Below are 121,896 nucleotides of genomic sequence, written 5' to 3'. Positions count from 1 at the left end.
AACATTCATGGGCTTGAATATATGTGGTTGTCTGATTCTCAGAAAGTACAATGTCTTGTAAGCTTCTGTTAGAGATAGAGGTGAACCATTGATGCTAGTGATGTGGTCACTCTCTGATCACTCTGGCTACACTGCAGAGGGTGGACCAGAGACTCGACTGGAAATAGCAAGTAGGCAGGATGTGGGATAAGAAGTCCTTGAAAGCAGAAGCAGGGTTGATATGGACACGTTCGAGGAAAATTAGAAGGGCCAGGATCTGGTGATACTGGATGAGAGAGTTAAGAAGTCAAAGGCGACTCCTAGGTTTATGAGCTGGATATTTTGGGTGTTATATTTAACCTATTTGAAAAATCCAAGAGAAATATTCGGGCAATTTACAATATACCGGTTGCTCAGTACGGGCTTTCGATTTCTAGCTCCGCAAGACTACAATTCCCAGAGCACCGCGCTCCACCACAAACCCCTTCGAGTCGGCCGCGCAGAGTTCTGGGACTTGAAGTCCGCGGCCTGTTTTACCCAAGTTAGATCTAGGGGCCTGTGGAAACATGAAGAGGTAAGGGATTGTCTGAGAACAGACGGCGAAGGGCGCTCTGTTCTACCTTTTGACTTTTCAAATGGCTTTTGTTACTTTGGGTTTGGGGTATGTCACGTTCTGAGCATAGGGTTTCGTGTGAGCGGGAAGACAGAGGAGGAGGGAAAAGGGGAGACGGGCTGGACAGGCCTGTAGGGTGAAGTTCAGGAAGGGCCGCCGCCGCTGCCGGTCCCCGTAGGGATGCCCTCCTGGAACAGGCACCTAGGCAGCGGCGCTGGCCCCGGGACAGATGCTGTAGCTCCTTTATGTTTCAGACCGAACCACTCGGTAAAAGGGTCTTGATCGATTGATGAAACCAGTCTGTGCCGTAGAAACCCGGGCCAGATCCTTCCTGTCCCGCCCGACCTCCTCTCCATCCTCAGAAATGGGCTCAAGGTGGGCGCGTTTATGTGCAGTGTTTGTGTTTATAGCGGATTTTTTCGGGCTCAGAGACCGTTTAGTACTTTCAGACCTGAAAGTAAGCAAGTGATACTTTGTTTCTACAAATTTGGAAGCAAAGTAACAAACCCGTATCCATCTATTGTAAGAAAAGAAAGGCACCGCTGCGAGCAGTTCCCCCTACCGGTTCTGCAGGAAATGGCAGCTTTAACGTGGCTGATCTTTGTTGAAAGCCTGCGCTTGCAATCGATTACTGACGGTACACGAAACCTTTTTTAAGACTCCTTATCAAATTAGTTTTGTATTCATTCTGCAAGTAGAATAATCACTGGAATAAGGCGGTGCATTTAAATTCTTACAGGTATGATGCTCTCCTGCACCGTTAGTTTCTGCATCTTAAAAAAAAAAAGTAGTTTCTGATTTTCCCTGCTTCAAAATGCCTTTAAAAGTTTGTTTATAATATCTCTCATACATGCAAAATTATGAATATATACAGGTTAAAGAATAATAATAGAGTCGTCCTCACTACAATAGAACATTACCAGTATCAGAAGTCTGCTTGTGTGCTCCTGAGTGTTTCTCTTCCCTCCCTGAGAGGATCACTATCCAGTATTTTGCCTTAATCATTTCTTTGCTTTTTTTTTTAAATAGTTTTGCCACATATGAATTTATATCTAAACAAAATGTCGCTAGTGTTATTCCATTTTCAACTCTATATAGACACATATTGTATGAATTTTTCTGGCGCTATTTTCACTGTACATTTCTTTTTGAAATTTATGTGTGCTGATGTATTTAGCTATGATTTATTCATTTCAAAGCCACTTCAAATTTAGCAAGAACTTTCAGAATTCTAAATAATAAGGAAATATTAAGATACTTGAAAGGAATTTTTTAAAACCCTGGGCCTATGGATCTTTTAAAATTTCCCAAAGTTGTTATAAGTCTTTCTAGAGTATGGGAATTTTCTTTATAATTATGGGAGATACATCTTCTGTTGCTGCTAAGTCACTTCAGTCGTGTCCAACTCTGTGCGACCCCATAGACGGCAGCCCACCAGGCTCCCTCCTCCCTGAGATTCTCCAGGCAAGAACACTGGAGTGGCTTGCCATTTCCTTCTCCAATGCATGAAAGTGAGAAGTGAAAGTGAAGTCGCTCAGTCCTGTCTGACTCTTAGCGACCCCATGGACTGCAGCCTACCAGGCTCCTCCATCCATGGGATTTTCCAGGCAAGAGTACTGGAGTGGGGTGCCATTGCCTTCTTTGATACATCTTCTAGGTCTCATCATAACCCCAATAGTAAAGGGCTAAGAAATGTATTTAGTATTTATTTTCCTCATCGAGTTAACTTACTTTGCTTTTTTCTTTTAAAATCTGTTCTTGCACACTTAAATGGTCCTGCTATTTCTTTATGCTCAGAGTTTTTCATTATTTAGCATTACCTAGATATCCACACAGTAGTGCTTAAGCTATAAAATGTTATGATCCCCTTCACCTTTGCTTCTATACTCTATCTATCTTTTGGGGATCTCCTCTCTCACAGCTCCAGATCCTGACAATACAGATGACTCAAGATTTCCATGCACAGCCTCAGACTCCCATCTATACAACACTTCTTCTCTCTCTCACTTTCCTTCTAGCCAATATCACCTTCTGTCACCTCAGGCTCAGTATGTCTTTGAAGCATTCCTGATACTTCATGTTGGTATTTCAATTGTAATAGTTAGTTGACTCAACATGGCTAAAAGAAGAATGACTTCCCTTTCCCAAACCATTTACTCCATCTGGAACTTCCTCTTTAGTTCATTGGTCCCATCGCTCAGTTACACAGCTTGAAATTTGGGGTTATTTTTCATTTCTTCCTTACCCCTATGTTCAAAAGGCCTTTCTCATTTAAGCCTTCCTTTCTATTGTCACTATTAGCACTCCACTTTGAACTTTCATCACCTCATGTTTGATAAATTATGTAGTTTCCTAACTAGTTCTTCTGGTTTTGTTCTTACTAATCCATAAGGCTTATTATAACCACATTCGTTTTCCTAAACCATCGCTTATACCATGTCACTTAACTGCCTAATAAATTGCCTTCTAATACCTGTACATTAAGTTTGAGACCTCTTAGTTGGTGTATTTAAGGCCATTCACAGTCTAACTATCCCTCCAACATGATCTCCCAAGGTTGCCATACATGAATGCCAGATAAATTAAATTTCTTATTATCCCCCAGAACATACTTCTGTCTCTTCATGCTCTCTCTCCCTGTTCTTTCCTTCATCACACAGAGTCCTTCAAATGCCAGTGTAAAAATTACCTTTCCAAAGTCTTCATTTACTACCTTGCATCCCAGTTATTTCTTCTGTGAACTCCTACTGATTTGGCATATGCTTCTTTATATCGTTCTTCTCTTCTTTCTTTCTCTCTCCCTCTCTCTGTCAGTCTCTCCCTGTGCTTTTCATTCTCCCTCCCTCCCTCTTTCCTGCTCTGCCCTCACCCCCAGGCACCTGTATACAACACATCCATATCTATTACTTTTCCCTAAATAAATTGCAGGCTTCTTAATGAGAGGGACTGTGTCTTGCGTATCTTTGACTCTATCAGTACCCAGCAGAGTGCATTCATTGTGTATAAACAGGTACTTAGTTAATGTTTGTGGAATGAGTGATAAAGGGCAACAAATAGAGAAGTATCTTTGAACAAATGGGATCACTAATGGTAGATATAATATGGCTAAAGAATATATTTTGAGATTCAGTGTCACTTCTACTTTCTGTATATATCCTTGTATCTATTCCAGGGTAAATAGCTGTGTCAAGAGTGATGAGCATGTCCTGGAGGAGCTGGAAACAGAAGGGGAGAGGCAGCTGAAAAGCCTCCTTCAGCATCAACTGGATACCTCTGTCTCCATTGAGGAGTAGGTATTGATTTTGCAAAAAGAGTATCATAGACCCTCAGCTCCAGGTGACAGATACCTCTTCAAGTCTGGGTGGAAGACTCCTCTCTCACCCCCCCTTTCCTTGGCAGATTTCTACTAATTAGTCAAGGTTTTACTTCTGTGTCTCTTCTAGGAAGCCTTCCATATCCTACTCTGTCTGGGCTGAGTACCATTCCTGTGTCTTCCTTTAACATTCATAGTACTTATAATCCAGTAGTGTTATTGCCTGCTTACTTGCCTCTCTTCTACAGTTCCTTGCACAAAGCAGAAACTGTTGTCTTTTTTACTGTTAAATCCTCAGTACCTGGAACAGTGTCTGATGCATAGTAAGTGCTCAGTAAATAAATATTTGATTCAGTCATTTGTTAGTCCTGGACTACTGGTGGAATTCCATATCATTGTAGTAGTGCTTTAACCTAGAAATAGGATGTAAGAGAGAAATTGCCCCTGAGTTTCATTGTGCCTTCTAATGGCAAGCCCCATTTCTGTGCATTGTGGTAACTTGAAGATGTTCTTACTCTCTTCCTGCTTGTTTTGTAGATGTGTATCTAAGAAAGAGAGCTTTGCTCCTGGTACTATGTATAAGCCCTTTGGGAAGGAAGCAGCTGGGACTATGACTTTGTCCCAGTTCCAGACACTGCATGAGAAGGACCAGGAGACTGCTTCTCTCAGGGAACTGGGGCTTAATGAAACAGAAATCTTGATTTGGAAGAGCCATGTTTCAGGTGAAAAGGTGAGTGGGGCAATTTTTTTTTCTGGAGAATAAAAAGGACAATTTCTTCATTTGATACTGAGAACCTTTTCATTTTGAGTTCTCAAAACACTGAGCTTATATCTAAATCTTCTTTGGTTTTTAAGGTAAGGACCTTGGTAAAAGAGATGCTGCTCCCTGACTTTTTTTTTTTTTTTTAACAAATAGCATTTTATTTTTTTAATTTTATTTATTTTTGGCTGTACCATGTGGCTTATGGGATCTTAGTTCCACAACCAGGGATTGAACCTGTACCCTCAGTAGTAAAAGCACAGAATCCTAACCACTGGACCACCAGGGAATTCCCGCTCCTTGACTTCCTAGCTGACATATCTATAAATGACCATTTTGGCGCCCTAATCATTTTCATTCTTGTTTAAGGCATCAGATTGTCACTTTCAGGGTGTGTCCTCTGTGATATATGCCATCTCAGGCCGTCTCATTTCTCCAATTTCAGAGATCGAGACTTAGGGCAACCCCTGAAGCAATACAGAACCGTCTTCAAGATATTGAGGAAAGGATCTCAGAGCGTCAGCGCATCCTTTGCCTGCCACAGAGATTTGCAAAGAGCAAACAGCTGACCCGGCGAGAAATGGAAATAGAAAATTCTTTATTTCAGGGAGCTGATCGTCACTCTTTCCTCAAGGCTCTTTATTACCAAGGTATGTGATCACCACTGACTTGATATACGCTTTCACTGGCAGAAAGATTTAACATCAGGGCCTTAACTATGAAGAGTTAGTGGAGGGAGTGGGGGAAAAATGAACTATTGCTACTCTTGAGGAATGTATATATAGTCCCACGAGAAAGACAAATATGTACCTAGTTAGTTGCAGTACACCCTGGAAATTGCTATTGTAGAGATGTAAATAAGATGCTGAGGGGACCTAAGACATAGAGCATCTAAGTCTAGTTGGGGGAGTCAGGAGTTTATATTTGTACTTGTACCAAGTCTTGATGGATCAACAGGCATTTGTCAGTAAATAGTGGGAAGAGGGTGTTATGGATAGTAGGTGAGTAGGAACAAGATTGTGAAAGAACCTGGTGTGTCTAGGGAACAGTGAAAAGTTCATTGTGACAGGATGTGTAGGACATGGTGAGGACTGGCAGAAGATGACACTGGAAAAGGTAGGTGAGGCTAGATTATGAAGGGTCCTGAGGTGGAACTATAAATTAGCACAAAATATACAGATAAATGTGTGTCTTAGCCAGAAAGAGTGGATTTAACAGAGAAGTTTTGCTAGGTGCTGTGGAAGGTATGCAGAAGTTTAAGAAATGACTTCTTGACTTTGTGCCAGTTGGAATCTAGTTGGAGAGAGAAGTGCACAGCATTTAGTAACAAGGCTAGATACAGTTGTTAAGTGCTGTAGGAGTTCAGAGAAGGGAAAGGTCACTGCATTGATGTGACTAAAGATGGCCTCTCAGAGGAGATAAGATTTAAATGTTCTTTTAATACTACCAAGTCTTCAGGAAGGAGAGGGAGGGGCATTTCACTTGTAGCAGATGTCATGAACTAAGTCATGTTTGGAGGTATTGTGAGAGACAAAGTTAAAAAGATAGCTAAAATTTTTGAACTTTATTTGGCAAGTAGTATAGATCTACATGGAGTTAGTTATTCAGTTAGTCATCTTGGGTATAGTTAAGGTCTTTGAACCAGGAGTAACATAATAAAAGCAGTGTCTGAACTTGATGAATCTGGTGGCCAGTAAATCAAATACATGAGCGGGAGAACTGGAAGCAGGAAAACAATTTAGGAGTAATCACGGTCATTTCTTCAGCAAGAGCTGCACTAGGATGATGACAAAGAAATTGGAAAGAGAAGTAGGTATGGTTATAAGAGACATTACAAAAGAACAATTGGTAAAACTTGTTGACTGAGAATGAAGGTTAGTGGAGAGGCCTGTGTCAAAGATATCCCAGGTGTTTCAAGGCTGTGTGACTTAACAGTTGGCAAAATTAAGAAAGCCTTTATGGGAAAATTTTGAGGAAAGATGATGAGTTTGATTTTAAACATGTTAAATTTTTGAGACTGCAGGATCATCCAGTGCAGATATTGAGGAGGCTGATGGAAATGTAGCAGTGAAACTCCAGGGAGAGGGCAGAACTAGATCCATAGAATCAGGACTCCTCTATGCTTAGACAATAAAGTCAATAGAATGAGTGGTTTGTTAGAGAGAGAGACCATAGACATGGAAGAGCAGTGGTGAAGGAAGGAATGAAGAAACAGCTTTTGTGGAGAGACATTATAGCTTGCTGATCAAGAACATGGGCTGTGGAGACAGACTGCTGGGAACATCCTGGCTCCCCCACTTACTATCTAAAGGTGTGGGGCAAGTTACCATACTGTGCTTGATTTCCTTCAAGAGAATATTAATAGTAGCTGTATTGTAGGGTTGTTAGGATTAAGAGAGGTAATACATGTAAATCAGTTAAAGCAGTACCTGGTATTTGGGGTGGGTGGGTAGTGTATGAATCTGTTCTGTTTCCTATCTTTGAAACTCCTTGCTTTACACCTTCACAGCATACCACAAAAAGACAAGTGCAGACAAGTACATGACCTCAATGAAGAGGAAGATAAAATTAGGCACAAAAGGCAAGTCGAGAGTTTTCTTACAGTGTTAGATTTAGGAATGTAACCTAGGGTCCCAGACTTCTAAGTTGAGTTCTTATTTAATTTCATATTCAGTATATGACAATGTTTATAGGACATGATCCACAGGGAGCATATAATCCTGATACAGAATATTAAAGAGGAGTTAGAAGTTTAAAGCTTTAACATTTAGTGTTGTTGATTTTTTTCTCTATACCTTTTAAGTTACTGTACCAGACATAAAATGACCTTAATGTCTTTTTGATCCTATTTCATAATCCTGAATATTTTTAATCAGTAAAGTATAACTATTGATGATGATATAGTAGCTAATATTTTACTTTATTTTTGAAATGAACTTACAATAAAATTGCCTGTTTATTTGGGGGGGAGGTGTGTGTACAATTCTGTGAATTGTAAATCATGTTAATCACATAGATTCATGTAATCACCACCACAATCAGGATAGAGAACAGCTCCATCACTCTCAAACTCCTTCATACTATCCATTGAAGTCACTCCCAATTCCACTCGTAATCTCTGGCAATCAATCACTGATCTCCATCACTGTGATTTTGTCTTTTAGAGAATGTCATACAAATAGAATCATACAAAATGTAATCTTTTGAGACTGACTTCTTTCATGCAGTGTAGTGCTTTTGAGATTCATCCAAGTTGTGTGTATCAATAGTTCATTTTTGCTGAATAGCATTCCATTGTATGAATGTTCCAAAGTTTGTCTATCCACTCACCCATTAAGTGCATTTGGGCTGTTTCCAGGTTATGGTGATTATGAATAATACTGATATGAATATTCTTGTACAGGCTGTTGTGTGAACATAAAATTTTTATTTCTCTAAGGTAAATATCTAGGAGTGGGATTACTGGGTCATATGGTAAGTGTTTGTTTAACTTTATAAGAAACTGCCAAACCATTTTCAAGAGTGGCTGAACCATTTTACATTTTCACCAGCAATGTATGAGAGTTCCAATTGCTCTACATCTTTGTCAGCATTTGGTATTGTTGGCATTTATTTTAGTTATTCTAATAGCTGTGAAGTGGTATCTCATTGTAGTTTTAATTTGCATTTCCTTAATGGCTAATGATATTAAACATCTTTTCATATGCTTATGTGCCATCCTTATATCCTATTTGTCGAAGTGTCTGTTCAAATCTTTTGCTGTTTTTCATTTAGTTGTTTATTTTTTCCTGTTGACTTTTGAGAGTTCTTTATATAGTCAAAACACAATTCTCTGTTGGATATATGATTTACGATATTTTATCCCAGTGTGCAGCTTGTCTTTTCATTCTCTTAACAGTGTCTTCTGCAGAGCAAACTTTCTTTTATTGTGGTAAAATATACCTAACATAAAACTGACCATTCTAACTATTTTTTAAGTGTACAGTTCTGTGGCATTAAGTATATTCACATTGTTCTGCAGCCATCATCGCCATCCATCTCCAGAACTTGTTCATCTTCCCAAACTGAAACTCTGTACCCATTAAACACTAACTCCCCATTCTCCCCTTGCCTTATCTTCTACCAACCACCATTCTGCTCTCTCTCTCTATGAATTTGAGTATTCTAGGTACCTCATGTAAACAGAATCATACAGTTTTTGTCTTTTTGTGTCTGGCTTATTTCACTTAGCATCCATATTGTAGCATGTATCAGGATTTCCTCCCTTTTTAAGGTTAAATAATATTTTATTGTATGTATCTACTACATTTTGTTAATCTATTCATCTGTCAATGGACACTTATGTAATTTCTGTCTTTTGGCTATTGTGAATAATGCTGCTATGAATCTGGATGTACAGCAGTCTGTTCCAGTCCCTGCTTTCATTCTTTTGAATATGTTAAGTGGAATTTCTGAATTATATGGTAATTCTATGTTTAATCTTTTGAGAAACCACCATACTATTTGCCATAGAGACTATACTGTTTTAAATTCATACCAGCAATGTACAAGGATGTCTTTTGCCTGTTTTTAAATGGGTTGTTTGTTGTTAAGTTGCAGGAGTTCTTTATGTATTCTGGATATTACTCCCTTTTCAGATATATGATTTGCAAATATTTTCTCCTATTCTATGGGTTGCCTTCTTATTCTGTCAATAGTATCCTTTGATGCACAAAAGTTTTTATTTTTGATAAAGTCCAGTTTGTCTATTTTTTTATTCCCTGTGCTTTTGTTGTTATAGCCAGTAAATCTTGCCAAGTCTGATGTCATAAACTGTTTTTCCTATGTTATCTTCAAAAAGTTTTATAGTTTTGGCTCTTATGTTTAGGTCTTTGATCCATTTTGAGTTAACTTCATATATAAGGGGTCCAACTTCATTTTTTGCATGTTTGATATCCAGCTTTTCCAGTACTACTTGTTGAAATGACTGTCTTTCCTCATTGAATGGTCTTGGCACACTCTCTGAAAATCATTTGAGTGTAAATGAAAGAATATATTTCCAGACTCTCCATTCTATTCCATTGGTATACATGTCTGTCTGTATGTTAGTACCACACTTTTTAAACTACTATAGATTTGTTGTAAACTTTGAAATCAGGAAGTATGAGACCTCCAACTTTGCTCTTCTTTTTCAAAATTGTTTTCATTGTTTGAGTCCCTTGAGATTCCATATGAATTTTAGGATAGATTTTTTTGATTTCCTTTTTTTCTGCCATGCCACATGGTTTGTGGGATCTTAGTTCCCTTACCAGGGATCAAACCCAGACCCACAGCAGTGAAAGCACCGAGTCTTTAACCACTGGACTGCCAGGGAATTTCCAGATTTTTCTATTTCTGCAAAAAACATCATTGGGATTTTGATAGTATTGCTTTGAATTTGTATATCACTTTGGGTGGTACTGACAACAATGCTAAATCTTCAATCCATGAACACAGAATGTCTTTGTATTTATTCATGTCTTTCAGCAAAATTTTGTAGTTTTCAGTATGCAAATTTTTTGCTTCAGAGGAAATATTTTAAATTTTGATACAATCCAGTTTATCCATTTTTTCTTTTATGTATTGTGCTTTTTTATGTCTAAAAACACTAGATTTTATGAAAAAGGGTTTATTCCTTTATTTTCTTCTAACAGTTTTATAATTGTATATCTTACATTTAAGTCTATGATCCACTTTGACTTAATGTTTATATAAGGTGTGAGGTTTATGTTAAGGTTCACTTTTTTGCTTATGAATATCCAATTATCCGGTACTAATTGTTGAAAAGAGTGTTCTTTCTCCATTTACTTGTCTTTGCATTTTTGTCAGAAATCTATTGGCCATTATTTGTCTTAATAATTAACATCATAGTTAATGGTGAAAAGATTGAAATTGTCCTTCCAATAGAATAAGACAAGGATGTCCACTCTCGCCACATCTGTTTACAGTGAAATGAAATTAGAAATTAATAATAGACATACATTTAGGAAATTTACAAATATGTGGAAATTATTTAACACTCTACCAAATAACCAAGGATCAAAAAGAAGTTGCAAGGGACATTAGAAAATACTTTGAGATGAATGAAAACAAAATATACAAAAACTTCAGGAATGCAGTAGAAGAGGTACTCAAGGGACTATTTAAAGCTGTAAATGCCCATATTAACAAAGAGGAAAAACCTCATATTTATAACCAAAACTTTCACCTTAAGAAACTACAAAAATTTGTCCAAACCCATTGGATATATGATACCAAGAGTAAATGGTAAACTATAGACTTGGAGTAATTATGATGTGTCAGTGTAGGCTCATCAGTTGTAACAAATGTCCCACTCTGGTGGGAGGTAATGAGGGAGACTAAGCATGTGTAGGGTCAGGGGAATAGGTGGGAAATCTCTGTAGCTTCCCCTCAATTTTGCTGTGAAGCTACAGCTACTCTAAAAAAATTGAAGTTTAATGAAAAAAGCTACAAAAAGAAGGCAAATAAACCCATATCTAACTTAAGGAAAGAAAGAAAGATTAGAGCAAAAATAAATGAAAAATGAATAAAAAAATAGAGAAAATCAAGAAAACCAAAAGTTGGCTCAATGTAAAAGGCAATAGAATTCACAGTCCTTTAGCTAGAATTACCAAGGAAAAAAGAGAGACTCAAATTTCTTGTACTCTGCTTTACTTTCTTTTTTACATAGAGTATATTTTTCTATCCTTTTACTTTAAACTTTTTAAAAAACCAAAGTGTCTCTTATAGACAGCAAATAGTTATTTAGAGCATGTTTTTCTTAAATCCCTGCTTCCAATTATGTAGAGTGTTAATTTATATTTAATGCATTTAAGTGGAGTCTGTTGATAAGGTAGGTTCTACATCTGCCATTTTGCTATTTATTTTTGATATGTCTGTATCTTTTTGTTACTCTATTACTCCATTTATTCCTTAATGTTAAATCAGCTTTTACAGTGTGTCATCTTAATTAACTTGTTGTTTCTTTTACTATTTTTGTTACTCTTTTAGTAATTTGCCCTGGGGATTATAATTAACACCTTAGCTTGAATAATTTTGTTTGTATTAGTGCCAACTTAATTTCAATAATGTTCAAAAACTTCATTCTTATTTACCTCTGTTCTGTCCTTCTTCCTTTGTACTATTATTGTAATACAAATGACATCTTTCTAGATTTTAAGCCTACCAACAGAGTTTTATAATTATTGCTTTATGCAGTTATCTTTTATCTTTGAAGTCAGATGGAACAACAACAAAAAAAAGAGTACAGGAATAAAAACGTTTATACTGTCTTTAATGTTTACCTATGTAGTCAACTTTGCTAGTGTCCTTTCTTTGGGTAAATTTGAGTTACTATTTAGTGTCCATTTATTTCAGTCTAAAAGACTCCATGTAGTTTTTTTTATAGGGCAGATCATCTTGTAGTGAACTGTTTATCTTGGGATGTTTTAATTTCTCCTTTAGTTTTACATTAGTTTTTTGCTGGACATTGAATTTTTGGTTGGCAATCTTCTTCTTTTAGCAGATCAAATGTATCATCTCAACTGCCTTTTGGCTCCTTCTAATTTCTATTGAGACATCAACTATTAATCTCAGGACCCCTTGTCCATGGTGAGCCTCTTCTTACTGCTTTCAAGTTCTGTTCTTCATCTTCTACTTTTCACAGTTTGACTACTTGTCTAAGTGTCTCTTTGGACAGACTCCACATAGGTATCTTCGAATTCATCCTACTTGGAGTCTGTTGAAGTTCCATGATGTATGAATTAGTGTTTTTCATCAATTTGGGGAAGCTTTTGACTATTAACTCTTCAAATATTCTTTTTGTTTCTTCTTCTTCTGAAAGTCCATTATGCATGTGTTGGTATGCTTGCTTGTCTCCCATAGGTTCCCAAGGCTGCATTGTCTTTTTCTTCACTCTTTTTTCTTTCTGCTCCTAAACTTTAGTAAGCTTCCTCAGATTATGTAGTTGACATATCTTCAGGTTTGATGATTCTGCTGTCAATTCACATCTCCTGTTGAGCCCCTCTAGTGTATTTTTCATCTCAGTTATTATACTGCTTGAAATTTCTATTTGATTCTTTATTATAATTTCTATCTTTTATTTTTATTCTCTATTTGGTAAGATATTCTGAAACATTCTTTAGTTCTTTATACATGGTTTCCTTTGTTTGAATAACTTATAATAACGATTTAAAGCATTGTTTTTTGTTTTTTGTTTTTTGTTTTTTCTGAGAAGCCCAATGTGCTTCCTCAGGAGAGTTTCTATCAACTGTTTCTTTTTTCCTGTGTATGGATCATACTTTCTTGGTTTTAAGGTGGGGGGTGTTTTGTTTTCAATGCCTTTGTCATCTCAGGCTGCTATAACAAAGTACCAAACTGGGTGACTTATAAACAACAGACATGTATTTCTCACAGTTCTAGAGGCTGGAAATCTAGGATCAGGGTTCCAGCATGGTCTAGTTCCAATAAGAACCCTCTTATGGGTTTCAGACTGCTGAATTCTTACTGGATCCTCACCTGGTAGAGAGCAGAGAGAAGAAGCAGGCTCTCTGATGACTATCAGGGCATTAATCCCATACATGAGGGCTCCACTCTTAGGACCTTATCTAATCCTATTTACTACTCAAGCATCCCCACTTCCTATTAATATCATATTGAAGGGTGGGGATTCAACATATGAATTCGGGGAGGGGGCACAAATATTCAGTCCCTTACAATCTTATAATTTTATTGTTGAAAATTAGACATTTAAAATAATATTCTGTAACAACTCTGAAAAGTCAATCAACCCCTCCCCACCCAGGGTTTGTTGGTTGCTATTTATTTGTTTAGTGATGTTCCTGGACCAATTCTGTCAATTTTTAATTCTTTGTCATGTAAAGTCACTGAAGTCTCTGTCCAGTTAGCATAGTGAGCCACTAATGATTGGAGAGTTTTCCTTAAATGTCTTAAATCAAAAAGTATATGAGCCTTTATCAAGGGGCTCTGTGTGGGTGTGTTAGGTTACTCTTTCAGTGTTCAGGGAAGCAGTTTGCAACTCTGCCTTAGACTTCACTTCCCGCTTATGCTGAGCCTCAAGATCAGTTAGAAGTGAGAGATTAGGGACTTCTGAGGCCATCACTTTCCTTGGCATACACTTACACATGCACATGTATCTCATTGTGACTTTGATTTGCATTTCCCTGATAATTAGTGATAGTGAGCACCTTTTCATGTTACCTATACAAATGTTGGCCATTTGTATATCTGCTGTGGAGAAATGTCTATTCAAATACTTTGTCCTTTTTTAAATCAGGTTTTATTTTTATGCCAGAGAAGGCAATGGCACCCCACTCCAGTACTCTTGCTTGGAAAATCCCATGGATGGAAGAGCCTGTTAGGCTGCAATCCATAGGGTCACTAAGAGTCGGACACGACTGAGTGACTTCACTTTCACTTTTCACTTTCATGCATTGGAGAAGGAAATGGCAAGCCACTCCAGTGTTCTTGCCTGGAGAATCCCAGGGACAGGGGAGCCTGGTGGGCTGCTGTCTATGGGGTCACATAGAGTCGAACACCACTGAAGTGACTTAGCATAGCATGGCATTTTTATGCCATTGAGTTGTAGGTATTTCCTATACGTTTTGGATATTAACCCCTTAACAGATATGTCAGAGAAGGCAATGGCACCCCACTCCAGTACTCTTGCCTAGAAAATCCCATGGATGGAGGAGCGTGGTAGGCTGCAGTCTATGGGGTTGCTAGGAGTCGGACACAACTGAGCGACTTCCCTTTCACTTTTCACTTTCATGCATTGGAGAAGGAAATGGCAAGCCACTCCAGTGTTCTTGCCTGGAGAATCCCAGCGACAGCAGAGTTTGGTGGGCTGCCGTCTATGGGGTCGCACAGAGTTGGACACGACTGAAGCGACTTAGCAGTAACAGCAACAGATATGTAGTTTGCAAATACAGTTGACTCTTGAACAACATAGGGGTTGGGGGCACTGACACTCCAAGCAATCAAAAATCCATGTATAACTTTATAATCAGCATTCTATATCCACGGGTTCACATCTATAGATTAAATCAACCACAAATCTTGTAGTACTATAGTGTATATTTACTGTAAAAAAAAATCTTCATTAAGTGGACCTGTACAGTTCAAACTGGTGTTGTTCAAGAGTCTACTATATATTCTCCCATTCTATAAGTTTCCTTTTTACTCTATTCTTTCTTTTGCTATGATAAAGCTTTTTAGTTTGATGTATTCCCGCTTCTCTATTTTTGCTTTCATTACCTGTGTTTTGGAGGTTATAGCCAATAACATTGCCAACACTAATGTCAAGAGGGTTTCTCCCTATGTTTTCAATAGGAGTTTTAGAATTCAGGTCTTATGTTTAAGTCTTTAATCCATTTTGAATTGAGTTTTGTGAAAGGCATAAGATAAGGGTACAGTTTCACTTTTTTGCATGTGGATATAGATTTCCCCGGTGGCTCAGACGGTTAAGCGTCTGTCTACAATGTGGGAGACCCGGGTTCGATCCCTGGGTCGGGAAGATCCCCTGGAGAAGGAAATGGCAATCCACTCCAGTACTATTGCCTGGAAAATCCCATGGACAGAGGAGCCTGGTAGGCTACAGTCCATGGGGTCACAAAGAGTCAGACACAAATGAGCGACTTCACTTTCACTTTCGTATACTTTTCCCAGCACCATTTGTTGAAGAGACTATCCTTTCCTAATTATGTATTCCTGGCACCCTTGTCAAAGATCAGTTGACTATACATGTGTAGTTATTTCTCGGCTCTCTATTCTTTTCCACTGGTTCACATATCTGTCTTTAAGCCACTACCATATTGTTTCAGTTGCTGTAGCTTTATAATCTATTTTGAAATCAGTGTGATCCTTATTCCCTATGTTTCCTTTTAAGTTTTGTTTGTTTGTCAGCCTTCTCTTAGCTCTAGCTGGTAATGCCACTCAAGTAGCTGCAGGGTTAAATAAGCGCCATTGATTGCTCTTGACATGATCTAGGTATGAACCAAGTCAAAGACAAACCCTCAGAATGTAGCTTTTCAGTTCAATTCAGTCGCTCAGTCATGTTCAGCTCTTTACGACTCCATGGACTGCAGCACACCAGGCTTCCCTGTCCATCACCAACTCCCAGAGCTTGCTCAAATTCATGTCCATCGAGTCGGTGATGCTATCCAACCATCTCATCCTCTGTCATCCCCTTCTCCTCCTGCCTTCAAACTCTCCCAGCATCAGGGTCTTTTTCAGTGAGTCAGTTCTTCGCATCAGGTGGCCAAGGTACTGGAGCTTCAGCTTCAGCAGCAGTCCTTCCAATGAATATTCAGGACTGATTACCTTTAGGATTGACTGGTTTGATCTCCTTGCAATCCAAGGGACTCTCAAGAGTCTTCTCCAACACCACAGCTCAAAAGCATCAATTCTTTGGTGCTCAGCTTTATTTATAGTCTAACTCTCACATCCATACATGACTACTAGAAAAACCATAGCTTTGACTAGATGCACCTTTGTTGGCAAAGTAATGTCTCTGCTTTTCACTATGCTGTCTAGGTTTGTCATAGCTTTTCTTCCAAGGAGTAAGCGTCTTAATTTCATGGCTGCAGTCACCATCTGCAGTGATTTTGGAGCCCAAAAAAGTAAAGTCTCTCACTGTTTCCATGGTTTCCCCATCTATTTGTCATGAAGTGATGGGACCGGATGCCATGATCTTAGTTTTTTGAATGTTGAGTTTCAAGCCAGCTTTTTCACTCTCCTCTTTCACTTTCATCAAGAGGCTCTTTAGTTCCTCTTCACTTTCTGCCATAAGGGTGGTGTCATCTGCATATCTAAAGTTATTGATATTTCTCCTGGCAATCCTGATTCCAGCTTGTGATTCATCCAGCCTGGCATTTCTCATGATGTACTCTGCATAAGAAGTTAAATAAGCAGGGTGATAATATACAGCCTTGATGTACTCCTTTGCCAATTTGGAACCAGTCTGTTGTTCCATGTCCGGTTCTAACTGTTGCTTCTTGACTTGCATATAGATTTCTCAGGAGGCAGGTAAGGTGGTCTGGTATTCCTCTCTTTAAGAATTTTATTGTAAAGTTAAAAAATAAAATAAATATAAAAAAATAAAAAGAAACAGGTGAAATAAAAAAAAAAGAATTTTCCACAGTTTGTTGTGATCCACATAGTCAAAGGCCTTGATGTAGTCAATAAAGCAGAAGTAGAAGAAAATCAAATAGTGATGTTCTCTGAGGATGGAAGCTCTGGAACTGCTCTGCTTCCTTCAATGTAAGTTAGGCTAATGCTTTTCACAACTATCATAGTAGCTGCTGAAAAACTGGAGAGAGGGAAATGGGATTATGGAAAGTTAAAATGCAACAAATCTTACTATTCTTACTGCAACTCAGCTATTTTTCTTGAATACTGTTTCTCGTATTGTTATAAAACTTTATTTAATTTCCAGACTTACCAAAAGTTTTATTTTGACTTTTCCCAGTGTTCTTTTTGCTTTTATGGAGCAGCAGATTTTCAGAGGTCTTTACTCGAACATTCCAGAATTACTTTTCATTTTACTTTTATCCTATTTATATTATATTTGAAAGTGAGTTTCATATTTTGAAAAAAAAAAAACAAGTTTCTTATAGAATGTAATTGGATCCTTTTTTTCACTTCTTTATTGAGTTATCTTTTACATACCATAAAACTCATTTTAAATGTACAATTGAGTGGTTCATAGTAAATTTACAGAATTGTTCAACCGTCACTACAATTAAATTTTAGAACATTTTCATCACCCCAGAGATTGTTCTCAGTTACTGTTTTTACTCCCAGCCCAGAGAGCCACTAATCTACTGCCTATCCATATGGATTTGCCTATTCCGGACATTTCTTATAAATGGAATCACATAATATAATCATCTCATATAATATATGGCCTTCTTTAGTTTAACACAGTGTTTTAATTATTTCTAGAACTAGTATTTTTCCCAGTACTGAGGGATTTCCCAGTTCTGAAGGACTTTGTGTGCAAGCCAAGGACATCATCAACAGTCAACCAGGCAATTAACTCCATTGTAGCCTTCACTCCCTGCTTGCGCAGAAACTCAGTATTAGTCAGCGGTGAGAGCTCAGGGATTTTTCAGGTCTTTCCTGAGTACACACAAAGCTTTGGCCATGTGGACAGCTCTGTGCATGTGCATGGCCTTTTAGATTCTTCAAAATATGTCAGGGCCCCTAACAACATTTTATTCTCTAGGATTTCCTTCTAAGCATATTGGTAACCTATTGTTTGTCTCAACTCCACCACCTCAGCTAGCCACAAAATTCAACAAGTGTCTCTGATTGTCTTTGACAGAAGTTCTCAGGAAAAAGGCTGTTAGCACTGGATGAACTTTGAGCCAGGTCAGATAAAGAGAATAATGCTTGTGAGATTTACTAGATAGATCAAGTAATGACAGTTCTCTGGGAATGGGGCTTTGAAGGAACTCCAACTCTGTTTTCCCTCTTTACTGGTTTTCTCTGACGCGGGGTTGTTGGTTTCAAGGTTACTACAGATCTGGGGAAAAAGGATGAGGAAAAGGCAAGTTAAAATGCTATAAAACTTATTATTCTTACTGATATTCAGCTATTTTTCTTCAGTAAATGTTTCCCAGATTACTACAAGCCTTTGATTAATTTTCAGAGTTCTGAAAACAAGTTGATTTTGACAGTTTCTGTCAGTGTTCTCCTTTAAGAGATTCTTAACTCTGCCATTTTCACTGATACCACCTTTCCTAACAGCATTTTCTGAAGCTTGAGAGTTTGTGATTTTGATGAAGTGTAATTTTTTTATGACTTCTGCTTTGATCTTGTAACTAAGATTTCTTTCTAACTCAGGATCATAAAGATTTTCTTCATATATGTTCTTCTAGAAGATATATAGTTTTAGCTCATACATGTAGGTCTATGAACCATTTTGAATTAATTTCTGAATTACACATAGAGTGTAAGGTTGTGTGTGTGTGTGTGTGTGTGTGTGTGTATGCTCAGTTGTGTCCTACTCTTTGCGACCCCTTGGACTGTAGCCCGCCAGGCTCCTCTGTGCATGGGAATTCTCAGACAAGAATACTAGAGTGGGTTGCCATTTCTTTCTCCAAGGGATATTCCCAAACCAGGGATCGAACCTACATCTGCATTGCAGGTAGATTCTTTACCACTGAGTCACCTGGGAAGCCTGGTGTAAGGTTGCAGCTACTGCTAAGTCACTTCAGTCGTGTCCGACTCTGTGCGACCCCATAGACGGCAGCCCATCAGGCTCCCCCATCCCTGGAATTCTCCAGGCAAGAACATTGGAGTGGGTTGCCATTTCCTTCTCCAATGCATGAAAGTGAAAAGTGAAAGTGAAGTTGCTCAGTCATGCCCGACTCTTAGCGACCTCATGGACTACAGCCTACCAGGCTCCTCCATCCATGGGATTTGCCAGGCAAGAGTACTGGAGTGGGGTTAGGGTTACATTAATCTCTTTGCATATGTATGTCCAATAGTCCTGCCACTTTTCACTGAAAAGATGATCCTTTCCAAATTAAACTGTCATGGTACTTTTTAAAGAAAATCAATTAACCATAAATTTATGGGTTTTTAAACTTTTTGTCCTTATTCCTCTACTTTCTTTACTTTTCAGCAGTTTGATTATGATTATGCTGTGTCTGGGCATGAGTTCTTTGTTATTTCAAGTTCTAAATTTCTTATGTATTCCAACTTTTGCTTTGTAGTTTTCACCGTTGTCATGTACTCTGTTTAGTCTCTTTAGTTTTATAGCTATATTCAGTGGGAGAGGCAAGGTGAAGTACCTTACCTGGAAAGAGAAGGTGAAGAATCTTACCTGGAGAGAGAATTCCTAATAGCTAATAATTTTGAGGGCTTATTTGTGCTTAGTCCTTGTGCTTAGCATTTTTCACATTAACTCATTTAAACCTTACAGTAGCCCTATAATATAGTATCTATATTACAGATAATGAAATAGAACTTCTGAAAGAATGAATTTCTCAAGGTCAGTTATTAAATAACCAGGCTAGAACTTAAATCTAGATCTGTTCTTAACATGAAAGTCTGTGCTCTTGATCATGGTATTTGTATACATGATTTTTAAAGTTTTTTTTTTTTTAAGTGTGATTTTGCTGTATCTTGAGATAACACTGTATTTATGTTTAAGTAATACATATCCCATTTTCTAACCTTAAACCAGTGGGAAAACAACATATAGTCTCCCTAGAAATATACTTCTTCTGAAATCTTAAACTCCAGTATACTACTCTTAACCATAACCTTTCTCTTATCCTTCTGGCTCTCACAACTCTCTTAACAATCATTTTACCATTCCTTCAACCCTGTTAAAATCTCCAGCTCCTTGACCTTTTTTTTTTTTTCTCCCAATCTGTCATCCCCTTTCTGTTTCCTCTTCCTTTCACATCTCGCTTAGACTCCATCATGCATTATTTACCCAAGTTCTTGCCACTGAGTCATTTTCCTTGCTTCTTTTTTTGTGCATCATACCCACCCAGCAAATCCTCAACCCTGAATCAATCCAACTGATTACCTTCTTTATTGTTGCATGATGGATTTTGAGCACTGCTAGAGAAAAGTAGTATAATTGTGTTGATTAGTGCCTCTACAAATTCCTCATCTCTGGTATCATCTAGAGTCTTCTTTCTTGTTTGGCAATGTCTCCTAGTCTCTGGTCAGCTCTCTGTTTCATTCCTTAAAAATACTATTTTAGATCTTCATTACTATTTCCTATCCAACTGCTATTTCATTATTTTTAGCAGGTAGTCTTCTTTCCTATTTCAAAGGAAACAATGCCATCAGTAGGAACCTTCATCTACTTTCTGCCTGACTCTGCTAACTTCTGTATCCTAGGCATCATTTTCTTCCATTTCAACTCAGTGCTGAGGACATCCTTCCTGCCAAAGGTTACTATTTATTCCTTTGTGCTAGGTCCTCTCCCTCTTATCTCCCCAGGGACCTCAGTCAGCTATCCCAAATATTACTTCTTTCCTTTCAAGAATTTCACATGATTGGTACCATTTGCCAGTGTCCATCGTGTACATACTCCTACTGTGAACTATCTTTTAAAAAGTGATAAAAACAAAAAATGCCCTTCAGTTGTTTTGCTACTTGAGCAAATAATACGTTTAGATTCCCTCCCTTCACTGTATACCGTAACAAGTAGCAATTGGTTTAAACAATGAAATATAAAAATTGAAGCCCAAAAAAGATAGGGTTAAAGTACATATGTTAATATTTTTAATATCCAAATGGGAAAATATTTTTCCAGTATTTAATGAAAAATTTTAAACCCACAGAAAGGTTGAAAGAATTTTATCACAAACACCCAGTGATGGCTGGCTAGATTATATCATTAATATTTTACTGATTTATCACATCTGTCTATCCATCTATTAAACCATCTTACTTTATTGATTTATTTAAATGGATCACCAATGTAAACACATGTACCCCTAAATATGTCAGTATATATATTGTTAGCTAAAAATGTATATGAACATTTTTTCTTTTGATGTAAAATTTCCATGCAATGAAATGCACAAACCTTAAGTATTCATTTGCTGACTTTTGACTTGTGTATACATCTTTGTAGTGATGTGTTGGCAAATATTTAGCAGCCAGCTCTCCAGGAAAAAAGATTCTTATCTGTATTATTTGCCAGTCCATGATATACATATTCCTACAATGGCCAATTTCAAGGTACCAATGTGTTATCACACAATCATTGGACCAACCATGTTCAACATACCTGCATCTGTGTGACCTAACACATAAAAGGTTACCATTACCCCCAGAAAGTTTCATCATACTTCTTCTCAGTAACTCCCACTCCACTCTCCCAGAGGCAACTAGTATTTTGATTTTTTTCCATTATAGGTTAGTTTTGCCTGTTATAGAGCTTCAGATAGCTGTAACCATACAGTTACATTCTTTGTGTAAGATTCCTTTAACTTACACAATGTTATAATGTATAATGTTTTTGAGATTCATTGATACTGTGTGTATCAATAATTTTGCCTTGTCTCTATGAAGCAAAATTTCTTGGAAGAGTTTTCTAAAATCACTGTCAGTTTTCTAATGCTGCCATAACAAATCTAGTGGCTTAGAACAACAGAGATTTATCCTCTCATGGTGGCTAGAAGTCTGAAATCAAGGTGTTGACAAGGCTATGCTCTTTCCTAAGGTTCTAGAAGAGGATCCTTCTTCATCTCTTCTAGCTTCTGGTGATTGCCAGCATTCCTTGGTGTTCCAAAAGCATCACTGTAGTCTCTGCCTCTGTTATAACGTGACAGTCTCTTTGTGTGTCTGTGTTTCTGTGTCCGCACATGCTTAGTGCTCAGTCACATCCGACTCTTTGTGACCGTGTGGACTGTAGCCCGTCAGGCTCCTCTGTCCATGGCATTTCCCAAGCAAGAATACTGGAGTGGGTTGCAATTTCCTCCTCCAGGGGATCTTCCCGACCCAGGGATTGAACCCGAGTCTCCTGCTTGGCAGATGAATTCTTTACCTCTGTGAGCCACCTGGGAAAACATGTCTTTACATAGCATTCTTATTAAGGACACTAGTCTTTGGATTTAGGATCCATCATAATCCATTATGGCCTTATATTAACTAATTATATCTGTCAACCCCCTATTTCTGAATAAAGTCACATATTGAGAAGCTGAATGGACATGAATTTTGAGGGTTCACTATTCAACCCAGTATAATCAGCCCTCTGGCCTCCTCCATGAATTCATATCTGTCTTACATGCAAATATATTCACCTCATCACAACATCCCCTAAAGTCTTAACCTATTTCAGCATCAAGTCTAAGTCCCAAATCTCATCTAAATATTAACTCAAAAAGTCTGAAATCCCATTATCTAATTCATCTAAATCAGGTGTTGGTAGACTCTGAGTATGTTCCATCGGGAAAATTCCCTTCTGTCCAGAAACCTACGAAACTAGGCAACAGTGAGACAGGCGTAAGGTGGGCATTCCCATTCTAAAAGAGTAGAAAGGAAAGAATAAGGGGGTTACTGTTCTAAAGCAAGTGAGCAGCCCAGCAGGGCAAATTCCATTAGATTTCAAGGCCTAAGAGTAATGTTTTGGCTTCAGGGCTCTGTCCTGTGGTTGCCAGGGGTAGCCTTGCTCTCTAGGTCTCTCTCTGGGACAGCTCCATCATCTTAGCCTACCAGGGCAGCTGCAGCCCCACCCTCTCTGGCTTTTGTGGCTTCATTTTACCTTCCTTCATTTTAGCTTGTCTCTGTCACTTTTACATCAGGCTGGCACTGTTTCTGTTCATATAAAATCCTTATAAACTTCTTGGTTTCTTGTGTATGTCAAGAGAGTCACACCATTACATATGAGGATTCTTGACAAATCCTTTCTGGATAACCCCTTGTCTGTTCCTGGCTTCTGCTGAAAAGGTTGACTGGATCCATGAGTCACATACATAATCTCTTCAGTGAAAGGTTGTCTAAAGTTTGTCTAGCCACATACCATTGGCCCTTTTTCTAGGGCTATCTAGATTGGCTCAGAATTCTCCAGATCATCAAGTTCTGAATTTCTTTTTTAACAGGTACTTACTCAATTTAACTCACTCCTCTCTCATTTTACAACTATCAGTGAGAAACCAGGCTACATCTTTCACACTTTGCTTGGAAATCTCTTCAGCTAAATATAGAAGAGATACCCACGTCCAAGGTAAGAGAACCCAAGTAAGATGGTCGGCGCTGAGAGAGGGCATCAGAGGGCAGACAGACTGAAACCACGATCACAGACAACTAGCCAATCTGATCACATGGACCATAGCCTTGTCTAACTCAATGAAGCTAAGCCATGCCGTGTGGGGCCACCCAAGACAGAGGGGTCATGGTGGGGAGGTCTGACAGAATGTGGTCCACTGGAGAAGGGAATGGTAAACCACTTCAGTATTCTTGCCTTGAGAACCCCAAGAACAGTATGAAAAGCCAAAAAGATAGGACACTGAAAGATGAACTCCCCAGGTCAGTAGGTGCCCAATATGCTACTGGAGATCAATGGAGAAATAACTCCAGAAAGAATGAAGGGATGGAGCCAAAGCAAAACAACACCCAGATGTGGATGTGACTGGTGATAGAAGCAGGTTCAATCCTGTAAAGAGCAATATTGCACAGGAACGTGGAATGTTAGGTCCATGAATCAAGGCAAATTGGAAGTGGTCAAAAGGAGATGGCAAGAGTGAACATCAACATTCTAGGAATCAGTGAACTAAGATGGACTGGAATGGGTGAATTTAACTCAGATTACCATTACATACACTACTGTCAGCAGGAATCCCTTAGAAGAAATGGAGTGGCCATCATAGTCAACAAAAGAGTCTAAAATGCAGTACTTGGGTGCAATCTCAAAACCGACAGAATGACCTCTGTTCATTTCCAAGGCAAACCATTCAATATCACAGTAATTCAAGTCTATGCACCGACCAGTAACTCTGCAGAAACTGAAGTTGAACGATTCTATGAAGACCTACAAGACCTTCTAGAACTAACACCCCAAAAAGATGTCCTTTTCATTATAGGGGACTGGAATGCAAAAGTAGGAAGTCAAGAAACACATGGAGTAACAGGCAAATTTTACCTTGGAGTACAGAATGAAGCAGGGCAAAGGCTAATACAGTTTGGCCAAGAGAACACACTGATCATAGCAAACACCCTCTTCCAACAACACAAGAGTAGACTCTACACATGGACATCACCAGATGGTCAACACCAAAATCAGATTGATTATATTCTTTGCAGCCAAAAGTGGAGAAGCTCTATACAATCAGCAAAAACAAGACCAGGAGCTGACTGTGGCTCAGATCATGAACTCCTTATTGCCAAATTCATACTTAAATTGAAGAAAGTGGGGAAAACCACTAGACCATTCAGGTATGACCTAAATCAAATCCCTTATGACTATACAGTGAAAGTGAGAAATAGATTTAAGGGACTAGATCTGATAGAGTGCCTGATGAACTAAGGACTGAGGTTCATGACATTGTACAGGAGACAGGGATCAAGACCATCCCCAAGAAAAAAAAATGCAAAAAAGCAAAATGGCTGTCGCACAAGGCCTTACAAATAGCTGTGAAAAGAAGAGAAGCAAAAGCAAAGGAGAAAAGGAAGGATATACCCATTTGAACGCAGAGTTCCAAAGAATAGCAAGGAGAGATAAGAAAGCCTTCCTCAGTGATTAGTGCAAAGAAATAGAGGAAAACAATAGAATGGGAAAGATGAGAGATCTCTTCAAGAAAATTAGAGATATCAAGGGAACATTTCATGCAAAGATAGGCTTAATAAAGGACAGAAATGGTATGGACCTAAGAGACGCAGAAGATATTAACAACAGGTGGCAAAAATACACAGAAGAACTGTACAAAAAAGATCTTCACGACCAAGATAATCACGATGGTATGATCACTCACACTCAATAAGAGCCAGACATCCTGGAATGTGAAGTCAAGTGGGCCTTAGGAAGCATCACTACAAACAAAGCTAGTGGAGGTGATGGAATTCCAGTTGAGCTATTTCAAATCCTGAAAGATGATGCTGTGAATGTGTTGCACGCAATGTCTGCAAATTTGAAAAACTCAGCAGTGGCCACAGGACTGGAAAAGGTCAGTTTTCATTCCAATCCCAAAGAAAAGCAATGCCAAAGAATGCTGAAACTACCACACGATTGCACTCATCTCACATGCTAGCAAAGTAATGCTCAAGATTCTCCAAGACAGGCTTCAACAGTACGTGAACCGTGAACTTCCAGATGTTCAAGCTGGATTTAGAAAAGGCAGAGGAACCAGAGATCAAATTGTCAACATCTGCTGGATCATTGAAAAAGCAAGAGAGTTCCAGAAAAACATCTATTTCTGCTTTATTGACTATGCCAAAGCCTTTGACTGTGTGGATCACAATAAACTGTGGAAAATTCTGAAAAGATGGAAATACCAGACCGCCTGACCTGCCTCTTGAGAAACCTGTATTCAGGTCAGGAAGCAACAGTTAGAATTGGACATGGAACAACAGACTGGTTCCAAATTGGGAAAGGAGTACATCAAGGCTGTATATTGTCACTCTGCTTATTTAACTTATGTGCAGAGTACATCATGAGAAATACTGGGCTGGAGGAAGCACAAGGTGGAATCAAGATTGCCAGGAGAAGCATCAATATCCTCAGATATGCAGATGACACCACCCTTATGGCAGAAAGTGAAGAGGAACTAGAGCCTCCTGATGAAAGTGAAAGAGGAGAGTGAAAAAGTTGGCTTAAAGCTCAACATTCAGAAAACGAAGATCATGGCATCGGGTCCAATCACTTCATGGGAAATAGATGGGGAAACAGTGGAAACAGTGGCTGACTTTATTTTTTTGGGCTCCAAAATCCCTGCAGATGGTGATTGCAGCCATGAAATTAAAAGACGCTTACTCCTTGGAAGGAAAGTTATGACCAACCTCAGATCAGATCAGATCAGTCGCTCAGTTGTGTCCGACTCTTTGCGACCCCATGAATTGCAGCACGCCAGGCCTCCCTGTCCATCACCAACTACCGGAGTTCACTCAGACTCACGTCCATCGAGTCAGTGATGCCATCCAGCCATCTCATCCTCTGTCATCCCCTTCTCCTCCTGCCCCCAATCCCTCCCAGCATCAGTCTTTTCCAGTGAGTCAACACTTCGCATGAGGTGGCCAAAGTACTGGAGTTTCAGCTTTAGCATCATTCCTTCCAAAGAAATCCCAGGGCTGATCACCTTCAGAATGGACTGGTTGGATCTCCTTGCAGTCCAAGGGACTCTCTCCAACACAGTCTTCTCCAACACCACAGTTCAAAAGCATCAATTCTTTGGTGCTCAGCCTTCTTCACAGTCCAACTCTCACATCCATACATGACCACAGGAAAAACCATAGCCTTGACTAGATGGACCTTTGTTGGCAAAGTAATGTCTCTGCTTTTGAATATGCTATCTAGGTTGCTCACTATACCATATTAAAAAGCAGAGACATTACTTTGCCAACAAAGGTCCATCTAGTCAAGGCTATGGTTTTCCCAGTAGTTGTGTATGGATGTGAGAGTTGGACTACAAAGAAACCTGAGTGACGAAGTTGATGCTTTTGAACTGTGGTGTGGGAGAAGACTCTTGAGAGTCCTTTGGACTGCAAGGAGATCCAACCAGTCCATTCTAAAGGAGATCAGTCCTGAGTGTTCATTAGTAGGACAGGTCTTGAAGCTGAAACTCCAATAGTTTGGCCACCTGATATGAAGAGCTGACTCATGTGAAAAGACCCTGATGCTGGGAAAAATTGAGGGCAAGAGGAGAAGGGGACGACAGAGGATAAGATGGTTGGATGGCATCACCGACACAATGGATGTGGGTCTGAATGGACTCCGGGAGTTGGTAATGGACAGGGAGGCCTGGCGTGCTGCAGTTCATGGGGTCACAAAGAGTCGGACAGGACTGAGCGACTGAACTGAACTGAACTGAAATATGCAAGTTCATCATTTAAACTTTCTACCCAGCACCAGAACTCAATTCAGCCAACTTTCTGCCACTTGATAACAAAGATCACCTTTCTTTCAGTGTTCAATAGCATGTTCATCATTTCCTTCTAAGGCTTCACCAGCAGTACTTTTAATGTTCATATCTGCAGCAAAATTTTGTTCATGATGATATTGGTGTTCTCTAAGATGATAGAAGTTGATAGAAGTTTTCTTTACTGTCCTCTTTACTTCCTTCTGAGCACTCACCAGAACTGGAATTAGCATTCTTTTTTCTACCAATGGTCCCTTCAAAGAACTGATCTTTTACTATCAAGCACCTCAAAAATTCTTCCAACCTCTACCCATTACCCAATTTCAAAATCACTTCTACAGTTTTAGGTGTTAGTTTCCCAGGACTGCTTTAACAAAATACCACAAACTGGATGGCTTTAAGCAACTGAAATTTATTCTTTCACAGTTCTGGAGGCTAGTTCAAATCAAAGGTGGCAAGGTTGGCTTCTTCTGGAGGCTGTGAGGATGAATCTGCTCGACACCTCTCTCCTAGCTTCTAGTGGTTGCTGACAGTTCTTGGCTTCTAGATGTTTCACCTGTCTCTGCTCCTATCATCATATGATATTCTCCCTGTGTGTCTATGTCTTCACATGGTCTTCTTAAAAGGATATAAGTCATAGAATTTAGGACCCACTCTAATCCACCATGACCTCATCTTACCTAATTATATATGTAAATACCCTATTTCCAAATAAGATTACATTCTGAGGTGCTGGACATGTGGATGTTTCCATTTGTGGTGGTATAAGTGTCCATGCTGCTACTGTGATCATTCTTGTATATGTATCTTGGGACACATGTGCAGGAGTTTCTGGGCTCTAAGAGTGGAGTTAATGCGTGAAGAGTTTACACATCTTCAGCTTTAATAGATATAAACTCTTTTATGAAGGAATTGTCCCAAGTTAAAATTCCACCAACCATGTGTGAAGGTTCAGGTTGCTCCATATCTTTGCCCATACTAGGTATTGTGAGACTCTAATAGCTATTTGCTTGTATTTTATTGTATTCTTTTTCCCCTTTCTGAACACTTAGCATTCATTTATATTACTTTTTATTTTCTTAATCTTTAGTAAAGTGTTATTTTCCATGCTTTCTATTTTTAAAATTTTAAACGTGGAGAAAAATAGAAAGAATAGTACATCTATACCCCTCACCTACATTTAACAACTGTTGGCATTTTGCCACATTTGCTTTATGTCTCTGTTCATCTGCATGAGAATGGTATATATGTGTATGTGTGGTTTGTTTATTGCTTAAATATTTGAAAATAAGAGACATTAAGTTTTACTCCTAAATACTTCGTTATATATTTCCTAAGAACACATCCTCCTATGTTATCACAGTATTATGATCACTCTTAAAATATTTAACACTGTTAAAATAATATTATCTAAAAGTTTATAATTAGATTTCTCAATTTTAAATCCAGGATGCAATCAGGGATCACATATTGCATTTAGTTTGCTTAAGGACAGTTTCCCTGACTGTGTGTGTATGTGTATGTGCATGCAAGTGACTTTCTGTCTGTGTGTCTGGTTTTCAGGACATTGATATTTTTCAGGAGTCTAGGTCTATGTTGTTTGCTTCAACTGATTTTAATTTTATTTTCTTGATATCTAATGAGGTCAGAAACCTTCTCAGACATTTATTGACCATTCAGATGGCCTCCTTTGTGAAACGGCTCTTTAGTTATTTTGCCCATTTAGGAAAAGTAGAAATGTCTTTTTCCTGCATGAATATCTTTCCATCTGTTTGTATCTGTGTCCAGATGCAGTCTCTTTTCTCTTTTAAAAACTTTTTAAAATTTTATATTGGAGTATAGCTGATTAACTATGTTGTGATAGTTTCAGGTGGACAGCAAAGAGACTCAGCCATGCATATATATGTATCCATTCTCCCCCAAATTCCCATCCTATCCAGGCTGCCACATAACATTGAGCAGAGTTCCCTGTGCTATACCTTGTTGGTTATTCATTTTAAATATAGCAATGTGTATAACTAGTGAGGACCTACTGTGCAGCACAGGGAACTCTGCTCAATGTTAGATGGCTGACTGGATAGGAAAGGAGTTTAGGGGAGAATGGTACATGTATATGTATGGCTGAGTCTCTCTGCTGTCCACCTGAAACTTTCACAACATAGTTAATTGGCTATACTCCAATACAAAATAAAAAGTTCAAAAATAAGTAAGTAAAGTGATGTGTACATGTTCATCCCAAACTAACTAAATATTCAGATGCAGTCTTGTTTCAGAGGTCACTAAGCATATATCAAAACAATAGTTCAACCCCAAAGCCCTAGGATATGTATAGCAGATCTCAGTGATTACTACTTACTTCAGTACTGCTATAGAGAAGAGGATGTTAGAAATATGTTGTGATTATATGTCATGAATAGTCCATCTCCAAATTTCATCTCTAATCTTATATGCATTTCTTATACATTTGTACAAGTTCTTTATCATTTTGCATACTTACTCTTTGTCAGCTTATATGTGTTGAAATTATTCCCATTCTTTGGCTTTTCATTTCACTACCTTTATGGTATCTTTTGATGAATCAAAAGTTCTTCATTTTTATGTAATAAAACTTATTAATTTCTCATTTCTCCTTAGTGCTTTTGTGTTTTGATTAATCAGTCCTTCCCTACATAAACTCAGGAAGATACTGTCCTTTATTCTAAAAGCTTTATGATTTTTTCCTTTCACATTTAAGTCATTAAATTGATTGATTTATATGTATAATATGAAATAAGGATTCCAGTTTCTTTTTTTTTTTTCCTATAGATAACCCTCTATACCAACACCATATATTGAAAATATTGTTCCTGCACTGTTATAGTATTTCTAGCTCTGTCATATATCAGGTATTCATATATGCATGGGTGTTCTGGGTTCCTTTGATCTTTTTAACTATTACAGAATCAGTATCATAAGTTTAGCTTTTTTATGTCTTGATACCTTGTACAGTGGAAGGACAATTTCTTCCACCTTGTTCTTCTTCAAAAGAGTTTTATCTACTTTTGGCACTTTGCTTTTCCATGGAAATGTTAGAATCAGCTCATCAAGTTACATACACACACACACACACATGCATGCACACATTTACACAAAAACATATACTCTCTCTGATGTGGTTTTGATTGAGTTTCCATCAAAGAAATCAGTTAAGGACAATTGACATATTTATAATATGTATCTTCAAATCTTGGAATGTAAATATGATATATCTTTTCATTCATTCAATTGTTCTTTCATTTTTCGTATATTTTCTTTATTCTGTTTCTTATAACATTTTATGAAAATGATTAGTTTTTCTTAATTTTTAAAGCGGCTTTTGTTGTTGTTTAGTCACTGAATTGTGTTTCAACTCTTTGGGACCCCATGGGCTGCAGCACGCCAGGCTTCCCTGTCCTTCACTGTTTCCTGGAGTTTGCTCAAACTCATGCCCATTGATTTGATGATGCCATCCAATCATCTCATCCTCTGCCTCCCTCTGCTTTTGCCTTCAGTCTTTCCCAGCATCAGAGTCTTTTCCAAACGGTCTCCTCTGTTCATCAAGTGGCCAAAGTATTGGAGGTTCAGCTTTAGCATCAGTCCTTCCAATGAATATTCAGGGTTGATTTCCTTTAGGATTGACTGGTTTGACCTCTCTGCAGTCCGAGGGACTCTCAAGAGTCTTCTCCAGTGCCACAATTCGAAAGCATTAGTTCTTCAGTGCTCAGTCTTCTTTATGGTCCAGCTATCACATCTCTACATGACTACTGGGAAAACCATAGCTTTGACTAGACAGAACTTTGTCAGCAAAATGATGTCTCTGCTTTTTAATATGATGTCTAGTTTTGTCATAACTTTCCTTCCCAGAAAGCTTTTTTTCATTTCATGACTTCAGTCACCATCCTCAGTGATTTTGGAGCCCAGGAAAATAAAATCTGTCACTGTTTCCACTTTTTCCCTTTCTATTTGCCATGAAGTTATAAGAGCAGATGCCATGATCTTAGTTTTTTGAATGTTGAGTTTTAAGTCAACTTTTTCACTCTCCTCTTTCATTCTCATCAAGAGGCCCTTACTTCCCCTATAAAGAAGTATAAGGCAGGTAAGGTAGTCTGGTATTCCCATCTCTTTAAGAGTTTTCCACAGTTTGTTATGATGCACACAGTCAAAGGCTTTAGCGTAGTCAACAAAACAGAGGTCGATGTTTTTCTGGAATTTCCTTGTTTTCTCTATGATCCAGCGAATGTTGGCAGTTTGATCTCTGGTTCCTCTGCCTTTTTGAAACCCAGCTTGTACATCTGGAAGTTCTCAGTTCATGTACTACTGAAGCCTAGCTTGAAGGATTTTTTTTTTTTTACTTTACAATATTGTATTGGTTTTGCCATACATCAACATGAATCCACCATGGGTGTACACGTTTTCCCAATCCTGAACCCCCCTCCCACCTCCCTCCCCATACCATCCCTCTGGGTCATCCCAGTGCACCAGCCCCAAGCATCCTGTATCCTGCATCGAACCTGGACTGGCGATTCATTTCTTATATATTATGCATGTTTCAATGCCATTCTCCCAAATCATCCCACCCTCTCCCTCTCCCACAGAGTCCAAAAGACTGTTCTATACATCTGTGTCTCTTTTGCTCTCTCACATACAGGGTTATCGTTACCGTCTTTCTAAATTCCATATATATGCATTAGTATACTGTATTGGTGTTTTTCTTTCTGGCTTACTTCACTCTGTATAATAGGCTCAATGGAGTATTACTCAGCCATTAAAAAGAATACATTTGAATCAGTTCTAATGAGGTGGATGAAACTGGAGCCTATTATACAGAGTGAAATAAGCTTGAAGGATTTTGAGCATAACCTTACTAGCATGCAAAATGAGTACAATTGTGTGGTAGTTTGAACATTCTTTGGCACTGCCCTTCTGTAGGATTGGAATGAAAACTGACCTTTTCTAGTCCTATGGCCATTGCTGAATTTTCCAAATTTGCTGACATATTGAGTGCAGCACTTTAACAGCATCATCTTTTAGGATTTGAAATAGCTCAGCTGGAATTCCATCACCTCCACTAGCTTTGTTTGTAGTAATGCTTCCTAAGTCCCACTTGACTTCACATTCCAGGACGTCTGCCTCTAGTGAGTGACCACACCATTGTGATTATCCTGGTCATTAAGACCCTTTTTCATATAGTTTCTTCTGTGTATTCAATTTACATATGATGAAATTCACCTATTGTGTTCAATTAGGTACTTTTTATTAAGTTTATTGAATTGTACAGTCATTAATTACTACATCCAGTTTTAGGACTTTTCCTTGACTTTGCAAAATTCCCTTGAACTGATTTGTAGTAAATAAATTCCCATGTCTACCCTACATCTTTGTCTCTATGAATATATCATTTCTAAATATTTCATATAAATAAAATCTTATAATATTTGATGTTTGAAATTTTGCTTCTTTCAGGTGGCATGATGTTTTTGAAGTTTGCTCATGTTGTAGCATGTATCAGTAATTCATTCCTTTTTATTGCTAAATAGTTTTCCATTGTATAGATATACCACTTTTTGTTTATCCCTTCACCACTTGATGACACCGAGTTGTTTCTACTTTGGGGCTATTATGAACAATGCTATAAACATTCATTTGCAAGTTTTTGTGTGGATATGTTTTCATTTCTCTTGAGTGAATATTTTCTGGGTCAAATTCTATGTACAAATGTTTGAGGAACTGCCAAATGGTTTTCCAATATGAAAGTATCATTTTACCTTCTCATCAGTGATGTATGAGCATTCCTATGTCTCTACATCCTTGCCAACAATTGTTATTGCATATTTTTTATTCAGCTCTTCTTGTGGGTGTGTACTGGTATCTAATTTTAGTTTTATTTTTAATTTCTATAATAAATAACCTTGATGCTATTTCATGTGTTTATGAGCCATTCATATGTCTTTTTTGATGAAATGTCTATTCAAATCTTACCCAGGTTTTTGTTTTTTGTTTTTTTTGCTTTTTTTATTATAAATTTATTTTTTTAATTGAAGCATAATTGCTTTATAGAATTTTGTTGTTTTCTTTCAAACTTCAACATGAATCAGCCATAAGTATACATATATCCCCTCCCTTTTGAACCTCCCTCCCATCTCTCTCCCCATCCCATCCCTCCAGGGTGATACAGAGCCCTGTTTGAGTTTCCTGAGCCATACAGCAAATTCCTGTTGGCTATCTATTTTACATATGGTAATGTAAGTTTCCATGTTAGTCTTTCCATACCTTACCCTCTCCTCCCCTCTCCCCATGTCCATAAGTCTATTCTCTATGTCTGTTTCTCCATTGCTGCCCTGTAAATAAATTCTTCTGTACCATTTTTCTAGATTCCATATATATGCATTAGAATACAATATTTTTCTTTCTCTTTCTGACTTACTTCACTTTGTATAATGGGCTCAAGGTTCATCCACCTCATTAGAACTGACTCAAATGTGTTCCTTTTTATGGCTGAGTAATATTCCATTGTGTATATGTACCACAGCTTCTTTTATCCATTCATCTGTCGATAGACATCTAGGTTGTTTCCATGTTCTAGCTATTGTAGATAGTGCTGCAGTGAACAATGGGATACATGTGTCTTTTTCAATTTTGATTTCTTCAGGGTATATGCCTAGGAGTGGAATTGCTGGGTCATATGGTTGTTTTATTCCTAGTTTTTTAAGGAATCTCCATACCGTGTTCCATAATGGCTGTATCAATTTATATTCCCACCAACAGTGCAAGAGGATTCCCTTTTCTCCACACCCTTTCCAGCATTTATTGTTTTGATGATGGCCATTCTGACTGGTATGAGGTGATATCTCATTGTAGTTTCAATTTGCATTTCTCTAATAATGAGCAATGTTGAGCATCTTTTCATGTGTTAGCCATCTGTATGTCTTCTTTGGAAAAATGTCTGATTAGGTCTTTTTCCTCCTTTTTGAGTGGGTTGTTTGTTTTTCTGACATTGAGTTGTATGAGCTGCTTGTATATTTTAGAAATGAATCCTTTGTCAATTGTTTCATTTGCTATTATTTTCTCCCATTCTGAGGGTTGTCTTTTCATCTTGCTTACAGTTTCCTTTGCTGTGCCAAAGCTTTTAAGTTTAATCAGGTCCCACTTGTTTGCTTTTGTTTTTATTTCCATTACTCTAGGAGGTGGGTCATAGAGGATCTTGCTTTGATTTGTGTCATTGAGTCTTCTGCCTAAGTTTTCCTCTAAGAGTTTTATAGTTTCTGTAAATCTTTTACCCAGTTTTTTATTGGGTTGTTTGCTTTCTTAGTATTGAGTGGTAAAGGTTCTTTGTATATTCCGAATGCAAGTCTTTTACAAGATGTATGCTTTGCAAATATTTTCTTCCAGTCTATTTTTTTTTTATTTTCTTAATAATGTATTTTGAAGAACAATTTTTTTTAATTTTAATGAAGTTCAATTTATTAATTTGTTCTTTTATGACTTATGCTTTTGGTATCGTATCTAAGAAATCTTTGCTGAATTCAAGGTCAGAAAGAGATTCTCCTATGTTTTCTTCTAGAATATTTATAGTTTTAGCCTTTACAGTTACATTTATTATCTATTTTAAGTTCATTTTTCTGTGTTAAGTAAAGGATCGAAGTTCATATTTTGTGTTTGAATATCCAGTTGTCCCAGCATTGTTTATTGTAAAAATTATTATTTCCCCATTGAATTGTCCCTGCACTTTTGCAGAAAAATGGTGATGGTGGTTTAGTCACTAAGTCATGTCCAACTCTTGCAAGCATGTGGACTATAGCCACCAGGCTCCTCTGTCCATGGGATTTCCCAGACAAGAACACTGAAGTGAGTTGCTATTTCCTTCTCCAGGGTATCTTCCTGACCCAGGGATTGAACCTGGGTCTCCTGCAGTGCAAGCAGATTATTTACTGACTGAGCCACCAGGGAAGATTTTTTGTAGAAAAATCAGTTGATCAAAAATATAAGTTTATTTCTGGACACTCAGTTTGGTTTCCTTGATCTATATGCCAATATATATGCCTATCCTTATACTCTGAACCTCCTTACCTTTATAGTAAGTTTCAAAATCAGATAGTATAATTCCTCCAATTTTGTTTCTCTTTCTCAAAATTTCTTTGGTTATTCTAGGTCCTTTATATTTCCATGTAAATTTAGAAGCAGCTTGTCAATTTTTCTACAAAAAAAAAAAAAAAAGGCCTGCTGGAATTTTTATAAGGACATACTGAATCTGTAATTCAATTTTGGGGAAATTTCCATTTTAATAATATTGAATATTCTAATCCATGAATATCGAAGGTATCTTCCTTTATTTTGATTTTCTATAATTTATTTCAGCAATAGTGAGAGCAGACATCCTTGCCTTGTTCCCAGTCTTAGGGGGAAAACATTCAGTTTTTAACCATTAACTGTGATCTTACCTCTAGATTTTTTGTGCATGCCTTTAGAAATATATTACTTTCTTATGGATGCTGCAACTAATTACCATAAATTTAACAGTTTAAAGCAACACAGAATTTTTCTCTTACAGTTGTAGAGGTCAAAAGTCCTAAAATCAAGATGTTCACAGGGCTATATTCCTTCTGGGGTTCTCTAGGGGAGCCTTTTTCAGCTTCTGGAATCTACCTGCATTTCTTGGTTAATGGCCCCTTCCTCACATTACTCTTACCTCTACTTCCATCCTACATTTCTACTGTTTCTGACCCTTCTTCCTCCTTCTTGTAAGGACCCTTATAATTACATTGGGCCCACCACCATAATCAGTGACAATCACATCTGCAGAGTCCCTTTTACCATGCGACATTTTCAAAGATCGCAGGGTGCAGACATCTTTGGTGCCTACCCCATGCAGGTTGAAGAGGTTCCCTTCTATTCCTAGTTATTTGAGAGTTTTTTGAAAATCATGAATGGGTGTTAGATTTCATTTACTGTTTTTTCTGCGCCTACTGTAGTGAGTATGTGGTTTAAAGATTTAGTCTGTTAATATGACATTTTATTAACTGCTATTTATATGTTAAAACAATCTTTCATTCCTGGGATAAACCCACTTGCAAGTATATAATTATAATCATTTTTATATGTTGCTGGATTAGGCTTGCTAATATTTTATTGAGGATTTTTTGTCTATTTTCATGAGAGATATTGGCCTGTGATTTTTCTTTGCTTGTGGTATCTTTTTAAACTTGGTTTCAGTGTAATAATGACATAATAGATAAGTTGGAAAATATTACCTCCTCCTTTATTTTCTGAAAGTGTGCAGGATTGATATTATTTCTTAAATATTTGGTAGAATTCACCAGTGAAACCATCTGAATCTGGACTTTTCTTTGTGAGCAGTTTGTTGATCACTAATTCAAGCTCTCTTATTATAAGGTTTTCAGCTATTCTTTTTCTTCTTAAGACTGCTTTGGTAATTCATATCTTCCTAGGAATTTGTTCACTCATCTAAGCTTTCTCATTTGTTGGCCTAAAGTTATATATAATTTTCCCTTTTAATTGTTTCTATTGGTATAGGATCAGTAATGATGCCTCCCTTTTAATTCTTGACTTTAGTCATTTTTGTCTTCCTTATTTTCTTGGTTTGTCTAGCTAAGAATTTGCCATTTTGTTAATCTTTTCAAAGAACCAGCTTTTGGTTTCATTGATTTTTCTCCATATTTCCCCTGTTTTCTGTTGCACTGATTCTGTAATCTGCAATCTGTAAAATTGCCACTGACATGTGGTATTGGTATTCTTTTTTATTTTTTGCCAATATGGTATTCCCTTCTTAATTAGTATTTCCCTGAATTCTGATATTGAGCACTTTCCTTGTATTTATTAGCAAATGTATTTCCTCTTTTGCAAGGCACCTTTTTCTGTCTTTTGCCCATTTTCCTAGTGATTCTCTTCTTTATCAATTATTTGAATGACAAATATCTTTTCCCATTCTGTGAGTTTTTTCTTTAGGATATTTTTGATGAACAGAAGCTTTTAATTTTAATGTAGTTGAATTTGTCAATATATTCCTTAATAGTTACTGCTTATTAGGTCTTAAGAAATCCTTTCGTAACTATTCTTATACCTTGCTGGTGGAAATACAGACTAATACAATTCTTACAGAGTGAAATTTAGAAATACATAGAGAAAAATTTGTTATACATTTACCCTTTATCTCAGCAGTGCCAGTTCTTAGAATCAATTTTAAAGATATACTGAGAAAATACAAAATCCTTTATGCACAGGCTGTTTGTCAGGGCATTATTCACAGTAGCAGTAAAGACTGGAAACAACACCAGGGTGCATCAGTAGGGGGTAGTTGAATAAACTCTTGTACATCCACACAGTGAAGTACTATGCAACTAAAAGAAAGAAAAGAGCTCTATACATTAACATGGAATTATTGCCAGGTTATATTGTTAAGTGCAAAGAAGTAAGTTGTAGAACAGTGTTTATAGTAAGTTACCTTTTATATAGGAGAAAGGGATATACTGAAATATATATATATATATATATATATATATGAAGGAAATAGCAACCTACTCCAGTATTCTTACTTGGGAAATCCCATGGACAGAGGAGCCTGGTGGGCTACAGTCCGTGGGGTTGCAAAAGAGTTGGTTGGACATAACTGACCAACTAAACAAAAACATAAACACACATACGTGTGTGTGTGCATGTGTTATGTGTTTGTGCCTGTTTACTTATATTTCAAAAAAGAAACAATGGAACCATAAAACCAAAACTAGTAAAATGATTATTTATGGAGAAGGAAAGGAGTGGGATGAAGTTTACAGAGATGGAAAGTGAGACTTCTTTGAAGGTACTGTATAATACAGTTTTCACTTTAGTGAAGTGAAAGTTGCTCAGTCATGTCTGACTCTTTGTGACCCCATGGACTATTCAGTCCATGGAATTCTCCAGGCCAGAATACTGGAGTGGGTAGTCTTTCCCTTCTCCAGGGGATCTGCCCAACTCAGGGACTGAACCCAGGTCTCCCGCATTGCAGGTGAATTCTTTACCATCTAAGCCACAAGGCAAGCCCAAGAATACTAGAGTGGGTAGCCTATCCCTTCTCCAGCAATTCTTCCCAACCCAGTAATCAAACCGGGGTCCCCTGCATTGCAGGCAGATTCTTTACCAACTGAGCTATGAGGGAAGCCCTCGTTTTCATTTTAGACCCATGTAAATGTTTTGCATAATTTTAAAAATTAATCAAAAGGGAAAAAATAAATCCCTAAAATTTATAAACAGCCTGAAGCAAATTAGCCTATGAATAAAGTTGGTATCATAACCATACAGAGAAAATGATTTTAAATAATATTTGCATATTCCTAATGGGATATAATTTAAAGGACAAAGAATTTTAAAACTGTATTCAGTAGTTTTATTGTTGATAATCATGTTAGTATTGTTATTGACATTTAAAAATTCTATATATTGTAGGAAAAAGCTAATAAATAATTTTGTTAATATCATTAGGAGCCAGTATCCTAAGCACATGTGAGAGAGATACAAGTCAAAAATCATGAACTTGAGTAATAATCTTGTAATCTTAATTTGAAGTGGAAATACCAGTATAAATTTATGGTTTATTTTTCATAAAAATTTTCCTACTTTTGTTCACTGAAAAAGGCCTAGAAGCAACAACAACTCAACATTTATGAACAGATTTAGCAACATATTGTTGTTTCTAAATACTATTTCACATTAACAGGAGCCAGTGGTCCTTAGAGAAATATTTCACTTTTGAGTCAGGAAATATGTAAGATGAACTTAAGATATCTTGCTATGCCAGAAAGCTAGAAAGCAGTACAGGAGCCAATTTTAAGGGACTTTCACTGATCCTAGGGCTTCCCCCGGTAGCTCAGTGATAAAGAATCTGCCTGCAATGCAAGATCCTCAGGAGACATGGGTTCAATCCCTGGGTGGGGAAGATTCCCTGGAGGAGGGCATGGCAACCCACTCCAGTATTCTTGCCTGGAGAATCCCCATGGACAGAGGAGCCTAGCAGGCTACATTCTATAGGGTTGTAAAGAGTTGGACACAACTGAAGCAACCTTACACACATGCACTGATCCTAAGTGGAATAACTTGATCACTAAAAAGAATGACTACATTTAATTGAAACACATGAAATATATGAAAATACATGTCTCACAATTATACTAAAAATAATCATTGGTCACCATTGGACACTTTTAAAGTACCAACTCATTAAACTCTTATAGTTGAAAAATAATGGGAAACAAATCAAGCATTTGTCCTACTTTTCCTATATGAACTTATGTAGCAAAACCAAATAGTTGATGATGGTAAGTCCATTATAGGATTCCAAATAATTAATACAGAAGAAATAATAGAAATAATAAGTACAAAATAAATAATAGAATTAGAGGAGCCCCTCTTTACAACTCTTAATAAATTAATGGATTTAAGCAATGGTCATCAATGGATGCAAACCCCTTAGTTAAAAAGCAAATGGGAAAACTTAATAATGGAAGGATCAGACCAAAAGCACCTGAATCTACTGATCAATTTTAACATCACTAGAAATGGGACCACTGAACATTATGTGCCTAACGATATGATGTAATTGGAAATACACATCTATATAATATATGGAGGATTCTTGCCTAAAAATATTGAACTCAAATCTAGACCAGCAATATCCAATATAACTTTTCACAATAATGTAAATGGTCTTTATTCTGCCCAGAATGATATCTAGTAGCCACATGTGCTTGTTGAACATTTGATATTCGTAGTTTAACAGAGGAACTAACATTTACAAAATTAATTTAAATAGACTCATGTGGCTAGTGGCCACATGGTAGCATAGCTCTAGATTTGACTACCAGTTTGTAAGAAATAGAGGGGATTGAGGAACAAGTTAAATAATATCATGAGGAACAACCAATTAAATTCATTTGTTTTGAACAAATGATGTGGCTTCTCTAATGAATAAGTGGGATTGGGGGAAAAAAGGTTTGAGGGCTGAGAAAGAAGGGAAGCTCTGTGTGTGTGTGTATGTGTATGTGTGTGTGTGTGTGTGTGTGTGTGTGTGTTTTAATGAAGCTTTAAAGACAACAGCCAATGGCTGGTTTAGATCTTGAACCAAGTGTAAAAAGACATCTTTGAGAAAATCAGGGCCATTTGAATATGAATTCAGTAGTAGATAATGGTAAGGGATTATTATTAATTTTGTGAAGTGTGATAATGCCATACTAGTTACATTTTTTCAAATGCCTTTATCAATTAGATGCATGTACTTGCATGACCCTGAGAGTGAGCACCTCAATTTTGGACCCCAGGTGCCTCACTTGCCTCACCATAGTCCCGGGCTTGCCCAAGATGCACTGTAATAACATAGCTATATATTATTGTCATTTTTCACAGGTTGTAAATACCTGTCCCAGCAGAGTTTCATTATCTGAGATTCAAGATTTAATTTTTATTAATTTGTCAAAGGTTGTTTTGGTAGGCTTTGTAGAACTTCCGTATCTCTTTGTCTTGATCCAGATGAACCCCAAAAGAAGAACAAAGGTGATCCCATGAACAAGCTGGAAAGTTTTTACCAAGAGATGATAATGAAAAAACGTCTTGAAGAGTTCCAACTAATGAGAGGTGAACCCTTTGCTTCCCACTCACTGGTCTCAGCTACATCAGTGGGAGATAGTGGCACAGCTGAGAACCCGTCATTACTCCAGGACAAGGGAAAACAGGCAGCACAGGGTAAAGGTCCCAGTCTCCATGTGGCAAAAGTTATTGATAATTCACCTGAGCAGTGTTGGACTGGGCCTAAGAAGCTGACGCAGCCAATAGAATTTGTCCCAGAAGATGAGATCCAGAGAAATCGTTTGTCAGAGGAAGAGATCCGAAAAATTCCTATGTTTTCTTCATATAATCCAGGGGAGCCAAACAAGGTATAGGCCAAACCAAGAAAAAAAAATGGGTTGTTTTCATTTTTATTAACCTCTACTTAAAGTAATACTTTTGTATTAGCTTTGATTATACCAAAGAATCATGACATAGGCACAGTGATTGTGTTTTTCTTTGACCTTTACTATTAATTCTCTGCTATATAAGTAGCTCTGACTCTATAAGTAGCCTATTTCCTATGATGTTCATTGTGGTTTTCTAACGTCATAAGCTATCCTTAGAATTTTATTTAAAAAACAAAAATTTTAAAGAAATCTTGATCAGACTCTAGTCCATGCCCACTAGAAACCCTAAACTAAAGAAAAACTCATAGGCCCACCATATCTAGTAGCCATGTGCCTGGTTGTGAGTAGGGTTTGCTATACCACATGAGTTTTCTCTTCAGAATGCTCCACCTGGCTTTCATATGACATATGACTTAAATTGCTGGTAGCTTAGCAGCAAAGTGAAAGCACAGGGCCTCTAAGCCTTGAGGAATTGGCAAATATCTAAGAAAAGTTGTAAATAATCCTCATTTGGTTGGTCAGATCATTATGTCACAATCATGGTATGTGTTACATCCAGAAGTGAAAATTTCATGATCATGTCACTCAAAAAAGCAACACAAGCCCCTGGAGCATATAAAAAACAAAACCAGAAAAAAAATGTTAGCTTCTGGCTGTCCCTAAATTTTTAAAAAGGTGTTGTCAAGGATTATTAAGCAGTTTCCTTTGAGTGATTACATTTCTAATATATTCTTGATGTTCAAGGGTAGCTGGATTTTTATTTTTTATTATGAAAATTATTAATTATGAAAAGTTACAGAGAATAATATAGCAAGAACCTTTGTACCTAACCAACTCTCTTTACCAATTCTTGCCTTTTTTTTCCCCTTGGCTGCACCACACGACTTGTGGGATCTTAGTTCTCTGACCAGGATTGAACCCAGGCCCTTGGCAGTGAGAGTGCGGAACCCTAACCACTGGATTGCCGGGGAATTCCCTATCAATTCTTAACAATTTCCACATTTGGTTGATTTTTAAAACTAAGGCCTTACAGAGACACCTGGAAACTTTCATGTATCCCTCACTACTCCCATTCCCCTTTCTCTTTTCCAGTGGTAACCACCATCCTGTGTTTTCCATTTATCATTCCCACGCATGTTTTATACTTTTACTATAAATCTGTATATTCATAAACAACATGTAATTTTATTTATTTTTAAACTATCCTTCTACAACTTGCTTTTTGACTCAATATACATGTTTTTAAAATTTATTTCTAAAGATGTAAGAACTGTGTAGTATTCCATTGTAGAAAGATACTGTAATTCATTTATCCATTCTCCTGAAGATTTTTTCTTTTCTTTTTTTTCCATTATAGACAGTTCTGCAACAAATACTATTGTACACATCTCCTGTTGCACATGTACAGGAGTTTCTCTAGAACAGTTTTTCAAACTTTAGATTACTATTAGTAGGTCACAAGCAGCAATTTTTTAAAGAAATAGAAAATATCAAAGTGCAGTCCATAGATTACTAAGGATAATTATTGTTTTTTGAAGCTTTTGTTTATTGTGCTTTTGTGTGTGATATGTGTGTGGGCCAGAATATAAAATGCATTTCTTCCTATAGATCTCAGTCAAAAGGGCCAGAAAAACATTGCTCTATTGCAGTGATTCTCAAACGTTAGCATGTACCAGAATCCTCTGGAAGGCTTGTTAAAACACAGATTGCTGGGTTCTGCCCCTAGAATTTTTTGTTCTGTACATCTGGAGTAGGACCTGAGAATTTGCATTTCCATGTTCCCAGGAGATACTGATGATGATGCTGGTCTGAGTGACGTTTTAAGAATCACTGTTCTAGGTTATATATCTAGGAGTGGAATCATGGTAATATAAGATACGTATATTTTCACCTCCGTGAGCAGAGTTTAAGAAATCTCTTTCACATCTTTGCTGAGACTTTAAAATATTTGACTTTTTATTTTGGCCAGTCTAATATATTCGAAAGGTATCTCATGGTTTTAATTTCAATGTTCCTGATTTCCAATGAAGTTATGCATGTATTCATACATTCATTAGCCTTTCAGGAACCGTCTGTGAATTGCCTGTTCTGTTTCTTTCCCATTATTTATTTAGTTTTTAATAGTATTTATAGATTTTGATTGTTTAGGTTTTAGTATTACCTATAGATTTTATTTTAGAATTCTAGATACAAACCTTTGCTGCACCAGGTGAGTAGCTTATATTTTTAACATTGTTTCTGATGTCTTTTGTTAAGCAGAAGTCTTTCATTTTGACATAATTAAATCATCAGTATTTTTTAGATGGTTTGTGCTTTTTGAGATATTTGAAGGAAATCTTTCTCTATAAATCAATAAGAAAGAGACAAGCAATCCAATAAAAATGGCCAGAAGATATGAACAGGCAGTTCATAGGGGAGAAAACACAAATGACCAGTTAACATATAAAGTCTCATTAGTAATCAAAGAAATGCAAAATAAAACTACAATGAGATACTACTTAATATCATTTAATACCTTTTTTACATTTGGCATACATTTAAAGGCCTGACAATGCCAAGTACTGGTGAATGTATGGAATAGTAAGAATTCTTTAATATACTGCTGGGTGAATATAAATGAGTATAACCACTTTCAAGAACATTGTGGCAATACTCAGTAAAATGAAAGATGCTCAACACTGTAGGTCAGTAATCCCACTTCTTGGTATCTATCCTAGGGAAACTTTTATACATGCACATTAGGAGATGTTATAAGGATGCTCATAGTAGCATTGGTTGTGAACAACATGCATGTTCATAAGCAAGAGAATGGATAAAGCATGGTGAATTCATAAAATAGAATATGATATGGAAGAAAAAATGAACGAAACAGAACTACAGGTATCAACATGGATGAAACAATGTTGAATGAAAAATGTTTTGTTTGAGACTTTGGGTTTCAGTGCCAACATGTAAACTGCTTAGAAGTCATCACTACTGTCTTACAACAGGAAGAACAGCTGAACAGACTAAAAAATCAATGACTTTTCTTGGATTCATCAGAGATTTGAAGTCAGAGAGCAAACTGCAACCATGAAGTCTGAAGAGACAGGCAATTACCAAGAATCACTTCCCAGATCTGCTTATCAGAAGCAGAAAGCACTGAGCCATAAATTGGTAGGGACACTTAAGTGGTAACTTTGACAAATTGCAGGAAACAGAGTATAGATTAGTGTTTGAGTAATAAACTTCTGGAGGCCACAGTCTAAGGGGGCCCCCGCATTTTCATGACTTTTACCTCCAGGAACCCCACTGGGTTCTCAATGTAAAGAGCCAAGAATAAGTCTTCTGTTTCTGGCATGTTGATAGAAAAAGGAATCAACTTGAAATACATCCAGAGCGTCTACCTAACAAAGAGCTATCCAGAAAGTAAAACAACTTAACCAAAGCCTTCTCTAGTGTGGGAGAAGGGAAATTACTGAACTCCAGGCCCCTCTAGTCTTACTGTGTCATCTATAAGAAAGAGAATAAAAGCTGTGAAATACTTGTGAAGGTTACAGGCTGGATACATGGGCACAGTAAATGCCTGAGACTTTATTATAAGATGCAGAATGTTTTCCCATACCCTGCACCTTACTACCACATCAACAGGTCTTCAGTATGATAACTATGAATTATAGCTGAAGAACCTACAAGGCTCAAACTCTAAAATGTTTTTAGGGAAACTCAAAGAAAACAAGGGAGACAAAAACAAGGATATTAGAGGAAACTGAAAAACCTCTGACAACCTACAGCTAAAGCAAACATTAAACATAGCCCAACTTCTAGCCAGATTAACATAAAACCTCACATGAAGGGCCTGTTTATCTCAGTTTCTACTGTGTTACACATAACGTAACAAAAAATAAATGATTTTTTCCTTTCAACAAAAAAGAAATGATACGGCTTACCAAAAGATAAACCACAGTCTCAAGAGACAAAACCAACATCAGAACCAAGCTCAGATATGACACACGTTTTTTAAAAATAGCTATAGCTAATATGCTAATGAGTCTGCTAGAAATAGTTTACAACATGCAAGAACAAATGAATAATATAAGCAGACAGATAGAAACTCTAGAAAGAGATGTAAGAAATCAAAAACAGTGTAACAGAAATGATGCCTTTGGGAGTTCCCTGTGGCCTAGTGGTTAGGATTCTGGGCTTTCATTGTCAGGTTCAATCCCTGGTCAGGGAACTGAGATTCTGTAAACCATGTGGCATAGCCAAAAAAAAAAAAAAAACAATGCCTTTGATAGGCTTATCAGCAGACTGGATACAGACAAGGAAAGATTGAATTAGTAGCTTGCTGCTGCTGCTAAGTCACTTCAGCCGTGTCTGACTCTGTGCGACCCCATAGACGGCAGCCCACCGGGCTCCCCCGTCCCTGGGATTCTCCAGGCAAGAACAATTGGAGTGGGTTGCCATTTCCTTCTCCAATGCATAAAAGTGAAAAGTGAAAGTGAAGTCGTTCAGTCGTGTCTGACCCTCAGTGACCCCATGGACCACAGCTTTCCAGGCTCCTCCATCCATGGGATTTTTCCAGGCAAGAGTACTGGAGCGGGGTGCCATTGCCTTCTCCGGTTAGTAGCTTGAAGACATGTCAATAGGAACCTTCCAAACTGAAATGCAAAGATTGAAAAAAAAAAGACTTTAAAAATGTAACAGAATATCCAAGGACAATTTCAAAAGGTGTACCATGCATATTATTGGAATAGTGGAAGAAGAAATGAGCAGAAGGGGAAAAAAAGAAATATTTGAAGTAAGAATGACTGAGAATTTTCCAAAATTAATGACAGACACTGTATTACAGATCCAGGATCCAAGCAAAGAACACAAAGTAGGATAAATAGCCCCCCCCCCCAAAAAAAAACACCTAAGCATATAATGTTCAAACACAGAAAACTGAAGGCCAAGAGAAAATCTTGGAAACCGCCAGAGAAAAACTCTTTTACCAATAGAGAAATAAAGATAATAATTACATTGGATTTCTCCTCAGAAATCATGCAAGCAAGAAGAGAGTGGAGTAAAATATTTAAAGTGATGAAAGGGAAAAATACCTGCCTATAATTCAGTATCCAGGAAAAACAGTCATTCAAAAGTGGAGGAAAAATAAAGACTATCAAAGAAAAACTGAGGGAACTTGTCACCAGGAGACCTGCCTTACAAGAAATATTTCTGTTTAAAAGTTCTCCAGAGAGAAGGAAAAATTATATATGTCAGAAAATAGATCTCTATAAAGAAAGGAAGAGTATAGGAGAAAGGATACATGAAGGTGAAATAGAATTTTTAATTTCCTATTTTTAAATGATCTGAAAGATAACTGTTCCAAGTAGTAATAGCAACATGATAGGTAATTAGAGGATATGAATAAGTGTAATGGATGGCAGGAAAAATAGAATGAAGGATGGAAAGAAGGAATTTTATTTGGTGTGTATAACTGTTACAGGATATCTCTACTATCTGTCAAGTGGTATCATATTATGTGATAGTGGACTTAGTTTTAAAGCTATATTACAAACTCTAAGGTATTTTACTAACAGTTATAAAAAGATATATTTGATACACTAAAAGAGAGCAGAAAATATCCATTGGCTACAGTCTTTTCCAGAAAATAGAAGCAAAAGAAATACTTTCTTACTGACTTTGAAACCAGCCTTAGGTTAATACCAAAATCAGATAAAGATATTACAGTAACGAAGGAACATGAACCAATATCTCTCTTGAGCATAGATGCAAAAGTCCTAAATAGAGTAGTTCCCTATTATCTTCAGGAGATACATTCCAAGACCCCCAGTGGATGCTTGAAACCACAGATTGTACTGAAACTTAGTTTTGTTTTTGTTTTTTTCTTATATATGGATGTGAGAGTTGGACCATAAAGATGGCTGAGTACCAAAGAATTGATGCTTTCAAAATGTGGTGCTAGAGAATACTCTTGAGAGTCCCTTGGACTGCAAGGAAATCAAACCAGTCAATCCTAAAGGAAATCAACCCTAAATATTCATTGGAAGGACTGATGCTGAAGCTCTAATACTTTGGTCATTTAATGTGAAGAGCTGACACACTGGAAAAGACTCAGAAGCTGGGAAAGATTGAGGGCATGAGGAGAAGGGGGCAACAGAAAATGAGATGGTTGGATGGCATCATTGACTCAATGGACATGAGTTTGAGCAAACTCCTGGAGATGGTGAAGGACAGGGAAGCCTGGCATGCTGCAGTCCATGAGGTCATGACAAGTCAGACTTGACTGAGCAACTGAGCAACAATACCTACCTATGAAAAATTTTAATTTATGGAATATCCAAATTGGCAGCATCACTACTCTTGAGCTTTGTGGCCATTATTAACTTATGTTTAACTTATTAAACATAAGCACTGCAATACTGTGATGGTTGATCTGATAACCAAGATGACTATTTAATGGGGCATACAGGGTGGATATGCTGAACAAAGGCATGATTCATGTCCTGGGTGGGACAGAGCAGGATAGAGTGGGATGGTACAAGATTTCATCATACTACTCAGAATGGTGTACAGTTTAAAACTTATGTATTGTTTATTTCTGGAATTTTCCATTTAATATTTTCAGACCACAGTTGACCTTTGTAACTGAAACCACAAAAATTGAAACTGGATAAAGGGGGACTGTTGTATTAGGAAAATCAAAATATTTTGATTAAAAAGTGAAATATTAGGAAATCGAATCCTACAATGTATCAGAAGAATTATATATCACTATTAAATGGGATTTCTTCCAGATATCCAAGACTGATTCAACTTTTGAAAACCAATTAATGTAATCCACCACACCAACAGACTAAAGAAGAAAAATATTATTTCAGTTTATGTAGAAAAGGCATTTGACAAAATACAAACACCCATTAATGACACAAACTCTTAGCAAACTAGGAATAGAGGGGAACATTTTCAACTTGGTAAAGTATATCAACAAAACCCCACAGCTAACATCATACTTAATGGTGAAAGCCTAGGTGTTTTCCCCTTTGATCAGAATCTATACAAGTATGTCCCCTCTTTCAATTTCTTTTCATCTCTGTATTGGAAATTCTAGCTAGTGCAAAAAGAGAAGGAAAGGAAATTAAAAAGCACACAGATTGGGAAGGAAAAAATAAAACTATCTTTGTTAACAGGTGACATGTATGTCTTTGTAGAAAATTCCAATCTATCAACAAGAACATGAAACAATTACTGGAACTAAGGAGTACGTGAAAGTTGGAGGATATAAGATTTGTATTTGAAAAATCAATTGCTTTCCTGTATACCAAGAAATGAACCATTAAAATTGAAATAAAAAGCACAACACCCTTTATAATACCACCAAAAAATAGTGAAATACTAAGGTACAAATCTAACAAAATATGTGTAGGATCTATATGCAGAAAAATATAAAACCCTGGTGAAAAATTAAAGACATAAATAAATGCAGAGATATCCTCTGTTCATAGATTGGAAGACACAGTCCCCCAAAAAAATCCCCAGCAAACTATTATGTGGATATAGACACACTAATTCTAAGTTTATATGGGAAGAGAAAATATCCAGAATGCTCAACACAATACTGAAGAAGAACAAAGTTGAAAGACTGATGTTACCTAACTTTAAGACTAACTATAATCAAGTAATTTGATGCTGGTTGAAAACAAAAGAAATTGAGTAAAATAAAGACTCCAGAAATAAACTTTCACAAATATAGTGAACTGATCTTTGATAAGGGAGCAAAGGCAACTCAATGGAGAAAGGATAATCTTTTCAACAAATTTTGTTAGAACAACTGGATATCCACATGCAAAAAAAGAATCTAGACACAGATTTTACATTCTTCAAAAAATTAACTCAGACTAGATTATAGATTTAAATGTAAAACATAATATTATGAATCTTCTAGAAGAAAACAGAAAATTTAAGTGACATTGTGTTTGGTGATGTATTTATAGGTATAACACCAAAAGGATGATTTATGAAACAAAAAATTGATAAATCCTACTTTATTAAAATTATAAACTTTGCTATATGAAAGATGGTTTTAAGAGAATCAAAAGACAAGCCACAGACTGGAAGAAAATATTTGCAAAACACATGTCTCATAAAGTACTTATATCCAAAATACAACAAAGAACTCCTAACACTCACCAGTAGTAAAACAAACTACCCAATTTATAAATGAGCAAAGGAACAGACACCTCACCAGAGAAGTTATATACATGTCAAATAGGCATATGAAAAGAAGCTCATCATCATTTGTCACCCGGAAATTGCAAAATAGAATAATAATGAGGTGCCATTACACACCTATTAGAATGGCTAAAATTGACAATGCCAAATACTATTGAGGATGCTAAACAACAGGAACTTTTATTCATTGCTGTTATACAAAATGGCACAACCTCTTTGGAAGATAGTTTGGCAGTATCTTACCAAGTTAAACATGCTTTGCCATACAATCCAGTAATGAAGTTCCTAGTTATTTACTCAATTGATTTAAAAACTTTCATACAAAAACCAGCATGTGACTGTTAACAGCAGTTTTATTCATAATTACCAGAAACTGGAAGCAATCAAGGTGTCCTTCAGTAGATGAGTGGATACATTCATCTGTGCTACATCTATACAATGGGATATAATTCAGCAATAAAAAGAAATAATCTGCCAAGTCACAAAAAGACAGAGGGACTATAAATGCTTATTAATACGTGAGGAAGCTAGTTTGAAAAGACTACATATTGTATGATTTCAATTATATGACATTCTGAAAAACACAAGACTGTAGGAACAGTAAACAATGGTTGCCAGGACTTCAGGAGGAGTGGAGAAGAGAGGAATGGGTGAACACAGAGGATTTTTAGGGCAGTATAAATTTTCTGTATGATAGTATAATAGTGGATGTGAGGAATGCATTTGTCAAAATCCATGAAACTGTACAGCATAAAGAAGGACCCTTAATATAAATATTTTTTTAAAAATCATTTAGGAGATTGAGTAATCCCTGGAAAGAATGCAGACTGTGATGAGAATTTAACTATTACAGATATATAACACAACCTCAATGAAGGAATGGGAGAAAAGATGCTGAACATGCTGTAGTGCAAGAAAGTAAGCAGGTGCTCAAAATAATGTAAAAATATTGTTGGGGATATGTCAAAGGCACACAGGAGCCAACTGAGAGTTTCCAATAACTAAAGATAGAACAATTTGTACAACAAACTAAGTAAATTAATATTGGATTATAACCCAAAGTATAGAATATCTGTGAGTCAATACTGATAATAAAATCATTGAGTGAATCAATAAATGAGGGAGAGGAGACAAATATCACATGAAGAAGAATTGGAAGCAACCTGTCCATTGGCAGATGAATGAATAAGAAAGTTGTGGTATATATACGCAATGGAATATTACTGAGCTATTAAAAAGAATGCATTTTACTCAGTTCTAATAATGTAGATGAAACTGGAGCCTATTATACAAAGTGAAAGAAAAGCACCAATACAGTATATTAACATATATAGAATTTAGAAAGATGGTAATGATACCCCTATGTGCAAGAGAGCAAAAGAGACAGAGATATAAAGAACAGACTTTTGGACTCTATGGGAGAAGGCGAGGGTGAGATGATTTGAGAGACTAGCATTGAAACATGTATATTACCATATGTGAATCAGATCCAAGTTTGATCACCAAGTTGGATCACCAGTCCAAGTTTGATGCATGAAGCAGGGCATTCAAAGCCGATACACTGGGACAACCTGGAGGGATGGGATGGGGAGGGAGGTAGGAGGGAGGAGGAAGGCTCGGGATGGATGGACACATGTACACCAGTGGCTGATTCATGTCAATGTATGTCAAGAACCACCACAAAATTGTAATTACCCTCCAATTAAAATTAATTAATTAATTTAAAAAATAGTTTACTAGCAGATTCTCTGCCTCAAGGAAAGGAAGCATAACTCCCAACCACTTAATTTTGAGCTACTCTTAGTGACTTCTTTCCAAACAGTACAGTATGGAAATACAGGGAAAAAAAAATCATGTTACAGTGTAGAAACCTAACAAACACTGCCTCAGTCAGGCAATCAAAGCAAAGGTCAGTCATAAATCATGTTGATAGTATGTATGCTTGATATAATGTGATCAGAGTCGCTTCTTTTTCTCTATAATCTTCCTTCTAGTAATCCATAACCACAATATAACCATGAGAAAACAGCAGAAAAATTCTAGTAGTGGAACATCCTATAAAATATCTGACCAGTACTCCTCAAAAATGTCAAGATCATTAAAAACAAGAAAAGTTTGAGAAACTGCCATAGCAAAGAGGAGGCTAAAGACATAGGAAAACTAAATGTACTATGATATCCTGGATGGAGTCCTGGAACACAAAAAGGATGTTAGAGAAAAACTAAGGAAATCTAAATCTAAATGGACTTTATTGTTTTGTGTTTTTTGGTTTTTTTTTTTTTTTTTTGGAGTATAATTGCTTTACAATGTTGTGTTGGTTTCTGCTATACAACATGAATCAGCTGTAAGTACATATATATCCTATTCCTGTTGAGCTTCCCTCCTACCCCAAACCCCATCCCACCCTTCTAGGTCATCACAGAACACTGGCTGAGCTTCCTGTGTTATACAGCAGCTTCCCACTAGCTATCTGTTTTACACATGGTAGTGTATATAATGGCAACCCACTCCAGTACTCTTGCCTGGAAAATCCCATAGCTGGAGGAGCCTGGTAGGCTCCAGTCCATGAGGTCGCTAAAGTCGGACATGACTGAGCGACTGCACTTTCACTTTTCACTTTCATGCATTGGAGACTGAAATGGCAACCAACTCCAGTGTTCTTGCCTGGAGAATCCCAGGGACGGGGGAGCCTGGTGGACTGCCGTCTATGGGGTTGCACAGAGTCAGACACGACTGAGGCGACTTAACAGCAGCAGCAGCAGTGTATATATGTCAGTCCAACTCTCCCAATTCATCTTACCTTCTCCTTCCTCTGCTGTGTCCACATGTCCATTCTCTGCATCTGTATCTCTATTCCTGCCCTGCAAATAAGCTCATCTGTACCATCTTTCTAGATTCCATACATATACATTAATATACAATATTTATTTTTCTCTTTCTGACTTACTCTGTATCACAGCCTCTAGGTCCATCCACATCACTACAAATGACCCAGTTTCATTCCTTTTTATCGCTAAGTACCACATTTGTATCCATTTATCTGTCAATGGGCATTTAGGTTGCCTTCATGTCCTGGCTATTGTAAATAGCGCTGCAGTGAACACTGAGGGTACATGTGTCTTTTTGCATTGTAGTTTTCTTGGGGTATATGCCCAGTAGTGGGATTGCTGGATCATATGGCAGTTCTGTTTTCTGTTGTTTAGGGAACCTCCATACTGTTCTCCATAGTGTTGGTATCAATTTACATTCCTACCAACAGTGCAAGAGGGTTCCCTTTTCTCCACACCCTCACCAGCATTTATTGTTTGTAGATTTTTTTGATGATCATTCTGATCAGTGTGAGGTGATATATCACTGTAGTTTTGATTTGCATGTCTCTAATAATGAGTGATGTTGAGCATCAAACAACTAGCAGGATAGGAACCCATTATCAGACAGGCTGCCTAAAGTCATACTAAGCTCATAGACACCCTAAAGCACACCACCTGACATGGCACTGCCCATCAGAGGGACAAGATCCAACCTTCACCCACCAGAACAAAGGCACCAGTTCCCCACCACCACCAGAAAGCCTACCCAAACCACTGGACCAACCTCACCCACTTGGGGCAGACACCAGAAGCAAGAGGAACTATGACCCTGCAGTCTGTGGAAAGGAGACCCCAAACACAGTAAGTTAAACAAAATGAGGAGACAGAGAAATGTTGCAGACAAAGGAGCAAGGTAAAAATCCATAAGACCAAATAAATGAAGAGTAAATAGGCAATCTACCTGAAAAAGAATTTAGAATAATGATAGTAAAGGTGATCCAAAATATTGGAAATAGAATGGAGAAAATACAAGAAATATTTAACAAGGACCTAGAAGAATTAAAGAACAAACAATGATGAACAATACAATAACTGAAATTAAAAATACACTAGAAGGAATCAATAGCAGATAGAGGAAGATCAAATAAGTGAGCTGGAAGATAGAATGGTAGAAATAATTGCCAAGGAACAGAATAAAGAAAAAAGAATGAAAAGAATTGAAGGCAGTCTCAGAGACTTCTGGGACAACATTAAATGCAGCAACATTTGAATTATAGAGGTACCAGAAGAAGAAAGAGAAAGAGTCTGATAAAATATTTGGAGAGATTATAGTCAAAAACTCCCTAATATGAGAAAGGAAATAGTCAATCAAATCCAGGAAGCACAGAGAGTCCCAAACAGGACTTTAGTTAATAATAATACACTAATATTGATTGATTTATTTTAAGAAATGTACTGTAATAATGTAAGATGTTAATTATAAGAGAAACTGGGTGTGGGGTGTATGGGAATTCTTTGTACTATCCCCTCAATTTTTCTATAAATCTAAAACTTTTAAAAATAAAGTCTATTTTTTAAAAATTTAAACAGGTAGATGCAGAAGAACTCATACAGTATAACACCATTTATATAAAGTTAAAAAAATATAAAACAATAATTGCAGAGGAATACCAGGAAGAGTTTCATCCTCTATTATCACTTGAAGTTTCTGTTTTTCTCTTTCACAGAAATATTTATCTTGTTTTTGAGCCTAGTTTTGTCTTTGTGTGTATCTTTGTATGTATGAATATGTATGTATGTTGTAGATATATACATACATACATAACCATGTATATTGTATGTATGTATTCATGCATATATGTATATTTTTGGATCAGAGAAGATGCATCTATGCAAGAAGTGACCAAGCCATCTTGACCAGATGTCCTCTTGATTTTTTAAAAATGTTCATGTCAAAGGCAATAATCTTAGTATGGATCTTTCCTACTTGGTGAGAAACTTGCAATATGTTTCACATACCTCTTCCTTTCTATGGTTATTTAATTTAATGATGCTTTTATAATGAGTATTTCAGAGCCAAAACTAGATCACCTGAAATTACTTAAGTGAACCACAAGTCAGTTATTCTATGCCCTTGCCTTTAAGAGTATAGTTAAATGCTAAATATGTGAATATCCAGCTTGTAAAGGGTTTGAGACATAAAGAGTCTACTGCTTATTGCAGTGTTCAACATATTTACTCATACATTTCAGTGGATAAGTCATTTAAGCTGGCTCTGTTTTCTAGCTCTTTGCTTTTGCTACTCCTATCTGAATTTTTCTCAAGTTTTTTTAAGTTATAAAATAAGTAACTTATGCATCTCTTTCTCCTCCAGTGTAGTAAAATACATGTAACCTGAGATCTACCTTTAACAGTATTTCAAGTGTATATTACAGTATGTAAACTATAGGCATAATGTTTTACAGCATATCTCTAGAACTTTTTCATCTTGCATGACTAAACTTTATACCCACTGAACAGAAACTCCCCATTACCTCATCCTCTCAAGTTCTGGCAACTACTATTCTATTTTCTGTTTCAGTGAGTTTAACTACAATAGATACCATATAAAGTAAAATTATGCAGTACTTTTTCTTCTGTGACTAGCTTATTTCAGCATAGTGCCCTCAAAGCTCATCTACGTCATAGCATATTACAAGATTTCCTTTCTTTTTTCTAGCCAAATCATATTCCATTGTATGTATATGCCACATTTGATGTTGTTGTTGTTTTAATTCATTCATCTGTGATGGACATTTAGGTTGCTTCCACCTCTTGGCTATTGTGAACAGTGCTGCAATAAACACGTGAGTTCAGATTTTCAAAATTCTGATTGTAATTATTTTGGATAAATAACTGGAAGTGGGATTCTTAAATCATATGGTAGTTCTATTTTTAATTATTTGAGGAACCTCCATACTGTTCTGTATAGCAGCTGCACCATTTTCCATTCCTACCAAAAGTGCACAAAGATTCAATTTCTCTACATCCTCATCAACACTTATTTTATGTGTGTGTTCTTTGAAGAAATGCCTATTTATGTCATTTCCCCATTTTTTCAGGTTATTTGTCTTTTTGCTATGGAGTTTTTGTAGTTAATTATATATTTTCGATACTAACCTCTAATCAGATATATGGTTTCCAAATATTTTCTCCCATTCCGTAGGTTGCCTTTTCACTTTAGATTGTTTTCCTTTGCTGTGCAGAAGTGTTTTAGTGATATAGTCCCACTTTACCTTTGCTTTTGTTACCTGTGCTTCTGCTGTAATATCTAAGAAATCATTGCCAAGGCTAGTATCATGAGGTTTTCCCCCTATGCGATCTTCTAGAAGTTTTAGAGTTTCAGGCCTTATGTTTAAATCTTTAATCTAATTTGAGCTGATTTTTGTGGATGATATAAATGAGGCCAGTTTTATACTTTTGCATGTGGATATCAACTTTTCCCAACACTATTGGTCAAAGGGACTATCCTTTCCCCATTGTGTATTCTTGCCCCACCCCCCTGCCATTAATCAGTTGACTGTATATGTGTGAATTTATTTCTGGGCTTTATATTCTCTTCTATTAGTCTACATGTCTATCTTTATGCCAGTATCATACTGTTTTGATTACTGTAGATTTGTAACGTATTTTGAAATTAAGAAATGTGAGGCCTCCCCAGTTTTGTTCTTTCTTCTCAAGATTGCTTGGCTATTTAGGGTTCCCTTCTCACTCCTTATGAATCTTGGGGTTGTTTTTGTATTTCTACAAAAAATGTCATTGGGTTTTTTATAGGAATTACATTAAATCTGTAAACTAATTTGTATAGTATGTATATTTCAACAATTTATTCTTCCAGTCCGTGAACATGAGACATCTTTTCATTTATTTGTGTTGTCTTTAATCTCTTTGAGCAGTGTGTTGTGGTTTTCAGTATATAAGTCCTTCACTTCCTTGGTTAAGTTTTTTCTTTTTAATTGAAATATGTTTGACATAAAAAAGCTGTGCATATTTAATGTATGCATTTTGTTGGGTTTGAAGGTACATATACACAATCACCAATACAATGCCCTAAACTTAACCATCACCTCCAGAAATTTCCTCCCTCCAGTTTTTCTTTTGATAAGAACATTTAACATATGATCTATCCTTTTAACAAAATTTTAATTATCAAATACAGTATTGTTAACTATCTATGCTATGCTATATGATAGATCTATAGGATTTATTCATGTTGCATATGTAAAACTATATACCCTTTGATGAACACGTCCTCAGTTACCGCTCTTCCTAGCCCCTGGTAAGCATGGTTCTACTCTCTGCTTCTATGAGTTTGACTACTTTAGATTCCTGATATAAGTGGGATCATGTAGTATTTTTTCTTCTGTTTCTGGTTGATTTCACTTAGCAGGTCTTCCAAGTTCACCTACGTTGCAGCAAATGACAAGATTTTTTCATTTTTAAGGCTAGATAATATCCTTTTGTATTTATACACCATATTTCCTTTATCCCTTCATCTCTCAATGGACATTTAGATTGTTCCCATGTCTTTGCTTTTGTGAACAATGCTGTGGTGAATATGGGAATGCAGATTTTTCTTCCAGATTTTTATTCCAGTCCTTTTAGATATATAGCCAAAAGTGGGATTGCTGGATTATATGAGTTCTAGTTTAAATTTTTTAATGATCTTCCAACTGTTTTCCATTGTGGTTGTAACAGCTTAAACATTCCCACCAACAGTGCATAAGGGATAAAATTTCTCCACATCCTCACAGCACATCTTTTTTTTTTTTTTTTCTTTTGAGTTTCAGGAGTCCCTTATATATTTTGGGCTTCCCACGTGGTGCTATTGGTAAAGAACCCGCCTACAAATGCAGGAGAAAGAGACACGGATTAGATGTTAACCCTTTATTAGATATATGATTTGAAAATACTTTCTCCCATTTTGTAGGTCACCTTTTAACTTTACTGATTGTTTTCTTTGCTACAAATATGGGTTTGAGTTAATGACACTTGTCTGTGTTTGCTTTTGTTCGCTGTGCTTTTGATATCATATCTAAGAAATTATTGCCAAGGCCAATGGTCAAGAAGATTTTTCTGTTTGCTTCTAGGAGTTTTAGAGTGTCACATCTTATTTTTAAGTATTTAATATTTTGAGTTGGGTTTTGTGTATGGTATAAGAGAAGCATCTAATTTCATTTTTTGTCCTGGATATCCAGTTTTCCAAACACCATTTATTAAAGAGACTGTTTTTTCCCCATGTGTATTTTTGCCCTCCTTGTCTAAGATCAGCTTACCATAAATGTGTGGTTAATTTCTAGGCCCTCTATTCCAGTCCATTGGTCAATATGTACTTTTTTATGCCAGTACCTTACTGTTTTGATTACTGTAGTTTGAAATCAGGATATATAACACATACTTCTTTGTTCTTCTTCCTCAAGATTGCTTTGTCTATTCATGGTCTCTTGTGGTTCATATGAATTTTAGGATATTTTTTATTTCCATAAAAATCATCATTGGTATTTTGATAAGAATTGCATTGAATCTGTAGATTGCTTTGATTAGTATCACATTTTGACAGTATTAATATTTCCAGTCCTTGAGTATGGGATGTCTTTCCATTTATTTCTCTTTATTAATTTCTTTTTTATATTTTTTTTTACTAAAATATAGTTAATTTACAATGTTGTGTTAGTTTCTGGTGTACAGCAAAGTGATTCAGTTTTATATATATATAAAACAACTTTTATATTTATATTATATATATATATATAATTTTTAGATTATTTTCCACTATAGTTTGTTGCAAGATATCAAATATAGTTTCCTGTGCTGTATAGTAGGGTCTTGTTGTTTATCTTTTTTATATATAGTAGTTTCTACCTGCTAATCCCAAACTCCTAGTTTATCCTTCTTCCCTGCCTTTCCTCTTTGATAACCATAAGTTTGTTTTCTATGTCTGTGAGTCTATTTCTGTTTTGTGATTTGTATCATATTTTAGATTCCACATGTAAGTGATATCATATGATATTTTTCTTTCTCTATCTGACCGACTTCACCTGCTATGACAATCTCTTGTTCCATCCATGTTGCCACAAATGGTATTATCTCATTTTTTATGGCTGAGTAGTATTCCATTCGGAGGAGCCTGTTAGGCTGCAATCCATGGGGTCGCTAAGAGTCGGACACGACTGAGCGACTTCACTTTCACTTTTCACTTTTATGCATTGGAGAAGGAAATGGCAACCCACTCCAGTGTTCTTGCCTGGAGAATCCCAGGGTTGGGGGAGCCTGATGGGCTGCCATCTATGGGGTCGTACAGAGTCGGACATGACTGAAGTGACTTAGCATAGCATAGTATTCCATTGTGTATATTAATATATACCACATCTTCTTCCCATTCATCTGTTGATGGATATTTAATTTGCTTCCATATCTTGGCTATTATATATTGTACTACTATGAGCATTGAGGTGCATGTATCTTTTTGAATTAGAGTTTTCTCCAGATATATGCCCAAGAGTGGGATTGCTGGATCATATGGCAACTCTACTTTTAGTTTTTTAAGGAACCTCTGTAATGTTCTTCATATACACCAATTTACATTCCCACCAACAGTGTAAGAGGATTTTCTTTTCTCTACATACTCCAGCATTTATTATTTGTAGACTTTTTGTCAAAGGTCATCCTAACCAGTGACATGATACCATATTGTAGTTTTGATTTGCATTTCTTTAATTAGCAGTGTTGAATATCTTTTCATGTGCTCATTGGCTATCCATATGTCTTCTTTGGTGAAGATCTTCTTTACTTAGATCTTCTGCCCATTTTTTGATTGGGTTTTTTGTTTTTTTGTTATTGAGTTTTATGAGCTGTATGTATATTTTTTAAATTAACCCTTCGTCGGTCACATCTTTTGCAAATATTTTCTCCCAGTATGTAGGTTGTCTTTTAGTTTTGTTTATGGTTTCCCTTGCTGTACAAAAGCTTATAAGTTTGATTAGGTTCCATTTGTTTATTTTTGTTTGTATTTCTATTGCCTTCGGAGACTGACCTAAGAAAACATTGGCACATTTTATGCCAGAGAATGTTTGCCTATATTCTCTTCTAGGAGTTTTATGGTGTCCTGTCTTATATGTAAATCTTAAAGCCATTTTGAGTTTTTTGTGTGTATGGTGTGAGGGGGTGTTCTAACTTTATTGATTTATATGTGGCTGTCCAACTTTCCCAGCACCACTTGCTGAAGAGACTGTCTTTTCTCCATTGTATAGCTTGCCTCCTTTATTGAAGATTAATTGACTGTAGGTGTGTGGGTTTATTTCTGGACTCTCTATTCTATTCTGTTGATCTATATGTATGTTTTTGTGCCAGTACCACTCTTTTGATTACTGTAGCTTTATAATTATCTGAAGTCTTGGAGAGTTATGCCTTCTGCTTTGTTCTTTATCTTCAGGATTATTTTGCCAATTCTGGGTCTTTTTTGGTTCATCATAAGTATTAGACTTATTTGTTCTAGTCTGTGAAAAACGTCATGGGTAATTTGATAAGGATGCATTAAACCTGTAGATTGCTTTGGGTATTATGGCCATTTTAACCATATTAATTTTTCCAATCCAAGAATATGGTGTATCTTCCCATTTCTTAAAATCATCTTCTTTTATCAGTGTTTACAGTTTTTAGCATATAAGTCTTTCACTTCCTTGGTCAAATTTTATTCCAAAGTATTTGATTTTTATGCAGTCTTAAAAGGATTTTTTTTCTATTTTCCCTTTCTGATATGTTTATTGTAAAGAAAGGAACAGGTTTCTGTAAGTTAATCTTGTATCCTGCTACTTTGCTGAATTTGCTTATCGGTTCTTATATCCTGCTAATTTGCTGAATTTGCTTAGGAGATTTTGTGTGGAGTCTTTCAGTTCAGTTCAGTTCAGTCACTCAGTTGTTTCCTACTCTTTGCAACCCCATGAACCACAGTACGCCAGGCCTCCCTGTCCATCACCAACTCCCAGAGTTCACCCAAACCCATGTCCATTGAGTCAGTGATGCCATCCAACCATCTCATCCTCTGTCGTTTTCAAATGAGTCAGCTCTTCTCATCAGGTGGCCTAAGTATTGGAGTTTCAGCTTCAACATCAGTCTTACCAATGAACACCCATGACTGATCTCCTTTAGGATGGACTAGTTGGATCTCATTGCAATCCAAGGGACTCTCAAGAGTCTTCTCCAACACCACAGTTCAAAAGCATCAATTCTTCAGCGCTCAGTTTTCTTTGTAGTCCAACTCTCACATCCATACATGACCACTGGAAAAACCATAGCCTTGACTAGACAGACCTTTGTTGGCAAAGTAATATCTCTGCTTTTTAATATGCTGTCTAGGTTGGTCATAACTTTCCTTCCAATGAGTAAGTTTCTTTCAATTTCATGACTGCAATCACCATCTGCAGTGATTTTTGAGCCCAGAAAAATAAAGTCAGCCACTGTTTCCACTGTTTCCCCATCTATTTGCCATGAAGTGATGGGACTGGATGCCATGATCTTAGTTTTCTGAATGTTGAGCTTTAAGGCAACTTTTTCACTCTCCTCTTTCACTTTCATCAAGAGGCTCTTTAGTTCTTCTTTACTGTCTGCTATAAGGGTGGAGTCTTTAGGGTTTTCTATATATAGTATAATGTCATCTGTATATAATGGCAAATTTACCTCTTCTGTTCCATTTTTGGATACCTTTTATTTCTTTTTCTTGTTTTATTGCTATGGCTAGAATACTATGTTGAATAGAAATGGTAATAGTGGGCATCATTGTCTTGCTCCAGATTTTAATAGGAAGGCTTTCAGCTTTTCACTATTGAGCAATGGCTGTGGGTTTGTCCTAAATAGCTTTTACAGTAAGTCCCCTACATGTGAACCTTCAAGTTGCAAACTCTCAAAGATGTGAAAGTGTGTATCATCAATGTCAGGTGGGAGTGAAATTGTAACTTGCCCTCCATCTCCTATTTCTGATGATCCTTCAGCTCTGCCATCTCCCAGCTCCTCTCCCTCCTCTAGTCAGTAACTCTTCTTGCCTGTTCACTCAATGCCAGCCCCTATATGCCAGCTGTTGTACTGTACTACTGTACTTTTCAAGGTACTGTATTATAATATTAAAGATATCTTCTTTATTTTTTCTGCTTGTTTTTTATGTATTATTTGTGTGAAAAGTATTGTAAACCTATTACAATACAGTACTATATAGCCAGTTGTATTAAGTTGGGTACCTGGGCTAACTTTGTTGGATTTATGAACAAATTGAACTTGTAATTGTGCTCTTGGAACAGATTATGTAGGTGACTTACTGTATTATGTTGAGATATGTTCTCTCTAGACCCACTTTGATAAAGAGTTTTTTATCATGAATGGATGCTGAATTTTATCAAATGCTTTTCTGTATCTATTGAGATGATTATGTGAGTTTTATCTTTTCTTATGTTGATGTGATGTATCACACATTTAATGCTATAAACTTCCTTTTTAGTATTGACCTAGTTACATTCCATAAATTTTGGTATGTTGTGGTTTCATATTCCTTTGTATCAAGGTATTTTCTAATTTACCTTTTGATTTCTTCTTTGACCCATTGGCTGTTCTAGATTATGTTGTTTAGTTTCCACATATTTGTGAATTTTCTAGTTTTTCTTTTGCTACTGAAAGTGAGGTATTGAAATCTCCTAGTAGTATTGTGTTGCTATTTATACCCCCCTTGAGTTTTCTCAATGTTTGCTCATATATTTAAGTGCTCTGATGTTGTGTGCATATATATTTATAGTCATTATATCTACCCTTTTATCATTATATAATGTCCTTTTTCGTCTCTTTTGAAAGTTTTTGACTTTAAGTCTATTTTATCTTGATTAAACATGGCCAACCTTATTCTTTTTTGGTTGCAATTTGCGTGGGATTTCTCTTTTTATCCTTTCTTTTCCAGGCTGTGTATGGCCTTAAATCTAAAGTGAGTTTCTTGTAGACAGCACTTAGTCACATTTTGTTTTGTGTTTGTTTAACCACTCTATGTCTTTGACTAGGGAGTTTAATCCATTTATATGTAAGGTAATTATTGATAGGATTTACTATTGCCATTTATTAGTGGTTTTCTGTTTTATAGCCCTTGTTGCTAATTTTTTGGTAGTGAATTGCCTTTTTCCTTTCTCATTTTGTGTGCCTTCTATAGGTATTTTAACTATGATTACAAAGGTACTTACTTTAAACACCTTGTAATAATCTATTTTAAGCCAATGAGAACTAAAGTTCCATCACATTTAAGAGCTCTTTTTGTTTATTTTCTTGAATGTTTCTTTTTAAAAAAGCATTTCATTCCTAATAGATGAAATATTTTCTCTTCTTTCTCTGAGGATATTAGTGATGGCTCTTTGAAGTTTTTTTTTTTTTTCTCCTTGCATAGTTTCTGTTTTCTCCCACTTGCTTTTATTTATTTTTTGTTCTGTCTCTTTCACATTAGTTGCTTTTCTCAGGTGCCTGATAATTTCTGCTCATATTTATGAGTAGGAGCCAAAAACGGATTGGAAGCTCTGATCAAATGAGTGATCCTTATTGAATTTAAGTTTCACTTAAAGTCATCTGGCTCATTCATTTGTTGGAGAAATTCCCCATTCTAAATCAGCATTTTTAGACCTTTCCTCTTGGGGCTGATTAGATTTCCCAGAGAAGACTTCAGAACTCTCACTTGGGGAGGGTACCACCAGCATTGTAGGAGCCAAATGAAGGAAAATGTTTTGGATATCCTCATCATTCAGAATGCATCATTTCTCTTAAAGCCTAGTTTTCAGGAACAGTATTCACATCCTCAGTGGTGTTTAACATTCCGCATGTTCAGAGAATGAACCTTCAGTATACAGCAGGATTGGGAGTGGTCTTTACCCAGTAGCATTTTGTAGGGGAGGGTGTTTAAAGATATAATCTAATCTTTTAAAGAACTTTTAACATACCCACCTTATCTTAACTCCAGCTCTTTATATCCATTTCCAGAGACACTAGAATATATCAGTTCCTAAAATGTTTCAGGATTCTTAGATGTAGATTGGGTTAGTTCTTGGTTTCCCCCACTGCTGATTTAAGATTCAGCTTTCTCGAGTATGCTTGTTCAGTTATTTTACAGCTTCCAGAATATTGTTGCTATTGCCTCATTTCCTTGTTCTCCCTTACTTTTTTTAAAAGTCCCTATAGTTTTAAAGTTTTTTGGAGGGATTGAAATTAGATGCATGTATTCAATCCACCACCTTTATCTGAAACTAAGTCCTTCCACAATGAAATAGTTTCCTTATCTTCCTAATGTGGTATTTCTGTTGATCCTTGGTTTGTATTAGGTGTTATACCTGAAGAACCTTAGCCCTCGGGTGACTGAAAGAGATCTTGTCTCATTATTCGCTCGGTTCCAGGAAAAGAAAGGACCTCCAATTCAATTCCGAATGATGACTGGACGAATGAGGGGACAGGCTTTTATCACTTTTCCCAGTAAGTAGCTTCATCTGGATAATTACTCAGTTATGGCTGAGTCACTAATAAGTTCATTAGCAACTACATATGCCCTCTCTAATTTAAATATAGCCCACAAAAGAAGCACATTGGAGGAAGGAAAGAGAACTTAGGAAAACATGTTCTTTTTTTCCTATTCTCCCTTCTGTGTTTCCTCTCCTTCTTTGACAGTGCACCACCACCTTACACCATTGTCCTCTCTTTTCCCCAACTTGGCACTTCCTACTCACTGTATCAAAATTTACTTTCCCTCTGCTGAAAGTAATATTTCTAGTCCAAGTTATAATTACATTGATTATTAATATATTGGTATTATTATCAGAACACTTATAGTTACATTATGCCCTGTTCCTTTAGGAGTAAGACTGTAAGCTATTGTGATATTATGCTATATTATGCTAATTCATTAGTAATTAATAATTAACTAGTGGGTGATATATTGTTTAACTGTTGTTTGCATCCTAATACATGACTTCTGTATCCTAAACCATAGGGAAGAATAATATAGGCATGTCTCAGGGATACTGCAGATTCAATTCCAGACCACTGCAATAAGGTGAATTATCTCAATAAAGTGAGTTGCATGAATTTTTTGTTTTCCTAGTACATATAACGGAGAAGGCAATGGCACCCCACTCCAGTACTCTTGCCTGAAAAATCCCATGGGCGGAGGAGCCTGGTAGGCTGCAGTCCATGGGGTCGCGAAGAGTCGGACACGACTGAGCGACTTCACTTTCACTTTTCACTTTCATGCATTGGAGAAGGAAATGGCAACCCACTCCAGTATTCTTGCCTGGAGAATCCCAGGGATAGGGGAGCCTGGTGGGCTGCCATCTATGGGGTCGCACAGAGTTGGACACGACTGAAGTGACTTAGCAGTAGCAGTACATATAAAAGTTATATTTACACTATCAGATGCAGATTATCACCATAGACTGGAAGAAAGGGTGCATGCATGCACGCACTGTCACTCAGTTGTGTCTGACTCTTTGTGACCCCATGGACTGTAGCCCACCAGGCTCCTCTCTCCATGGAATTTTCCAGGCAAGAATACTGGAATGGGTTGCCATTTCCTCCTCCATGGGATCTTCCCAATGCAGGGATCAAACCCACGTCTCCTGGATCTCCTGCAGGCAGATTCTTTACCTCTGAGCCACCTGAGAAGCCTTGTGTTTATACTATACTGTAGTATATTAAGTGAGCAGTAGCATTTAGTCCAAAAAACAATGTACATATCTTGATTTAAAAATACTTTCTTAGTAAAAAATACTATCATCTAATAGTTCAGGGTTGCTAAAACCCTTCAATTGGGAAAGAACACATTATCTGCAAAGCATAATAAAACAAAGTGTAAATAAACAAGTTGTATCTCTATAGGAATTCCAGTTTCTATGACAGACCAGACTATCTTGCATTTTTGGTGGAGGCTAGGTAGGAACTGTGCCTTTTATTATTCCTAAACTATCATAATTTATATACTGCATAGTAATGTATTTAAAGGCGAGTGCTTTTGCACATGAGCAATGCCAAATTCCCCTACAGTCTTCTTATACAGCATTGTACCATCTTTCCTATCTCATTGAACGTTTTTGTATCCTCAGCTCTAGTGATTTTCAGTCTTTTCAAGTGTAAGAACCCTTTTAAACTTAAAATATTATTTCATGTACCCCCCCACCTAATATGATCCATTAGTTGAAAAAATATATAATAAAAAGGCTTTATACACTAAGTACTTTTAGATAAATAGCTGTTTTACTAGTTATGAATACATTTGAAAATTTGTAGAGCATACATATAAGACATAAATTGGTTCAATCTAAAACCATTGCTTGTCTACTTAGAATCTGACGGACTCTGGGCAATAAGTCCATTCCTTCCTAATTTCCCACATCTAGACTCTGAGACCCATAAATTAAATCCTCCTGCTATACCCTATATACTCTTACACCTCAAGCTTCCATACGCCTACAAGGATTCTTAAACTTATCCAAGTGAGGGCTCTGACAACCACTCTCTAATCAAAAGGAAAAGTATTAATAGGAAAATGTTCCCAGTACCATAATAACTTCTTTGGTGTTTTCTATTTTGAAAATTATTTCATTCTCTTAGCACCTATAATGTGTTATCTAAGATACAAGTTTGTGTATTATTAGATGTAGCTTAGCCCTCTTTAGCACACTGTCTGTATCCTTGTTTTGTTTTGTTTTGTTACCTATATCCTTGAATTAGGAGACACTCTCAAGCATCCTTTTAAAGATTCTATTGTAATTATTCTTAGCTATTAGTTTAATCTTGCTGAGTTATACAAATTTGGGATTGTGGAAAACACAATAAACTCAAATAACTACATGACCTTATAGCCTACATTGTACTCCAAGGCAAAACAACATAAACTAGACTTGGAATAAAATTGAATTATTAAGCCATACATAAACTGGTGGTTTTTCTTTCTCTTTTAGATACAGAAATAGCATGGCAAGCATTGCGTCTAGTAAATGGATATAAGCTACGTGGGAAAATATTGGTGATAGAATTTGGAAAGAACAAAAAGCAACGGCCAGATCTCCAGGCTGCTTCTCTAATATCATCTACTACAGATAATACTACTGAAATTAGTGGCAGTTAGAAGATACAAAAACTGTGAGTCCCAGGAGGTCTTTTTACATCAGAATTTAGGATCTAGGGTTTGTGTATAGATAGCAGTTTGTTTGGAATTGAAGAAGAGAAACTGAGGGAGAGAAAGCAAAATTAAGACAATCCCTTTCAGCTTTTGGAAAGAATTGGCAGAATACATTTTCTATAATCAAAGATTATCTAGGATAGACAATATAATGAGTATAGAGGGTTGGTTATAAAGAGTATCATTTTCTCAGGATAAATTACAGTAGATTTCTTCCAAGGATTTTTTAAATCATTGTAATTTATATGAGGTCTTATATATTTGTCCCTAGAGATGACATTCTTTCTAAGACTGCCTCCTATATATATATATATATATATATATATATATATATCTCTAAAAAAACTAAGTAAATGTTGAAATATTTATATCTAGAGCCCACTTGTCCCTAATTTTATTCACCTAGTAAATAAGTGACCAGGGGCCTAAACATCAGCAAATGCTGTTGAATTAGACCTTCAGCAGTAACAGTAGGTAGTTTTCATAGGTTACTCAGCAAATATTTAATGCACACTCCCTATTAAGTTATCAGTATCTTCAAAAAGCTGTTCATTTTTTCTAATGAAAGAATTTAGATCAAAATATTAATGTTCTCACAATTATTTACACTAGCTACCATTGAATAATGATTGAATTCAAAGCAATAAGCACTGAATCATTGTCAGTACATGTTAGGGATTAAATATATGAATTTTAGAAGAGGAACATACTAGCAAAGAATACCAAAGGAGGGTAGAAAGAAAGAGCTTTCTAGAAGAGAGGCAGCCAGCCCCAAGTCCCCCAGTTGTTTGTTTATAGTTGCTGGAGAATAGAAAAATGACATGATATAGAGGAAGTAGTATAAACTTTGGAATCAGACTTGTTTGAACTCCACAGCCATATTTAACCACTCTGACTTTGGCAAGTCATTAAATCTGAGCCTCAATTTTTTTCATCTATAAAAATGAGGATAGTAATATTACTTCATTGGATTGTGATGATTAAATGTGATCGTATCCAGGATGAAGATCAGAAAGAAAAAAGAATGAAAACATAACAGAGTATACAACCATTAAGCACTCTAATGTACTTATAATGGGAATATCAGAGAAAGAAAGGAGCAGAAAAAGATATTCCAATAAATAATGGCTGTAAACACCCCAAATGTGATAAGAAACATTATCTACACATCCAAGAGATCTCAATGAATCCCAAGTAAAATAAACAAGAAATCCACAAACACACCACAGTAAGAATGCTAAAATCCAAAGATGAAACTTTTGAAAGCAAAATGAGATAGATGAAGCATCATTTACAAGGAAACTTCAATAACAGATAACTTCTCATCAGAAACAAAGGAGATGGCAGTGGGAAAATTTACTCAAAGTGTTGAAATGAAAAAGAACTGTCAACATAGATTCCCTATTCAGTAAAACTGTTTTTCAAGAATGAAGATGAAATGAGGACACTCCCACACAGTCAAAAACTGGGAGAAAATGTTGCTGTCAGACCTGACTAGAAGGAAATATCAAAAGAAGTTCTTCAGGTAGAAAGCAGGTGACCTCAGACAGTAATTTGAATCTACACATACAAATAATTAGCACTGGTAAAGGTAATTGTGTAATTAGATAGTCAAAATACATTTTTCTTTCTTAATTGATTTTAAAAGCTATTTTATCAAGCAATATATATGTAATTGCATTATTGGATCTATTACATATAAAACTAATATATTTGCCAATAGCAAGACAAAGGTAGAAACAAAGCTGTATTGAATTAATGACTCCAGGTGGTAACTCAAATCCATAGGAACAAATGAAAGAAACAAGAAATAGGAAATAAGAAGGTTAATATAAAAAAGCTATAAATAATATACTTGCTCTTTCTTCTGTCAGCTTCTTTAAAAGACATAAAATTATACTAAGTAATAATTATAATGACATATTACTGGGTTTATAACATGTAGAGATAACACTACTAACAATAATATCACAAAAAAAATAAGAAAAGGAATAGGTTTACATAGGAATAAGGTTTTTATATCTCATTGGAATTTAGTTAGTATATAGCTGAAGCCAGTTAAGACGTGTATGGTAAACCCTAGAGCAACCACTAACAAAATAGCTAAAAATATTTAGTAAAAATATTAAATACACTTAAATGTCTTATTAGAAAATGTCTAATGCAAAAGAAAGTAAAAAGAGGAATGGAGAAATAAAAACTTGAGACATAATTATGAATGGATTAAACAATCTAGTCAAAAGGCAGAGATCATCAACTGGGAAAAACAAACAAGACTTACCTCTATGCTATTTATTGTAGTCACACTTTAGATTGAAAGATACAGATTGAAGGTTAAAGGATAGAAATATCAGGCAAATGGCAAGTATAAGAAAGCTGGAGTGGCTATACTATTCAGATCAGATCAGATCAGTCGCTCAGTCGTGTCCGACTCTTTGCGACCCCATGAATGGCAGCACGCCAGGCCTCCCTGTCCATCACCAACTCCCAGAGTTCACTCAGACTCACGTCCATCGAGTCAGTGATGCCATCCAGCCATCTCATCCTCTGTCGTCCCCTTCTCCTCCTGCCCCCAATCCCTCCCAGCATCAGAGTCTTTTCCAATGAGTCAACTCTTCACATGAGGTGGCCAAAGTACTGGAGTTTCAGCTTTAGCATCATTCCTTCCAAAGAAATCCCAGGGCTGATCTCCTTCAGAATGGACTGGTTGGATCTCCCTGCAGTCCAAGGGACTCTCAAGAGTCTTCTGCAACACCACAGTTCAAAAGCATCATTTCTTCGACACTCAGCCTTCTTCACAGTCCAACTCTCACATCCATACATGACAACAGGAAAAACCATAGCCTTGACTAGACGGACCTTTGTTGGCAAAGTAATGTCTCTGCTTTTGAATATGCTATCTAGGTTGGTCATAACTTTCCTTCCAAGGAGTAAGTGTCTTTTAATTTCATGGCTGCAGTCACCATCTGTAGTGATTTTGGAGCCCAGAAAAATAAAGTCTGACACTGTTTCCACTGTTTCCCCATCTATTTCCCATGAAGTGATGGGACCGGATGCCATGATTTTCGTTTTCTGAATGTTGAGCCTTAAGCCAACTTTTTCACTCTCCACTTTCACTTTCCTCAAGAGGGTTTTTAGTTCCTCTTCACTTTCTGCCATAAGGGTGGTGTCATCTGCATATCTGAGGTTATTGATATTTCTCCCGGCAATCTTGATTCCAGCTTGTGTTTCTTCCAGCCCAGCATTTCTCATGATGTACTCTGCATATAAGTTAAATAAACAGGGTGACAATATACAGCCTTGACGAACTCCTTTTCCTATTTGGAACCAGTCTGTTGTTCCATGTCCAGTTCTTTTTTTTTTTTTTTTTTTTCTTTTTTTTCCATGTCCAGTTCTAACTGTTACTTCCTGACCTGCATACAAATTTCTCAAGAGGCAGGTCAGGTGGTCTGGTATTCCCATCTCTTGGAGAATTTTCCACAGTTTATTGTGATCCACACAGTCAAAGGCTTTGGCATAGTCAATAAAGCAGAAATAGATGCTTTTCTGGAACTCTCTTGCTTTTTCCATGATCCAGCAGATGTTGGCAATTTGATCTCTGGTTCCTCTGCCTTTTCTAAAACCAGCTTGAACATCAGGAAGTTCACAGTTCACATATTGCTGAAGCCTGGCTTGGAGAATTTTGAGCATTACTTTACTAGCGTGTGAGATGAGTGCAATTGTGCGGTAGTTTGAGCATTCTTTGGCATTGCCTTTCTTTGGAATTGGAATTAAAACTGACCTTTTCCAGTCCAGTGGCCACTGCTGAGTTTTCCAAATTTGCTGGCATATTGAGTGCAACACTTTCACAGCATCATCTTTCAGGATTTGGAATAGCTCCACTGGAATTCCATCACCTCCACTAGCTTTGTTCGTGGTGATGCTTTCTAAGGCCCACTTGACTTCACATTCCAGGATGTCTGGCTCTAGGTCAGTGATCACACCATCGTGATCTAAAGTCTATTTAAAATGAGCTTTAAAGCAAAAAAAATTGCCGTAGATAGTGACATCTATTATAAACACATATGCATCTAACAACAGAGTACCAAAATACATGGATCAAAAACTGAAATGAATGGAGAAATATAAAAGTATACAACAAAAAGTGGGGGATTAAGTATCCCATTTTCATTAAGAACTAGACAGAATTATGAGCAAAGGAATAGAAGACTTGAATAATGCTATAAATCAACTAAACCTTAAAGATACTTATAGAACACTTCACCTAACAAGAGCAGAACACACATTCTTCTCAAATACACATGAAACATCTCCAGGATGGACCATATCACATTTTGTTGTTGTTGTTGTTGTTCAGTCACTCATTCTTGCCCAACTCTTTGCAACCCCATGGACTGTAGCACACCAGGCATCCCTGGGTCTTTCACTATCTCCCAGAATTTGCTCAAATACATGTCCATTGAGTCAGTGACGCCATCCAACCATCTCATCCTCTGTCACCCACTTCTCTTCCTGCCCTCAATCTTTCCCAACATCAGGGTCTTTTCAAATGAATTGCCTCTTCACATCAGGTGGCCAAAGTATTGGAGCTTCAGCTTCAGCATCAGTTCTTCCAATGAATATTCAGGGTTGATTTCCTTTAGGATTGACTGATTTGATCTCCTTGTAGTCCAAGGGACTTGCAAGAGTCTTCTCCAGCACCACAGTTTGAAAGCATCTGTTCTTCAGCACTCAGCCTTCTTTATGGTCCAGCTCTCACATCCATACATGACTACTGGAAAAATCATAGCTGTATCACATACCATTAAACAAATCTTGGTCAATTAAAGTGGATCAAACTATGCAAAGTTTGTTCTCTGACTACATAGAATGAAACTTCTGTTAGAAATCAATAACAGAAAGTCAGGAGACACAAATAGGAATTAGATACACTTTTAAATGACCAATATGTCAAAGAAGGAGTTACAAGGTTAATTTGAGATGAGTGAAAATGAACATACAACATCCCAAAACTTATGGGATGCACCTAAAGCAATGCTTAGAGAAAATTTTATAAGTGTAAATGCTTGTAATTAAAAAGAAGAAATATCACATATCAATTACCTCACTTTGTACATTAAGACACTGGACAAAGAGAAGAAAACTAACTAAAAAAAGCAGAAGGAAGGAAATATGAAAGATTAGATAAGTAAATGGCATAGAGAATAAAAAGTTAATGAAACCAGAAGTTGGCTCTATGTAAAGACCAACAAAATTGAAAAAAAAAGAAGACTCAAATTGCTAGGATCAGAAATGAAGGAGGGAAACATTACTACAAATCTTATAGAAATTTAAAGAAAATTATGAAGGAACATCATGAACAATTTTATGCCAATAGATTAGATAACTTATTTGTAATGAACACATTCCTAGAAAGACACAAATTACTGAAACCAATTGTTGAGAAAGGGAGAACAAAGAAATTCTGAAAATACCTATAATAAGAGGTTAATTAAAACTTTTTAAATACCCAAAAAGAAAAGCATAAACATAAATGGATTATCAGATTAATTATCACAAACATTAAAGAAGAATTAATACAAATTCTTCAAAAATTCTTCCAAAAAGTAGAAGAGGAGGGAACATATCTGGTAAATATGCTATAATATGAAAGGATGCTGAAAACATGCTAAATGAAAGCAACTATTCCAAAAGACTGTATATTATATGATTCCAAATATATAGTGACAGAAAGTAGATTAGTGGTTGCTTAGGGCTGGGGGCAATAGCTGAAGTGTATAGGGTTTCTTTAGAACTTGATGAAAATGTTCTAAAATTGATTGTGATGATGATTGTACAACTTGTTTATTATAGTACAAACCATGAATTATATACTTTAAATGGGTGAATTTTATGATATCCAAATTATATTTTAATAAAGTCACACACACTGAAATAGTGGGTACAACCTAAATGTCTGTCAGTGTGAGAATGGATAAATTATGATGCATCCATTTGGTGGAATACTGTACAGCTGTTAAAATAATGGAGGTATATCTATTAATGCATTCTGATCTGTATAGTGTCTAGGATTTTGTAATAAGTTAAAAAGTAATATATATGTATATGTGAATACTTTTTTTATAAACAAAAGCATTTGTATATATATGATATATGTATATATAGATATTTCTGAATAAACTTAGGAAAACCCTGGAAAATATACATACCAAATTGTAAAACTTTTAGAGATGTGATTGGATAGACTGAAAAGGGACTTTTGCTTTATAAAATTTTTAAAATGTGATTTGGGCTGATTTTTACTTTTTTCAGATTTTAATAAAGAAAAATTTAATACTCTGCCAATGACTTGCATTCCAGAATATTTGTCAGGCCTGCTCTGAGGATATCATCTAACTATACTCAGGAAAAACATCTATTCCTTTGATAAACTGCTCACTTTGGATTAACTCTAATTTTAAATATAGTTTAAAGGACAAGAAGTACGTTATCCTGGTATAACCTTTTGCACATGTTACCCAGGAGCATACTTCTAAGGTGGACTTTTCAGAAGAAACTTCTTCCTGTTGTATAAAATCTCACCTCTGCCCTTTACTAGACCTACAGACCATTAACAATAAAGGAAAATAAAAACAGAGAATGACCCTCAACTGGTGTGTAGATAAACTGTCGTATACCCATACAAGGGAATCCTACTCAGCAATAAAAACTATGATGAGCTATATGATACATGCAACAGCTTGGATAGAGTTCACATGCATTTTGCTAAGTAAAAGAGCCAAACTCAAAAGGCTACTTACTGTTAGATTCCATTTATATAACATTCTGAAAAGGACAAAACTATGGAACAGAACAAGTCAGTGGATGATGGGTTAAAAATAAGAGACTGATTACAAAATGGTAGCACAAGGAATTTATTTAATGGAAATTTTCTGTATCTTGATTATAATTACATGAGTGTATGCATTTGTGATAACTCCTAGAATTGTACACCAGAATGGTAACTCCTAGAATTGTACACCAGAATGGATGAATTTTACTGTATGTAAATGTTTAAATAAATGTAACTTTTAATGGAGGAAAGAAAGTTTCTTAAAGTCATTTCCATAAAATATTCCTATTCTGTTGTCTTTGGACTACTATTGAAAACTTAAAGCCACTTGACTACTATTCCTTATTTTCTGCCTACAGGTCAGCAGAAATCATTTAAAAAATCTATATACACACAAACACACTAACCCACCATAAAAAAAATCAAAGGTCAAACTGGAAAATAATTTGCCACACACAGGAGCTAATTTCTTAAATATAGAATTCATATAGTTTTCTTAGTATACTAAAGTCAGTAATCCAATTAAAAAGTGGGTAAACAAAAAGAAAATTTATAGAGAAACAAATATAAATGATAAACTTAGAAAATTTAGAATGTTCAGAGTATTAATACAAATTAGGACAATTAGCTCTCTTTTTTGTTTTTTGTTGTTTTGGCCATGCCATGTGGCTTGTGGGATCTTAGTTCCCCAACTAGGGATTGAACCTGGGCCCTCCACTGTGAAAGCATGGAATCCTAACTACTAGACTGCCAGGAAATTTACAATTAGCTCTTTTTAAAAAGCCTTTTTCGGTTTATAGAAAAGTCAAATAGTAAAAGAGTTCCCATATATCCTTCACTTAGCTCCCCCGATGTTAACATCTTACATAACCATAGAAAAGTTAACTAAGAAAATAATATTGGTGCAGTAATATTAGCTAATGTGCAGACCTTATTTGATTTTCTCCATCTGTCCAACTAATGTCTTTTTATGATCTAGGATCTCACATTGCACTTTGTTATCATGTATCCTTAATCTGTTCCTAACTGTGACAGTTCTCATTGGTCAGTTATTTTGTAGAATGTCCCTAATTGGGGTTTCTCTGATATTTTGTCATGATTAGATTGATGTTATGAATATTTGGTAAGGATACCGCAGAAATGATGTTATGTCCTTTTTAGTACCTCATATCAGGAGATATCTGATGCTGACATGTCTTAATACTGGTGACATGTAACCTTGATCACCTGGTTAAGTTAGTGTCTGCTATGCTTCACTGTAAAGTTAATATTTTCCTCATTAGAATTAATAAATACATTATAGGAAGATATATTCAGTTCAGTTCAGTCACTCAGTCATGTCTGACTCTTTGCAACCCCATGAATCGTAGCACGCCAGGCCTCCCTGTCCATCACCAACTCCCAGAGTTCAATCAGACTCACGTCCATTGAGTCAGTGATGCCATCCAGCCATCTCATCCTCTGTCATCCCCTTCTCCTCCTGCCCCCAACCCTCCCAGCATCAGAGTCTTTTCCAATGAGTCAACTCTTCACATGAGGTGGCCAAAGTACTGGAGTTTCAGCTTTAGCATCATTCCTTCAAAAGAAATCCCAGGGCTGATCTCCTTCAGAATGGACTGGTTGGATCTCCTTGCAGTCCAAGGGACTCTCAAGAGTCTTCTCCAGCACCACAGTTCAAAAGCATTAATTCTTCGGCACTCAGCCTTCTTCACAGTCCAACTCGCACATCCATACATGACCACAGGAAAAACCATAGCCTTGACTAGATGAACCTTTGTTGGCAAAGTAATGTCTCTGCTTTTGAATATGCTATCTAGGTTGGTCATAACTTTCCTTCCAAGGAGTAAGCGTCTTTTAATTTCATGGCTGCAGTCACCATCTGCAGTGATTTTGGAGCCCCCAAAAATAAAGTCTGACACTGTTTCCACTGTTTCCCCATCTATTTTCCATGAAGTGATGGGACTGGATGCCATGATCTTCATTTTCTGAAAGTTGAGCCTTAAGCCAACTTTTTCACTCTCCTCTTTCACTGTCTCAAGAGGGTTTTTAGTTCCTCTTCACTTTCTGCCATAAGGGTGGTGTCATCTGCATATCTGAGGTTATTGATATTTCTCCCAGCAATCTTGATTCCAGCTTGTGTTTCTTCCAGTCCAGAGTTTCTCATGATGTACTCTGCATATAAGTTAAATAAACAGGGTGACAATATACAGCCCTGACGAACTCCTTTTCCTATTTGGAACCAGTCTGTTGTTCCATGTCCAGTTCTAACTGTTACTTCCTGACCTGCATACAAATTTCTCAAGAGGCAGGTCAGGTGGTCTGGTATTCCCATCTCTTGAAGAATTTTCCACAGTTTATTGTGATCCACACAGTCAAAGGCTTTGGCATAGTCAATAAAGCAGAAATAGATGCTTTTCTGGAACTCTCTTGCTTTTTCCATGATCCAGCAGATGTTGGCAATTTGATCTCTGGTTCCTCTGCCTTTTCTAAAACCAGCTTGAACATCAGGAAGTTCACAGTTCACGTATTGCTGAAGCCTGGCTTGGAGAATTTTGAGCATTACTAGCATGTGAGATGAGTGCAATTGTGCAGTAGTTTGAGCATTCTTTGGCATTGCCTTTCTTTGGGATTGGAATGAAAACTGACCTTTTCCAGTCCTGTGGCCACTGCTGAGTTTTCCAAATTTGCTGGCATATTGAGTGCAACACTTTCACAGCATCATCTTTCAGGATTTGAAATAGCTCAACTGGAATTCCATCACCTCCACTAGTAGAAGGATGCAAAGAAATAGAGGAAAACAACAGAATGGGAAATACTAGAGATCTCTTCAAGAAAATTAGAGATACCAAGGGAACATTTCATGCAAAAATGGGCTTGATAAAAGACAGAAATGGTATGGACCTAACAGAAGCAGAAGATATTAAGAAGAGGTGGCAAGAATACACAGAAGAACTGTACAAAAAAGATCTTCACAACTCAGATAATCATGATGGTGTGATCACTGACCTAGAGCCAGACATCCTGGAATGTGAAGTCAAGTGGGCCTTAGAAAGCATCACTACAAACAAAGCTAGTGGAGGAAGATATATTGAGACCATTCAAACATTGTTTTGTCATTGAGAGGGTAACAGGCAGGAAGGCCAGGGGTCTCAAAACGGAGAAAATATCCTGCAAGTGTCAGACGTTTTTATCTCTCTTAAGCGGCAGGAGGAAACAAACTAGCGATATTTTTTTCTTCTCTATACAAATTTAAAAGGTTTCTCTTAAAATATTGTCTTGCCATAATGACACCTGGTTTCACCTGAAGTTAACTATTCTCAAACCTTGAGATAACCAATGCATTTTTCTTATGGAAATGTTTGTCTTAAGCTATGTTAATGTACTATGCATTTACCCCAAACTCTGTCTTCAAGTTGGTTCCACCTAATGGCTCAGAACCTATTTGACAAACCAGTATGTTATTCTCAGATATTGTTCCCCTAATCTATGTAAATGAAACTATTTGTATGGTGATCTGCCCTTCTACAAGATTCAAGTTAATCATTTTATGGCCCGGGATGAACCTTTTGGTGCCAAGATTATCCCAAAATGCATCTTACGGGTGAGGGGCCTGGTGCCATTTTGAGTTTTAAGACATTCCTTTCTTTCATTAACAGACTGCTAGTGACTATCTAACATCCAGCTGAAGACTAGCAGGGGGGTACTCTTTCTGCCCCCTTCTGATGCCTATGTCAGAAGCTTTCTCTATGTCCTTTATACTTTAATAAAACTTTATTACACAAAAGCTCTGAGTGATCAAGCCTCGTCTCTGGCCCCAGATTGAATTCTTGTCCTCTGGAGGCCAAACATCCCAGCGTCTTTTCTTTCAGCAACAACCTTTCATCATCATACTTTTGCCCACTAAGTTTAGCTTTCATCAGTGGTTCTTATAATGACAATTAACTACTGTGGTGTTTACCTAATGGTGATTTTCTATTTCTTCTATTTCATCTGTTTGTATTAATTGAAATTCTATGAGGAAGATGAACCTCCTCGCCCATTTATTCACAAATTTACTTATAGCAGTGTAGACTAATGGATGTTTATTTTATTTTATGACTTATAACCTAATGCTATCATTGTTTTGTTGTTCAAATTGTTCCAGCTTTGGCCATTGGGAGCTTCTATGTCATTTTGATGTCTCCATTTTTTGACTACTTTATTTTCTGGCACTATAAGATTTTCCAGGCTCATCTTGTGTATTCCCTACCCCAGTACTAGAATCAACCATTTCTACATGGTTCCCTAGTTCCTTTTATTGGAAAAAAAGTGGTATTTAGAAACCAAGATCTGCACACTATGTGTTATGTTTCTACAACCTTCAGAAAGTCAATATTGTAAAGATTGATAACATCATATGTTTCCACGGATATGGAAAATAGACACTCATATACATTGGATGGATGTACAAATAAGTGTAATCTTTTCAGAGGACAATTGGCAATATCCTTTAAAATTTTAATTGTGAAGATCTAGAAAATCTAATTCTAGAAGTCCATTTTACATAAATACTTATAAATATGTTCAAATATTATATGTATATATATACACACAAGAATGTTCAAACTACCAAAAAATTGCACTCATCTCACATGCTAGCAAAGTAATGCTCAAAATTCTCCAAGCTAGGCTTTAATAGTACGTGACCCAAGAACTTCCAGATGTTAAAGCTGGATTTAGAAAAGGCAGAGGAACCAGAGATCAAATTGCCAACATCCCTCGGATCATAGAAAAAGCAAGAGAGTTCCAGAAGAACATCTACTGCTTCATTGACTACGCTAAAGCCTTTGTGTGGATCACAACAAATTGTGGAAAATTCTTAAAGAGATGGGAATACTAGACCACCTTACCTGCCTCCTGAGAAATCTGTATGCAGGTCAAGAAGCAACAGTTAGAACTGGACATAGAACAATGGACTGGTTCCAAATTGGGTAAGGAGTACCTTAAGGATGTATATTGTCACCTTGCTTATTTAACTTATGCAGGGTACATCATGTGAAATGCCAGACTGGATGAAGCACAAACTGGAATCAAGATTTCAGGGAGAAATATCAATAACTTCAGATATGCAGGTGACACCACCCTTACGGAATAAAGTGAAAAGGAACTAAAGAGCCTCTTGATAAAGTGAAAGAGGAGAGTGAAAAAGGCTTAAAACTCAGCATTCAAAAAACTAAGGTCATGGCATCTGGTCTCATCACTTCATGGCAAATAGATGGGGGAACAGTGGAAACAGGGACAGACTTTATTTTTCTGGGCTCCAAAATCACTGCAGATGGTTACTGCAGTGAAATTAAAAGATGTTTGCTCCTTGGAAGAAAAGCTTTGACAAACCTAAACATCATATTATAAAGCAGAGACATTACTAACAAAGCTATAATTTTTCCAATAGTCATGTATGGATGTCAGAGTTGGACCATAAAGAAAGCTGAGGGCCAAAGAATTGATGCTTTTGAACTGTGGTATTGGAGAAGACTCTTGAGAGTCCCTTGGATAGCAAGGAGATCCAACCAGTCCATCCTAAAGGGAATCAGTCCTGAATATTCATTGGAAGGACTGATGCTGAAGCTCCAATACTTTGGCCACCTGATGCAAAGAACTGACTCATTGGAAAAGACTCTGATGCTGGGAAAGATTGAAGGCAGGAGGAAAAGGGGCCAAAAGAGAATGAGATGGTTGGATGGCATCACTGACTCAACGGACATGAGTTTGAGCAAGCTCCAGGAGTTGGTGATGGACAGGGAAGCCTGGAGTACTGCTGTTCATGGGCTCACAAAGAGTCAGACATGACTGAGTGACTGAACTGAGTATACACAAGCATATTTGTTGCAGCATTGTAATAACAAAAATCTGCAAACAAAAGTTCCTTGATAGGGGACTTATTAGTTAAGTAATTAAATTGTGGCACAATCGTATGATAAAGTATCATGTTGGCATTAAAAGGAATGAGACTGTTCTATATATATTGATATGGACCTTTGTTTCTTATTTCATTGTGTAAATAAAAGCAATCAGATGATGGCTTCATCTTTTTATCACCAAATCTACTGTATACTTATATTTGTGCCTACATTCTAACATCCTCCATTCACTGTACAACAGTGTAGTTAAGAGTGTGGGATCTAATGCCATGTTCAAATACTGACTATAATTTACTGGCCATGTGGCTTTGAACAAGTTAATCTTGCTATGCCTAAGTTTTTTTTTTATTTTTAAAATTAATATGGGTAATAATAGTATCTTGGAGCAGGAAATGGCAACCCACTCTAGTATTCTTGCCTGGGAAATCCCATGGACAGAAGAGCCTGTTGGGCTACAGTCCATGGGGTCACAAAAGAGTCAGACACAACTTAGCGACTTAACAACAACAACAATAATAGTATCTACCCCATAGGGTTGTTTTGAGGACTACATGAATAACTATAAGGTATTGGAATAGTATCTGGTACATACTATGAGTTCAATAAGTGAAAGATTATCATTTGCATCCCCTTTGTTTGTACTTCGAATTCCAGTTCTCTGATTTCTCAAGTCTTATGTGCATGTGTGCTCAGTCGCTTCAGTCATGTCTAACTCTTTGAGACCCTATGAACTGTAGCCCACCAGGCCCCTCTGTCCATGGGATTTTCCAGGCAAGTATACTGGAGTGGGTTGCCATGCCCTCCTCCAGGGGATCTTCCCTACCCAGGGATAGATCCCATGTCTCCTGCACTGCAGGTAGATTCTTTACCGCTGAGCCACTGGGGAAGCTCACTTCTCAAGGCTTAACACATGTATTTATACTTTCTGTGTCACCAGTCTATTATTTCCATCAGCATATATATATGGTATATTATGTCCCATTTATTAAAAAAAATTTACAACCAAGCTATTGCTCCATTTCTCTATTCCACTCAGCACAATTTCTTGAAGTTCTCTATAAAGTCATTGTCTCCACTTTCATTTTCCCCTAAATTTGCTTCAGTAAGACACCATTCTTTACTAGGTCTTTGGTAACACCTCTCCCATCCATCTTGCCAAATCAGTGGTAATTTCTGTCCTCATCTCAACTGCTCATCTACATCCAATGCAGTTTACCACTCCCTCTTTCTTGAAACACTCTATTCTCTTTTTTAAAAATATATTCAGGTATATAGGATTATAATTTGATATATGTATATACACAAAATGATCACCACAAGTCTAATTATCATCCATCACCATACAGTTGACCTCCTTCTGTTTCACTCACCCCTCCAGGCCCCTTCCCCTCTGAGATTAGATAGATTCCCACTAATCTCATCTATGAATTTTTGTTTTATTTTATTTGTTCATTTGTGTCCTTTCTTTAGATTACAATATGAAGGAAATCATACAGTATTTGTGTTTCTCCATCTGACTTACTTCATAAGTAAGCATAAGATCTTCAAGATACACCCACGTTGTCACAAATGGCAGGATGTCCTTTTTTGTAGCTGGCTAATATTCCATTCTGTGTGTATACTACATCTTCCTTAACCATTCATCCATTGATGGACACTTAGGTTGTTACCATATCTTGGCTATTGTAAATAATGCTTCAATGAACACAGGGGTGCATTTATCTTTTTTAATTACTGTTTTCATGTTTTCATTCCACTCAGAAGTAGAATATATTCATAAGTATTTGAAGAACTTCCATACAGTTTTCCATGATGACTGCACCAATTTACAGTCCTACAAACAGTATACAAAGGTTCCTTTTTCTCCACATCCTCTCCAACATTTGTTATTTCTTGTCTTTTCAGTAATAGCCATTCTAACAGTTCTGAGGTGATATCTCATTTTGGTTTGATTTGGATATCCCTAATAATTAGTGATGTTGAATATCTCTTAATGTGCCTGTTGGCCATCTCTATGTCTTTGGAAAATGGTCTATTTGGATCCTTTGCCCATTTTTAACTGGATTGTTTTTTTGTTGTTGAGTTATATGAATTCTTTTTGGATATTAACTCTTTAATGGCTATAGGATTTGCAAATATCTACTCCCATTCATTAGGTTGCATTTTCATTTTGATGATGGTTTGCTTCACTGGGCAGAAGCTTTTTAGATTAATGTAATCCTTTGTCTATTTTTGCTTATTTCCTTTTTATTTGGAGTCCGATCCACAGAAACATTACGAAGACTGATGTCAGTGAGGTTACCATCTATGTTTTCTTCTAGGAATTTTATGGTTTCAGGTATTACATTCAAGTCTTTAATCCATTTTGAGTTAGTTTTTGTGTATGATGTAAGATAGTGGTTGAGTTTAATTCTTTTGCTTGTGGCTATACAGGATTTCCTAACACCATTTATGGAAGAGACTATCATTTCTCCAATGTATATTTCTTGATCCTTTGTTGCAGATTAATTGTTCACATACCTGTGGGTTCATTTCCAACACCTCACTTCTGTTCCACTGATCTGTGTCTCTGTTTTTTGTGCCAATACCATACTGTGTTGATTACTGTAGTTTTGTAGGATAGTTTAAAATCAGGGAGAATAATAGCTCCAGTTTCATTCTTCCCTCTTAAGACATTTTAGCTATTTGGGGTATTTTGTGATTCCATATAAATTTTTAGAATTTTTTGTTCTAGTTCTGTGAAACATGCCATTAGAAATTTGAAACAGATATCACTGAATCTGTAGATTGTTTTGGGTGATATGGACATTTTAATGATATTAAGTCTGCCAATTTGTGATAATCAAATATCTTTTCCATTTATTTGTGACACTTAAATTTCTTTCATCAGTGTCTTATACTTTTCAATGTACAGGACTTTCATCTCCTTGGTTAAAATTTTTTCTGTGTTTTTTATTCTTCTTAATGCAAATTGCCAACATCTGCTGGATCATTGAAAAAGCAAGAGAGTTCCAGAAAAACATCTATTTCTGCTTTATTGACTATGCCAAAGCCTTTGACTGTGTAGATCACAATAAACTGTGGGAAATTCTGAAAGAGATGGGAATACCAGACCACCTGACCTGCCTCTTGAGAAACCTATATGCAGGTCAGGAAGCAACAGTTAGAACTGGACATGGAACAACAGACTGGTTCCAAATAGGAAAAGGAGTACGTCAAGGCTGTATATTGTCACCTTGCTTATTTAACTTATATGCAGAGTACATCATGAGAAACGCTGGACTGGAAGAAGCACAAGCTGGAATCAAGATTGCCGGGAGAAATATCAATAACCTCAGATATGCAGATGACACCACCCTTATGGAAGAAAGTGAAGAGGAACTAAAAAGCCTCTTGATGAAAGTGAAAGAGGAGAGTGAAAAAGTTGGCTTAAAGCTCAACTTTCAGAAAACTAAGATCATGGCATCCGGTCCCATCACTTCATGGGAAATAGATGGGGAAACAGTGTCAGACTTTATTTTTGGGGGCTCCAAAATCACTACAGATGGTGACTGCAGCCATGAAATTAAAAGACACTTACTCCTTGGAAGGAAAGTTATGACCAACCTAGATAGCATATTCAAAAGCAGAGACATTACTTTGCCAACAAAGGTCTGTTTAGTGAAGGTTATGGTTTTTCCAGTGGTCATGTATGGATGTGAGAGTTGGACTGTGAAGAAAGCTGAGTGCCGAAGAATTGATGCTTTTGAACTGTGGTGTTGGAGAAGACTCTTGAGAGTCCCTTGGACTGCAAGGAGATCCAGTCAGTCCATTCTAAAGGAGATCCATCCTGGGTGTTCTTTGGAAGGACTCATGCTAAAGCTGAAACTCCAGTACTTTGGCCACCTCATGCGAAGTGTTGACTCATTGGAAAAGACTCTGATGCTGGGAGGGATTGGGGGCAGGAGAAGAAGGGGACGACAGAGGATGAGATGGCTGGATGGCATCACTGACTCAACGGACGTGAGTTTGAGTGAACTCCGGGAGTTGGTGATGGACAGGGAGGCCTGGTGTGCTGCAATTCATAGGGTCACAAACAGTCGGACACGACTGAGTGACTGAACCAAACTGAACTGAATGCAATTGTAAATAAGATTGTTTCATTCACTTGTCTTTCTGATAGTTCATTATTATTGTATAGTAATACCACAGATTTTTGTATATTGATTTTTTATCCTGTGACTTTGCTGAATTCATTTATTAGTTCTAACAGTGTTTTGGTGGAGTCTTTAGGGTTCTCGCTATATAGTTATCATGTCATCTACAAATAGTGACAGCTTTATTTCTTCTTTCCCAATTTTCATGCTTTTAGTTTATTTTTGTTGCCTAATTGCTGTGGCTAAAACTTCCAATACTGTGTTGAATGAAAGTAGCCAGAGTGGGCTTCTTTGTCTTTTTTCTGAACTCAGAGGAAAAATTTCCAGCTTTTCACCATTGAGTATGATATTAGCTGTTGCTTTATTATATATGTTGCTTATTACTTTGAGTTATAGTCCATCTATACCTACAACTTTTTTGAGAGTTTTTTATCATAAATGGATGTTTAATTTTGTTAAATGCTTTTTCTGCATCTATTGAGATGATTATGTTATTTTTATCCTTTGTTTTGTTAATGGGATATATCATGTTGATTGATTTGCAAATGTTGAACCATCCTTGCATCCCTGGAATTAATTCCACATGATTGTGGCATATGATCCTTTTAAAGTACTGCTGGATTTGGTTTGCTAATATTTTGTTGAGGATTTTTGCATGTATGTTCATCAGGGATGTTGGCCTGTCATTTTCTTTTTTTCTGTGTTGTTCTTGTCTGCTTTTGGTGTCAGTATAATGCTGGTTTTGCAAAATGTGCTTATAAGGTTTCTCTCCCCTTCAGTTTTTTGGAAGAGTTTGAGAAACATAGGTATTAAATTTTCTTTGAATGTTTTATAGAAGTCAGCAATGAAGCTATCTGGTCCTGGGTTTTTGTTTGTTGGAAGTTTTCTGATAATTATTTGCATCTCCTTACTAGTAATCCGTCTATTCGGATTTTCTATTTCTTCACAATTCAGTCTTGGAGTACTGTATTTTTCTAGGAATTTATCCATTTATTCTAGTTTATTCAATATGTTGGCATATAATTGTTTATAGTAGTCCCTTGTCATGTTTTGTATTTCTGTGATATCAACTGTAACTTCTCTTTTCTTGATGTATTTGAGTCTTTTTTTTTTTCTTGGTTAGTCTAGCTGAAGGTTTGTTGATTTTGTTAATCTTTTCAAAGAACCAGCTCTTAGTTTCATTGATCTTTTCTACATTTGTTTTTTAGTCTCTATTTCATTTATTTCCACTCTGATCTTTATTATTTCCTTCCTTCTAATTTTGGGCTTCTTTTGTTATTCTTCTTCTAGTTCCTTTAGTTATAAAGTTAGATAATTTATTTGGGATTTTTCTTGTTTCTTGAGGTAGGCCTGCATTGCTATCAGCAGGGAAGCCCTATTTTATTCATACCTAAATAATTATTGTAACTTTAGTTAATTTTATTGCTTTTGACTTTTAACCTTTATGCTTGCTTTATAAATGATTGATCCACTACCTTTATTATATATTTACCATTTCCAGTGAGATTTTTACAATTATATGATTCCTGATTAATTAGTGCCATTCCTTTTTCAGCTTAAAGAAATCCCTTTAACATGTCATGAAGGGCCAGTTTAGTGGTGATGAACTCCTTTAACTTTTGCTTATCTGGAGAACTCTTAATCTCTTCTTCAATTCTGAATGATAATCTTTCCAGGTAGAGAATTCTTGGTTGGAAGTGTTTTTTTTCCTCTCAGCACTTTGAAATATGTCATGCCAGTCCCTTCTAGCCTGTACAGTTTCTGCTTAAAATATGCAGATAGCCTTATGGGGTTTCCCTCTACATGACAAGTTATTTTTTCTCTGGCTAATTTTAGTATTCCTTCTCTATCCTTAACTTTTCCAGTGTACCTTGGTGTATGTTTCTTTATGTTCATCTTATTTTGAGTTCTCTGCTCTTCCTGGATCTGGTTGTCTGTTTCCCTCCCCAGACTTGGAAATTTATTAGCCACTGTTTCTTCAAATTTTTTGTCCCTTTATCTCTCTCTTCTCCTTCTGATATTTCTATAATGTGAATGTTATTCTTGATGTTGTCCCTAAGGTCCCTTAAGGTGTCTTTACTTTTTTAAATTCTTTTTTCTTTTTGCTTTTCTATCTGGGTGAGTTCCATTGTCTTGTCTTCCAGCTCACTGATTGGTTCTTCTACATCATCCAGTCTGCTATTGAACCCCTCCAGTGCATTTTTCATTTCAGTTATAACTTCTGTTTGGTACTTTCTTATATTTTCTATCTCTTTGCTGAAGTTCTTACTCTGTTCATCCATTCTTCTCCCATATTTGATGAGCATCTTTATGACCATTACTTTGAACAGTTATATCAGGTAGATTGCTTTTCTCCATTTAATTTAACCAATTTTTTGAGATTCATCTTGGTCTTTCTATTGGAACATATTCCTCTGTCTCCTCATTTGGCCTAATTATCTGTATTTGTTTCTATGTATTATGTAAATCACGGCTTCTCATGTGGCTCAGTGGTAAAGAATCCACTTGCCAATGCAGGAGATGTGAGTTTGATCCCTGGGTTGGGAAGATCCCCCTGGAGAAGGAAATGGCAACCCACTCCAGTATTCTTGCCTGGGAAATCCCATGGGCAGAGGAACCTGGTAAGCTACAGTCCATAGGGCCACAAGAGTTGGACCTGACTTAGCATCTAAGCAACAACAATTATGTAAATCAGCTGTATCTTCCAGTCCTGAAGGAGTGGCCTTATTTAAGATATGTCATATGGAGCTCAGAGGCACAATTTCACCTGGCCACCAGACCCAGGCACTGAAGTAGTGTCTCCTGTGTGGGCTGAATACACTCTCCTTTCTTGGCAAGGATGCAGCTACTGCTGCAGTCTCTAGGAGGGTGAAGTTGGTCCCTGGAATTACTGTGAAACCTGATTGCAGCTGCAAGAGTACACTGGTGGGCACAGGTACCCCCAGATTGGCTGCAGGACCTGGCTGTGGCTACCACATGCACTGGTTGGCATGAATATGACTTGGTTGACTGAGAGGCCTAACTAAGGTGCATGGGTGGGTGGGGCTCTTAACTGGATGTGCCCATTTGTGCTCCCAGTATAAAAGGAGAACTTTATAATGGTATCCACCAGCACTGGCATTAGCAAGATAGCCTGAGATCACATCAACTGCTTCTTCCAATGTACAATTTCCCACATAGCATCCCAGCCAATTTATGTCTTTCTGGAAGATACTTAAAGATTAGTAAATGTGTCCCCTTTACTTATTTTATTTATTTATTTATTTTTGTTGAGTGAGTCTGTACAGGGGCCTTTACAAGAGGATTCTCCATTCCCTATAGTTCTATTTTTTCCTGGACCTAGTTCTCATTGATTTTCAAAGCCAGATGTTTGAGGGGCTTATCTGTCTTGGGCAGGATCTAGCAGTTGGGGTACCTGGTGTGGAGCTCAAATACCTTGCTCCCCTGGAAAATGATATGTATTTTTGTGATCACTCCTGATTGTGAATCAACCATGGATATAATGTGCTTTTATCCTTGGCAAGAACACATCTTTGTCTTTTCTGTCCATCTCAATGCTGTCCTTTGATGCTTTGTTGTGAAGGCTCTGTTTACTTAGTTTTCAGGTCCCTTTCTGGAGGAACTATCCATATGCAGTTGTAGATTTGTTGTGTCCATGTGATGAGGTGAGCTCAGAATCTTCCTATGACATGATCTTGAACCCTTTCCTCTGAAACACTAGTTTCTTAACTTCTATACACCACAATCCTGGTTTACTTCCTACTTCATTGATAAATTCTCTGTCTCCTTTATGACCCATTCTCTGCTTCTTTAAATATTATACTGCCCCAGGTCTCCCTCCCTAACCTGTTCTTTTCTGACTTTTTTTCTCTCCTGGAAGGCTCTCAACTAGTTTCATGACTTGACTACGATCTATAGGTTTATGACTCACATATCTACTGTTTACTTCCAGCTTAGACCTGTCTATTGAGCTACAGATTCTTATATCCAACTGACTCCCTGATAAGGCTACCTGAATGTCTAAAGCTATCTCAAATGTAACATGTCCAAAATAGAAGAATATTTATTTCCCCCAATGAAATCTTAGAACAACCAGGGTGTTGCTTGATGAAGAAGGAGGCTGCTGAGTTCTAGTAAGAGAGTGTTATGACATTTTTCCTACCTTCCCCCAATCAACAGCTTGCTGACAATTATGGAATGGTGAGCTTATGGGTGCCAAAATGAGATATGCAAAACTTTTTCTCAAAGAGTTGTGGTTTGGGGTTTTGACTGCTTGATTGCTCACCAAGAGATCAGCTAAGGGACTTGCCTGTGTTTTGCCATTCCCTGCCTCCAAACTCTCAGGACTGGAGTCACCGCTTGGGTGGTGATTTTTTTCACAATTAAAAAAAAAAACTGTAGTAAAATATACATAACATAAAATATGCCATCTTAATCATTTTTAAGTGTATGGTTCAGTGCCATTAAGCACATTCATATTTTTGGGAGCATCACCACCATCCATCTCCAGAACTCTTTTCATTTTGCAAAACTGAAGTTCTATAAACAGTAATTCCCCATTCCTCCCTCCAAACAACCACTGTCAACCACCATTCTAATTTATATCTCTATGAATTTGACAACTCTAAGTAACTCATACAGGTGGAATAATACAGTATTTGCATTTTTATGACTGGCTTATTTCATTTAGCATAATGTCCTCAAGCTTCATCCATGTTCTGACATACATCAGAATTTCCTTCCTTCTTTAAAACTAAATTCCATTCCATTGTATGTACATGCCATATTATGCTTATGCATTCTTCCATCAATAGACATTTGCATCACTTCCATCTTTTAGCTATTGTGAATAATGCTGCTGCTGCTATGAACATGAGTGTACAAATATCTCTTCAAAGTTCAGCTTTAAATTTGTGGAATATATTCCCAGAAGATGAATCACTGAATTATATGATAATTCATTTTTAACTATTTGAGGAACCAACAGTTGTCCACAGTGGCTGTACCATTTTACATTCCCATGAACAGGGTACTAGTGTTCCAGTTTCTCCACTTCCTTGCCAATCCAATACTTGTTATTCTTTTTCTTTTTAAAAATATTTGTCAACCTAACTGGTGTAAGATAGCATCTCATTGTTTTTATTTTGAGTGGCAATTTTATAAAACATATAAAAGCATATGGTAGAACTTCCCTGGTGGCACAGTGGATAAGACTCTGCCTGCCAATGCAGGGAACATGGGTTCAATCCCTGGTCCAGGAGGATTCTGGATGTCACAGAGCAACTGAGCCCATGCGCCACTGCTACTGAGCTTGCATGCCACAACTACTGAGACTGTGTGCTACAACTAATGAACCCTGCATGCCCTAGAGCCTGTGTTCCACAAGAGAAGCACTGCAATGAGAAGCCTGCACATCGCAACTAGAGAAAGCCTGTGCAGAGCAACAAAGACCCAGCACAGCCAAAAAAAATTAAAATTAAAAAAAAATTAAAAAGCGTATGGTAGCTGTAGCTGCTTGAGGCAAGGTTGGATAGAAGGTACAACTCAGGAGGAGGAATAAGTACTTTGAAAGCTCCTACATATACTGAGGGATCTAGAAGACCGTGCATGTTCAGTAATAAACATGTGCCCAGAAAAGACTACAGAAACCCTAAGATGTCACCTTTGGCTGATATTTACTCTGTGTAAATGGGAAATAAAGACTAAGGCAGAGTTGTAAATACCGTTGCTAAGCATTGAAGGAGGACACCAACCTAGAGTCAATTTATAAAGACCAAGAGACTATTTTTATTTGGTTCGCTTTTTTGCTCTAGATATTTAAGGAAATCACTAAGCTAACAGAACAGAGACTTCGGTGACCACATACAACAAACACAGTCATTATAAAAATATCTTAGAAAAGTCACCACATAAATAACTGCTGCTGCTGCTGCTAAGTCACTTCAGTCGTGTCCGACTCTGTGCGACCCCATAGACAGCAGCCCACCAGGCTCCCCTATCCCTGGGATTCTCCAGGTAAGAACACTGGAGTGGCTTGCCATTTCTTTCTCCAGTGCATGAAAGTGAAAAGTGAAAGTGAAGTCACTCAGTCATGTCTGACTCTTAGCGACCCCATGGACTGCAGACTACTAGGCTCCTCCGCCCATGGGATTTTCCAGGCAAGAGTACTGGAGTGGGTTGCCATTCCCTTCTCTGACATAAATAACACACCACAAATGGCAACAACAAATTATGGTAAGGAGGGATAATCTATTATTTATGGTTGTAATGTTATACTTTCCAAAATATCCAGTTTTCAACAAAAATTATGAGATATGCAAAGAAATAAGAAACTGGGGTCCACAGGAAAAATATATTACAAACTGCCCCTGAGGAAGCCCAGAAATTGGACTTATTAGTCAAAGCCTTTAAAATACCAATCTCTTTTTTAAGACTAAGATTTTTTTGATGCAGATCATTTTTAAAGTCTTTATTGAATTTGTTGCAATATTACTTCCTTTTTATGTTTTGGTTTTATGGCCCTGAGGCATGTGGGATCTTAGTTACCCAACAAGGGATTGAACCCATGCCCCCTGCATTGGAAGGTGAAGTCTTAACAACTGTACTGCCAGGAAAGTCCATAAAATACCACTCTTAAATATGCTCAAAAAGCTAATGGAAACAACGCACAAAGAAACAAAGGAAACAGGTAGAAGAATGTCTCACCAAATAGAGAATATAAAAATGGATAAATTATAAAGGTAAATCTGGAGCTGAAAAAGTACAACCACTAAAGGGATTCAACAACATTTATGAGCAGGCTTAAGAAAGAATCAGTAATTTCAAGACATAATGGTTGAAATCATACAGACCTAGGTGCAGAAAGAAAAAAAGGAGAAAAATGAACAGAGGTAGAAAAGCCTAGGTAGAAAAAAGGGGGAAATCTACCAAAAGGGAAGGCTCTGTAAAAATTTAGCCCTAACACTTTTAATTATAACTAAGCCTTCGCAGTGGCTGCGTGATGGCACAGGAGCGGCTGAGAGGAGCTATCTCATGTCCAAGGTAAGGAGCAGCGGCTGCACTTTGCTGGAGCAGCCCTGAAGAGATACCCAACATCCAAGGTAAAAGAAACCCAAGTAAGACAATAGGCGCTGAGAGAGGACATCAGAGGGCAGACAGACTGAAACCACAATCACAGACAACTAGCCAATCTGATCACACGGACCAAGCTTGTCTAACTCAATGAAACCAAGCCATGTCGTGTGGGGCCACCCAAAATGGAGGGGTCATGGTGGGAAGATCTGACAGAATGTGGTCCACTAGAGGGGGGAATGGCAAACCACTTCAGTATTCTTGCCTTGAGAACCCCATAAACAGTATGAAAAGGCAGAAAGACAGGACACTGAAAGAGGAACTCCCCAGGTCGGTAGGTGCACAATATGCTACTGGATATCAGTGGAGCAGTAACTCCAGAAAGAATGAAGGGATGGAGCCAAAGCAAAAACAACACACAGTTGTGGATGTGACTGGTGATAGAAGTGAGGCCCAATGCTGTAAGGAGCAATATTGCAAACGAACCTGGAATGTTAGGTCCATGAATCAAGGCAAATTAGAAGTGGTCAAACAGGAAATGGCAAGAGTGAACGTCGACATTCTAGGAATCAGAGAACTAAGATGGACTGGAATGGGTGAATTTAACTTAGATGACCATTATATCTACTACTGTGGTCAGGAATCCCTTAGAAGAAATGGAATAGCCATGATAGTCAACAAAAGAGTCCAAAATGCAATACTTGGGTGCAATCTCAAAAATGACAGAATGACCTCTGTTCGTTTCCAAGGCAAACCATTCAATATCACAGTAATCCAAGTCTATGCCCCAACCAGTAATGCTGAAGAAGCTGAATTTGAATGGTTCTATGAAGACCCACAAGACTTTCTAGAACTAACACCCAAAAAAGATGTCCTTTTCATTATAGGGGACTGGAATGCAAAAGTAGGAAGTCAAGAAACACCTGGAGTAACAGGCAAATTTGGTCTTGGAGTACAGAATGAAGCAGGGCAAATGCTAATACAGTTTGGCCAAGAGAACACACTGGTCATCACAAACACCCTCTTCTAACAACACAAGAGAAGACTCTACACATGGACATCACCAGGTGGTCAACACCAAAATCAGATTGATTATATTCTTTGCAGCCAAGGATGGAGAAGCTCTATACATTCAGCAAAACAAGACTGGGGGCTAACTGTGGCTCAGACCATGAACTCCTTATTGCCAAATTCAGACTCAAATTGAAGAAAGTGGGGAAAACCACTAGACTATTCAGGTATGACCTAAATCAAATCCCTTATGATTATACAGTGGAAGTGAGAAATAGATTTAAGGGACTAGATCTGATAGAGTGGATGATGAACTATGGATGGAGGTTCGTGACATTGTACAGGAGACAGAGATCAAGACCATCCCCAAGAAAAGGAAATGCAAAAAAGCATAAGAGCTGTCTGAGGAGGCCTTACAAATAGTTGTGAAACGAAGGGAAGTGAAAAGCAAAGGGGAAAAGGAAAGAAATACGCATTTGAATGCAGAGTTCCAAAGAATAGCAAGGAGAGATAAGAAAGCCTTCCTCAGTGATCAATGCAAAGAAATAGAGGAAAACAATAGAATAGGAAAGATTAGGGATTTCTTCAAGAAAATTAGAGACACCAAGGGAACATTTCATGCAAAGATGGGCTCAATAAAGGACAGAAATGGTAGGGACCTAACAGAAGCAGAAGATATTACGAAGAGGTAGCAAGAATACACAGAAGAACTGTACAAAAAAGATCTTCATGATCCAGATAATGACGATGGTGTGATCACTCACCTAGAGCCAGACATCCTGGAATGTGAAGTCAAGTGGGCCTTAGGAAGTATCACTATGAACAAAGCTAGTGTAGGTAATGGAATTCCAGTTGAGCTATTTCAAATCCTAAAAGATGATGTGGTGAAAGTGCTACACTCAATATGCCAGCAAATTTGGAAAACTCAGCAGTGGCCACAGGACTGGGAAAGGTCAGTTTTCATTCCAATCCCAAAGAAAGGCAATGCCAAAGAATGCTCAAACTACCGCACAATTGCACTCATCTCCCACGCTAGTAAAGTAATGCTCAAAATTCTCCAAGCCAGGCTTCAGCAATACATGAACCATGAACTTCCAGATGTTCAAGCTGGTTTTAGAAAAGGCAGAGGAACCAGAGATCAAATTGCCAACATCCACTGGATCATTGAAAAAGCAAACGAGTTCCAGAAAAACATCTATTTCTGCTCTATTGACTATGCCAATGCCTTTGACTGTGTGGATCAGAATAAAGTTTGGAAAATTCTGAAAGAGATGGGTATACCAGACCACCTGACCTGCCTCTTTAGAAACCTATATGCAGGTCAGGAAGCAACAGAACTGGACATGGAACAACAGACTTGTTCCAAATAGGAAAAGGAGTACGTCAAGGCTGTACATTTTCACCCTGCTTATTTAACATATATGCAGAGTACATCATGAGAAATGCTGGGCTGGAGGAAGCACAAGCTGGAATCAAGTTTGCCAGAAGAAATATCAATAACCTCAGATACACAGATGACACCACCCTTATGGCAGAAAGTGAAGAAGAACTAAAGAGCCTCTTGATAAAAGTGAAAGAGGAGAGTGAAAAAGTTGGCTTAAAGCTCAACATTCAGAAAACTAAGATCATGGCATCCGGTCCCATCATTTCATGGCAAATAGATGGGGAAACAGTGGGAACAGTGGCTGACTTTATGTTTTTGGACTCCAAAACCACTGCAGATGGTGATTGCAGCCATGAAATTAAAAGACGCTTACTCCTTGGAAGGAAAGTTATGACCAACCTAGATAGCATATTCAAAAGCAGAGACATTACTTTGCCAACAAAGGTCCATCTAGTCAAGGCTATGGTTTTTCCAGGAGTCATATATGGATGTGAGAGTTGGACTATAAAGAAAGCTGAGCGCCAAAGAATTGATGCTTTTGAACTGTGATGTTGAAGACTCTTGAGAATCCCTTGGACTGCAAGGAGATCCAACCAGTCCATCCTAAAGGAAATCAGTCCTGGGTGTTCATTGGTGGGACTGATGTGGAAGCTGAAACTCCAGGACTTTGGCCACCTCATGCAAAGAGCTGACTCATTTGAAAAGACCCTGATGCTGGGAAAGATTGAAGGCAGGAAGTAAAGTGGACGACAGAGGATGAGATGGTTAGGTGACATCACCGACTCATTGTACATGAATTTGAGTAAACTCTGGGAGTTGGTAATGGACAGGGAGGCCTGGTGTGCTGCGGTTCATGGGGTCACAAAGAATTGGGCATGACTGAGTGACCGAACTGAAGCAGAATTATAACTAAGCAGGGCTCCCCTGATAGCTCAGCTGGTAAAGAATCCACCTGCAATGCAAGAGACCCCAGTTTGATTCCTGGGATGGGAAGATCTCCTGAAGAAGAGATAGGCTACCCACTCCAGTATTCTTGGCCTTCTCTGGTGGCTCAGATGGTAAAGAATCCCCCTGGAATGCAGGAGACTTGGGTTTGATCCTTGGGTTGGGAAGATTCCTTGGAGAAGGGAACGGCTACCCACTCTAGTATTCCAGCTTGGAGAATTCCATGGACTGTATAGTCCATGGTGTCACAAAGAGTCAAACATGACTGAGAGACTTTCACTCACTTGCTCAAACAGAATTATAACCACAACAATGCTAACCTAGCTCAGTTCCTAATTGGTTTGAGATGATTAGCTCTTTACTCACTTCCCTGACAAAGAAAAGACTTTATCCTATTTGGGAGGAAAAAAAAAAATTGGCATCAGACTCTATGGTGACTTTAGGCACATGTTGAGCATACAGAGAATTATGAGGCACATAAAGACACAGGACAGTGTGACCATATCAAGAGGAAAAACAGTCAATAGAAGTAGACCTACTGTAATCCGGACGTTGCATGCACTCATACATGCTACAACATGGCTGTACCTGAAAACATTATGCTAAGTGAAAGAAGCCTGACACAAAAGATCATAGCATTTGATTATACATGTTTGAAATGCCCAGAATAGATAAATACATAGAGACAGAAAGCATATCAATGGTTGCTAGAGTCTAGGAGGAAAGGAGAATGGGGAGTGACTAATTTATGAAGTTTTATCTGAGGTGATTAAAAAGTTTTGAAACTAAAGATAGTGATATCACATCATTGTGAGTGTACTAAATGCCACTGAACTAGCACCTTAAAATTGTGTTTGCATATATCATGTCAATTAAAACAAATAATTTCTCATATGGGTTTATTAGCAGGCAGATGAGAGGAATCAGTTCAGTCACTCAGTCTTGTTCAACTTCTTATGACCCCATGGACTGCAGTGCGCCAGGCTTCCCTGTCCATCACCAACTCCTGGAGCTTGCTCAAACTCATGTCCATCGAGTCAGTGATGCCATCCAACCATCTTATCCTCTATTGTCACCTTCTCCTCCTGCCTTCAATCTTTCCCAGCATCAGGGTCTTTTCCAATGAGTCCGTTCTTCACGTCAGGTGGCCAAAGTATTGGAGTTTCAGCTTCAGCATCAGTCCTTCCAATGAATATTCAGGACTGATTTCCTGTAGGATGGACTGGTTGACTCTCCTTGCAGTCCAAGAGACTCTCAAGAGTCTTCTCCAACACCACAGTTCAAAAGCATCAATTCTTCTGTGCTCAGCTTTCTTTATAGTCCAACTCTCACATCCATACATGACTACTGGGAAAACCATAGCCTGGACTATATGGACCTTTGTTGACAAAGTAACGTCTCTGCTTTTTAATATGCTGTCTAGGTTGGTCATTTGGGCTTCCCTGGTGGCTCAGAGGTTAAAGCATCTGCCTGGAATGCAGGAGACCTGGGTTCGATCCCTGGGTCAGGAAGATTCTCTGGAGAAGGAAATGGCACCCCACTCCAGTACTCTTGCCTGGAGAATCCCATGGAGGGAGGAGCCTGGTAGGCTACAGTCCATGGGGTCGCAAAGAGTCAGACACGACTGAGCGACTTCACTTCACTTTCACTAGGTTGGTCATAACTTTTCTTCCAAAGAGCAAGCATTTTTAAATTTCATGGCTTAAGTCACCATCTGCAGTGATTTTGGGGGCCAAGAAAATAAAGTCTGTCACTGTTTCCATTGTTTCCCCATCTATTTGCCATGAAGTGATGGGACTGGATGCCATGATCTTAGTTTTCTGAATGTTGAGCTTTAAGCCAACTTTTTCACTCTCTTTCACTTTCATCAAGAGGCTCTTTAGTTCTTCTTCACTTTCTGCCATAAGGGTGGTGTCATCTGCCTATCTGAGGTTATTGATATTTCTCCTGGTAATCTTGATGAGAGGAATAGTGAACTTAAAATCAGTCCAATAAAAGCAAATATTGTGTATTAACACATATATATGCAATCTAGCAAAATGGTACTGATAAGCCTATTTGCAGGGCAAGAATAGAGATACAGACTAGTGAACACAATGGGGGAAGTAGAGGGTGGGACGAATTGAGAGAGTAGCTTTGAAACATATACATTGCCATATGTAAAATAGATAGCTAGTAGGAAGTTGCTGTATAACACAGGAAGCTCAACCTGGTGCTCTATGACAATCTAGAGAGATTGGATGGCAGCAGGAGTGAGACAGAGGTTCAAGAGACAGGGCATATATTTATACTTATGACTGGTTCATGTTGTTGCATGGCAGAAACCAACACTATATTGTAAATCAATTATCCTCCAATTAAAAATAAATTTTAAAAAGTCAATTCAATAGAAAGGATTCAGACTGAAACATGAAAAAATGATGGAAAGAAGAGGGAAAAAGCATAATAAATTCGTGGTAGATTGTTAAGCAGTTTAATATATGTGTAATTTAAATCCAAGAAGGAGAAGAGCACGAGAATGAGGCAGGGAAAAAAAAGAATTGATCGATCCCAATGATCAAATGACTTAGTGATGATACTCTCCCCTGAAGCTGAGCAGTGGCGGAGAGTTGAACCCACAACCATTCTGTTTTTCACTTTCAGTTCAGTATTCATTATCTTACATGAGATATTCAACACTATTATAAAATAGGTTTTGTGTTAGATGATTTTGCTCAACTATAAGTTAATATAAATGTTCTGAAAACATTAAAGGTAGACGAGGCCACGCTATGGTGTTCGGTAGGTTAGATGTATTAAATGCATTTTTTCCTTATGATATTTTCAATTTATGATATCCTTATCTGTATGGAATCCCATCATAAGTTGAGGACGATCTGTAAAAATTTATTATTTAAGGTAACAATAATATTAGTGCCTTGTGGTCAAATGCATATAGAAGTGAAATATATGATAAGAGCCCAAAGAATAGGAGCAGATGAATGGATCTTTACTGTTGTATAATTTTTGCATTTGTCATAAAATGGCAACATGCTAATTTAAGGTAAACTAATAATAAATCAAGGACACGTGATGTAATCTCTAACCCTCTGTAGCAAGAATTCTAAACCCTGTCACTCTCTGATAGCTCTTTGTTGTGGGGGGCTCTCTTGTGTACTGCAAGAGTTTTAACTTTAAAAGAGTTTTAGCCTCTACCCAGTAAACACCACCAGCACCCCCGCTACAAAGTGTGATAACCAAAAATATCTCCAGACATAGGAGCAAAATCACCCCTGAATGTCTATAATAACAACTGAAAACATTAGAAAATGATATAAACAAAATAGCATAAGAAGAAGAAATGTGATTAATCCAAGGTAAGTCAGGATAAGAGGAGCAAAGAAACAATGGACAGATGAAACAAACAGAAAACAATAAAAATGCAACTGCATTATTAATTACATTCATATAAACAAACTAAATGCTATTTACCAGAAACATTTTACATATAAAGATACAGACAGATTGAAAGTTAAAGGATGAAAAAAATACCATGCAAACACCACCACCACCAACAAAGCTGTCATGGTTATATTAATGTCAGACAAAATAGTCTTTAAGGCAAGAGGTATTACTGGAGATAAAGAGGCACATTTTGTAATGACAAAAGTGTCAATTCAAAAGGAAGACAACAGTCCTCATTCTATGAGGTAGATACTATGTTTTTTATTCTTCCAATTTTTGTAGGTGAAGAATCTAAATCACAGAAACATTATGAGACCTACACAGTACATAATGGATCAAGAACAAGCTTCTGCTTTAAAATACTACACAGTATTCTCTGGCAAAAACAAAAATGAAATGAACCAAAACCAAAAAACAAATCATTTCTTTTCCTGATTGAAATTAAAGGATTGCAGGACCCAAGGAACAATGCCACTTTTCTATATTTCTTTAGAGAAGCAGAGCGATTTCCCCACAAAGGCATTAATGACTTAAATTTAAACTGCAACCAAAATGAGGTCTTGGGATCTCGTTTCAGTTGTGAAAGTAACAGAAAAATGTTCTATGATACCATATCCTAAGTGTAAAGGTGTATTCAGCACAGCTGTGGTCTAGGATCCTCATAGAACTCTTCAAGCTACTTCCAAAAATCAAGTTCAATCATCACTTTTTAGATTGCTGTAAAATAAAGCGGAAACTTTCTTTTTCCATTACTACTCAAACTGCTTCAACAAAGCAAGTCCTATATTCCTGAGGGGGAAGCATAGAAAGGATATGAGTGAAATTTAATTTTCTCAGAAAAGTAAATAAAAAATAAATTTCCAGTAAGTCATAGCCCTCTGTTCTCTGGGAAATAACATTTTCAGTGTCTGAATCTCCTGAAAGAGGCTCTGGACAGGTTGGGAAGCCACTAATCTTCAGAGAGTCATTTGGTCCTTGACATAATTTTTCTACATTTAAAATGTAAAAATAAAATAAAATAAAATGTATTATTAGTTATTTTATTATAGAACTAATACATACCTGGAAAGGGAAAAACAAACTTTAATGTGGAGAACCTTCAGAAATACCACTTTAACCAAGAGATCAATGTTAACATCAGCAGTGATAAAGCATGTTGATTTTATCATGTACTCTTATCTAATGCAAAGGAGACATATCACTTCTGTAGTATTAAAAAAAAAAACACCTCATAACCCTAGTCTAATCATGATTAAAATAACAGATAAACACAAATTAAGGGGCATCCTACAAAATACCTGCCCAATACTTCTCAAAACTGTCAAGGTCATGAAAAACAAGGAATGTGTTACAAATCAGAGCTGACTAGGGAGACATGGCAACTAAATGCAATGTGGCATGCTGCATTAGATCCTGGAAATGAAAAACAAAATTAGTAGAAAAACTGCTAAAATATTATTTAAGTCTGAGGTTCAGTACCCTTGTTGCATTCCTAATTTTGATAAATATGCCATGGTAATGTAAGATGATCACATTAAGAGAAACTGAAACTGTGTACAGGAAACTGCAACTTTTCTGTGAATATATTCTGAAATAAACAGTGTATTTTAAACTGTACTACATGACTGTGGTGGAAAGAAAAAAATGAAAGAATAAAAAAGCGAAAATGAAATGGGAGACAGGAGGGAGGGAGGGAAGGAAGGCAGAAAAGAACAAAACAATAACAAATGTAAAAAGTAAATAATGTAAAAGGCAAACAATTATATAAAAGTTTTTGTGTATAATTCCAAACTTTTCTTCCATACACTGAGGCATATTCAGATAATATGGTTTTTTATACAAAGAAAGATATGCATGTCTTATAACTTGATTTTTCACTTAATATATAAGGACTGTATCTCCATTAATTCATACATTCATTTAGTCAGCAAATATATAGTGACTATTTCCCTGATGCTGGGAAAGATTGAAGGCAAAAGGAGAAGGGGGAGGCAGAAGGTGAGATGGTTAGATAGCATCACCGACTTGATGGACATGAATTTCCACAAACTCTGGGAGGTAGTGGAGGACAGAGGAGCCTGACATGTTGCAGTCCATGGGTTCGCAAAGAGTCAGACATGACTTAGCGACCGAACAACAACAGCAAATTATTCAAGAGGAGAAAGTATGTGAATATGGCTTTTAGCATTTCCTGAAGGTATTATTCTGCAAGTCATGAGAGGTATCAGAGAAAGAAAAGAGAAGAGTTGAGTACATAGCGAGTATTTTTTAAGACTGAATCTTTGACAAAGGATTCACAGGGAGGGACAGATCTTATCTGATGTGCCCAGATTCCTTAGGTCTGAAGATACTTCTACAGCCCAAAGTCTAGTCATTTCACATGAAAATCTAGACCTGTTCTTGGGATAGTTGGTGGGGAAAACAATTTAGCCTCTTGTGAATCATGAGGGATGAAGGACTTAGGATTATAGCTGTTGCCAGTGTAAGTCCACCTGAAAGTGAGACTCAGTTTCCTATTTGAAAAATAGAATGCTTGATTATAAAACGGGCTCTTACCCAGAGTATGTTTACATTGTGCCTTTTCAGATGTACTGCTGATCTAGCTGTACTGCTGATGAATGCCAAGCTAAGTGATGTTGGCAGTAGCATTAATAAAACTTAATTTCATTATTCAGTAGAATATTTTCTATAGAGCTGGGCCCAAGATTAATATATTGATGACTCATAAATGAGTCTCTCATAGCACATACCAACAGATTATTTAAGCTATCTCCAATGAACGGTTTGGGGCAATCTGTAGCTCTCAAAGTATAGGACACTTGAGTGAAAAATCACCAAAACCTTGGGGCTGCTGCCTCCAGAGATCTATGGTGGTGAGCAACTCTATAGTCATGGCAGTTTGTGTCAATGTCCCAACTAAGAGTAAGTCCTGAAGGAAAGGACAATGGACAAAATGCAACTTAAAATGGTACGTGCATGCTCAGCTGTTCTGTCATGTCCAACTCTTTGGACCAGAGTCCTCCAGGCTCCTCTGTCCATGGGATTCTCCAGCCAAGAATACTAGCATGGGTTGTCATGCCCTACTCCAGGGGTCTTCCCAACCCAGGGATTGAACCTGCCTCTCTTACGTCTCCTGCATTGGCAGGCGGGTTCTTTACCACTAGTGCCACCTGGGAAGCCCTAAAATGGTGAGTTAAAGGAAAAGCCAAAGGTCTCCCAGGAGAAACTTACATAAACTATCTCTGCTTATAAATAGTTTTGTTTGAAGAATAGCATAAATGAGTGCTGGTTAATGAAATACTACATGTGTCACGACCGAGCGCTTAACACTAACACTACGATCCTGTGCAAGGGCTAGGAAAACAATTGGTTATACCTCAAGAATTTGTTCCTGAGGTTGTTAGAGTTTCTCATGATGGCATTAGCTGTTTGGGAAAGGAAAGAACTGTAGACATAGCATCTAGTTTGGGGCTGAAAATAACTAAGGGCACCAGAGTCAAATGCGAAACTTCTCTCTGCATTCGGTGTAAAATGTTGCCACCTCTTCTGCCATGGGAGTATACAACAGGCAGCCTGCAACCCAGAAGAGGGCTCCCTCACTCGACCATCTGTGCTCAGTCGCTCAGTCATGTCCAACTCCTTGTGACCCTATGAACTGTAGCTTGTCAGGCTCCCCTGTCCCTGGGATTTTCCAGGCAAGAATACTGGAGTGGGTTGCCATTTCCTCCTCTAGGGCATCTTCCTGACCCAGGGATCAAACCCATGTCTCCTGCATCTCCTGCATTAACAGGTGGATTCTTTACCACTGAGCCACCATGCTGACACCTTTCCAGCCTCTAGAACTTTTGAGACATCAGAAGTCTGACATCAGTTTTGCTGCACTAAAGTCAAAACATTAACAGGACAAGAATCCCAGTCCCATAGCTGCAAGGAACTAAATTCTGCCAGCGGTGGGCTTGGAAGAGGATTGTAAGCCTTGGATGAGAAAGCAGCACAGACTGACATGCTGATTGCAGCATCGTGGGACCCTGAAAGGAGGACTTGGTCAAGATGCACTTGACTAAAGACCCATGGAAATTGTGAGTTAATAAACTAGTAAGGAAAAAAAAGATTTTTTTTTTTTTTAATGTTGCCAACACAGCAGCTTCCCTGGAAGTCACTGAAAGGCAAATACTCTTCGAGTTAGTAAGTGTTGCTCATTTACTGTGCCCTGAATACCAAAAGAGAACACAATAAAATGCATCCCCAAAGAGACAAATCTTATTCTTAGCCAATCAGCCACGTGCCTAGAATCCAGAATGTGTAAGAAAGGTTTCCCCTTGCCGGAGAACTTAAAGTAACGTTTCCAGCACTAAGCAGCTCATCCTGCCAGCTCTACTACACATGTGTGTTGAATCTTTGTCTTGATTCTTGGAGCCACTCATGTAGTCACCTTTCTCCTAGGGAATCTCTTCCCTTTGGGGAGTATTATTTCTTCCCTCATTACTCCACAAGTCCCTCCTGCTCTTAAACCTCTTTGCTTTGATCTTCTGTGTCCACCTTCTGTTTGCCTCAGTCTTTAATCCAGGTTGCTTGTCATTTGTTCCATCTAGTTCTCTCATAAAAAAAATGGAAAAATCTTTAAACCCATGGAGAAGAAAGACAGGATGAAGGAAGCCACTCTGATCCATCTGGCATGTGAACATAACTTCTATGAGTTATTATGTTAACATAGTCCCAGTCTCTTTAGTCTATTTATTGTTGCATTTCAAATAGCACTCTTTTATTATCTTATTTCCTGTGTATTTGTGTCCACACACACACCCCCAACGCACACATCATTCTAAGAAAGGATCAAGTAAATCAAATGATTGTAAATTTTACTGTTGTGAAATGATAATGGAAAATTCGTGCTGGTTGAAGCTAGTGTAATGAGCTCCCTGTTGACTCTCTACAACTCAGAATCCATTTATCTCCATCATAAACTAGGAGAGATTTTTGTTTTGCTTTATTTTGTTTTGATTATCGGAGAGGAACCAAAAGAGATGAAGAAAGAGGTTAGAGGTGATGATATAGAACATATCTCCAGCCTTGTGGACAGAGTGACCTCTTGTGGTTATAGAGGGTGAGAAAGCTAGAAAAATTCAAGAAAGATTCTGGGGAATTCCCTGGTGGTCCAGGGGTTAGAACTTGGTGCTTTAACTGCCAGGCCCCGGTTTGGTCCCTGGTTGGGGAACTACAATTCCACAAGCCAGGGAGCTCGCTGCCCCTTGCCTCCCCAAAAAAGGCTCTGAAACTCTGGGTATTAACAAGTCAGCTTTAGAACACAGACAAGGCAGTGTAACACAGAGTAAGGAGGCTCTTTCCTTTGCCTCTTCAGGGGACCCTGTACAGGTCTGGCACAACAAAGATTAGGCATTTTAGAAGCAACCCAGGTGGCACAAGAGGTAAAGAAACCGCCTGCCAATGAAGGAGACCTGGGTTTGATCCTTAGGTGGGGAAGATTCCCTGGAGGAGGACATGGCAACCTACTCCAGCATTCTTACCTGGAGAATATCATGGACAAAGGAGCCTGGCGGGCTACAGTCCATGGGGTCGCAGAGTCAGAAATGACTTAGCAACTGAACAATTATAACAACAACCATGTTGTTATCAAAAGAAATGAACCTACAACTTGAAAGTGGCCCTTTATCCTTAAAGGCCTCTACCTTGAAGTTGTCCTGGAAGATGTCATAGTATCTGTCTTTCTGGCCCTCAGCTGGTGGACATGAAAGTAGTTCTCGAGGATAAAAGAAATTCAGGATTCATACAAGATCAGGAGAATAACTTTAAAAGGATCAAAAAGAATGTACTGCTCAGGCAGGTGCAGAAGCTATAAATTCAATGAAAGAGGGTTTTATTTATAAGATTAATGAGACAAACCAACTGGCATTAAGCACGTAGCAAAGGAAGTAGAGGAAACCAAGACAATTTGATGACAGCAGCTCACTGTGTAGCCCCGTATGATTCAAGTGACAAATAGACTGAAGGGATTAGATCTGATAGACAGAGTGCCTGAAGAACTATGGATGGAGGTTCATGACATTGTACAGCAGGCAGGGATCAAGATCATCCCCAAGAAAAAGAAAGGCAAAATGGTTGTCTGCCTTACAAATAGCTATGAAAAGAAGAGAAGTGAAAGGCAAAGGAGAAAAGGAAAGATGTACCCATTTGAATGCAGAGTTCCAAAGAATAGCAAAGAGAGATAAGAAAGCCTTCCTCAGTGATCAATGCAAAGAAATAGAGGAAAACAACAGAATGGGAAAGACTAGAGATCTCTTCAAGAAAATCTCTTCAAGATACCAAGGGAACATTTCATGCAAAGATGGGCACAATAAAGGACAGAAATGGCATGGACCTAACAGAAGCAGAAGATATTAAGAAGAGCTGGCAAGAATACACAGAAGAACTATACAAAAAAGATCTTCACGACCCAGATAATCATGATGGTGTGGTCACTCACCTAGAGCGAGACATCCTGGAATGCGAAGTCAAATGAGCCTTAGGAAGCATCACTATGAACAAAGCTAGTAGAGGTGAAGGAATTCCAGTTGAGCTATTTCAAATCCTAAAAGATGATGCTGTGAAAGTGCTACACTCAATATGTCAGCAAATTTGGAAAACTCAGCAGTGGCCACAGGACTGGAAAAGGTCAGTTTTCATTCCAATCCCAAAGAAAGGCAATGCCAAAGAATGCTCAAACTACCACACGATTGTACTCATCTCACATGCTAGCAAAGTAATGCTCAAAATTCTCCAAGACAGGCTTCAACAGTACGTGAACCTTGAGCTCCCAGATGTTCAAGCTGGTTTTAGAAAAGGCAGAGGAACCAGAGATCAAATTGCCAACATCCATTGGATCATCAAAAAAGCAAGGGAGTTCCAGAAAAACATCTACTTCTGCTTTATTGACTATGGCAAAGCCATTGACTGTGTGGATCACAATAAACTGGAAAATTCTTAAAGAGATGGGAATACCAGACCACCTGACCTGCCTCCTGAGAAATCTGTATGCAGTTCAGGAAGCAACAGTTAGAACTGGACATGGAACAACAGACTGGTTCCAAATAGGAAAAGGAGTACGTCAAGACTGTCTATTGTCACCCTGTTTATTTAACTTATATGCAGAGTACATCATGAGAAACGCTGGACTAGATGAAGCACAAGGTGGAATCAAGATTGCCAGGAGAAATATCAATAACCTCAAATATGCAGATGGCACCACCTTATGGCAGAAAGCAAAGAACTAAAGAGCCTCTTGATAAAAGTGAAAGAGGAGAGTGAAAAAGCTGGCTTAAAACTCGACATTCAGAAAACTAAGATCATGGCATCTGGTCTCATCACTTCATGGAAAATAAATGGGGAAATAATGGAAAGAGTGACAGACTTTATTTTGGGGGGCTCCAAAATCACTGCAGATGGTGACTGCAGCCATGAAATTAAAAGATGCTTGCTCCTTGAAAGAAAAGTTATGACCAACCTAGACAGCATATTAAGAAGCAGAGACATCACTTTGTCAACAAAGGACCGTCTAGTCAAAGCTATGATTTTTCCAGTGGTCATTTTTGGATGTGAGAGTTGGACTATAAAGCAAGCTGAGCACTGAAGAATTGATGCTTTTGAACTGTGATGTTGGAGAAGACTCTTGAGAGTCCCTTGGACTGCAAGGAGATCCAACCAGTCTATCCTAAAGGAAATTAGTCCTGAGTATCATTGGAAGGACTGATGCTGAAGCTGAAACTCCAATACTTTGGTCATTTGATGTGAAGAACCGACTCATTGGAAAAGACTCTGATGCTGGGAAATTTTGAAGGTGGGAGGAGAAGGGGACGACAGAGGATGAGATGGTTGGATGGCATCACCGACTCAATGGACATGAGTTTGAGTAAACTCCGGGAGTTGGTGATGGACAGGGAGGCCTGGCGTGCTGCAGTCCATGGGATTGCAAAGAGTTGGACACAATTGAGCAACTGAACTGAACTATTCACTGTGTGCTTGAAAAGTAGCCAAGAGCAGCTTAAGGGGGACAAGTCTAGGTCCCAATTGTTGTAAGGTGTGTTACTGGGCTTCCCAGGTAGGGCTAGTGGTAAAGAATCCACCTGCAATGAAGGAGCCATAGAAGACAGACATTGGATCCCTAGGTCAGGAAGATCATCTGGTGGAAGGCATGGCAACCCATTCCAGTATTCTTGCCTGGAAAATCTCATGGATAGAGGAGCCTGGTGAGTTACAGTCCATGCTACTGCTGCTAAGTCACTTCAGTCGTGTCCGACTCTGTGCGACCCCATAGACGGCAGCCCACTAGGCTCCCCCGTCCCTGGGATTCTCCACGCAAGAACACTGGAGTGGGTTGCCATTTCCTTCTCCAATGCATGAGAGTGAAAAGTGAAAGTGAAGTCGCTCAGTCGTGTCCGACTCTAGCGACCCCATGGACTGCAGCCTACCAGGCTCCTCCGTCCATGGGATTCTCCAGGCAAGAGTACTGGAGTGGGGTGCCATTGCCTTATCCATACAGTCCATAGGGTATTGCAAAAAGTCAGACATATCTGAAGCAACTTAGCACACACATGCACACATAAGGTGTTACTACTACATAGCACAATTGTGGAAAGATTAGAGGAAGGTTATGGAGTAAGTGGAGAAAAGAAGAGTATAAAGTCAGAAAAGAACCGTGTCCATTGGGGAAAGAGAAAGTTACCTTATAAATGCCATGTGTTATTGGACTGTATTCTCCTACTGTAGGAAAAAGCAAAAAAACAGCTCTGAAAAAATGCTGTAAGATACACACAAATAATTGTGACTAGTTGTACTTGAAATTATACACCCTATAAAGTGTGGTATAAAAGAGTTTCAAGTGCCAAATTATTCCCAAGGAACACTAGGCTCATTAGGGGAAACAACTTTTCAAACCCCGAATGCGATCTCTGTCACTCAGCTATTTGTTTGGCTGTGATTTCTATTTCTAAATAATCATTGTACACAGATGGACAGGGTAAACATGGAATCAGTACAATAAGTTGCCTGTCTTGTAATCCAGAAAAGAGAATATTTATTTCATTTTGATGTTTTAAGGTTCTCTGGTGGTTAGAAAAATTGACTTTACTGAAATTCGAATTGTTTAAAAATATAAACATATATGTACTACCAGGTCAGATATCTTAGTTTATACTGACTACTTGTAGGTAAATTATAAGGAAAGCCCCTAAACGTTATGTGCGTGCCTGTGTGTTCAGGTGATAAGTCATGTCTGACTCTTTGCGACCCCATGGACTGTAGCCCATCAGGCTCCTCTGTCCATGGATTTTTCCAGGCAAGAATACTGGAGCGGGTTGCCATTTCCTCCTCCAGGGGATCTTCCTGACCCAGGGATCAAACCTGCATCTCCTGTGTCTCCTGCATTGGCAGGTGGATTCTTGAGCCACTGGGGAAGCCCAAACATTGTGTACAGCAAGGTAGAGAAAAAGAAAAGTTCATTATCATTTCTCAGTGGTAAAACTTAGAAATTGGTGGTCTCTCCCTGCAGAATTCTGCCTTTCCAACCACAGTTTGAAAGAGATGAATGTAAGCTAACTTTTGTGCTGAAAGAGAATAGTCCCTGTGGTGCTTAAGTACTCTGTTTCTTGCTGTGGAATACTCTTCACAAAGACCTAGATCAAGTATGACTAATCGACAACATTTTGATGAGGGTAATTTACTCCTGGTAACCTCCTGTTACAAATATCTGAGAGTAAGAGATTCCTGCTTCTTACCACATTGTGTAACTCCAATTCAATGGCAGGTGTACATATATGTGTCAAGGCAAATACCCCCTCATGTACTAGTCTTGATGTATTTTGATATTTTCTGCAGGAACAGATGGCATATTTAGATATTTAATGAATCATGTTCTAAGAAGCAATACTTTAAGACATCACCACCTGATCAATTTATTTATAGGCTATTCATTATTTGTCAATTTGATCTTATCTACATATTTGCAATGATCAGCATATATATGTCCCACAGAAAATGTTCACAAACTATAAGTTATTTTTGTGGGTTTATATTAAGATGGATGTTGTAGAAATCAGCCCTTTTCCAATGGGAAGGCAATCTGACTAATGAAGGCAAAATCTCTCCAAGTGAAGAGAACAGTGTCATCAGACACTTAAAAACAATGAAGTTCATTTAATTGACTTTTGAGTTTAAAAGCAATTGAGTTCATGGAATAATAAGCTTTAAAAAATATTCAGTTAAAGTTTTTCAGTACTTTTAACTTAGTGTTTCTCCACACTAAACACAATTGAAAATATGTCTAATTTTTTCTCAAGAGAGAACAAAATAAATTTTATCCCTTTTAATCTATGAATTTATATGAAGTTGAGTAGGTCCAACTAGCCAATTTGCAAATGGGACATTTCTTTCAGGTAGGGCTTAATATTCACATATTATTTCTCGTGTTGAGTAATTCCATGATACTCCTTGCTACAGTTCATTAGACTTCAAGTATTATTGTTGATCTGTGCTTCCTCCTTCAGCATTAGTAGCCCTTGAATTATCTGTTAGGTCCTTGGAGGACTCTTAGGTTTATAGAAGGATCAGGAGAAAACTGTATGGGAGTCAAAGCAATATACAGATGAAAGAACTTCCTCCCTACAAGGGAATGTGTGGTTCTGTTTCACCCAGAAGGAAAGAGGAAATAGGTCTGATTGGAGTTTTCACAGTAATAAGGGAGGGACCGTTCAGAAATCTGCTGCTATACTAAAATAAATAATTAGTCTGTTGCTATGGCTTTATAATTTATCCAACAAACATCTAGAAAGATATCAACATGTTCCAAAAAAGCTTAGAGATGTTTTTAAAAGTTTTATATTTATTCATAAGGGAGATTTTGGTGCATTACATATGCCAATGTTTTATATTATCCTAATGCCTTCAGAGACTCTGCTTAGAATTAGTAAGCCTTCTGATATGGTTTTAATTCAAGTTCCAATAAAAGTGCTTTCCCCTTTTCTGTGATCATGACTGAAGCCAGTGAAAAATGATGTCTGGATGCACACACGCACACACATTCACACATGCACACAAGGGAATCAAGGGAACATGATTCTCCATTTTGATAATACCAAGGAGTTCTGACAGCTTTGAGATTTTCTCATTTGACTCTTAAGAGAAGTTTTCTGACCACTAGAGTACACTTTTAAAGGCTCTGACAGTAGCACACATATAAATAGATGGGGTCTGTTTAAAAAGGTCATTGGGAATTTCCTTCCAAGTGTAATTGTAGAGGGCATTTCATTCATTCATTGGTTCGTTCAAAGGAAAAGAATTATGTAAAACCCCATGAGGTTCTGGAGACAATAATGGTCAATAATACAGACCTTGGCCCCAAAAGTCAGTCAGACTAGTTGGCAAGACAAAGTAAACACTCAATTTAAAATATATATATTTCTTTTATTTATTATTTATTTATTTGGCCGTGCTGGGTCTTAGTTGTGGCATGCAAAGTCTTTGTTGTGGAATGTGGGATCTAGTTCCCTGATGAATGCAGGCCCCCTGCATTGGGAGAATGGAGTCTTAGCCACTGGACCACCAGCAAAGTCCCTAAACCCTTGATTTTAATACAGTATGATAATTACCAAAATAGTGATGAGATGAATGAATGAGAAGTTACACTAGGAATCCTCTTAGGAGCTTGAAGATGAGTTATTTGGAATCCCTCTCTCCTCAGCGAGAAGGACTGCACATGACCTCAACTTTCCCCAGAGGCCTCCAGGTATTGAGAAACTGGCATTAGCAGCAGCTTCTAGGAAAACTGACACCTAAGCTCAGATCATCTGGTGTCAAATCTTGAGCTCTTTTTGCTCTTCTGATAAGGCTGCTCCCTCACAAGCTCTATAAAAAGGGATAGCAACAGGGGCCTGATTCGTTTTCCTAGAGCACAGACCCAAGTTGTCTAGCTGCATCTGGCCTTAGAACAGCTCTCCCCAGGATTTCAGTAGAACAGGGAACTGTGAAGCTACTCCTGTGGCCACCTGAGTGCTGAGTGTATGGCATGTGAGAGTTCAATGGAAGCAATTAGAAGTTCCCACTCTGTCTGGGTCATGGATGCTTCTCAGAGGCAATGATGTCTAAAATTAAGCCATCAGGATGAGAAGTTACTTAGGTAAGGAGGAGGAAAAGCAAGATGAGAACACCTCAGGCAGAAGGAACACCAGGCTGGCAGACTTGAAGATGAGCAAGTTAGTGTCTTAGGGAAGGTGCCACTGTTCAGCATGGCAGAACTATCTTGAGAAGAATGAAGAAAGATGAAGCCTCAGAGGTTAGCAAAGGATAAATATGAATGAAGTCATAGCAAAGATTTGAGAGTATACCTTAAAAGCAGTGAGAGTGTGACTGTATGTTTTTAAGAAGGAAATGATCTTGATCAAAATTATGATTTAGAGGGTCATCCCTGGTGGTCCAGTGGCTAATACTCCATGCTCCCAGTGTAGTGGGCCCAGGGTTCGATCCCTGGTCAGGGAACTAGATCCTGCATGCTACAACTAAGAATTTGCATGCCACAACTAAGACCCTGTGCAGCCAAATACATAAAAATATTTTTTCATTTAATGCTATTTAAAGAACACTATGCTTTAAATAGACCACTCTGTCTCAAATATGAAGAATGGATTAAGAGGAACTAGATAGGCAATCTGATTGCTTATATAGTCATTCAGTAAATGTGTATTGAGCACCTACTAGGTGCTAGACATTGTTCTAGACTCTGAAGATATGGAAGTGTAGAACAAAGAGAAGATCCTTGTGTTCGTGGAGCTTCTTACATTCTAGCAAACCATCAACAAATAAATTAAAAGAGAAAAAATTTAAGTTGTAATAAGTGATAAGTAATATGTTAAAATAAAGCAGTGTGGTTGAAAGTGGGCTTAGAGCTGAGTGGCAGGAAGGAACCAGCAAAGTGAAAATCAAGGTAAAAGCATTCCAGGTGAAGAGAATGGCTAGAGTAAAAATGGGTGCCATTAGACATGTCTAGAAAGACCCATATGAATTAATAAATGTGGAATCATGTAGAACTGTGACTGGTACATATTAAACACCATTTCAGTATTATCTGTTACTATGGTGATGATGATGATTAAGCTTTTACTAAAGTATAACATAAATATGAAAATAAGCCTTAACTATTGTATGCTCAATTGACAACATATTTGCTAACTGACAACTGATGAGGAAACAGAACAACCACACACAGAATCCTCCTTGTGCTTTCTTCTGTCACTACCTGCCCCACGGGTAACCACCAGCCTGGCTTCTAATAATTCAGATGGGTTTTGCTCATTTTTGTACTTTATCAAAGTGAAATAATACAGGTTGTGCTTTTTTGCATCTGGCTTCTTCAGCTCAATGTCTCTTCTAAAAGTCATCCATGTTTTGGATATAGTTGTATGTTTTCTATTCTCATTACTATGAGCTATCAAAACGAAGATCATGGCATCTGGTCCCATCATTTCATGGGAAATAGATGGGGAAACAGTGGAAACAGCGTCAGACTTTATTTTTGGGGGCTACAAAATCACTGCCGATGGTGACTGCAGCCATGAAATTAAAAGATGCTTACTCCTTGGAAGAAAAGTGATGACCAACATAGATAGCATTTTAAAAAGCAGAGACGTTACTTTGCCAACAAAGGTCCATCTAGTCAAGGCTATGGTTTTTCCAGTGGTCATGTATGGATGTGAGAGTTGGACTGTGAAGAAAGCTGAGCGCTGAAGAATTGACACTTTTGAACTGTGGTGTTGGAGAAGACTCTTGAGAGTCCCTTGGACTGCAAGGAGATCCAACCAGTCCATTCTGAAGGAGATCAACCCTGGGTGTTCTTTGGAAGGAATGATGCTAAAGCTGAGACTCCAGTACTTTGGCCACCTCATGTGAAGAGTTGACTCATTGGAAAAGACTCTGATGCTGGGAGGGATTGGGGGCAGGAGGAGAAGGGGACGACAGAGGATGAGATGGCTGGATGGCATCACAGACTCGATGGACGTGAGTTTGGGTGAACTCCGGGAGTTGGTGATGGACAGGGAGGCCTGGCGTGCTGTGATTCATGGGGTCGCAAAGAGTCGGACATGACTGAGCAACTGAACTGAACTGATCCTATTGTGTAAATATACAACAATCTGTATTTTTGCTCTACTGTTTATTTTCATTTTATTTTTAAAATTATTTTATAAATTGTCAAAATATCACTAGGCAAAGAAATGGCTAAAAGTGGATATCTGTTTTGCATTGTAAACCTTTCCATTTTATTAATTTTTAAAATATGCATACATTACCTCTACATATTTATTCATAGTTGAAGAAGTAGCTACCATTTTACAATTGACCCTTGAATAATGCAGGGGTCAGGGGCACTCACCCTCTACACAGTTGAAAATCCATGTACAACTTATGGTTGTCCCTCCCTATATGTGGTTCTTCCATATCTGTGGTTCCACATCTGTGGATTCAACTAACTGCAGATCATGTAATACTGTAGCATTTACTACTGAAAAAAAAATCCACATAAAAGTGAACCTGTTCAGTTCAAATCCATGTTGTTCGAGGATTTTTTAAAATTTATCAATTTTACATATTATGATATTACAATCATATCATTCTGAGTCTGTGAATGATGATGATTTAAGTTAATAACACTGTTCTTAATTTTAGTGTTTTATTACTTTTGGTCTTTGTAAACTAAATAATATACTTGAATTTTCCTATCTAATTTTATCTTAACAGTATCTATTATCTCCCCCTCTGTGAAATAAAGATATTGGTACCCAGGCTCCTACCTGACTTTCACCATCCTGATACATACCAGCTTACCGTCTTGGAAAAATTAACATTATATTCTGTTTTATAACCAGGTTAAGTCTGCCATGCTTTGTCTATGTGTTGATTCTAAAGTTTAAAAACAAAAACCCAACTACCACTTCTTCAAGCATCTCGACAACTTTTTACAGGCAAAATGCTTCCACAAGCAGCAGGAGGCAGAAAATGCTTTCCAAGAGTTCGTCAATCCCGAAGCTTAGATTTTTATGCTACAGAAATAAACAAACTTATTTCTCATTGACAAAAAAGTGTTGATTGTAATGGTTCCTACTTTGATTAATAAAGATGTGTTTGAGCCTATAAAAATAACTAAAAACCAAAACCCAACATTACATTATGATAACTACCTGAATACTCATCACTTATAGGTTGAGTGGTTTGCCGGGTTATATTCTTATTTCTGCAGGTCCAGTATCAATCCCATGTCCAGTTCCCCCATTGCCCAAAATGATGCAGTATACTTGTATTCTTATTTCTGCAGGTCCAGTATCAGTCCCATGTCCAGTTCCCCCATTGCCCAAAATGATGCAGTATACTTGGACACCTTTCTGGGTTTTCCTATAGTTTCTAGTTGCTTTACTCACTTTCAAAGAACCTAAAAAAAATCCAAGAAGAACTTTAGGGCCCTGGTCCATAAATTCAGCTCAGTATATTCCCCAGAAATCCCCTCTATATTTTTAGTTTTATAAATTCTCAGCCAAGTGCTTGTTCCAGATAAATTCTATAGAGACTATTGATGTGAGTCTGGGTCCAATATGTATGCCTTATCATTCCCACAGAGTTGCTGTGTGCCTTTGCATGTTTGAGTTGATGATATATCCTCAGTCCTTTGCTTGAAATTCACTTATTAATGGAGCCAACTTTATGACTCAGCAGTTTCCTCAGAGGCTCAGAGTCAGCCAGGTCCCAGCAACAGCCTGTGTCCTGGAGAAAGCTGCTGGCTTGCTTTCTTCCTGCTCAAAATTGAGCTCTGGGGCTTCTCAGACTGGTCATGTTTGTCATCCTTTTCCTAGTGCTTTATCCAGCTGAAAAAGGCTGTTCTCTGTGGGCTTTTATCAGTTGGATTTCCAGAATGAAATGAAGCTGAACTTACTACCAATCCTAAGTGAAAAGGGCTATGATACCTCGGGGTATCTGCATCCTGAGAACAAAAGAACTTGATCTCTTTGACTTGTCCAGTAATCAAATCTTCAGGTAGATGTGGACTGTTTATTTAACACTTGATGTGGGATATCAGAAAAAAAAATGGAAACCCAGAATTTTGCCACTCCATAAAAATAATGGTTAAAATGACAAAAGCCATCAGAACTGACATTTTAGGAAATCTTGAAACTGACAGTAGGTTTTCAGCAACATGGGGAGTACTTATTCAAGAAAAACAGCTGATTCTCAGTAAGAATAGCATGTTTCATGGTTTTTTAATTTGCTCTAGTTTTATCCCCATCCTCCAACAGAGGATAACTTTGAAAATATCAGCCCATGTTCCCAATACCAGAAGGAGCAGAATGGACTACATTTACAAAGAATTTATTCTTCACAGCTAAAAAGTGAAAACAACCCAAATGTCTATCAACTGATAAATGGATTAACAAAATGTGGCACATTTATACAATGGAATATTACTCAGCCACAAAAATGAATGAGGTAATGATGCATGCTACAACACAAATTAAACTTAAAAATATTGCGCTAAATAAAAGAACCCAGATACAAAAGGTCATATATTATATTCCTCTACTTATATAAAATGTCCAGACAAGGCAAATCCATAAGGACAGGCTAGGCAAATCCATAAGGTTTCTAGAGAATGAGGGGAGAGGGAATTGCGAATGAGGTAAGATGTTTCTTTCTACAGTGATGGTAATGTTTTAGAATTAGATAGTACTGGGAATTTCCTGGTGGTCCAGTGGTTAGGGGTGGGTGCTCTCACTGCTGTGGCCCCAGATTTGACCCCTGGTTGAGGAACTAAGATCCTGCAAGATGTGTGGCATGGCCAAAAAAAAAGAAGGAATTTAGATAGTAGTGATGATTGCACAGGCTTCCCAGTGGCGCTAATGGTAAAGAACCCATCTGCCAATGAAGGTTAGACATAAGAAACACAAGTTCGATCCTTGGGTCGGGAAGATCCCTGGAGGAGGGCACAGCAACCCACTCCACTATTCTTCCCTGGAGAATCCGATGGACAGAGGAGCCTGGCAGGCTACAGTCCATTGGGATGCACAGAGTTAGACACAACTGAAGTGACTGAGCATGCAGCACAATGATTGCACAGCATTGTGAAAATGATTAAAAAAAAAAGGTACACATTAAAATGATGGATTTTATGCTGTTTGAATATCAGTGTAAAAACTGCTCTTTCTCAAAAAATAAAAATAAAAAAACAATTGTTCAAAAAGCTTGAGGCGATCCACAACATCCCTATGCCCCTACCAACTATAGCTTTATGATTTGATCAGCTTCAGAATTCCTATTAAAGTTGGAGTAAGTAGAGGCATTGTCTGTAAAAGTGGCTAAGATGTTAACATGTGGAAGGATGGGTGCCCCATTACCTAGGAGAGCTGGTTTGGGTCACACGCAAGCCGTCATCATGGACTGTTCTCATTGGACTTGAGGTCAATTTTAAGAGTTATAAAGATCTTGGACACAGTCTTCCAAGAGGAATGGGAAAAGTCAGTGTCACATAGTGTCAACATAGCGTCAGTGTTGAGGAACAGCTAACATCTTGAATTCCATGAAACAAGACTGAAACAAACAATAATGATGAAAACAACCTACAATTAGTTGCGTGTAAGTGACCAAATTCTAAGTAGGTTCCTAATATGAATATGAAGTGGAAAGAAAGAAGAGAAAGTCTACAGTCTTCATCTGAATGATTTCCTTCTTGTTTAATGGCCATAATTGTGCATGAGTATAAGTGGTGCCCTACAGCTCTGGATACCTTTTATGTGCCAGACCCTGGGAAATATGCTTTATCTGTTAGTAAATACAGAAAGTAGTACTATTATTCTTATTATACTTTTAGAATGAGTCTCAAAGAAGTCAAAAAGATCCAGGATTGGCACACAAAGCCTATGATCCCAGATTCTTCCCCAAACCATCCCCATGGGTGCCTATCTGCTAACCAACTCAGTCAGCCTCTCATGAACATCTTAGATTGAATTGCCATGTTTTGTTGGCATTCAGACACTGAATAGAGATAGTTCCTCTGGGAACCTGGTTGCAGTCCCTTCAGAGGTGTTGCACAGCTGTGCAGGCCTTTGGAGCAAAACCAGTTCCCACATCAAGGTCAATTCCTTTTGTGATCAGAAGGTAAACCTAGACAGATGTTCCCAAAGGAACCGTGGGGTCAAGTGAAAGACTCTTAAGGAAGAGTCATAGGTTCAGACAGTGGATGCTAGAAAGGAAGAGCAGATTTGGATCTGAGAAAGTTATAGGGAACTCAAGAGCAGAATCTCCAGGTTCTGTAGTCCAGACCTCACCCAAAAGGATGGGATTTGAATCCTGACTCTGCATGCATCCTTATGCATGCCTGCTCAGTCGTATCCAACTCTTTGCGACCCTATGGACTGTGGCCCACTAGGCTCCTCTCTCCATGGAATTCTCCAGGCAAGAATACTGGAGTGGGTTGCCATTGTTCCTTCTCCAGGGGATCTTCCCGACCCAGGGATCAAATCTGCATCTACCTGCGTCTCCTGCACTAAGGTGGATTCTTTACCGCTGAGCCTCTGGGGAAGTCCATGTATCCTGATAGCAAGCCACTGGCTTGATTGAGCCTTGTTCACTTGGTTCTAATCAAATAAAAAAGGGCTTCCCAGGTGGCACAGTGGTAAAGAATCTACCTGCCAATATAGGAGACACAGGTTCAATTCCTGGGTCGCAAACCATTCAATATCATGCTAATCCATGTCTATGCCCCAACCGGTAACGCTGAAGAAGCTGAAGTTGAACAGTTCTATGAAGACCTACAAGACCTTCTAGAACTAACACCAAAAAAAGATGTCCTTTTCATTATAGGGGACTGGAATGCAAAAGTAGGAAGTTAAGAAACACCTGGGGTAACAAGCAAATTTGGCCTTGGAGTACAGAATGAAACAGGGCAAAGGCTAACAAAGTTCTGCCAAGAGAATGCACTGGTCATAGAAAACATCCTCTTCCAACAACACAAGAGAAGACGCTACACATGGATATCACCAGGTGATTGACACCGAAATCAGATTGATTATATTCTTTGCAGGCAAAGATGGAAAAGCTCTATACAGTCAGCAAAACAAGACTGGGAGCTGACTATGGCTCAGCTCATTGCCAAATTCAGGCTGAAATTGAAGAAAGTGGAGAAAACCAGTTGACCATTCAGGTATGACCTAAATCAAATCCCAAATTCCACTGCCTATACAGTGGAAGTGAGAAATAGATTTAAGGGACTAGATCTGATAGACAGAGTGGTTGATGAACTATGGACCGAGGTTCGTGACATTGTACAGGAGATAGGAATCAAAAGATATTCACAACCCAGGTAATCACGATGGTGTGATCACTCACCTAGAGCCAGACATCCTGGAATGTGAAGTCAAGTGGGCCTTAGGAAGCATCACTGAACGAAGCTAGTGGAGGTGATGGAATTCCAGTGGAGCTATTTCAAATTCTGAAAGATGACGCTGTGAAAGTGCTGCACTCAATATGCCAACAAATTTGGAAAACTCAGCAGTGGCCACAGGACTGGAAAAGGTCAGTTTTCATTCCAATCGCAAAGAAAGGCAATGCCAAAGAATGCTCCAACTACCGCACAATTGCACTCATCCCACACGCTAGTAAAGTAATGCTCAAAATTCTCCAAGCCAGGCTTCAGCAATATGTGAACCATGAACTTCCTGATGTTCAAGCTGGATTTAGAAAAGGCAGAGGAACCAGAGACCAAATTGCCAACATCCATTTGATCATCAAAACAGCAAGAGAGTTCCAGAAAAACATCTATTCTGCTCTATTGACTATGCCAAAGCCTTTGACTGTGTGGATGACAATAAACTGTGGAAAATTCTGAAAGAGATGGGAATACCAGACCACCTGACCTGCCTCTTGAGAAACCTGTATGCAGGTCAGGAAGCAACAGTTAGAACTGGACATGGAACAACCGACTGGTTCCAAATAGGAAAAGGAGTACGTCAAGGCTGTATATTGTTACCCTGCTTATTTAACTTATATGCAGTGTACATCATGAGAAACGCTGGGCTGGATGAAGCACAAGCTGGACTCAAGATTGTCGGGAGAAATATCAATAACCTCAGATATGCAGATGACACCACCGTTATGGCACAAAGTGAAGAAGAACTAAAGAGCCTCTTGATGAAAGTGAGAGAGGAGAGTTAAAAAGTTGCCTTAAAGCTCAACATTCAGAAAACTAAGATCATGGGATCCGGTCCCATCACTTCATGGGAAATAGATGGGGAAACAGTGGAAGACTTCATTTTTCTGGGCTCCAAAATCACTGCAGATGGTGATTGCAGCCATGAAATTAAAAGAAACTTACTCATTGGAAGGAAAGTTATGACCAACCTAGACAGCATATTGAAAAGCAGAGACATTACTTTGCCAACAAATGTCCGTCTAGTCAAGGCTATGGTTTTTCCAGTAGTCATGTATGGATGTGAGAGTTGGACTATAAAGAAAGCTGAGTGCTGAAGAGTTGATGCTTTTGAACTGTGGTGTTGGAGAAGACTCTTGAGAGTCCCTTGAACTGCAAGGTGATCCAACCAGTCCATCCTAAAGGAGATAATCCTTGGTGTTCATTGGAAGGACTGATGTTGAAGATGAAACTCCAGTACTTTGTCCACCTCATGCGATGAGCTGACTCATTTGAAAAGACCTTAATGCTGGGAAAGATTGAAGGCAGGAGAAGGGGATGACAGAGGATGAGATGGTTGGATGGCATCACCAACTCAATGGACATGGGTTTGGGTGGACTCTGGGAGTTGGTGATGGACAGGGAGGCCTGGCATGCTGTGGTTCATGGGGTCACAAAGAGTCAGAACGTGACTGAGCGACTTTCACTTCACTTCACTTCAATTAGGAATATAATCTGGAGAAGAGAATGCAACCCACTCCAGTATTCTTGCCTGGAGAATTCCATGGACAGAGGAGACTAGCAGGCTACAGAGTCAGACAGGACTGACTGGCCAACACTTGATTAGGAATAAACTGCCAGCTGGCTCTAGTGGTAAAGAACACACCTGCCAGGTTAAGTGTAAGACACGCCAGTTCGATCCCTGGGTCAGAAATATCCCCTGGAGAAGGGAATGGAAATTCACTCCAGTATTCTTGCCCAGAGAATCCATGGACAGAGCAGCCTGGCGGGCTACGGTTCATAGGGTCACACAGAGTCAGACATCACTGAAGCAACTTAGGGCAGAACGACTACTAGACTGTTAGATTTGGAGATGATTTGCTGAAGACCTGTATCTCTCTGATGATCAACAGGGATAGTATGGCTTGCAGTAGATGGCCAGTGACGAGTCCCTATTTCTATCAGGAGCACTATGTGTGTCCTCCAAAGCTACATGTTTTGTTAGAAAGTATACTTTGTCAAAGGGCTTCCCAGGTGGCTCAGTAGTAAAGAACCTGTTTTCCAATGCAGGATATGTGAGTTTGATCCCTGGGTCAGGAAGATCTCCTGGAGAAGGAAATGGCAACACACTCCAGTATTCTTGCCTGGAAAATCCCATGGACAGTGCAGCCTGGCAGGCTACAATAGGGTCACAAAAGAGTCAGACATGACTGAGCGGCTAAGAACTCGTGCATACTTTGTCAAAATAAAAAGAGCCATTCTTCCCTAGAGAATCCCATGTAGACTCCCAGAATTGAGATCCAAATATATTTGTTATAATACCTGCCATATTTGTAATACTCCCTTAATATATAAAAATTCTCAGGACTTCCCTAGTGGTCCAGTGGTTAAGAATCCGTGCTTCCAGTGAACTGGGATTGAGTTCGATCCCTGGTCAGGGTACTAAGATCTCACATACCACACAGCCAAAAATTTTTTTAATGATAATTAAAATTTTTAAAAATAATATATATATACATATATAAAATTTAAAATCCTCCAATGAAATGAATCTCTGTTATAGAAAATAGGCATTATGGCATCATTAGATCCTGTGCTCCTCTGTATGGAAACCCTTTGAACACATCAAGAGAACAGTGAATCTAGTCATAGTAAGGTAGGATGAAAACACTTTCTACTAACGGATTTCAGTCAAGAAGAAATCTAGACATTCACACTTGGGTAAATTCAGAGAATATAAGGCTGAGAACAAGTTAAGGCTGTGACAAGCATTTTAAATAGGGAAGGTTTTTAATGTATGAGTGATAACAAGCATGCTAGTTAATCATGTGGGATATTTGGAGTTAGAAAATTTGAGTGGAATTCCTTCCTTCAACTCTTCCCAGCTATGTGAACTTGAACATTAAGTTAGTGAACCTAAGTCTCAATTTTCTCACCTGTAAACTCATTAGATTTTTCCTCTTGAATACTCCAGTGGCATCTTGCACTGCTTTCATTTTAGAATTGATCTCACTGTGTTTTAATTACCTAGTGACTTGTTTGCATTCCTCACTTTTTCACAGTGGCATCCCCTGTCTATAATCTAGAGATTATATGTACACTCCTACAATTCTAATTACTGAGCCTTAGGGAGTTCTAACCTCTAGAGATGTAATTGCTGAGTCTTAGGGAATGCTTATCAGGAGTTTCTGAATGACTCTCTAAAGTAGTTGAACCAATTTACACTCCCACAGAAGTGTGTGAGTTCCTACTTCCAAACATTGTCACCACACTTAATGTTATCAGACATCGATTTTTTTCAATGATGACTGTAAAATGAGCAATTGTTTTAATATGCATTTACCTGATTACTAGTAGGGTTGAATAGTTTTATTATGCTTCTTGTCCAGTTGGGTTCTTCTTCTATGAAGTACCAAATTACATCCTTGGATCATTTTTCTGTTGGACTGTATGTCATGTTGATTTGTTGCCCCTCTTTTAAAAAATTAATTAATTAATTAATTAATGTGGCTGTTCTGGACCTTAGATGCAACACACAGGATCTTCAGTCTTTGTCGTGGCATGTGGAACTTTTTTTTTTAGTTGTTGCATGCAGGATCTTTAGTTGCAGCATGCAAAATCTTTAGTCATGGCATGTGGGATCTAATTCCTGAAAAAGGATTGAATCTGGGCCCCTTGCATTGGGAGCTTGGAGTCTTAGCCCCTGGACCACCAGGGAAATCCCCCGTTGCCACTCTTTATATACTCTGTGAATAATCTTATTCTGTGATTTTAGATACTTTTAGTATCTCTGTGTGTGTCTTGCCTTTTAACTTTTTATGATGTCTTTTAAATCATTTACATCAAATGGCATTTATTAAATCAGTATTCTATTTGAACATTGATGCACAAGCATTTGAAACAAATCATAACAGGTTTAAATGACAGTTACAAGGAATTAATTTGGCTCAGGTGGCTCAGTGGTAAAGAATCCACCAATGCAGGAGACACAGGAGAGTCGAGTTCAATCCCTGGGATATGAAGATCCCTTGGAGGAAGAAATGGCAACCCACTCCAGTATTCTTGCCTGGAAAATTCCATGGACAGAGGAGACTGGCGAGCTGCAGTCCATGGAATCGCAAAGAGTCAGACACTACTGATCGATTGAGCACACACAAGGAATTAATTAAAGGTTAGTAGCACTAGGAGAATTCTTATCTTTACCTCCTTGAGTATTGGGAGACTGAGAATAACTTCAAAGCAAAAATGCAATTATCCTGAGGAATTTCCTTGACCTTCAAAATCTAGTAAGCAGATGCTTATTTTAAAAAATTAAAAAAACAACACCAAATGCTTACAAGTGTATGAAACAACAATAACTCTCATTTATTGCTGCTAGGAATGCAAAGTGGTACAGCCAATTTGGAAGACAGTTTGGTGGTTTCTTACAAAACTAAACATACTCTTACCAAATGATCCAGTAATCATGCTTTTTGGTATTTACCCAAATAAGTTGAACACTTATGTCCACACAAGAACCTACACATCGATATTTATAGCAGCTTTATTCATAATTGCCAAAATTATAAAGCAACGAGGAGGCCTTTCAATAAAAGAATGGATAAACAAATTGTAGTACATCCATATATGGAAAATTATTCAGTGATAAAAAGAAATGAGCTATCAAGTTGATAAAAATATGGAGGAATCTTAAACAGATATTTCTGAGTTTAAAAGGCCAGTCTGTAAATTTACATGCTGTATGATTACAAGTACATGACTTTTTGGAAAAAGAAAAACTATAGAGACAGCAAAAAGAACAATGGTTGTCTGGAATTCATAGGAATGAGGAGGAATGAATAAGTGGAGTATAGGGACTTTTAGGACTGTAAATCTATTCTGTGTGATTCTGTAATTGTGGATAATGACATTAGGCTTTGGCCAAAACCAACAGAGATTTACAATGCAAAGAGTCAACCTGAATGGATGCAAATTTAAAAAATCACTTATAGGGGCTTCCCTGGTGGTTCAATGGTTAAGACTCTGCACTTCCAATGCAGGGTGCGTTCAATCCCTGTTCAGAGAATGAGATCGTGCATGCTGCAACTAAGACCTGTCACAGCCAAATAAATAAAAATAAAAATCACTTATAAATTCCGTAAATCTCCCCAAAGAATGCAGACTGTGACAAGAGAACCTAACTGCATTACAAGTGTATAACTTCTCTGTGGGGGAGGGGGTGGGAGAAGAGGTGCTAACCCAAATAACTTTAAAACTTAATGGAGTCTGTAAGACTGTTACCGCCCAAATCTTG

The 121,896-nt window shown here is 37.6% G+C and overlaps 1 protein-coding gene across 5 annotated transcripts; it reads left to right on the top strand.

Moving 5' to 3' along the window:
• Window positions 1-425: 425 nt before the first annotated feature.
• RBM41 (RNA binding motif protein 41) lies at window positions 426-73,541 on the top strand. 5 transcript variants are annotated; one of them, XM_055565555.1, is made up of 9 exons: window positions 426-553; window positions 3,765-3,881; window positions 4,443-4,635; window positions 5,111-5,315; window positions 7,175-7,246; window positions 40,785-41,188; window positions 63,606-63,753; window positions 66,234-66,414; window positions 72,767-73,541. In XM_055565555.1, exons 1-8 carry the CDS (start codon window positions 546-548, stop codon window positions 66,398-66,400), a joined length of 1,314 nt encoding a protein of 437 aa, XP_055421530.1. In that variant the 5' UTR covers window positions 426-545; the 3' UTR covers window positions 66,401-66,414; window positions 72,767-73,541. The 5 variants fall into 5 exon arrangements, with proteins under 5 accessions (XP_055421530.1, XP_055421529.1, XP_055421527.1 ...); XM_055565552.1 differs by lacking the exon at window positions 426-553 and adding an exon at window positions 772-967 and having other exon boundaries at window positions 72,815-73,541; XM_055565553.1 differs by lacking the exons at window positions 426-553; window positions 72,767-73,541 and adding exons at window positions 772-967; window positions 67,455-69,734.
• Window positions 73,542-121,896: the final 48,355 nt, after the last annotated feature.

Source organism: Bubalus kerabau, chromosome X, assembly GCF_029407905.1.
Source record: "Bubalus kerabau isolate K-KA32 ecotype Philippines breed swamp buffalo chromosome X, PCC_UOA_SB_1v2, whole genome shotgun sequence".
Classification (NCBI taxonomy): Eukaryota; Metazoa; Chordata; class Mammalia; order Artiodactyla; family Bovidae; genus Bubalus; species Bubalus kerabau.
This window is presented reverse-complemented; position numbering and strand designations above follow the sequence as displayed.

Coding starts and splice junctions, on each gene's coding strand:
- RBM41 (XM_055565552.1), top strand. CDS start 882: ATGAAACCAGTCTGTGCCGTAGAAACCCGGGCCAGATCCTTCCTGTCC. Junction 5,316..7,174: donor CAAGGCTCTTTATTACCAAG/GTATGTGATCAC, acceptor ACACCTTCACAG/CATACCACAAAAAGACAAGT. Junction 63,754..66,233: donor GGCTTTTATCACTTTTCCCA/GTAAGTAGCTTC, acceptor TTTCTCTTTTAG/ATACAGAAATAGCATGGCAA.